Consider the following 137,929-nt stretch of genomic DNA (forward strand, 5'->3'; position numbering starts at 1 on the left):
GTCGGCACTTTTATGACTGAATTAAAACCAGTTGAGCCGCTACTAAAATTTCTTTTTCCTTTCTTCATCCACGAAATCCGAACGTTCCAAGGCCGTGCAGAATCCAGGTAAAAACTCGTCGAACATCCCTTCAAAATGGCAACTCACCTTGTTTGTTTCGTGTTTTGTGCTTCACCTTGCCCTTTGCACTCTAACTCGATGAATTATTCACAAGGGTTTTCATTTTTAGTCCGGTTACCGGCACTGATGCACTTTTGCGACTGGAAACTCTTGTAAAGCCCAAGTGCATATTTATATCTTGTGGTTTTTGTATGAATTTGACGCTACGTAGACTTTGTGGAGGCGAAGGACGTGTGCGTTTTTACGGGGACGCGGTGTTAGTGAACTTTGGGAAAAAAGGGACTGCCTGGACCTTAAGTTCCACGAATTTTCCGGCCTTTATTACCAATTTTCGTTATCAACACGCATATTTCTGACGACACAACTCTGTAGTTTGAAAACGTAATTACAAGGACAAATATTTAAATATTTACACTGGGAATTCTTGAAAAGTGCACGGTCTACTTTGAATAGCACGATTCTTTGAAATCTCTAGTTTGGTGCATTTAAACAGATACCTATAAATTAGTTGTGTGTACTCGAAAAGTTAAAATTTAATTGTACTAATATTGGAAATGGAATACAAATCATGCCACCAGCAATACAAGTAGTACAATGGAAAGTACGCGGTGGCTCTAAAAAATTTTCAAGGCAAAAAAAGAACATGGTCAGTTTGTAATTATTATTATTATTACATAACAGACTACGTGGAAAAACTTAAAACGTGTAATTTAACTTATGTTTATTTAGTATCATGGGACCGTGACGCTGTAATCAAACTATTATGGTTTTTATGGTAAAGAATGGTACAAATTGTACTAAAATTTTCTTAGACGAAGTTCGTGATCTTTTTTTTCTCGCAGAGATTTTTTAGACTTAAAACTATTCAAGTTACGGAATATTATAGAACCCTTGAGTAAATTTTTATTTTGAATGAAAATCATTCTAATTTTGAAATTTAGCCCACTTTATAAACAGGTCTAAAGCAATAACTTCTCCAAATTTCATAGTTTTGGAAACAACAACAGAATATTTAAAGTCATTTTAGGAAATTTTTAGTTTAAATAAAAATTAAAATTTCTAAAAATCTTCATTCGTAACTAAAATACATATCAAAATTTAGTCCACTTTAGATGCAGATATAAAATAATGACTTCTCCAAATTTCATTGATTTGGAATTAAAAATGTCCAAGTTACGGAATATTAAAAAACCATTAAAAATTTCTTTGTTTGAAAAAATCAGAATTTTTAAAAATTTTAAAATTTGACACACTCAAGGAACAGGTCTAAAGCAATAATTTCTCAAAATTTTATTGACCCGGAATTAAAATTGCCCAAGTTACGAAATGTTAAAGAACCCATGAGAAAATTTTTAATTCGAATGAAAATTAAAATTTCTAAAAAACCTCATTTGTACTTTAAAATTTTGAAATTTGGGCCATTTAAGAAATAGGTGAAAAGCAGTAATTTCTCCAAATTTCAATGTTTTGGAATTAAAACTATCCAAGTTATAAAATATTAAAGAACGCTTGAGGAAATTTTTTGTTTGAATACAAATCAAAATTTATAAAAATGCTCATTTGTACTCTAAAATTGTGAAATTTGGCACTTTTAGGAAACAGGTCTAAAGCAATAGTTTTTCCAAATTTTATTGATTTGGAATGAAAATTGTGCAAGTTACGAAATGTTAAAGAACTAATTTTTTTTTAGTTCGAATAAAAATGAAAATTTTAAAATCCTTATTTGTTCTCTAAAATTTTGAAATTTGACTCACTTAAAAACAGATCTAAAGCAGTAATTTCTCTAAATTTCAATATTTTGGAACTAAAACTGTTCAAGTTATGGAATATTAAAGGACCCTTGAAAACATTTTTAGTTTGAATAAAAATAAAAATTTCTAAAAATCCTCATTTCTACTCTAAAATTTTGAAATTTGAGACAGTTAAGAAACAGATCTAAAGCAGTAATTTCTCCAAATTTCAAACTTTTGGAATTAAAGCTGTCCAAGCTAGGGAAAAATAAAGGACCTTTGAAGACATTTTTAGTTTGAATAAAAGTCACAATTTCTAAACATGTTCGTTTGTATTCAAAAATGTTGAAATTTAACACATTTAAGAAACAGGGCTAAAGCAGTAATAGTATCCCAAATTTAAATGTTTTGGAATTAAAACTGTCCAAGTTGCAGAATATTAAAGGACCCTTGAAGACATTTTTAGTTTTTGAATGAAAATCCCAAGGTCTAAAAATTCTCTTTCGTGCTCTAAACTTTTGAAATTTAGCACATTCATGAAACGGGTTTAAAACAGCAACTTCTCTAGATTTCATTGCTTTGAAATTAAAATTTGAATGAAGAATGTGATTAAAATCGGATTTAACCCAAAAAAATTATTCATTGGCTCACATTATCTTCATTACAATAGTTTTAATAACAAAAAACGCACAAACACAACCCACACGAACGTAACTTTGTTTTCATTGGCTGGTTTTCGAAAACTGTTCTTTATTGGATCCATTTTGAAGCAATTAAGATGTGCAGAAAAAAGAATTAATTCATTGGATGTTGATTGCAAAAAACGTACAAAATGAAAGAAATGGAGGTTGGAATTTGCTGCGTAACTTTCTTATTGGTTTGTCTTTATTGGATAGAAACTTGTTAAATTGTACTTAACATACCGATAAGATTCCCTAAATTTTTCAGGAATTTTTAGAACTTTCTTAGAATTCGTCTGGATTCTTTCAATTTCTGTATGATATTCAGTGATTCTGCCTAGTCCCCGGTATCAGTTCCATTAGATTGCCTGGAGTCCTCTAATATCCTCTGGGCTTTTAATGAATATTCTCGAGTCTTCCAGATTCGGCGACATTCTTCCGGTTCTCCAAAATTCTGATTATTTAAAAGTGTATCATATTCCTTAAAATTATCTAGAACACAACAAACAATTATCTTTAATTTTCTAATATCTCAAATTCTCTCTGATGTACTGTTTTCTTTTGGATTCTCTGTGATTCTAGGATTTCTTTGGGCTTTTTTGAAAATCTACAGTCTTTCGGATTCTCCGTTCCCCGAAATTTTTTTGGGATTTTCCAAGATTATCTCAAGTACTGTAAAAAAATGAAGATCTAAAATGTTTTTTTAGAATGTTTTCTACGATTTTCTATTTTTTTTTTTAAAGTTTGTTCTCTGTATCTTCTGTGCTCTTTTTAAAAGACCAATATTCCGGATTTTATGTTTCAAGGCTTTTAAAATGTCATTTAATGTAGTAGCTCTAATGCCAAAATAATTAACATATTTAAATAGAAATACACCTTTCATTGTAATTTATTCTGATTGTAAGTACACCTGTTTATTGTTATTAGTTTATTACTTATTAGATATTAAATCTTAAATGAACAAAATATATTAAGCAATTCAGCAGTTATGCTAGTCATTGTTGAAAAGCAAGTCATTGCTAAAGTGGAAAAAATATTTTAAAAAGCAGTTTTAATGTAAACAAAATATGTATGGAAATGCACACCTATTTGTTTTTTTTAAACAATTTATTGAATTAATTTATTGAAACAAGTTTTCCGTTCCGCATTTTAAAATGATTGTTATTATAATTTATAATTTATACAGAATAATAAACATGACACTCGAATCTCACCAGTTATTTAAATTTCTGGCGCCTTTAAGGATATTGGCACCACTGTCCACCTGTCACCTATCAAAACCATGATCTTCAACGCACACTCGTCCTCAATTTAAACGCGCTAAAAATCTAAAACCATCAAAATCATGCCCGAAAATCTCCTCAACCAAGTGGTAAACGAAGAACTAAATTTAAACCACTTCTTAAAATGGCTATCACGCCCAGAATCCCAGGTTTGCCCAAACAAAATAACAACATAACCTCAATTGTAAACGTCAAAACATGATTTCAGGACCCGAAATTCGCTCAAACAACTACAGAATTCAAATGCTCTCGTGTGAATTTCATCACTTATTTCCTCAACTTCGTCCACGAAGAAATCGGAAGGTTGTTATCGTCTTTTTCCGGTAAATTCTCATAATGTTGTTACAGCGCGATCAGCGAGACGAAAGAACAAGAAGACACGACGAAAAGCAGCAGTGAGATCAACCGCTCCCATAGCTTTCCTTTAGATTTAAGCTCGGAGGTTGAAAGTAGCACCCCAAAAGTCACTAGGGTGAGTTCGGACAGCAGCGTGGGGTACATGAGCCCCATTTCCCCGATTTACAAGACTCAAAATAGTTTCTCAACACCCAAACCCCACAAATCCTCGCTCTGTCTCGGAGATTTCATCATAAACAAGCGCGTGTCGTCAAAGAAAAAGGGCTCTGAAACAAAACGACGCATCAAACCGACCAGTTTGAGCCACAGCAAAGTCAACAGCTTCCAGAAGTCTGAAAACAGCTTTAATTTCAACAGCGAAGTGGACGAGTTCTCGAGCGAACGGAACTCGCTAATTGAAGAAAAGCTGCGGATTTTATCCAGGGGGTTGAACGTCACCGGGAGCCCCAAAAAAGTCTCTTTGTTTTCCGGCGAGGTGAAGCCTGAGCCGGGGGCGGTGACTCACCGGAAGCACATTGAAAAAATTGCGGCAATTTATGGACAACTCCTGGAGCACAGCTTCGTGTTAAATTTAACGAGCGAAATCTGTTTCATGATTTCCTTATTACTTAAAAAACAGTTTTATAGCCCCGAGTGGGGGATCGACGTCCTCAGCGACAAGATCACAGCAGCGTCGCTCTTCAACTCCCTTCATAACGTGGTGCTCTTCGCCGCACTGAGCCTGGAAAGACAAGTCCGGGTGCTCCGGAACTACGACAATTCCACGATACGACTCCTTCTAGAGAATGGGAGGCTGAGGGAGTTTGCCCCTGGGCTTATCCAAGAACTCCAGAGGGTGTCTAAACCGGATAGGATCATCGAAGTCGCGCCTGTGCAAAGCAACATTTGTTTTAACTCCGATACGGATAACCGGCAGAATTTTCCTTCGGATTTGTCCTTTCATGCGTTCCGGAAACAAAGAGATTTGTTCTACGAGATTTTGAGAATCTGGGAGCTGCACCACTTGGCGCCGGGGTTCAACTACTCCACGAGTCTTGGGGGGAAAATTAAGACCTTGTTGAGTCTCTCGACGGAAGCGACGAACTTCATCCACTTTGCGCGGTTGTTCAAAGCGCAGCTCTTGAACAGTTGTCAGAGGACGGACTCGGGGGACCTTCTGGTGTCTCTGGAGGTCGACGCCCAAAAACTGAGCAAATTGAAGAGTCGCTGCGTCACCAAAGGACACTCCCAGGGGCTCAACTCCTTACCCATCTTCAGCGAGGGTGAGGACTTCTACAAAGATTTTATAGTCGTGGCATCGAACCACTCCTTCAACCGCCACTTCTGCGACATCCTCATCGAAGAAATTACCGAGTTGAACGAGACGAGCGTTGAAGAAGACGAAAACGACGTGGAGATTGTCACGAAGAAGTCCTACTACACGGCGCTGAAGAACCTGCGAACTCTGGCGAAGTTTTTGGGGTTTGTGGAGTCGCTGCCGTACAAAACCGAGTCGAACTACTCGGACCACTTATTGACCACGCATCTGAAGATCCGCGCGAAAATCCGTCCGAGTTTCGATGTTAAAACTCTTCTGGGGAACTCCATAGCGCGCCGGTGCGTCATTCTTTGTGTCCCCTGGCTCGTGAAGTACTTATCCATGTTGGATTATGTCACCCTCACCTTGCCTTACTACACCCAAGTCCACACGAGTCTCTTCTGGATTTATAGAAATTTTGACTGGGGCCCTGAACCCAACGTCTTCCTCGTGAAGTTCTGTTTGGGGTGGCTTTTCGAACTGCCCCATCTCCCGGACAAGAATTATCTCCACTCCTTCGATACTGGTGGCGTGGAGTCCCCGAAACTCTGCCTGGACTCTCTGGAGCTCGTCGACCAGGACATCCTCTACTTCTGCTGCCCGTACCTGGACGAAATCAAAAGACTTCTTTCGGCGCCGGCGACTAGTCATTCCATTACTCTCAAGCACATTACACCAGTCACAGCCCTGCAGTCACCCCACGACGTCACCCGCAAGAAACTAGAGGTTGGTACCCAAACTCACCCCCAAAAACTACCCAACTTTTTTCAGCAACAACTCGAGGAGGCCTTCTTCAACGGACAACCGGTCTCCCTCCGAAAAACCGTGGAGTTCATCAGCGAAAGAGTGGCCTCCACGTGTGTTAAGCACGTCTGCCATTCCATCGTCCCCAAGTACAAGAAACAAGCCACGGAAAAGTTCAAAGCGGCGGTTTCTTTCGACCCTTCGGAGAACGTGGAGGCACAGAAAGCGGGGTTGAAAACACAGGCGAGTCAACTCGCCGCCAGTTGCTTAGAGGAACTACAGGGGATTTGTGCGGAAGAAGTTGGTACCATTGTTGATCCAAAAGTAAGAAGCGCGATCGAGTCTCTCCTGTCTTTGGATATTTTACCCCAGACGAAGGAGGTCTGCGTGGGAATCACCAAGCAGATGTGCCAGGAGCGGGTCGGGCAGTGGGTTGAGAATCACGTGACTTTAAGTGAGTACTGCCAACTCTGTAGAACGTAAGGAACTGTTCGTACGCGGCCTCGACACGTGAAAAAATGCACTTTTTTCCATGTTTCTCTCGAGGTCTCAATTAAGTAAATTTGCGCCCAAAGTTGTCAGTTCATTCATAGTTCTAAATTACTACTTTGTTTACGCACGTCTCGTATGTAAACCGGTCCTGGAATGCTACTCAAGGTCGTCGGACGCCTACGTTGTTTTGGTGGAACCGGGCGACCTTGAGAGTTCGGCAAAAGTAGGTGAACTAGAAGGGCGTAAAACTTCCGCTAGGATGAGTCACGGCGCTTCGGGAGCATCTTTGCGAAATGTGGAATGGGTTGGTAGGACTGGTTTTTCAGACAGACAGTGCTACCACTACATAATTAAAAATTGTCCTACAGGTATCTTTACGAAGGATTTCAATGACGAAATCCAGCGGGTTACCAGCGCGGACCGCAAAAAACCCCGAAAACCAGTCTTTATGCTGCCCCCTGGTGGCACTAGTTCAACGCACAATCATAAAACGACGAGTCCGGCCCATCTCCTCGAACAATACAGGGTAGATAAAAAAAAACAATACAGGGCGATTAATAAAGTGCAATTTTAGATTCTAACAGTTCAAATAATTGAAGGTAGACACATCTCCAAAGTTGGAGTTTTTTCCCTCCTTAGCGACACCTCTAAGAGTATAAATGAACGATGTGATTTCAATGAATGCATTTTAGCGACGATTTGCACTCAAGTTCTAGACGTAGTTTTGTTATTACGTACGTATTTATACTTTATTTTGTTTTTTTTTTTAATTATAATTTTATTTCCAGTCGCACATGATTGGTCGATGATATCCAACGATTTGTTGTCAAAGTCATGTGACATCTGGAGGTTGTATTTTAATGGCTGTGATAATCTGTTCAAATTGTTGTTGTGTCCTCGTAATGTTAAGATTTTCAGCAAGTCCAGAGACAAGAAGGCGACTTGGGACGCCTTCGCAAAATTTTGCGCTTATTTAATGAAATTTAATCTGTTGAGTAGCGAAGTTTTCGAATCTCAGTGTACAGGGATTTTTAGCACTAACTGGGACGAGGTTGGTACCACTGTCATAACACCGAAGGATTCACCGTTTTGTTGCAGGAGACTTTAAAAACCATCACCGATTTTTTTAAGACTTTCGGAGAGCTCTTTCGGATACAAGGAGGCAATGCTTCCGATTTTACTTTTTTATTGGACTTTTTCTCCGACTATTGTGACGACTTGTTTTAATAAAAAGTGATAATGACACTCCGTTTTATTACGTAAAAAAATACCTACAATAACGTGCTGTTTAATACTAGTAACTTTGGTTTTCTAAAGTTGGCAACCCTGAGGCTCGTCCGAGCGATCAACGCAGTGATACTTCCCGTCGCAAAAATTGTCTTTTAGAATGCAGTCTCCATTGAGGCAAGGCACGGTGCCATTTTTGCAACCTAAAATCAAAAGTCACTAAATTTTAACAGTGCAGCCAACTCACCTTTCTTGCAGTTAATTTCGTCGGTTTTGTCCCAGCAGTCGACAAAACCGTCGCATTTTTTCGAATTGGGGAGACATGACGTCATGTTTCCACACCGGAAGTGACTTCCGAGGTTACATTCTGAAAAAAGAAAATAAAGTAGCTATTTTTGTTACAAGTAAGTAAAATACAGTTTTTGCGAACTAATTTTTGCTGTAGCCGATTCCGTAAAAATTTTTTAGGTTGGGCATCAGATTGTTAAAAATTAACACAAAATATTGACGATTTTAATTGTATAAAATGTAAAATTTTGAAACAAACACCGAAAACGCGAAGAAAATTGTGTTAGATTTACTTACAAACGTAATAATTTAGTCATGTTAAACCAAAATGGTTTATTAGTTGCCGTGGAAACTTTTTGGGACTCAGTCGGAAAAAGGCTCATTTTAAGGACTGAAACGAGTCCGTAAAATAGCAATTTTCGGGAACGTATACTAAAAACCACATTTTTACCACAGTTCATTTCGTCGAATTTATTTGAGCAGTGGATGACCCCATCGCATCGTTTATTCCCACTGATGCACATGTTTCCACAGTTGAAGGTGTCGGAAGGGCACTTTAGGGTACTCTTGAGGTTTGAGCACTGGTAGATTCGGTTGTTAGTGTCGAGGAGTTGGCAGAACTGCGTGTTGATGGAACAGAAGCCCCCACAGCCTGTAGGGTCCTTTTTGTCTAGAGGTTGGACGCACTGGGGGGTGTCCGTCTCCCAGCGCTTCAAACAAATACAGTCGGGGGGGCAATTTTGGCATAATTTCAAGCGGATCTAGAAAAAAATTTGTACATATTTTCGGATTTTAGTGGGAATTACATACTTTTTCGTGCGTCGTCGCATTAGAAACGGTCACTTCCCGCGCCCTGTCCACCACACTGTCATTTCCCTCTTTGACAAACGTGAAAATAGTCCCAAACTCCACTCGTTTCACGACTTTCCCCATCGTGAAGTACAACCCGAAAACCACCCCCACGACTAGACAGCTCAACCCGAGGACGTACACAACGAGCCGCCACTGGAACCTGTCTCGGCCGCCTCCGATCTCGTTAATTTTCAATACCCATCGGTGCCGGAACAGTTTTTTTTTTATTTTAACACTGTTGAATTGATTATCGAAAATTTCGCGCGAGATGGTCGGAATTTCGCGGTTTTGATCATTGTAAAAGTGGATTTTGGTCAACTCGACTGTTGTTGGTTGTAAAATCATCGTCTACCAACTGACGGAACCATGACGTGTTCGAACCCTTCGACCAAATGGCACCACCCCCACCTGTTCGAGGTTTCCCCTTTTTTAAAGGTTAATTGGGGTACAGCGCGATGGGTGTGAGTTGCCGGGGGCACCACAAGGAACTGTCTTGGGAACACTGCTTGTGGAATTCCACAGAAATTTTGATATTTTTTTAGTAGGAATCGTCACGATTATGTAAAGTGGTGTGATCAATGGTAGGGAATCGACCCATGATGGTAGTGCGTTAGTGTAGTCGCGCTGTTTCCATATGTTGCTTGATCAATTTTGAATGAAGTTCCGGTTACGTCACGCGTTGGATTATAAAAAGTCGTTTGTGCAAATTGATTTATTTATCACAATATTATTTACAAGCACTTACACATAAACTATATTCACTTTAATTTATTTATTATATAAAATAATTCACTATAACACTAACGTATGTGTGCAGGAATAAAAACAAACAGTGTCAACTGAAACAAACAACTTTTATAAATGTAGTCAAAAAAAATTTTTACACGAGCATTGAATCTATTTACAAAGGTACAAAGTGTCGGGGAATTACCCACGTCAGAACTGTCACAACATAACCTCTTTACGTATTTTATCATAATTAAGGAGAATGAATTTGAGCTGCTGAAAAATTGATATGTCAACACACAAGACTCTCAGAAGCGGAAATGATTTGAAAATATTAATAAAGTCCTATCGATATTTTTTTATTCCTAAATATGACAATATGGCCGGCAATTTTTCTAAATACAATTTTTATATTGAAATAAGTCGTATTTGAATAGTTTGATTTTTCTGGGAGGGGCCAGTAAGAGCATTGTTATATACAGAATGTCACATTTGTTCTCCTATCTACGCACTTTTGGGGTTAGTTTTTTGACAGTAATGGTTACGCCATTTAATTGTTCAACAATTTGTTTTCTTTACAACTACACTGAACAATATCCAAAATCACATAAGCTTTCAGCGTATGTACAAAAGCAATGTCATAACAATCTGCCGAGAGAACACAATTTTATACACGTGTCCAACTAAAGTGTACGTGATCTCAACTATAACATACAGAAACACTCGATTTTCATTTATCTAGGCGAAAATGGACATCGTTACATGTGATAATTTTAGTGCGCACGAGACTTTTCAAGATGGCCGACAAAATGGCGACGGAAAACCATATAGGTACAGTGTGGTCACAAACTCCAGCCACCGCTTTTATTGTCGCTTCGAGTAAGTACTATGGACAAGCGAAAGTTTTAGTCTAAAGCCGGTAAAATGATTTCGCGCCGTGCCCGAAACTCTGTGACCACCACTGTACCTGGGGAATTTCGCGGTTCGAAAATGTGAAGCCAAGATTGTAAATAGAGGTAGATTCATCTTTATTATTGCTGTCTACTTCGTCTCCGCGTGCGCACTCCTCTCCACCTTGGAGTCTGATACAGAGTGTTCAAAAAACCCATGTACTTCGGGTGGGAAAATGATAATAATGAAGGCTAATAGTAGATTCATTCATGGACAAGGATGGCCAAAAACTCTCCGCTCGGTTTTGCCCACCCCTTCCTCCCTCATATACAGGTGTCCCGTATACAAAAATAACCTAGATTGCGCCGTCATTACGCTATAGAACTGCCCGACATCGTCGTTATACACGTTTTTTCGCACGAATCCGTGTTCTCCGAGTTGGACCTGACGGCTTTGGGCGTCCCCGGAGTGCTCTGTTCGATAGATTCCGTGTTGTTGTTCGTGGAGGCTCGTCTAGACACTTCCCTCGCTGCCGTTCGTACGTCAAAAACGCTGCATTCGCTTTCAAGGTCGCTGCTTTCGAGCTGAAGAACGTTCAACTGAAACACCAAGAGAGATTCGTGCTTGGACGGTTCGCCCCTGACTTACTTGTCTCGCGTTCAAATACAGCTCGCTGGAATCCGAACCGCAGCTCGAGCTTTCACTTAATTCCGTTGTGAATTTTCGCTGTGCTCGGGGGCTGGGAGGGGGGCGGCGGGTGCAAACTTGCGCCTGGATGTGTTCGCAAACGCGCCGGAAACGTCGGATGTTTCCTGGAAGAAAAGTTCAGGAGGACGTGCGTGGGACGTGGAAACTCACCTGATAACAGCGTGAAAGTGATGGCATAAAGGTGTTCTTTGCCATTGTCGCCGACCTGTTTTGTTATCGTGGAGATGTCGACTTGAAACCGGACATGACGCTGGAACATGGCTGGACCGGTGGTTCCTCGCTTGTACTCCACCCTGAAGGACATCGGACTGGACACCGAATGGCTCAATTCCGCTATCTACAACCACCAGGATAAGACTGTGGCAGTTGGCAGGACTTCTTACCGATAAAAACGCGTGGATTAGGTCGGCTTTCACCGTCGCCAGGGGCTTCCCCTTGACCAAAATCGTAAACGTTTCGTCCTTCTCCGTCGTCATCAGACTCCCAAACCACGACTTTTTCGTCAGCTCCGGCGACGACTCCGGCGTCAAGTGAACTTCTTCAGACGAGGCTGCAATCATCGATCGGATTCGTCGTCACAAAAACCCTCCAATACTTACTCTGCATCTTCCTCCGATGGAACCTTGGTGAGCCTAAGAAGCTATTCTTGATGGTGGTCAACCGCGACCGCCAGTGGTGGCTCGTCGCCCCTGAATGCGGCGACCCGGGAGGCGTCATCGGCGCCAAAATCGTCGGACCTGAGACCAAACTCGTCGTGTCGCTTTCGGGAGAAGTCAACGTGGAGAGGACAGACGACGTCGACGTTCCGCCACTACTATTGGCACGATGGTGCGTGGGCGTGGCCGAGACGGGCGTTACGGTCACGTGAGTGTTGGACGATACGTGGGCCGAACTACGATGGGCGTGGTGAGAGGAGGCGCGTTGGACTGGTGAGGACATACAGGCTATAACAGTATTTTCTCCTGCGATTCCAAGAGTATTCCAAAGACTTACAATGCGTGTTGGTCGGCGTCGTCGTACTATTAAACAGAATGGGACTGGAAGCCCCGGATGATCTAGTAGGCGAGTGGATTCCCAGACTACTATGCGTACTCCCAGTTGAGGGGCTACGTCTGGCGTGGTGCCGCTTATAATGTGACCGTCGCGGCGTGAGGGGGGAGCCTTCGCTGATTTGACCAAACTGTAGACCACTCTGACCGTTGACTCTACACGTGTCGATTCGCTTCTTGGGGGGGTCCGACGTTTCGGACACTCGCATCCTCAGGATCGAATCGCTGTCGTCTTCGTAAGCGGGACGACGGCGCTTCCGCTCCAGGAGGAGGAAGTAGATCACTTTTTCAGTGTTGTGACTGGAAGAAGTAAAATGTAATTTTCCTAATAGCATAACGAGACGCACCTCGGACTGAGGAGATGTTGAATCAACTTTTCCTTCTCCTTAAAGCACCCAAGGCTACAAATGGCTTGAAGGACATCAGGATCCACGGCTTCTATGGAAGGGAGAACATGAGTCTGCACTACCTCCATCATCGGTAACTCCAGCTCAAGCTCCCCTTTGCCACCGGCGGTTACCCACGGATGTTTATTAATTTCAGATAACTGTAAACACGATTTTAAATAGTTGCCACCCACTGTTAGTAATCCCACTCACTGTTAGTCTCTTCTCAGGATTCACTTCAATCATCCCTCGCAATAAACTTTGACAGTCAGGGGGTACAAAATGAGGTATATGAAACACACCCCTTTTCACTTTTTCTAATAACTGTCGTAAATTATCGTCATCGAAGGGTAAAGCACCTACTAAAAGTGCATAGAGGATGACCCCACACGACCACACATCCGCTCTCCTCCCGTCGTACTTCTCCCCCTAGAAACCAACAGTTGGGGAATTTCGTCATAATAGTTAAGTTGGTTACCCTGATAACTTCCGGACACGCGTAATGAGGGGAACCACAGCTAGTCTCCAACATCGAGCCCATGGGCTGTAAAGAAGCCATCCCAAAATCGGCGATTTTGATATTATTTTTTTCGTCCAGAAGTAAGTTTTCGGGCTTCAGATCTCTGTGGCTGTAAAAATTCGTGATTAGCGTGGGCTAGTGAAAAAGACGATCGTACCAGATAGAATGGCTGTGGCAAAAATCAAGGGCGGAAATAATCTGTCTAAAAAACCGTCGAGCTTCTTTGGGAGTGAGTCTCCCTTTCTTTACTAAATAATCAAAAAGTTCACCACCGGAAACGTGCTCTAGAACTAAGTACAAATATTTTTTGTTTTCGTAAACATCAGTCAATCCCAAGACGTGTGGGTGGTCGATTAGTTTCATGATGGCTATTTCACGCTCGACCTGAAAATTAGGATTAGGGGTTGATGCGAAAATGGGGAAACTTACTTTCATGAGGACACTTTCACTCAGTTTTTCCCGGTTGATGATTTTTATGGCGACTTTTTTCCCGGTCACGCATTGGACACCCAGTTTTACCAAACCTGAGGACCGAAAATATCAATTTTTGAAAGTTTGGCAAATTATTTTTTAGAAGTTTTGGGACTATTGTTCAAAATTTTAAACGATTTTTGAATGCTTTACATTTACACACATTTTATGGAGAATTTGAAAAGTGAAAACAAAAATTTGAAGATCCATTACAACTAAAAGCAAATTAAAAAATAAAAATTAAGCGTTTTACAGGAAAACTAATAAATATTTCAAGAATCTAAGAGCCTAAGAGAAAAAAAGTCACCAAGAATACAAAGTACAGTTGGCTGCTAAAAAAAGTGAGCAATTAAAACAACAAATTTTATGGATGACAAAAACAACATTTTTTACTCGCGACTGTACCTAACCATAGCATAATCAAAACATAAATAAAATTTCAAAAATATAAAAACAATCAAAGGATTTTGGAAACCACATTTGAATTTAGAAAAAAATGCGAAAACCCAAAAAAAAACTCGAAAACTAAACTACAAAACTTCGAAAATTTGAACTAAAAAACAAAAATTTTGAAAAATATGTGAATTTGATAAAAAAATAAATAGAAAAAATTGGAAACCCGAAGAGATAAAAGAATGGAGAATAACATAAGAATAAAAAAAGTAAAAACTGTACAAAACTAGTTCTAGTAAAATAAAAAATATAGAGATTTTCAAAACTCTAAAAAAAGGACTGCAATGTTCTAAGATTTAGAATAAGGCAACACGTGGAAAGTCCGGAAAATTGGAAAGAAAATTTAAAAATTTAAAAACCAAAATCAAATTTTTAGTATTAAATTTTTCTATTTTTAATAATTTTCAAAAAGGTAAAATTATTTTGATTCAGTTTGGGACAATTCTAACATTAAAAGATGATAGTAACCTTGACAGGATTTATTTTTATCGTCATTATTTTTTAGGACGATTGATTTTTTTCAATTATTAACTATTCATAAGTTGGCAGCATTTCCACAGCCAGCTAATACTACAAAAAAGTACACAAAAACGTGCGACTTATTATTGCCCTCTATTGTGTGACTGAACTTCATCTCTCTTTAATTTCCTTAGGGTTGGTACTAATTGAAGTAGAAATACAACAATGATAACAATAAAATAACAAACATAAGAAGAGGGAAACTTCATTGTGTCTTTTGTATCTGAAAGATAATAAAAAAATGACTTATAGGCCCTTAGCCCGGACTATTCTTTAAGAGTGACAGTAATGACAGCTCAGAAAATCAGTTTTTGTCACTTTAAATATGCAAATTGGAATGATAATGAATTGACAGTTCAATGACGGGGTGACCGAACTGTCACTTTGTTGTCATCCTGCCTCCAGCGGCCACTTGATCTTCTTAGAAAACGAAAAAAAAAACAATTTAGGGTGTTCGCTCCTCACCTGTTTGGCCCTTTCCCAAGGTCTTCTCCAGCCTGTAGGGCCCCACATACTGGTGTATTTCCGGCGAAGGATTCGTGTTTTCCTTCTGCATTTTTCCGGGCGTCGTCACTCACAGCCTTTTCGGTTACATGTCAGCACAGAGCTTTCACTTTTCGGCCCTTGAGGCATTTCTCCCCCGTGCACATATTCACTTGCACCCCCTACGTGTGAATTTTCCGGCGGTTCATGGTATTTTCCGCGATTCTCCCGATAATTCCCCACGTTACTCGATCGACAGATTCGCACATTTAGCCGGAAAATTCCGATTTTCTTGACATTTTCGCACGGTTTTCTTTCGTGGCACGGCCGATTTCGGTGGTGGTTTACATCGAGGGGTGGGCAAAAATCAATATTTAAGTTAGAAAACACTCCGACGACGAAAATCCCTAACTTTAGGGGAAAGCGCTCATGTGACGTCATCAGATGCCGCATTTCGCTATTGTGTTCTCGTTTATTATTTAGAATACGCGAGGGTGGCGAATTGAGCGCTGACGTCACGACGATGGTGGCACGGCTTAGAGAGGGTGAAAATGGGGGCGAAATTGGTTTTTAAAACGCGCGGAATTTTAACCAACTAGACGCAAATACGGGGTGGCTTAAATGAAAATAAATATAAGTAAAATATTTTTATATTCTGTCAAATGATCTTACCAGCGCTCGTGTTGAATCTTTCACTCGGTCAAAAAATCTTGACTTACGCGCTTGTTACACAAAATATTCCGTTTAATGTTCCCGGCGCATCCACCATTTTTAAAAAATTTCAAAAATTTGTACCTTTTTTGATTTTAAGATTTTTGTTCCAAACTTTTCATCTTTGGTACCATTTGGAGTCGTCTAAATTTTTCGCAATATGGGAAATCAAAAGAAAAACTTTTCAAATAATTTTTATTTAACCCTCTCTTTTGGAGTTTTCACTGAAGACCCTCCGCCCTAAAAGGGAAGTCCGGATGCCCCTCCACCCTAAACCAAACAAATTAAAACCGCAAAACCACCCAAGCAAACATACCCAAGAAATATATTCTTAAAAGTACTAATTCTGGCCTCCTCCCCAACTTCCAACCCTTTGAAAGCCTCCACATCCTCCTCGTCCAACTGAAAATCAAAAACCTCCAAATTTTCCCTCATTCTCTTGAGGTTCGTACTTTTCGGAATCGGTACGACTCCACTCTGCACCAAAAACTTCAAAACGATTTGAGCTTCACTTCTTGCGTACTTTTGGGAGATTTTCACGACGGTTTTATCAGTGAGGACGTCGCGGAGAGGACGCTCCCTGCAAAAGAACCAGAACTGACGAATTGGTACTAAATTTTAATGACTAGGTACTCAAAATTCGCAAAGAACTTCTTCATTCTTGTATTGTTGTCCCGCGAGCCTAGGGGCGCAAACGCAACCACCGTAATATTGTTCTTGTTACAGAACTCCACCAGAGGGCGCTGTTGCAAGTAAGGGTGGATTTCAACTTGAAGACACGACGGTTTTATTGTTGATAATTTAAGAATCGTGTTAATCTGAGAGGGGTTGTAGTTGGACAACCCTATATATCTAGTGCGGCCGGAAACGACTTGCTCCTCCATTTTCTGGAAAATCATCATGACTCTATTTCCATGATTCTCCTCAGTTTTACCTTCCACAACCTCGCATGGTCAGTTTTTCCCTCGAAAACCATGTTCCCTTTGTCATCTCTTAAAAAATTCTCCCCATTGCATTTACTTCCCACGGGAAAATGGATGAGATACAAGTCAACGTAGTCAAGCTGCAGATTGTCTAGAGACTTCTTTAGGAAATTGTCAACCCTATCAGGATGGACACCGAAAGTTGGTAACTTTGTGGTAATAAAAACTTCCTCTCTTTTGAGTTTTCCGCTTTGGAACCATTTTTGGAGAACCTTTCCGATGATGGCTTCGTTGCGGTAAATGAAAGCGGTGTCAAAATGACGATAACCTACTTCAAGAGCTTGATCTATAACAGTTTCCAGTTCAGGGCCACCAACCTGTAAGTGCCTGGTAAAAAGGTGTGAGTACTTTTTGGGGTTACTTACAGGGCCAGTGTTGGTACCAAACCCTATGAATGGAATAGGTGAGCCGTTGGAGAAGGTCAACGGCATGTTTATTAACAGGCCGCGCAAGTTTCTTATCAATGTTATTATCGGTTTAATTTGGAGGACATGTTTACTGTTTGACTTTAAAATGCGGTATAAATTTAAAATTCCTTACTCAAATCTTTGCTATACAGGGTGTCCCATAACTTGTGACTCAGAGAAAACAGTACAGCTGTACGAAATCAAAATTTGAAAACGAAAAATGTTTAGGGCAAAAGATAATCGAATTAAGACAAAAATCCCGTAGCCAATCATGATCGCTGAACCGACGATGGCCAGAGGTATTGCGAGGGGTTTTTTATAATTGCTAGGATACCCAAAATAGAGAGTACTGTTGTCCATTTGTCAGGCTGAAATTACGGTCCTGTTGCCTAGGAAATTGAAATAACCTTTTATTTCCCCGCCATTCTACCTAAATATGCAAAAGCTTGTTCTTGTTCGAATACTAGTAAGCTTAGACTAATTTGGTTTTTGAATTCGCAGCCTGTATTGATGAGTTCTAGGACATCCTGTATTCCCACGTAAACAAAATATTAATGAACAGTCAAAGTAACTGTACGAAGTAACTATCATTAAATTAAATTTATTGCGTTGGCATTACTGGGTAGTTGGTTAGTTGGTCTTCATATTTTTACACCTTAACGTGACCTTTATTGTCGAAGTGCAAAATACGATCTAAAACGGTCTAGTAGACTTTGGACTTTTCCATATGATGGCTGCGCTGTTATCAGTCAATTTTCCTAAAACTGCTTTGAACGTCTCATCTAGTCGGCTGATATCCTTTCGTGTGTCTGAACTTAACGCTTTAACGTCAAATTATCAACAAATTTTAGAAAATGACAGATATCAAGACATACGTTCACAAAATGACAGCCAAAAAAAAGTTCAATACTGTACTTTTATTTATTTAAACCAAAAACTTTTAAAAACCACCCCCTAAATAACACAACTCTAGTCTATTGACACACCACAACCCCCCAAGTCAGTCAAAACCGCCTCGAACCCCCTCGCCACCAACTCCCCCGTGACTTTCTCCACCACACTTTTCTCGATGCCCGGTGGTACCAAACACATGGCATAGCCGCCGCCTCCAGCCCCCGTCAGCTTTCCATGGAGTCCGTTTTCGGTGAGAAGCGCACAAATTTCGTCGAGTTTCGGGTGGGACACCCCTAGGCACCCCAACAGATGGTGATTCATGTCTGCCAACTCCTAAAAACGTACAAATATAAACTATCCAGGAAAAAAGGAACAAACTCACCCCTAGACTCTCATACGCGTCCAAGAGCTCGAAATCATCCCCCATCCCCTCGTTGATCTTTTTCATATAATGCAGTGCTTTGCTGGTGACGACGTCCATAGCCTCCAAGACGCTGTCAACCACCAACCGGTACTTCTCCCGACGCTCGGCAACCGCCGCCACCAGTCGTTTAGTGTCACGTGACACCTTCGTGTTGATTAGGATCGTGGTGAAGCGAGTCGAGAGCTCAACGGCTTTAGGGGTGGTAGCTTTACGGAACTCCACCAATCCGCCGTAGGTACAGATCGTGTTGTCCACGCCTACGACATCACGTGACTTGTTTGTAATTTCTTTATTGGTGTTTACCTGAGGGCGTGCCGTGCACTATTTTCTCCGATTGGAACGCCCACTTCGATATAAGCTCCAGTTCGCTCTTATCAAAACTAAACAAGTTCGGGTTGGTGATTTTGAAGCTCTTGTATTCTTTCTTGGAGGTGGAGTCCTTGACACGGAGGTATTGCATCAAGAAAGCGACGAGAGTGACCGCGAAAGAGGCGGAGCTTCCTGTTCCCGCCCCCACCGATAATTCTGATTCTACTGTGAGCTTGAAATGGACGAGGTTGGTGGTGATGGGGCCCAAAAACGCCCATAAGAGGTACAAAAATGAGGTTAAAGCGATTTGTTGCTGGTGGGTGAGCGGGGAAGTCCCCGATTTTTCTTTAATGAATGAGTTTATGACAGTGAGCATCTTCTCATGGTCTAAGAAGTCGGGATGAGTAAAGTTATAGGCGGAGCACGCTTTAGTCAAGGGCAAAGACTTGGATAGAAAATTTCGGATATCCTGTCAAAATTATACAGTTAGTTATAAAAAAATGACATAATTACAGTTACCTGTAAATTGTAAGAGTGGAGCAAATTAACAGACGGGAATTTGACCACCACCACGTCTGGTTTTTCAACATCCTCTGTATACTCCAGTCGAGTTCGCAACCCAAGACTTGCGGCAACTGCTAATTTATGATAAACCACCGAATGCTCACCATGAAGAATGACTTTTCCAGGGGCGGAGACTCGGATAGTATCTATAATCCACATCTAATTCAAATTAACCAATAGAAAGCCCGCATTTACCTGATTGTGGTGACGTCATTATCGAGAATTAACTCTGTTCTTTCCACTGCTCTGGTGTTAAAGTTTTTTGGGAGAACGCGTGGATGCTCTTCAGCTCTTCCTGGAGGACGGAGTTGACCAATTTGTGGCGTTGCAGCAAAGGCTTTCCACGGAATTTCTCTGAGACGATCAAACAAGAGAACTTTCCACCGCAACCGTCGGACTCGTCGATGACTTCCTGAAAAAAGTGGAAATTGTCATGCTAATTGGGGTCAGGGGGCAAACGGTGGTAATTGGCCTCTAATAGCCAGTGAAAGACAAAAGCAAAGTTATTGATCTTTTTTCTTTTTCTAAATGTGTCATTAATTAATGACAGCGAGTTGTCTTTTGTTTCCGCAGAGGCTTACAGATGAAAGGAAAGATTGACGTTTCGCCACATTACGTGATCTGTCTTTGTTGCATCTTTGGGGTTCAGGAATGATCCATTTCACTCTAATGATTTGGTAAGTGTCAGTTCGTACAGGGCTGCCAATCGATGTCAAATTCCACAGCCTCTTCACCGTGTATTTTTATAGAAAGATAAATTTACACTTTGATGAGAAGTTAGGCCCGCATAAATTACTTAAATTACTTATGTTCATAAATAAATTTGAAATTTTAATTTATTGCGTCTTGACACTGAAGCAACATAGATATTTACTGATTACAAGCAATTTTGTCAACGTAGGAAGGTGCAAGCTAGTGTGGTCCATTTTCCAGTGCTAATTTAAGGTAAGTTTTCTGTTTTATTTATACAGTGCGATTAATTAAATTCGCCAGTTACTTTCTGAACGTATATTATAATTAAAAAAATGTCTAACCTTAAAAACTCAAGTTTTCGATGGACAGTGCTGCCAACACATTTCAAATTTCAAGGCCTCGTCCGATGCTATTTCTTCACTTTTTACGTAATTATTTTGGACGTTAAAGACATTTGATTGTCTTAAAGTGTAAAGCACCCTTTATTTCATTATTACTGTCACTTTTGACAAAATTCTCAGAGTTTCACATGTGAAATTAACAGTAATACATAAACTACACTCAAATTTTCAAAGGTAGAAAAACTAAATTTGTCAATAGATAAGATAAGATAAATGAAGTTTTGCATTCAAATACCATTTAAACGTCATTAACTACAAATGTCGCATTTCGGTTAATTACCATGGCCCCAAAATTTTCATGTTATTTTTACCATAAAGATAAAGGTTATTTATTGTAAATAAAGTCAAACAGGGCCGCCAACCTATTTCGAATTCCAAGGGCTAACTTTGATGGCGCCAATTTTAAATCCGTGTAAACTCAAGCAAAAAAAAACTCCATAAATTAACATTTATTTACAAAACGACTACACTAAGAAGCTTTCACTTTCACATTTTTAATATCATCAAACTCTTGCGGTATTTTGATCTGCTGCACATTGAAGTAAACAAAAAACCCGAAGAAGTGCACGGCGGAATACGAGGAAATCAGAAGCGGGAATAAATCCGGGTACCTTTCCGGCGGCTCGAAGACCAACAGAAGAAAAGACAGCGCAAAGCAACCAAGAAGAGAAGTTATCAAGACTACGTGAAACGCGAGGTTCTTCAAAGACTCTTTATTCTTAAGGATCTCCTTGTATGTGATTTTGATAATATCGAGCTGTGTCGCTTTTTTGTACTCTACGTCGAGCAAAACGTGCAGAAGACTTCTGTAATATTCGGCGAGACCGTCGGCGGCGTTAAGAGAGCTGCGGTAGAAGTGTTCTATAGAAACCCGAAAAGAAGTAATGTAGAAAATCATAAGGGCTATCGTTGCTATGATGAGTCCGTCTCTGTACAACAAAGGCAACATGCTGAAAACCGACAGACAAAGGAACCAGAAGCAGACGAAAGGTCTTTGGGGGAAATACAGAAGGACGGGGATGGCAACCAAGAGGATGGACTTCTCGTGGACTTGGAAACTGAAGAGAAAGAAAGCTAGAGACGAGTTGATGAGCGCCAACACGAACTTCTTTGAGCTGGGGCGTAGGAAAATGTCAATACTTGAAGGAAAAACCATGGAAATGGTGGCGAAGAGGCAAATCCTCATCATTTCGTAGTTGGTGTACCTCAATTTGACTTTGTAGAAGATGTTGAGGACGCACCAGAAATTGGAGACTTTATCTTCGAAAATCCCGCGACCGATAGGAAACTGTCTTTCTAAAACCGCCAAGAAGTCGTCGATACTGAACAAAAATGGCGCCCACATGATTAAAAACGACAAAACGACCGTGGCGGCAATTTTAAATAATTTCAATACACCGCTGAAGGTGCTTTGACCGGGTTTTGGAACACACGAGCTGAGGAGGTACATGAAGAAGGGCAACGAGTGGTACAGTTCCATTTGTTTGTAGTTCAAAGCGGCGCAGAAGCAGATCGAAGCAGCGATGTTGCACCTCTTGAGGACGAAGACTGTGGCGAAGACCGCGAGCCCTAACGACACGCAATTGTACTGGAAGTGCCCGTGGTCAATCAGAATGATGCCCGGGTACAACAGTCCCAGGATTGTCGACAGGGAGGGTGATAAAGGCTTCATTTTCTTGGAGCCCCCATAATCCTCCGTCGTGTAGAAATAAAAAACCAGTGAAGGGACGTAGATTAAGATATCCACCACCAGGACGGTGTATCTCATGAAGAGCTTGTGCTCTTCGCTTTCGAACCCTCGGGAGTCGTGGAGTTTCGTGTAGTTTTCATTGATCGCCCCCGCGAGCTTCCCTAGGAGGAACATGTGATAGGCAGTTAATGGGGGGTAGTCCAACCCCCAGTAGAGCAAGTCGTTGTGGGTGCCATTCTTGTACCATTGATCCACTGGGAGATTCGTGGTTATTTCCATCCAGTGCCGCTGAGCTTCGTAGTCTCCGTACATGGGGGGAGTCCCCTCCCCCGCGTACGGGTGCAAAGTCGTGCAACTTCGCAGGAGTACCGCCACTAACACCCCAAATATCACTAGCCACACTTCGCAACTAATTTTTACACAGAACATTGCGGGTTTTGGCACCTGATGTGGCACCCGGTTGCGATAAGAAAGTAAGGTTACGTTTTGACAGATGGAAATAAAGAAAAATGGACTTACCACGTGAGAGGCTTCCAGTTCTTTCACCAACTTGCTGCGGATGTACTCTTCAGTATATTGGGACATTCTTGTAACGGTGCTCTGCGAGAAGAACCGGAAAACGCCTCGGGAAACCGGAATTTTGACAGACGAGAGGTTAAAATAATACAACATTATTGATCTTTAATTAAAAGAAAATGCAACGATTGTGTCTTTCTTTGAATAATTTTAATAACAATGACAACGTCAAATGACCGTGTATTCATTATTTCCAAGCTTATTTTTAAATTTCGCCTTGGAAATGTGCCGATAGTGGCGCCCCCTGATTGTCATCTGTCAGCTGTCACCGCTCACATGTTAGGTTAAATTCGAATCCGTGCCTTTCCATTTAAAGTCAAACTTTTAATCAGCGCCGTACCTTAGAAATTCGCGGGCTCATGTCGTCGCAGCCCCCCGACTCTGGTCAACTGACCCCCCAGCAATGGTCCTTCCTCACGCAATACTTCGTCGGCAACAACTACCGCTACCGCGAAAACATCATCATCCCCAAGAACCTGGGCCCCGTTTCCATCAAATCAAATGAAGAGAAAATGGTGGAAGCCTTCTTCGAAAGTTGTCCTTTCAAAGCCTTCATGAGTTGCGTCATGGGCTATGGTTTGGGCGCCGCAATTGGGTTGTTCTCCAGTAGTGTGGGCCCCACCGCTACGAATGTCGAGCAACAAACAGCCCGACAAGTCTTCCAAGATATGAAGAGCACAACTTTAAGTTACGCGAAGAATTTCGCCGTAATTGGGATGATTTTCTCGGCGGTGGAGTGCTCAATTGAGACGGTGAGATTTGGGGTGGAGTGGTGTTAAAATGACGATTTTTTTACAGATGAGAGGGAAGTCGGATTGGAGAAATGGGACGTACGCCGGGGGTGTCACCGGGGGGCTCATCGGACTGAGGGCGGGAGTAAAAGCGGGGGTGTTGGGGGCGGCAGGGTTCGCCGCGTTTTCAACGGCGATAGATTATTACATGCACTCGCGGGGGTAGCTATAAATAGAGTTTTAAATAAATAGTTAGTTGTTTCGTTGGTTGCATAATTTGAACTGGTCCAATTTCACTTCTTGGGGCCCAACCTCGCCTGTTTTTTAATAAATTAATAAAAATAAATAAAACACACCACTTATATTTTAAGTCCGGCTTTGTAGTTATTAATTATGAATGTATATCTGACTGCATGTGTCGCAATTTTTCAACAACTTCACTGCACTGTAAACAAATCTTGAGACACTTTTTTTATTTCCTGATGGATGACCTTGACATGTTCAAAAACCGTTTTCTATTGAAACTGGAAAAGTTACAAAAACAAGTCATAATTGCATAATAAATATTTGAGGGAAAATATTTGCCAAAGTTGATCAATACTGGATGAACTCCGGACTCCGGTCGTGAGAAGTCTAATAAAACGAATTTTGTCTGTTTGCAAATGGGATTTACTTAGATGGTTTTATTGTTTTTACATAAAATTACAGGAAAATTGGACGTCACGTGACATAAGTAAAGATCCAGGGCTGTAAAAGGTTACAATAATATTTCTCGTAGGAACTTTTTTGCGTTCAAATATTTGATTTGTGACGCCAAAATTTACGTTTTTTCCAGTACCGCGCTAGGTTAGACTAATTGTGACTAGATCTAACTAAATTGATTTGAATTTAAACTTAGTCAGATCTAATTAGTCATTTTTACAAAACAGGCAACTGCCGATCGCATAATTTTAATTTTAATGGTAAAAATTAAATTAGTCTAAATTAATACAAGTAATTCCATCATCTTATTTTGACTAAATTAAACTAATCTTGAAATTAGACCAAGTTCAACTGATTGAATTAACTCGTTTGACTAATTGAACCAAACCGTAATAGTTTGACTACGGGCCGGTTTACACAATAATTTAATTGCAATTAAAATAATCGCACAACTAATTTGACGATTCAACGTAATGTTAAGTATTTAATCGAAATTAAAGATTTAACTTAGCTTCTGTAAACCTGCACTAAGTAATTTAATCAAGAATACGTGTAGGTAAAACTGTTATCCGTCATTTTTAAAAATCGGAGGTACCATCATAAAACTGCACCTTTAGTACCAACGTAACAAATAATTTTATTATTGAACTATGCAAAGTTTAAAACGCATAACAAACATAAAGATGAAGGGAAAAACTAAGAAGAAACGTCGTTGTACATATTTACAAAAATATTTTATAGTGTTTAAATTGGTTAAACAGCGTTGCCGCATCGTTAAGACTTTAAACTAGTCCCTAAAAAACTCAATAATGGTACAATTAACAGTTTTTCTAATAAGAAGCTCATTTTTGACCATTTTATTGGATTGTTTGCTTACCTAATCATAAAGTTTAGTCTAACATTCCCGCCACCGCCCCCACTCTTTACCATCACAACCAATATGGGATGTACCCATTTTAAATTATCGCCAGTAAAGAACAAGACTTTGAAATGTTATAACTTTAAAGTGTCTTTAAAAATCGAGATCGACTTAAGGTAAGAATCATTAAATTTTCCATAGTAAATCTTCAGCTTTTATTATTTTCTTGCAACAACAACAAATTGCACAATTTTGAGTCAGCGGTTTCGCGCTTTGACAATGAAATACTGAACTGACCTAAATACCTTGCTTCCGTGATTATTTTATTTATTTTAAATTGATGTACTCATTCTTGTTTGTGGTCTGTGATGGTAGTAATGAAACTGAAATTGACGATGAGAGATTTAGTTTAGTTGGTGTGGTGCTTCATGGATCTTACAGTTTTTGGAGCCTGAAGAGAGAATGGTAATTTTTATTATTTTTAATTTGGTAGTAGATAATTAATTCTTTCTGGGTTTGAAATTTAAAAGACATGTTAAAGTTTTGCGTTCACTGTAAGCATATTTTTTTTAGTTTCTGTCTTAAAATTTTCCGATTTGGCGAGTCATAATTGTGATAAAACTATTACTGTCTTTAAATTTTTTTTTTGCCCAAAAATTAAAATTTTTAGAAAACCTTAATTTTACCCTCAAAGTAGTCAAAAATACGAATTTTTGCAAATTTATTTGCTACAGCTTTAACAAGCAAAATTGCTGATTAGAAAAACACCTTTTTGGTAATTTTTGACGACTGATAGCATGTATGGACAATCTCAAAAAAACTTTTTTTTTACTCTGTAACTTTCCAATATTAATTTTAAAAGATTTTAATTATTTATTAGTCAGATGTAGAAATTATTTTTTCCAATTCTCTTCAGTTTCAAAATCGTCAACAAATTTTTTTTGGAAGTTTTGGAAGTTTATCTAAAAATTTTGAAAATTTGTTTTCTTCACTTTAAAGTATTTAAATTTTACATAATTTAACGTAAGAGTAATATAATTCACTCGAAAGTTTTTTTTTTCTTCGAAGTGTCATTTCGGATATTATTTGGAGTCTCTTTGAATTCCCTCTTTAGCTGCTTTAAATTCTCCAAATATTTGCTCCAGAAATTTTCTTCAATTCTGTAATTGGTCACTTTTGATCCAATAAGCAAAACACTTGAAAAGTACGCCGCAAATCTCGAGCTGCATTTCCTCTGTTTTCTTCGTTTTTTGTCACCAACATCCAATGAAACGTCTCATTTTTATGCATGATTTATAATTGCTCGAAATGTACCCAATAAACAACAGTTTTGGACATCTGCCCAATAAATGCAAAGTTACGATCGACTTGGGTGTTCGGGTGCGTTTTTTGCTGCAAAAACCAGTTCGATAAAGATAATTCGAGCCAATAAATGAATTCTTTTTCGGATTCGGGGAATCTTTGAATTAAAATTTCTAAAATGTGTCTTTAATAGTCTAGAAGTTTGTAACTTGGCATGAGTTATAAAGATACGAAAGGTCGTAACCTGGCCGAATTTCGTCACTGTAGCATTAAAACTGACAGAAGTACATTTTTTTTTAATCTTAAGTTTTCGACATTTAAGCGTCTATGTTAATTTTAATTATAATTGCAGAATTATGGTAAATAAAACGTTGTACGATACACGTGTAAAAGTCTGTTTCTAAACAAAATCATGACTTTCAGAATAATTTGGGTAATTTGTTTAAAAATAAAAAAGTAGAGATCTGACAATGCAATTAGTACACTTAAAACCAAACTCTTGTTACATTTTTAGTGTCGCTTCCATTCCTAATGCTGTTGTATCCACTTCCTACATTTTTTCAACAGAACCACCTTCCTGTCTCATTACAACAACAACAATTATATCAGACTTTACACGACAGATAGACATTCAGAATTTTTTAGTTCTTATGTCGAAAACCGCTTCCTCTTGTCGTTTCCGATCACGTTTTTTTCAATGTGTGTCGTTTGTTGCCATTTACGCATTGTGAGACCTCGTTCGTGACCAAAATTGATTTCGTGAATGCAGTAATGACACCAACAAAAATATTATATCACCAGGCGAATCATTGATGCTAATTAAGATCCTACGTGACGGTAGAAAAATGAAAGTTATTTTTTATAGAACGACACCATGTCGGAACAATCCCAAATCTGCAAATTCTACAAAGACCAAAATGTCTTTATCACCGGCGGCACCGGCTTCGTGGGCAAAATCCTCATTGAAAAACTCCTCCGGAGTACCGATGTCGCCACCATCTTCCTGCTAATCCGAGAGAAGAAAGGGAAAGATATTTACACCAGGCTGGACGAGCTCTTCAACAACACGGTAAAACTTCCAGAGGAATCTTCTTCTTCGAGTTCTAAATCTTCGTTTGTAGATTTTTGACAGGCTAAAGAGCGAACGCCCAAAATTTCGGCACCGAGTGGTACCGTTGTCCGGCGACTGCTCCATCACAGGCCTCGGATTGACAATCAACGACAGGCAAAAACTCCTCTCGGAAGTGAATATCGTCTTCCACGTTGCCGCAACAGTTCGCTTTGACGAAAACCTCAAACTTGCTTACGCCATCAACGTCAGTGGCACCAGTGATGTTGTCGAGATGTGCAGACAGATGAAAGACTTGAAGGTTGGTAACAATGAGACAGTAGGTCAGTTTTTTATGTCTTTGATTTCAGTCAGTGGTGCACGTTTCAACAGCTTATTCGAATTGCTTTTTGGATACTATAGAGGAGAAGTTTTATGACTATCCGGTGAAGTATGAGCAAGTGGGGACCTTGCTGGAGAAGGTGTCGAAAAGTGAAGCCGAGCAGTTAACTCCAAAGTATTGAATCTTGGAGGTCGAGACGTGGAGATGTTTTAATGAGTTGTTTTAGGGTTATTGGACAGTGGCCCAACACCTACACCTTCACCAAAGCTCTGGCGGAGGCTCTCATCCGGCAGAGGGCGAAAAACCTACCCATTGGGGTCTTCCGACCGTCTATAGGTGAGACAAATTTGATTCAAAAATTCCAGTTTTATTTATCTTCCTAGTTCTTTTAAAGTTTATGTTACTTTAATCAGCACTTTCTGGTTATCACCTTAAACAAGAAAAAAACACTTATTATCTAGTATTACCTAGGCCAATAATGTTTCTGACGTTGGGCCTATTTCTGACCTAGGCCGATAATGATTCTGACGCAAACTTGTAATCCACTACTCTCTTAATCATAACCTTTACGCTCGTACTGTAATCAGTCTTCTCGACCTTGATGTATAATATACGATGGGTACTAAACGTTGTCACTTTTCAGTTATTTCCACCTACAAAGAGCCCATCGAAAACTGGACGGACAACCTCTACGGCCCTTCCGGAGCCGTCGTGGGAGCGGCTTCTGGGCTCATCCGCATCTTCCCCTGTCGTAACGACGCCGTGGCCGATCTTGTCCCCGTTGACACTTGCACAGCCGGTCTGATTGCAACAGGTTGGGACGTTGCCAACAAACACGCCGAAAAGTGAGTACCAACTTGTACAAACTTCCTCTAAAAATCCCATTTTAGAAGTTCCGACATCCCCGTCTATAACTACGTCTCTTCTGTCGACAATTCCTTGACGTGGGGTGAATACCTCACTTTGAATAAACTCCATGGTACCAAATATCCGCTACAGAAAGCTGTTTGGATCATCATGATGTATCATATACCCAACAAAAACTTGTGTTTGTTCCTAAGATTTTTGCTGCATATGATTCCGGCGCTCTTCGTGGACGCCTTCTGCGTGGTGACGGGGCGAAAGCCGAGGATGATGTCCATGTATTTTAAAATACATAAGTTTTCCGATGTTTTGCGGTACTTCGCCGTGGGGAATTGGAAGTTTAGCAATGATAACATCACGAATCTTTGGGAGAAGATGAACGCGACGGATCAAGCGTTGTTTCCTTTCAGTATGAAGAGAGTGCTGTGGATACAGTACTTTAAGGGATACGTGAAAGGAATTAGGATACATCTTATGAAGGATCCTCTGAGTACTTTAGAAGCTGCCAGAGCAAAATATAAGAAACTTGTCATTTTAAACAACTTGGTGATCTTTTTGGGGACTTTTATCCTCTCCACGTTGGTGTGGGTGCTGATTTTTAAAGTTTCCGGGTATTTTGGGGTAGATGGTGGTACTACTGAAAGAAGAATGTGCAATAGTAGTGTTAGATTTTAGGTGTAAGAGGTTGTGTTTGTATTTTTAGAAATAAAATGATCGTGCAAATTTTGAGTTTTTTGCCCCACACCTGCAAATGGTACTACTTTAACTTTAAAACGGGAGTAACATACTTATCAAAAGATGAGGAGCACCAAGATAAAATAGCACGCAATTTTTTGTCTATAAGAGTCCATTATATGCAAAGGTACTACTCTCCTTTGATAATAATTCTATTTTTGATAACGAGATAAAAACAATCATAAAACGTTTCGTGCAACTTATGAGGTACCGTTGTGAACTATCGTACGAAAACATGCAGTACCACATTGGCGTTCTCCTCCTGTCGGTACTAATCATAGTATCAGCCCACCCAAAACGAGGTAAATCAACTATCATTGCTATCACCGTAAAAACCGATTTTTGTAGGGCGAATCGTCGGCGGTTCCGCCGCCAGAGCTGGCCAATTTCCGTACTCCGCCTCCCTTGCTGTAAAAACAGCCGATGGTACTTATTTCTGTAGCGGTGCTCTCATTGACAACAGTTGGATTTTAACTGCTGGTCAGTGTGTTGCAGGGTACGATCATCCTATTTCTGCTTCCTCTCTCATTGTTTTTTCCAGCGTTAGTTCATTTAATATTCGGCTTGGTACCACCAGCTTGACCACCAGTGACGGAAATCTGGTGATTTTAACCACAGAGACTTCTTTCTTACATCCTGATTTTAATCCGGCGACTCTGGAAAATGATGTTGGCTTAATTAAGTTGCGACTTCCTGTTGGTTATACAGGTGAGGTGGTACCGGTGGTTGCAATTTTACTTTGAGAGTTGTTTAGAGTACATCCAACCCATTAACTACCTCTCTGATGTGTCTCTTCATGATGGTTCTCCTGTTGTGGCAATTGGTTGGGGACTAACAAGCGATCGTACTATTGGTACTACTTCACATTTTGTAAAAATAAATCGTTGATTTTAGAGGATGTTAGCGTCAGCAGTAATTTGAACTATGTCGACATTTCTACGATCAGTAATGAAGAATGTCGTCTGTTCTACGGGTCTCAAGTTAAAGACAACATGCTCTGTGCTGTTGGCAATTACAATGAAGGAATTTGTGCGGTTGGTACTAATTTAATTGATTTTTTAAAATGAAATGTTTTAATAGGGCGATATTGGAACTCCTTTGATTATGTACGGTAGTGGTGCAATCGCTTATCATGTTGGTATTTCCACTTTCTACAGCGGTAATGGATGTGACAGTACCGATCCTTCCGGATTTACAAGAACAGCAGTATAGAGATTGGATAAGAAATGTTACGAGTAATAATTAAAACACTCTTCATGGTTTCAGTTTTGCCAACTTTTGTTATTCTATCATAATTTTCGCCGCAGAGATTTTTTATGGACGCCAAGTTCATTTGGAATGTCAAACAAGAAACAATTACGTAATAAAATAATTTAAAACAAACAAAACAATACCATTGTTCATGCTGTTCGCATATTCATTATTTTACACAGGTCAACCTTATTTATTTTTAATTTTTTATTTATTAATTCCAAATTTGAAAATTGTTAACTCACATCCTTCCTTTTAACACAATAAATAATGCGAAACGGAGTTAAAACCCAGACAAAGTAAGTGTGCCCCTGAAAGGAATGTCAACGAAACCCAAAAAAATGCCCGAAGATTCCGAAATCTGCAAGTTTTACCATGGCCAAAACGTTTTCATCACCGGAGCCACCGGATTTGTCGGACACGTCTTAATCGAAAAACTCCTAAGAAGTACAGACGTCGCCACCATTTATGTCTTAATAAGAGAGAAAAAAGGGAAAAGTGTCCAAGAGCGGCTGGATCAAGTCCTCAATTGTGTGGTCAGTGAAGTTAGCTCCAAACTAATTTGTTTATATCGTCCACATTTTAGTTGTTTGATAGACTAAGGAGCGAGCGCCCAAATTTTCGGGAGCAAGTAGTACCACTATCAGGAGACTGTGGTCTCGAAGGTCTCGGGTTGTCCCACAATGATCGTCTAAAGTTAGCTTCAGAAGTCAACATTGTCTTCCATGGAGCTGCAACTGTGCGTTTCGACGAAAATTTGAAACATGCGTTTGGTATCAATGTTGATGGGACTGTGGAGGTCCTCCAACTATGCAAAGAAATGAAGGATCTTAAGGTGCCGTCTGGGTGCTTTCTTGGTAGTTTTTATGGTATTTTTTAGAGCGTGGTGTACGTGTCTACTGCTTATGCCAACTGCTACGAGGATACAGTCGAAGAAAAGTTTTACGATTGTCCAGTGAATATTGAAGAAGTGAAAACACAGCTGGAAAATGTGACGAAAGAAGAGGCTGATCAAATTACACCAAAGTATGGTACGACTGTCGTAAACTAAAATATTGGTACTACTTCTTTTAGAATTCTGGAATATTGGCCCAACACTTACACTTTCACAAAAGCCTTAACTGAGTCTTTGATTCGGAAAACTGCGGGGGATTTGCCGATAGGAATTTACAGACCTTCTATAAGTTGGTACTTATAATTTTGCCAACTTTGGTAAATTTTGGAGTTTTGTAGTACTGCCGACTTCCAAAGAGCCAATTAAAGGTTGGACGAACAACTTTTATGGTCCAACGGGCGCCATTATTGGCGCTGCTTTTGGAGTGGTTCACATTTATCCTTGTAATGACACTCTGATTACTGATATCGTTCCTGTTGATACTTGTGTGGCTGGACTTGTGGCCGTGGCTTGGGATATCGGCAATAGGTGAGTCTGAATATGATCTAATCCTCTAAATACATAGTTTATTCTGACAAGTTTATATTCGATTAGATCAGATTATCTTTATCTTATTATTATTTATAAATAATTTTCAAGATAATCAAAAGTATATTGCGACAAACGCTCGGCGCGCCTCGCGGCTTCAAAAGTAAAATGCGATAAGGCTCGGCACGCCTCGCTGATTCTGATGTAAAATGCGATTAATGCTCGGTACGTCTCGATGCTTCAAAAGTAAAATGCGATAAACGCTCTGCAAGGTTCGATGCTTCAAAAGTAAAATGCGATAAATGCTCGGCACGCATGGATGCTTCAAAAATAAAATGTGATTAACGCTTGACACGCCTCGAGGCTTGAAAAGAAAAATGCGATAAACGCTCGGCACGCCTCCCTGCTTCAAATGTAAAATGCGACTAACGCTTAGCACGCTTCGCGGCTTTAAAAGTAAAATGCGATAAATGCTCAGCACGCATCGATGCTTCAAAAATAAAATGTGAATAACGCTCGGCACGCCTCGCGGCTTATAAAGAAAAGTGCGATAAACGCTCGCCTCGCCTCGCTGGTTCAAATGTATAAAATGTGACTAACGCCCGGCACGCCTCGCGTTTTTAAAAATATAATGGTATAAACGCTCGGCACACCTCGCTGGTTCAAATGTAAAATGCGACTAACGCTCGGCACGCCTCGCATCTTTAAAAATATAATGCGATATACGCTCGGCACGCCTCGCTGCTTCAAATGTAAAATGCGATTAACGCTTAGCACGCTTCGCGGCTTTAAAAGTAAAATGCGATAAACGCTGGGCACGTATCGATGCTTCAAAAATAAAATGTGATTAAAGCTCGGCACGCCTCGCGGCTTAAAAAGAAAAGTGCGATAAACGCACGGCACGCCTCGCTCGTTTAGATGTAAAATGTGACTAACGCTCGTCACACCTTGCGGCTTAAAAAATATAATGCGATAAACGCTCGGCACGCCTCGCTGGTTCAAATGTAAAATGCGACTAACGCTCGGCACGTCTCGCGGTTTTAAAAGTAAAATGCGATAAACGCTCGGCATGCCTGGCTGGTTTAGATGTAAAATGCAACAAACACTCAGCACGCCTCGCCGCCCAAAAAGTAGTTTTTGCTTTTCTCTATCAGTTTAACGTTTTTTTTTGCGTTCCAGAAATGCTTCCGAGATCTTCATCTACAACTGCGTTTCTTCCGTAGAAAACGCCTTGACCTGGGGCGACTATAACACTCTTAACGTAATGCACGGATCACCCTACCCCCCAACCAAAGGGGTGTACGCCCTAACAATCTACCACGTGCCAGTGGGGCCAAAATATTACATTTTGCGGCCATTTTTAAACACCTTTCCGGCCATCATAATTGATACAGTGTTGGTTCTATCCGGACGCAAACCAAGAATGAAGGCCTTAATGGACAAAATCCATAAATTTTCCGATGCGGTTTCATTCTTTGCGAATCGAGAATGGACGTTTAAGAATGACAACTTTCAGGAGTTGTGGGATAAAATGAATAGAACCGACAAAAAACTTTTTCCTCTTAGCATGCAGACGGTGTCTTGGACGATGTATTTTCGCGACCATTTTAAATGGGTACGATTGTATTTATTGGGGGACCCTCTGGAAACACTGGATGCGGCACGTGTTCGATATGGATAGTAAGACAAAATGCGAGTATAAACTTAACTAAATTATTTTTATTTTAGTTTGTACAAGATACATCAAGGTGTTAAGCTTCTGGGGATATTCATTTTGGTTACGTTGGTATGGGTGATACTTTTGAGTAAAATATAAAAATAAATCATTTTTCCGCGAGTTGATCTTCAATTTCCTCCAATGTCTTATCTTTGGTTTCCGGTAAAAGCACCCAAACGAACACAGTACCGGAAAACGCCACTAATCCATAAACCAGAAACGTCCCATCAACTCCCAACCCATCAAACATATCCGGACTTGTCTTAACAACCGAAAAGAACGCCAAAAACGACATGAGAGAAGAAACCCCTGAACCTACATTGCGCGTACTTAAGGGAAAAACCTCCCCCATCATTGCCCAGGGTAAGGGTACGAACCCAATGGTGATAAAACTGATGTACGCTATCAGGCCCGTCATTGGTACCATGGTGTACCATGAAGAACCCAATTCAGGGTACACTTTAACACTGTACGTGTAGGCGCTCAATACAAAAAGTGACACCGAGGTACCAACCCCGCTGACGATGGCAAGGGGGCGCCTCCTGAAGTTCTTCATGACGATGCAAGCTAAGATTGACATGATGACGCGGATGGTGTCTACCAGCAACATGGCGAGGTAGTTATTCAAACCGTCGCTGAGGGTTTTCTGCATTATCGACACGGTGTAGAAGGTGAGTGCGTTTACTCCAGCCCACTGGTTCGTCACGATGAAGACGACGATGATGACTAGAGGCTTCAAGAAAGACTTGGTAAAGAGTGACGGCTTTGGTTGTGTTGATGGAGTTTGACGATTGATCATGGTTGATACTTCACGTTTTGATTCTTCGCTGTCGCCGCGACACCAAAAGAATGATGCTTGGGCTTCCGATAGTCTGTTCTTCTTCGCAAGCCAAGATGGCGATTCTGGTACTAAAACCAGTAGAGCAACACTGATGATGGGAAAAACACAGGATACCAGTGCTGTTGTCTTCCAGTGGAGAAACGTCCCCAATAAGTGAACAAGAAGAAGCCCAACAGCCACCGCAAGCGAAATGGCACCTAGAAGAAACCCGCGGAACTTTGGATGGCTAGTTTCACTGATGTACACTCCAGTGGATGGTCCTAAGAGACCTCCACAAAGCCCTGTTAGGAATCGTCCAACGAGGACCATGGGAAGATTCACAGCTAGCGTGATGCAGATCCAACCGAGAAGACACGGGAGTGTTGTTACCAATTGGGTTGGCTTCCTTCCCAGTTTTTCCATGAGGAAACCACCGAGGAGACAACCGAACGCCATGGGCAGCGCGGCCATGGAGGCTGGAAGACAATTTTACTTTTAGGAGTGGAGGAGGAGGAACTCACCAATCCAGGACTCTTTGTCGAGGGTTAGTTCAATGGTGGAGTTGGCGGTTTTTAGTTGGGGTAACAAGATGGCGGAGTATCCGGAGGTCATTCCGAGGCTAACGGTGGAGACGAGCGGGCCCGAGGCAACCAAAATCTAAAAAAAAGGAAAAAACAATTTTTTCAATTGGAAAATTTGGAGGAAATAATATGATAAATACCTGCCGAAACAGCGGCGACAATTTGATCCCTCGGTGCATCCCAAGGCTCCTTCTGAACGACTCTGTTACTTCATCCACTGCAATCTTCATTGCGGATTACGTGCAGATTAAGATTGAACGAGCGGAAAAGTGAAATTATCGACGACTTTCACCGCTTATCGCCATTGTTTCGGCGGAATTTCGTTTCTTCATGCGATGACAAGACGGTGGGAAAGTGTTAAGCGTTACTGACATTGAAATTCTAAGCAAACAAGTATTGTCGCTTAAAGGCCCTCTTACAAAGCGCAGAGCGTCTTTTTTTTAAATGGTGTTAAGTTAATAATAATAATAGTAATAATAAGTTAAGCAAAGATATTTTTTTATATTTTTCTATTTTTAAACGTTTTTGGGTGCACAGCTAATGAAGCATTAAGTCTGCAGAGGTTTAAAGTAGTGAAAGTGTTGTTCTAAACGGGGCTTTAGGTAGTTGCATTCGTTCTCGTTGCAATGGTAATTAGTAATTAGTCAGCTTTTTATTAAGACAAAGATAAAATCAAGGAGAAGTGCTTTACTGAGTTAATCAGAGGCGGACTTAAGAAAGGGCACCTCGGGCCCTGTAAAACTCTAACTTTACTTTTTTTATTAATCACGAGTTTGAATAAAAAAAAATAATAAAAAAAAAGCAAGAAACAATTGAAGACATTTAAAAAAACCACAATAACAAAGAAACAAATCGAAAGGAAATCTATAAAACAAATATTCGGGTCACAAGAAAAAGATTTGAAAAAATTTGGAGTATTTGAAGAATATCTGGGCAATATAAAAAGAATAACTCTAAACAAAATCTAAAGAAAGGAGTTTAAAGACAAATACAATACAGAGAACCAAAACACACTGAGAAAGTCCCAATAAATCTTTCTGATTAATTAATTTCTAATCCAGATCGTTTCGAGAGAACCCAGAAAAATTCAAGAAGCTGCTACAAATTCTGGACTATTTAAAATAATTTTAGAATACCTAATAGAAGCTTACTAAATTATAGAAAATCCGACAGAATTCCTGAGAATTCTAGAAAATAATAAACAATCCGGAAAAATTCTATAGTAGGCAATTTTAGAAAATCCTAGAAAAATCAGCGAACCAAAAAAACCCTAGAAAATTATATAAACTTCGTATAATCCTGGAAAAGTGTAAACAATTTTTAAAAAAATCCAGAAAATCGCACAGGGTCTTAAACGATTGTGGCAAATGCTGCAAAGTGCTATTTTTTAAGAGGGAGAATTGTGAAGAATCCAAACGAAATTCTGGATCAGAAGATAGTAGATACAAAGCTTTGAAGTTCTAAATAAATTCCAAGGAATTGTAAAATCAAAAATTTTATAAAATTGAAAGAACTCAAACGTTTTAAAGATTTTTATAGAACCTGGAGAATGCCAGAGATTACGAAATTCAATTCAAAACTCTCAAAGAATCCCACAAATTTGTAGAAATTTCAAAAAAAAATTAAAAAATTTCAAATAATTCCAGGAAAGAATGAAAAGGATATGGGGATTCCGAAGAACTCTAGACAATCTTAAAGAATTACAGGAAACTACAAAGTTTAAAGAAAAATAAAAGAAATTCTAAAGAAAAATTTAGGACCACAAAAAGATCAAAAATCAAAAAGAATGTATGCACAATTTAAGGAAAATCAATATAATTTAAGAAGAATCAAAAGAGAATTAAAAGAAAAATAACTCAAAAATCTGAGAAGTTTAAAAAATAGAATCCCAAATGAAAATCCAAAGCGAGGTCCACAAAAAAAAGAGATCCACCCACTTTTGTGGGCCATCTTTACAAATCACTAATTTATAAAATCCAAGCCTCTGAATAAAAAATCCAGAGTCCGAACATGGCAGAACTGCAGTGAATTTTAGTACAACTGATAAAAAATCTGACAAAAATGTAAAAAGAATTGAAAGAAAATCTACACAATTTTGTCTTCGTTTTATTCAAACACAATCAATTTATTATTCAGCGCCTTTATTAGAGAAACCAATAGAATTGACGCCGAGTACTCGTTCTCAGGTCAAGTGGAAAGTGGATCTTCTTCTCATCCCTCCTTTTCTTCAATCTTCCACTCCACCCCCAGTTCCGTTTTCGTAGTTTTATTCGCATTTCTTCCCGTTCCAACTCAATTTCTTCAAATCGAGTGTTTCTTTTTCAGATGATGCTTTAAATACGACTTAGATTTCGCTTTATAATCGCACTGTTCACATTGAATCCATTGAATCTCATTCGCACTCACATGTTTATACACGACATGTTGCTTTAAATTCGTCTTCACTGTCGTTTTGTAATCGCATTGTTCACACGTCAACCAAAAAACCTCATCTCCTGCAGAATGTTTATTTTTTAGATGAATCCGCAAGTACCGCTTCATCTTCGCCTTGTACTCGCACTGTTCACATTTAAACCATTGAATCTCATTTTCATTCAAATGCCTCATTTTTATGTGGTGCGTTAATTTCGTTTTATCGTTTCCTCTGTAGTCGCATTGGTCACATTGAAACCATTCAATCTGATCTTCGCGCAGATGTTTGCAGATTTTGTGTCGTCTCAAGTTGGCTTTTTTGGGGGTTTTATAATCGCATTGGTCGCATTTCATCCACCAACTTTCATCCCCAGTGGAGTGTTTTTCTTTGTAGTGTTCTTTAAAGCGCCCCTCGTGTTTCGCCTTGTAGTCGCATTTATCACATTCAAACCACTGAATTTGGTCGGGGGCTAAATGTTTAGCGATTTTATGTTGCGTGAGATTAAATTTTGATTTGGATTTGTAGTCGCATTGGTCGCATTGATGCACGGAGAGAGTTTTTGAAGGTTTTTTAACAATCTTTATCTGGCAATCGCTGAAAGTTATCGTATTGTTGCTAGAGATGCTCACGACAGGTTCAGTTGAAATACAACCGTTTAGAACGTGTTTGAACCAGCTCAAAACGAAAAAACTCTCAAAATTGCAGTTTTTACAGACGTAAGTTTTTACGTTTTTGGGTTCCTGCAGGAAGTGAAACTCCTCCAAATGCTTCTTCAGCATCACTGATAAGTCTGTGGTGAAGTCGCAATGACAGCAATGAAGGAGTTCGACGGGAAGTTCGCAACGGAACAGTTGTGGAGTGAAATTGCTGATTTGGCCAGGGGGTGTTAAATTCGACATTGTTCGGGGGGCTGTTAAAGCCACATAATAAATTAGGGGGAGTTTGTGAAATTATACTCACTGGAAGTAGCGAAAAATACGAGGAAGGTTGAGTGGAAATCGACCTAACCTCACATTTAAATTTGCCATGTTGCCAGGATTGCCACAATTACAATTTCCACTAGAGTTAGTGCCGGCTATTTACCTCACTTTCTGTTGGCTGGTCTAGAGCGCGGTTTTTGAATCTTTTTATTTAGGGTATTGATCTTTGAAGTTAAAGAAAGGAAATCCTTCTGGAGATGTGTTTATTACCTTACCAAGGGCAAGTACTCTTATTTGCCTTTCAATAGTGGCAGAAGATTTCTTAGCGAGGTGCGCTGTTAATCGCATTTTTAGTCCGAAGCAAGAATCTGTCGTTAAGAGATAATTAAATTAAAATAAAATCCGAGAAAACTGTTTAAATGTAACGCGTTTTTAGCCAATAGCCAATAGAACTAAAAAAAAAACCCGCTTCTGTTGTCCTAATCTAGTTGTACTTGTGTTGTATTTGTATTGTACTTGTATTTTCTTGTTGTATTATTTTTAATCTGTTTTTGTGTTACTATTTGTATTATTTTATTTCATGTATAAGTTCTGCGTCAATAAACATTTATTTATTTATTTATTTATTTAACTATGATCTCCGCAAGTTAGGTGGAAATCGAAATCTAGAGCGCGTGCGTTTCGGTCACTTGGAAAACTTTACTCTCAGTTCTCTTATTTCGGTCGATAACTAGTTTATTGATGGAGCAAACTTGAGTTATTGGTGCTCATTTGAAGCAGAATTTCACGCAGAATTCCAAAGTCTTTACCATAATTTTTTTCACGCTTCCGTTGCTTAGAATTCGCTTTCTGATTTTTAAAATTCAATAATCAAGTGTTTAAAAAAAGAAATCCAGACTCAAACGTTGAATTTTTAGTTTTTTGCTCGCCACTCGTAAACTATTTGACTTACCTTTTTGAGATTTATGTGAACTTTTGATGTGAATTTTCGCACCAAAATTAAAAATAACTCCAAGAAAATTTAATTTAGTCGATAAATCGCTTATTTGCAGTGCAAACTTAAGCTGTTGGTGCTCATTTTACATAAAATTTCACACAGAATCCAAAACTGTACTAATTTTTTCGTACATTCATAAATAGGAGTTATGTCTGTTAAAAGTTTTCATTGCCGCCAGACGACCAAAATTTTCAAGGTTTAGAAATATCGGTGTCTTCTATCTCGAAGAACATGATAGATAAAGAGATGCAGTATTTGACATCGTTTTTCCCGTGTTTTTTGACAAGAATGAGTTTTTACATTTTTCTGAATTCAAAAATTTATTTTTTTTAATAAAAAAAAATTCTGACTGTAACTGTAAATCTGTCATTTTACGCAGAATTTCAGGCATATTCTAAATCTGTGCCTAAAATATACGTACGACCACAAATAACTGAAATGTGGCCGATTAATCTTTCAAATAGTAACTCTTTTTTTATTTTCTTAAAATGATAGTTAAAAAAAAATTAATTTTTGAAGATCAGTTGGGCCCATTTTCTAATTAATTAGAAGTATATAATGATTACAAATTAATTTATTTAGAATTTGTTTTAATTTACAAATTTTAAAAGTATCACAGCTAAAACGACCTATTAATTAAGTACAACAAATTAAAATTAAATTTTTTGTTTTTCACACCCAGCTCTCCATGGAAAGTCGCATACGTTGCGATCAGGATTAAAGTGGAGTCCTTCAGGACACTCAAACAGGGATGGAATCCCATTAGAACACTCGTAGTATTTTGAGCAATCTTCATGAGGGATATAAACGGGATTCCATCTATCGTCTTGAGGAGGACAAGTTGGAACTATCAAAGATAACTAATTATTTCAAAAGTCTTCAAATTATAAAAATTACTTACGAGCTGAAGAATATGCTGCAACAGCAAGGATGACAAAAACTGCAGAGTAGAACATTTTGAAAAGTTGCTGAGAAGACTTTAAACTGATACTGATGGAGTAAATTTCCCGGCTTTTATACGCAGTGTTATCATTTGGGTACTTGAATTTGATTTGCGCCATATCCGTTTAAATTAAATTTCGGAAATTGGTACTTCAACTAAAAGTCAAAATATTCTGGAAGTTACTCGACTATTTTTGTTATCAGTTTACAGGAAACGCACGAGTTAGATTCTTATCGCTACGACTTATGATTGTCACCATAATATGAAATAAAAATAAAAAAGTATTATTAAATTATATTATGAATCCAAATCAAATTCGGTCCGTATCTGGCTTATTTGCAGTGCAAACTTAAGTTATTGGTACTCATTTTGACGCAGAATTTCACGCAAAATCCAAAACCGTAGTACTTTTTTTGTGTCAACAAACAACTGAATTAGAAGCGAATGAAGTTAGCACTCTAAAAACCCCACATGGAAACCTATTCAATATCATGTTAATTGTAAGGCGGCTTCAAAGTATTGGTGCTTATTCAACGCAGAATTTCACGTAGAATCCAAAAGTGTGCGAATTTTTACCGTACGTCAACAAATAACCAAATTAAAAGAATTTTAAATTTTACATGCAGAATTCGGTTTTGTTTATTAAGTTATTATTGGTACTCATTTCACGCAGAATTTGACGCATGAATAATTCTTTAAAAAAACTTTTTAGAATCTAGGTACTTCTATTCTTTCTATAAATTAAAATTGCGCTCTATTGATTGTTTTGTTTTACCCCAATGTCTGATCAGCTGATCAGCCCAAATGTCAAAATGACGTTTAATGTTTGAGGTTATGACGATTGACGTTTGAGGTTAGAAAGTCGAAACAAAGCATTACTTCGACCCTGTTGGTTCGCATAATTCTGCCGAATACAAGCAATCATTTAAAATTTTTATTACAGATTCATTACAAACATCGACAATGCAAGACTTCTTTGGTTGCCAGAACTCTCTGGAAATGTATAACTGCCACGGCTGCAACTTCACCACAAACTTATCCGGATTGTTTAAAAAACATTTGGAAGGAAACCACGTCTCAGTGCGGTCTTATTCTTGTCAAAACTGCAATTATGACACTTTTTTTGCACTGAACTGGTTCAAACACGTCTTAAATACTTGTAAGCACCAAACTAAGACCAAATATGAAGAAAATGAATGTGATCAATGCAGTTACAGAACAAATTCCAAACCCAATTTAAAACGGCATAAAATTCGGCGGCATTTAAGCGACAGCGAGATTCAATGGTTTAAATGTGACAAATGCGACTACAAAGCGAAACTAAAAGGAGTTTTGAAGCAGCACACCTTCCAGAAGCATTCAGTGGGGAAAACTCGCACGTTTAAATGTGAAAAGTGTGATTTTCAAGCGAAACTCAAATTTCGTTTGACTGAACATGTCAAAATGTCTCACAATGATAAGATTCTGTGGCGGCAATGTGACCTGTGCGAATATAAAGGACGATCAAAATCGAATCTCACGCGACATAAAATCCAGCGACACTTAAGAGACGATGAGATTCAATGGTTTCAATGTGACCAGTGCGATCATAAAACGAAAACGAAGTCAAATTTGGTGTTGCACGTCCAAAAGAGACACTTTGGGGGAGATAAAACTCGTTGGAGTTGCGACCAATGCCACTTCCAAGCGATGACAAAATACAGTTTGAAACAACACAAAATCCGCAAGCATCTCAGTGACAGCGACATCCACTGGTTTCCATGTGATCAATGCGAATTCAAAGCGAAATTAAAGAAGGTCCTCAGGATTCACGTCAAAGAAAAACACTCAACTGGAGACGAAATTTGGTGGTTCAAATGCGAAAACTGCCACTATAAAGCGACGCGGAAAGCAAATTTGACACGGCACAGAATCGATAAGCATTTAAGTCACGATGAGATTCAGTGGTTTGAATGTGAGAAATGCGACTACAAAGCCAAAGCGAAGTCGAATTTGGCGCAGCATGTGAAGTTGAGACATTTGAGGGAAGATGAGATTCAGTGGTTTTATTGTGATCAGTGCGAGTATAAAGCGAAGTTGAATAAACTCGTGATGATGCACCACAGGGAGAAGCATTCGAATGGGGATGAAAGTTGGTGGTTGAAGTGCGAAAAATGTGAATATAAAACGACGAAGAAGACGAATTTGATGCAGCATAATTTGAATAAACATTTGAGGGAGGAGGAAATTCCGTGGTTGCTGTGCGGGAGTTGCGAGTATAAGGCCAAGTCGAGGCCGCAGCTGAAGATGCATCTGCAGAAGAAGCATTAGTGAAAATTTCTAGGGAAAATTAAAAGTTTTGTGGTATAATTTTGTTAATAAATTGTTGTTTTTTTGACATTAAAATCCGCCTTCTGATATCTACAATCCAAGGTTTTTTTTTGTGAAAACTTGAACGATGATCGCCACTCTTACACTATTTCGGTCGATATCCAGCTTATTTATGCAGCAAACTTGAGTTATTTTACGCAGAATTTCACGCTGAATCTAAAACCGCTTTCAAAATATACGTACCACAACAAATAACTGAGTTATTGATTAAATTTTCGGATAGATACAGTTCTTATTTTTTAAATTTTGTTGCTTATTATCTTCCAAATTACGGCAGATAGAAGAAAACTGTTCTCGTCATCATTTTCTCGGCGCTTTTGTTGCTTTTAGAATCTGCTATCATATTCAATATTGGAAGCTTAATTTTTTGTGAATAAAAATTTTGACTTAAACGATAAATTTTTTTGAATTTTTGTTTTTTTGACCACCACTCGTAAACTATTTGACCTACGGATTTGAGATTTAACCAGTTAATAGGTCTATAGCTGCTTTTTTGATTGATGTATAACTCAACGATATTAAACGTTGTTTTAGCTCCGATAAAGCTCGTTAAACATGAGCTCAAATAGAACCTTTGAACATCTAATTCGATCAAAATCTGGTTTATTTGTAAAGCACAATTGTTGGGACTCACTTTACGTTGAATTTTGCGAAGAATCCAAAACTGTCTTATTTGTTTCTGTATGTCAACAAATAATTGAGTTATAGCCCAAAAAATTCTGAATTGTGGCCAGAGAGCAAAAAGTTTGAGGGTCCAGAAATATCGTTGTTCCATATACAGGTCCGCCAACACTAGTGTCCCGGCCCAAAATCGCTATTAAATATGAAGCTATATTTTTTTTTTTTTTGTACATGAAGAGGAAACGGAGCGCTACAAACTGATGTGATCAGTTTTACTCTTGTGTTAATCATATGTAAAATAAACGCAACAAACTACGGTTTTCAAAAATCAAAATGAAGAAAATGGTGGGACACCCAACCTGTCTTGTTCGATTTTTCATCAAAAGGATGAAAATTATATTAAAATGTTAATTAAAAAATGTGGTTCCGAGATATTAAATGATTTCGTTTTAACTCGCTTATAAGATTTATGATCTGGCTTCCAAGCCGCAAACTGGCCCCTAAGTACCTAGAAGATTACCATGGACTTGATATATAACAAACAGTCGGTCTGTCCGATGGAAGATCCAGCCCATTGTGGGTAAAAATATTACCCATCATAAATCGCTTAGTAGGGACTAGTTTGTAGTGAAGAATCAATTGTCGTAAACCCGTCTAAATTTTAAGAATTATTTAATATCTCGGTACCAAATATTTTAATTCAAATTTTAATATCATTTTCATTCTTTTGACGAAAAATGGGACAAGAGAGGTTGAGTTTTACACTCTCTTCTCTATTTTGATTTTTGAAAAACGTAGTTTTTTGGGTTTATTTCAAATATGGTTAACACAAGATTAAAACTGATTACATCAGTTTGTAGCCCTCCGTTTCCTCTTCATGTACAAAAAAAAATATTTTTATAGCTTCATAATTAATAGCCATTTTGGGCCGGGACACTAGTGTTGGCGGACTCTGTACAGGCTGTCCCAGAACTCGCGTCCCATAGAGCAAGGGAGGGTGCCGACAGCAATACAAATGGTAAATTTCAAAACAAAAATTGACTAAGATTGATAGTATTCAAGAACTGATAAAAAGTTAATAACCAATCCCGAAAGCTTATTCGAGAAGTGGAGTAAACGGCCATCTCAATTTCCTAGGCAACGAGAGTCTAATATTCATCTGACCAATGGATGATAGTATGTGTCCATAGTTACCAATTTTCAAATTCTGTTCAGCTTCAAGATTGGCTACAGTTTTTTTGTCTTATCTCGGTTATTTTTTGAGTTAAAAAATTATAGTTTCGAAATTTTGGTTCAGAATTGTTGTCTTCATAAGCCCTTTTTCTCTGGGGCGCGAGTTCTGTATTTCAAAAATTATGATAGATAAAGAGATGCGGTTTTTACTATTGTTGTACTAGTAATTTGTTTGCCTGTAATGCGTTTTTACATTGTTTTGAATTCGAAAATTTATTTTTTTCGAAAAAAAAAATTTGACTATAACTGCAAATCTACTTTGGTCACTTATTTTTCGAGCAAACTTAAGTGTTATATGGTGCAGAATTTTACGCAAATTCCAAATCTGTACTCAAAATTTACGTACGACCCCAAATTACTGAGTGGGGGCCGATTAAAGTTTCGTTTAGTCGTTTTTTTATCCTTAATCAACCCAAAAACGACAGTTTTAGAAACTTTTCTTTTATTATAAATTTTTGAAGACCAGTTGGAACGATTTTCTAATTAATTGATGTATGTATTGATTACAAATAAATTTATTAAATTTTTTAATTTACAAGTTTTAACAAATTAAAATTAAATGTTTTGTTTTTCACATCCAGCTCTCCACGTTATTTTCACACCGAAAAAAAGAGATTAAAAATAACTAGAACAAAAGTTAATTTAGTCGATACATCGCTTATTTGCAGTGCAAACTTAAGCTGTTGGTGCTCATTTTACATAAAATTTCACACAGAATCCAAAACTGTGCTAATTTTTCTCGTACATTCACAAATAGGTGAGTTATGCCTTTCAAAAGTTTTGATGTCCAGACGACCAAAATTTTGAAGGTTCGGAAATATCGGCGTCTCATATCTTGAAGACTATAATAGATAAAGAGATGCGGTATTTGCTATCGTTTTTCTCGTGTTTTGTTTGATAAGAATGCGTTTTACATTTTTCTGAATTTGAAAATTTAATTTTTTCTATAAAAAAATTCCCGACTGTAACTGAAAATCTATTAACTCTTGAACTACAGTTTAAAAAAAATAAAATAAATTTTTGAAGACTAGTTGGGGCCATTTTTTAATTAATTAGAATTTTAATTTACAAGTTTTAAAAGTATCACAGCCAATACGACCTATTATTTAAGATAACAAATTAAAATTAAATTTTTTGTTTTTCACATCCAGCTCTCCACGGAAAGTCGCACACATTGCGATCAGGATTAAAGTGGAGTCCTTCAGGACCTTCAAACAGGGACGGAATCCCATTGGAACACTCGTAGTATTTCGAGCAATCTTCATGAGGGATATAAACGGGATTCCATCTATCGTCTTGTGGAGGACAAGAACAAGGTTGGAACTATCAAAGATAACTAATTATTTCAAAAGTCTTCATATTATAAAAATTACTTACTGGCTGAAGAATACGCTGTGACAGCAAGGAAGACAAAAACTGCAGAGTAGAACATTTTGGAAATTTTCTGAGAAGACTTTAGACTGTTACTGATGGAGTTTATACGCAGTGTTATCATTTGTGTACTTAAATTTGATTTGCGCCATATCCGTTTAAATTAAATTTCGAAAATTTTTACTTAAATTAAAAGTCAATATTCTGGACTTATTCGACTAATTTTTTTATCATTTCGCAGTAAACACACGACTTAGATTCTTATCATTGCGACTTATGATTGCCACAGAGTGTTGTACAACTGAAATGTTTGCGCGATTAATCACTTTTTTGTATTATGGAACAAAAATAACAACATATTGTTGAATTAAAGTGAGTTGTAAATTCCAGAACTTGTGTTTCTGATTGATTGATTGAGAAAAGCAAATTTAATAAATGGCCCAAATGTTCAGAAAGGTCCATAAAAATAAAATTAAGAACCCAAAGAATTATAAATTTTGTAAAAATGTTAATTAATAATTAATAATTAAAATATTTGTACGATTGTGAATAAATTAGTATACAAATTCGGGCGGAAGTTCCATTTCCGTTTTTCCACAAACTGTTCACAGAGACGTCACCTGATTAGTTGTTTTTTGCATCAGATAAATCTCAAAAAGGATTTAAGAAAAAAAGATCGGCAAATAAACCGACGGAAGCTGCTTGATCCCCGATAAGCTGATAAGTACAAATTTCAAGAGTGCTTATTGTTCTTCCATCAGGTATATAAAGACCAGTCAATCGTTAAAGTCATCAGTTACTGAAAGTCAACACTCTAAAATGTCTCTTTTCACCGTTGTCTTCATCTTTGCTTTAACAGCATACTCTGCTACAGCCTGTAAGTAAACTTCTTTATTTTTCATGCAAATCTTTATTCTCTGATTGTTAACAGATCCTGAGTGCCCACCTAAGGATGGACCGTATCCTGTGTACCTGCCAGGACCAATTTGCACACAGTTTTATGAATGCTCAAACGGTCTAGCGTATCTGTACAACTGTCCCAAGGAAACTCATTTCAGTCCTGAAAAAAATGTTTGTGTTCCTGGAGGAGATTGCGAATAGTTGAACGTTATTTTATATTCATGCAATAAAATTATAAAATTAATTTTACACTGTCTATTAATTTGTCTATAACACTCAATATTTCATATAAGTATATTTAATTTGTACGTACCACCAGAAAGATGCAGCTTTTCTTTAATTCCCAAGCTTGAAAACTGGTGACAACTAAAAAAATCCCTAAACGAATTTATGAACGGATGGAACTTCTTTATTAAGTATTCATGACACGTCTCTAATCTGGGTATATAAGATTGACGAATTTCAATGTGTCACCAGTTTCAAAACAACGCTCAAAATGTTTTCTCCTGCGGTTTTCTTCATCTTCGTCTTTACAGCTTCTTCTTCAGTTGCTGGTAAGTCTACTTGACCACTCTTTTACGTAAATCTTTATTTTTTCTTTGTTAACAGATCCTATATGTCTAGATCACGATGGTGAGTTTCCTGTCTATCTTCCAGGACCCCGTTGTTCTCAATTTTATGAGTGCTCAAACGGGAGGCCGCATCTTTATAATTGTCCTGAGGGAAATTATTTCAATATTGTTGGAAGTATTTGTGTGCCTGGAGCAAATTGTGATTAATCTTTGTTTTTATTTATAATTAAATTACTAATGGTAGTTTACGTTTTTTTATTAATAAACCTCTTCAACGGTCATCTTCAATTAAAGAGGACGGGAAGTAACTTAATTAATCAGATTTGTTTATCTACAAGTGAAGAAATTGACTCGTACGAGCGTGCAAATTGTTTATAGGAACAGGATAACAACACACTCAAAGTGCAATTATCGTACAATCAAAACAAATTTATAGATAAAAATAGATTCTACAAAGGAAGACAATTAGTGTATTAAAAAAGTTGTTGTTGTTGTACAAAACAATTGTTTATGCCATTTTTTGCTATATTATGATTTAATGAATCGATTTTTCCGACGTTGTTATTAACGCATCCGGTGTGGAAACTTAGGAAATAGTTATTTAAATAAGCTGGATTTTACGGATTGGACGTTCAGCCAATGAGCGAATAGTTCCGATCGGGTTGGTTGTTTGGGTGCGTTTTTTTGCTATAAAAACTGTCTGCAGCGAGCCAATAAACGACCGCTTTTTTGGGATTAAATCCGATTTCAATCACACTCTCCATTTTGCTTTGAGAAAAGGGTGGATCTTTAAATAAAAATTTCTGAAACTTGTCCTCTTTACTCTACAAGCTTGTAATTGGGCACGATTAATAAACGTGTTAAGGGTGGCAACCCTGCCAAATTTCGCTGCTGTCGCATTAAATTTACTGGAACTAGATTTTTTTATTTTGGATTTCCTGACTGTTTTTTTGCAATATGACGGTCGATCTAATTCTGGAAATGTAATCTCATATTTTTCTATTTTTTCTCAAATGGAACGAAATGATGGTTTTGTCGATTTCATATCAAATTACGCATTTGAGTGAGGGTGGTTTAAAAATCGAAAATTTGATATCTTATCTTTCATAACTTGGTTATATTTTAACTTCTTTAATTCATTTTTACGGCGTTTGATGGAGAAAAACCTTCTCAAAACACTTTTTACGCAAGTTTTGATAAAGATATTATACAGGGCGTTGCTGTAAAATCTAGACATAGTTAGAATCTCAATTTTTTATTAATTTAAACACAGAAAATTTAATAAATAGTACACTAATTAATATTCCATTTAAAATTAAATTAAATTGCAAATCTATGGCTGCGACTTCTCATTTTTATATCCTCTGCAGCCAGCTCTCGATGGCCAGTCGCACACGTTCAGAGTGGGATTGAAGTGGAGTCCTCCAGGACACTCGAAGAGATACGGAGTCCCGTTGGAACACTCATAAAATTTCGTACAATCTGTGTCTGGAATATAAACGGGATATCTTCCGTCTCGTGGAGGACACGTTCCTGTTGGACCTATACAGCGTTATTTATAATAGATTTAAATTTAAAATCTCAACAAATGATTTTACCTGCTGAAGAATAAGCAGAGACGGCGAGGATGACAAAAAGAACAGAGTAGAACATTTTGGAGAGTTTTCTTTTCGAACTGATGGTGGTAGTGTGATTTTGATGGTTTTTATATGAGTTTTTATCTGATTGAACTTAAAAACTGTTTGACTGATTTTTGCAATATCCGTTTAAATAAACAGTTTGAATTAATTTTGGAATTTCATACTTCAATGTCTGATAAATGTCAGATAAATTTGTTGTTGGAAAGTTAGGAAACTTATTGATTGTTATCAGTAAAAATAAAGTAGAGTTCAAGAAAATATCTTGGATTTTGAAACCATTTTTAATTATTTTTATACACATTGTACCGACATTTTGACATTTAAGACTGGTAAATCTAGACAAACTAAGGATATTCAAGAAAGAGATTTGAATTTTTTGTAAGCTTTGGAATCTCTTTTTTCTGTTTGTTCTGTAATCTTTGGTGTTTATTTTAATCTACTTTTTTTGCATACATATACATACTTTAATTTGGTTAAAGATTAGAGTAAACTGATACAACCAGAAAAATCTTGAAGCTCGGACCGGATAGAATACTCAAGGAAGATCACTATCATGATTGACGTGAATTGTTTTACTGACACAAAAATAGGAAAAGGAAACAGGAAATTCTCCTCTAATTTTATCTAATATGATAATAATAATCAGAAACTTTAGTTCTCAAAACAGGTATATAAGTTTGGTGAATCTTCAAAGTGTCATGAGTTTGAGAGCTACAACTGAACGTCTAGAATCAAATTCCAAAATGTTTTTCTCTGCTCTTTTCTTCGTTCTTATTGCCACAACTTACGCTGGCAGGCATGGTAAGTTTCCTTTTTCTTTGTTTTGTGAAAATTTAACTTTTGTTTGTCAATAGATCCTGATTGTCCAGTTCAAGATGGACAGTATCCAGTGTACCTTCCAGGACCTATTTGTACCCAATTTTATGAGTGCTCCCATGGAAGGGCATACCTTTACGACTGTCCAGATGGTAGTCATTTCAGTGTGGCTGACAGTGTCTGCGTCCCTGGAGGAAATTGTGAATAACCGACCGGATTTGATTTTTTACGGTTTATTATGTTAATTTATTTATATTTGTTGTCTTTCTTAATTGTTTTAAATAAAAAAATGTAAAATAAGCACACTCAAGAATTTTTATGAATATTGGAGAGTTCAAAATGGGATGGGAGGGGACTCGTGGAAATCACAGATTTGTTTTTTCTGTCTGCTTTATTATTTTAGGCACATGTGCTTTAGCAAAAATTTACAATTTAAATCTGTGGATAAGTTCAATTTATTGCTATTCTTCATTTTGGTGTTGTCTTCACCTAGCTTTAAACGGCCTATCGCACACGTTGATAGCAGGATTCTCTCTAAATTTTCTTCAATTTTCCAAATTGTGCAAAATTATTATTGAATTTGTTTTGCATTCTGAATTTTTTTTTTGGATTTTTATGAAAATCTGTTAAGGTTTTTATTACTTTCTTTTTTTTCAGATTGTTCTTAGATTGCCTTTAGTGCGCTTTAGATCAACTTTAGATCAACTCGAATTTTTGTAGGTTGTCTGATTTTTTCTTAGAATTTAATGATTTTCTTCAAGTTCTATTTAAAGTTTTTACATTTTTCAAGGATTTTACCGATCAGACGTCTAGCCAATAGGCGAATAGTTCCGATTGAGTTACTTGTTTGGTGCGTTTTTTGCTAGAAAAACTTTCTGCAGCGAGCCAATAAACCACCGCTTTTTTGGAATTAAATCCAATTCCAATCACACTCTCCATTTTACTTCGAAAAAAGGGTGGATCTTTAAACAAAAATTTCTAAAACTTGCTCTTTTAATCTACAAACTTGTAATTGGGCACGATTAATAAACGTGTTAAAGGTGGCAACCCTGCCAAATTTCGCCACTGTAGCATCAAAATTACTGAAACTAGATTTTTTTGGTCACGAAAATGTGGTCTCATATTTTTCTATTTTTTCTCAAATTTGCTCAAATGCATTGTAGGAACCACTGAACAGAATGATGGTTTTGTTGATTTCATATCTTCAAAATTACGCATTTGAGGGCGGTTAAAAAACAAAAATCTCCCGTATTTATAACTTTGTTATTTTTTAACCGATTTTATTGATTTTTACGGCGTTTGATAGAGAAAAACAATCTTAAAATCAATTTTTACAGAAATTGTGATAACAATATTATTACAGGGCGTTACTGTAAAAACCTAGACATAGTGAGAGTCTCAATTTTTTATTAATTTAAACACAGAAAATTTAATAAATAATACACTAATTAATATTCCATTTAAAATTAAATTAACTTCCAATCTACGGCTGCTGCTTCTCATTTTTATATCCTCTGCAGCCAGCTCTCGACGGCCAGTCGCACACGTTCAGAGTGGGATTGAAGTGGAGTCTTGCAGGACATTCGAAGAGATACGGAGTCCCGTTGGAACACTCATAGAATTTCGTACAATCTGTGTCTGGAATATAAACGGGATATCTTCCGTCTCGTGGAGGACACGTTCCCGTTGGACCTATACAACATTATTTATAATAGATTTAAATTTAAAATTTCAACCAATTTTCTTACCTGCTGAAGAATAAGCAGACACAGCGAGGATGACAAAAAGAGCAGAGTAAAACATTTTGGAGAGTTTTCTTTTCGAACTGATGCTGGTAGTGTGATTTTTATGGCTTTTATATGAGTTTTTATCTGGTTGAACTTGAAACTGATTGATTGATTTTTGCAACATCCGTTTAAATAAACAGTTTGAATTGATTTCTGAATTTCATACTTCAGTGTCAGAGAAGGTTGCGAGATAAAATTGTTGTCGATTTGTATCTGGAAAAGTAAAGTAAACTCAAGAAAATTTGTTGAATTCTGAAACTGTTTATTTTTTTTAATAATTTTTTATACACCCTGTCTAGACGTTTTGACATTTGAGGGTGTTAAATCTAGGCAAACTGAAGACAAGAAGATGACTTCAATTCTTCAAGTTCTTCTTTGTTTTTTTTTATAAACTTAGACACTTCTTTTTTTGTATGTCCCTGAAAAGCTCCAGAATAATTTAGTGCTTGATATTTCAGATAGAAATAGGCATGTCATTTTTACCGTCGTTTTTCTTGCTTTTAAACTAATAAGAATCAGGTGTTTCACATCTGGAATTTTAGATTGTTTTGTTTGTTTGGTGGTCATTTTACGCAGAATTTTAGGCAAAATTCAAAACTGTGCAAATTCTTCACGTACCTACGTCATTAAATCACCAAATTAGAAACTTTTGCAGAGAGTGGATTTTTAGTTCAGAAATGTCTAATGTTTGATATTTCCGAAACTAAGACAGATAGAGGGATACGGTCTACATTATCGTTTTTTTCACGTTTTTTACGCTCTGTTATTCGAAATTCGACAGCTGATTTTTTGGGCAAAAAAATTTCTGTCTCAAATGAATAATTTTAAATTTTTGTTTTTTTTTGACTGCCACTCGTAATCTATTTGACCTACTGATCTGAGATTTGGCCACTTGATAGATCGCAACTGCTCCATCGACTGATGTATCTAAGGTCTATTAAAAATATTTCTTTGCATTTCTACATTTGTGTTTCTGATCGTTACCTCTTTTTATTTTGTTCAAAGATTGGAAAGTACTGTGATACAACCAGAAAAATCTCAAAGCTAATTTCGGACCGGACAGAGTGCTCAACAAAGATCACTATCATGATTGACGTGAATCTTTTTACTAACACAAAAAGAGGAAAAGGAAACAGGAAGATCTCCTCTAATTTTATCTAAAAAGATAATAATTAGACACTTCAGCTTCCAAAACAGGTATATAAGTTAGGCGAAGCTTCAAAGCGCCATCAGTTCTAAAATCACAATTGAACGCTTTGAATTAATTTCCAAAATGTTTTTCTCCGTTTTTTTCTTCGTTCTTATTGCCACAGCTTACTCTGCCAGGCATGGTAGGTTTTCTTTTTCTTTCTTTTGTGCGAATTTTTATTTTTCTTGTCAATAGATCCTGATTGTCCAGTTCAAGATGGGCAGTATCCAGTGTACCTTCCAGGACCTATTTGTACCCAATTTTATGAGTGCTCCCATGGGAGGGCATACCTTTATGACTGTCCAGATGGTAGTCATTTCAGTGTGGCTGACAGTATCTGCGTCCCTGGAGGAAATTGTGAATAACCGAACGGATTTGATTTTTTACGGTTTATTATGTTAATTATTATTTATATTTGTCGTCTGTCTTAAATGTTTTAAATAAAAAATGTGAAACAAGCAGACTCAAGAATTTCTATGAAAGGGAAAGGGAAGTGGACGATGATCTTCGCCTATTGAAACTACAGATTTGTTTTTTATACTTGCTTTATCATTTTATGCACATCTGTTTTAACAACAATGTTCAATGAAAAACTGATGATAACTTCAATTATTGCTGTTGCTCCTCATTTTGGTGTTCTCTACACCCAGCTCTATACGGCCAATCGCACACGTTGATAGCAGGATTAAAGTGGAGTCCTGCAGGACACTCGAAAAGGTAGGGAGTCCCGTTAGAGCACTCGTAGAATTTTGAACAATCTGAAGCTGGAATATAAACGGGATATTGTCCATCTCGTGAAGGACATCTCGGACCTAAACAAATTAATAGTTTCAAAATTCAAGAATTTTGATTAAAAAAAATTCGTACCTGCCGAAGAATAAGCAGTGACGGAGAAGAGAACAAAGAGTGTTGAGTAAAACATTTTAGAAAATCGTTGAAATTGCAGTTTTCGAACTGATGCAGCTGCTTCAATTTGCACCGTTTTTATAGGAGTTGAGCTTGAAGTTGATGGATTGATTTTGGATTTTTATTTTACCTAAACAATGGTAATTGACTTCATGCATTTAAAGTGTCAAACCAATCTGAGAGAGATTAAACTGATTTAGGAAAAGTTGGAAAATTTCTTATTGTTATTTATCAATATAAATCCAAAATTTAGATTCTAATCAGTGTGACTTATGTTATCAGATTTTCTATTATTGAACCATTCGGTTCTGAGAAGAGACGGATTAAGGTCGAATTAAGACGATAAGCGCATTTGAAAGAATTGGATCTCCAAAAAAATATGTATATACAGATGTCCCCGGATTGAGTTCACAAGAGGGAAAAAAAACTTTATTTTCCATTTTACAAAAAAATGACAAAGGAATAACATTTTTTGCTTAATTCAAAACATATAAATCTGCAATTAAAATTTCAAAATTATTAGTTTGTACTCTGAAATTCAATTTTTTCATATTTTTATTTACTGAATTGTTTAATTGTATGTAAATATAAGCAGGCTGTGGATTCAAAATATCAAATAGTGCGTTAAAGATTAAGGGAAAATATCAATAAATAAGGTGTATAAAAGTATATAAGTATTAAAAATCGGATAACAAATGCAGTTGCATCCATAACAATAATTGAGAAAATTGAAAACATTCTTAAAGAATTACGAGTTAGAATTGAATTGTGTGCTGAAAGAGGTTGTGGGTTAATCGAATAGTTAAAATTTGTTTAGACTAACAAATAAATTTTATTCCTTTGACATTTTTTTTAAATTAAAAATAAAAAAGTTCTTTGTTATTTTTTGTTTATATCGATTTTAAGAACAGCCTGATAATATTAAAGTTTTAATTAAAGATTTATTTGTTTTGAATTAAGCAAAAAATATTATTCCTTTGTCATTTTTTTGTAAAATGAAAAATATCGTTTTTTTTCCTCTTGTGAACTCAATCTGGGGACATACTGTATGTATACTAGATTTTTAGTTTTTTTAGATTTACTTACGTATTCTTTCTCTTCTCTTTAGATTTTCTAACTTTAGTTTATACATTTTCGTCCTTCTATTTAAATGTTGCCTATTTTTTGTAGGTTCGCCAAATTTGAATTTTTAAAAATTAGTAAATCTTGTATTTTATCTTTATAGTTTCTTAGAATTTTTTTAATTTTTATGTTTGTTTATTCTTTTCTATTCTTCAAATTAATTGTCTTTAGAGTTTCTAGTTTGCTTTAAATTAACTTTAGATCCACCCTAGTTTTTGTAGCATTATTTTTAAATAATGCTATAATTTTTCTTCAAATTCTATTAAATTTTCCAAAACTTTGATTTTTAGTTTAATTAGACTGTGCGTCAATTCTCCTTGAATTTTCCGTAGACTTTATAATATAGAGTTTTTACTTTTGCCTTAATCTTTGTAATATTGAAGTTCTTTTAGGGCCCAAAAGTAGGTACGCAAAAATTAGATTTTTGAATCAACCAATTTGAAGCATAAATTTCTGGAAAATTTTCTTGCATAATTTCATCAGAACCAACGGATAAAATCTAAATTTTTATGGGTAATCTGATAAAAATCAACAAGTTTTTTATTTTTTAATGCAACAAAGGCATTTTTATTAATTCATCATCGGATATTGCAAAAATCAATCGATCAATTTCAAGTTCATTCATGATAACACCGCCTATAAAATCACGAAAATTCGGACCCTCTGCATCAGTTCGAAAAGACTTCCAACAGCTTCTCAAAATGTTCTACTCTGCACTTTTTGTCCTTCTCACCGTCACTGCTTTTTCATCAGCAGGTAAGAAATTTTTCAATAGAAATTTTCAATTTAATTAATTTGTCTAGGTCCGAGGTGTCCGGCACGAGATGGACAATATCCCGTTTACATTCCAGCTTCGGATTGTTCAAAATTCTACGAGTGCTCCAACGGGACTCCGTACCTCTTTGAGTGTCCTGCAGGACTCCACTTTAATCCTGCCATCAACGTGTGCGACTGGCCGTATAGAGCCGGGTGTAGACAAAACCAAAATGAGGAGCAACAGCAATAATTGGAATTATTAACAGGGCTTAGATGTAATATTTTGTTAAAGCACATGTGTAATAAAATAAAGGAAGAATAAAATTCAGTGGTTTTAATGTGAGAAGTGCGAGCATCAGATTAAACAAAAAAAATTGTTTTGTGTGGAATGTCGGTCTAGGCAACCAAATATACAGGGTGTTTGATGCAATTTTGTTATATTTATAATAACACCCTGTATAGACATACATATACAGTTGCAATTATGACCAAATTATCTAACTCGTTTTTCTGCTCTTTTATTACATTTATTGTATTATGTTTAACTTCATTTTTTTGCAAGGAGTGTCATAAAAAAATTCTTATCTAATCAATTTTGTCTAGGCTAAAGTGTTTTGGTGTTCGTACTGGTATCTCATTTATCAGTTTTCTCCCAATTTTCCATGCAGTTGGCGTGCTATTTCCCACAATTTCAACAATGTCACTCCTCGTAAGTTCATTTTCTATTTTTCCAACGTAACCTCTAATCATATTTAGGATTCCAAGTATGAAAACGCAGCGAGAATCTTAGCCGAGGCGGAGGATGAGGTTCTGCAAGCCGCCGGTACGACTAAACAACTTTTATTTGCGATTTTAATTTGTAATGTTGGCAGGACTGATGGCCCAAATGCGACTGGAGACTTTAAATCGGCGCCTAAAAGGAGAGAAAGGTTGGTATCACTGGTTTCGGGAAGTTGGCATCACTGATTTATGTTTCAGAAGTTAAAGTTCTGACGCCAGCGAGTGTGGTTCTAAGACCGAGTATCTTAGGAACGAAAGTAAAGTAATGCGTCTTCGTTTTTTTAATTTATTTTAAGTGTCAATTTTTAGATTGATTCCACCTCTAATAACGAAGAGGTCTTCGGCGGTTTAACTTCTTTAGGACCAGAAAGTCGAGTAAGTTCAGTGAGTGTTAGCGACATGATGAGGTTTGTTGTAGAGTTTACCACCACCGAAAAGCACTGCACGGAAAAGTAGTTTTTCTTTTAAAGACTCTGAGTCTTCTTTTTCATTTTCTCTTCCTACATTACCAGAAACAACAAAGAAGACCTCCAAAAGTAAAAGTGCAAAGACAAAGGTACAACCTCAGGTGAGTTGCGGTTATCAGCGCCATCAGTTGGCGACACTGAATGTTTATTTTAGAGGGTCTTTTCATTTTCTGGACAAGATGCACTGGTCGATAAAGAACCACAAAGCTTGTCGGCTTTAAAAGAAGCGGTACGTTTTTTTTTAAGGGTTTTGTTTAAAATTGTCATTTTCTACGGTTTAGAGGGTTGGGAAAGAAGTGAGCGAACCAGAAGGTAGGAACCTCAGTAAATCTTCTTCGCCGAAGAGGTATTGCTGTTAGAATGTTTTTTTCTTTCTTAATGTCTTACCTTTTCAGTTATCATGTACCAATCGAGGTAGGATTATTATTTTTTTTTAATTAGGTGTGTCTTTAGTCTTCTCATTTTCCAGGAACCAATGAAGAAGCTTGCAATAGTGAGAAATGAGCAGAAGTCATTAAACACAGTAGAAAGTGATGTAGGAAGGTAAAATAAAAATCAAATTTTGTTTGTTTTTTTTAATTTTCGTTCTTTCAGGACGAAAATTCAGGTGGGTTTCCTTTGCGATATAATTTTTTTCTATTCAATTTGCTGTCATGTTTAATTTTATAGCCAAATATTAAAGATTGTGGAAAAATTATAGTAAAAAAGGAAGAAAAAGAAAGGTAGAAGAAAATTATTTTTTTCCGTAATTTTATCTGACTAAATTTTTTCTCACTTAGTGTTTTCGGAAGAAACCTTGAGGAAGAGGACTCCATTTTCGGTCTGCATACGAAAACAGGTAAATTCTATACATGAACTAGTCTACAATCGAAAATTAGAAAAATGAGAAGAAAAAATTTGAGATTCGAAAGATCGAAGGAAATTTGAAAGTGAATGCCAAAAAAATTTCTTTCTCGTGATTTTTACAAGTTTTTAAATTATAATCAAGAGAAAAAAAGACATTACTCAAAAACATTTTTTTTAATATAATACGGGGTGATCTATAATAAGTTTGCTCGACATTTTTCTTAAAAACTACAAACAATGGAAATTATGGAACAAAAGTAAGCGGACAAGACAAATTAAATTAGAATATTCAAATTTTTGTGACACTTTCGGTTATACCAGAAGTACTCAACTTGTTTATTTTAAATGGAACATTCTACAACATGCTACTGGTTTTTGTGTTCTACATCTAAAATGAAGCTTACTATGTAAATAATATGTTATTTCTAAACTGTAACAAGATTTTGATTTTTTTTAAATAATTTTATTAATTAATTTATAATTTATAATTTTTTAAAAACAAAAACAAAAATGGTGGATGCGCCGGGTAAAAACACCAATTTTTGTAATTTTTAATTTAATTAAATTAATTTCTAAGCCGATACATGACCGAAACAACGGAGTAAATAGACTTCGCAATCTGAAAACTTAAATTATTGCCACATTTTCACCACAACTCCTTACCGAAGCGCCCATTGTATAATTGATGCACACAGTTTCAGAAAATCGTATTTTCATAGTCTTCTGTATATTCATCAAAAAAATTAGATACAGTTTTTTATTTTCACTGTTCCAGTTGTACCAATTTGTGTTGTTTAAAATCTCCACCAGCTCGTTCGACTGGAAAAACTTGTATAAAACCGAAATAAAAAAAAAAGTGAGTTCTTACGACATCTTCGACCATTTGTCCGCTTAAAATGAGGAGAGTTAAAACGAGACCTGAGGATATTGACAGAACTGACAGAAGCACAAGTCTTTCTTTGAACGAACCTTGAAACTTTGGAAAGAATTACAACATTTGATCGGAAACTGTCTTACATAGCAGTATAGAACTAAGATGCTGATGCCGAGGACCACCGCGGCGATGTTGAACAAAGCAATAAGAAAACTGAGTTTGCTTTCTCCTTTTTTCAACGTTCTATGAACAAGGTTTACTCACATAACTTTAATTTTTAATTATTTCACTAATTTTTCAGATTTTTTAGTTTAGTTCAGTTCAGTTATTAATAGTTTTTTTTTTGTTTTATTTTACTAGTTTTTGCTTTCGTAGTCTTTTTGTTCCTTATGTTCTTAATTATTCAGTTTTTAACTTTTTAATTTCAGAGTTTTCTAAGTTCTTCAGAGTTAAAATTTTCTAGTGTTTTAAGTTTAAATAATAATCATTTTTTATATTCTGTTTTCAATTTTTTTAGTATTTATTATTTTGAGGTTATTTATCTTAAATTTTTTTGAGGTATTTTATGGACTTTGCTTCTTTGATCATTCACAAGATTTAAAAGACCAATAAAGTAAAAAACTGAGAAATTGATGCAAAAGTAAGAAACAGAAAATGAAAAATTAATAAGCAGAAAAACTCCGAAACTACGGAACAATGAAACAATTAATCTACGAAACTATAAAACTCTGTAACTATGTCACTATGAAGCAATGAAACTATGAGACTATAGAACAAAAGTTTTGAAACTATGAAACTATGAGACTATAAAATGAAAATTGTAAAACGTTAAAACTGAGAACCTAAAACCGTGAAATTTTGAAACTAAAACGGCGAAACTACGAAATTGCAAAACTACAAAACTGTAAAGCATTGCAACTATAAAACTACGAAATCAAAAGCTTTCCAAGCTGTGAAACTACGAAACTATGAAACTGTAAAACTGTAAATGGTAAAAATAGAAACTATGAAACAGCGAAATTGTAAAACTGTGAAACTGTAAGGTTGTAACTGAAACTATGAAGTTTTAAAGCTAGGAAGCTATGAAGCTAAGAATCTATGAAACTACAAAACTTTAAAATTATGCAACTATGAAATTATGCAACTACGAAACTATGACGCACTAAAACTAACAAACTATGAGGCTATTACACTATAAAACTGAAACCATGAAATTACAAAACTTTAAAACGGTAAAACAGAGAAATTGAAGCTGTAAAATTCTGATAATGTAATCATGAAACTTGCAATGCAAAACTGTAAAATTTAGAAATTATGAAATTGCGACACTACAAAATAATAAAACTGAAACTGTAAAACGGTGAAATTATGAAACTATAAAACTACGAAACAGTAAAATGGTAAAACTGAAACTGTCAAACTATGAAACTATGAAACTATGAAACTATGAAACTATGAAACTATGAAACTATGAAACTATGAAACTATGAAACTATGAAACTATGAAACTATGAAACTATAAAACTATGAAACTATGAAACTATGAAACTATGAAACTATGAAACTATGAAATTATGAAGCTACGAGACATATGTATAATTGATACCATATATTATGAAACTCTCACTCTATGGAACTGTAAAATAGTATCTGTGGAAATATGAAAGTACGAAATCACAAAACAACAAAACTGCAAAACTGTGAAACTCTGTTGAAAGAATGTAAATGTAAATGTGTAAAAATTGAGGAAGAAAATGTGATAAAATTAACTTACGCATAAATCGAAACGTGTCGGTGGATGCAAATTTTCAATTTTTCCTTTATTCTCTGATCACATCCCTCATCGATTTTTTCCAGAAAATCCGCCAACAAGTACATGTCAAACCGCAAAAGACTCGTCCCGTAAATCGTCACGTAGAATACCGTAGGCATCATGAAATTATTCGGGATAAAACTCATTCTAAATATGTACGACAATACACCTTTAAAGCCAGGAAAAAACTCCTCGAAAATCGCCAGAGGGAAGTAAATGTCGCTGTCGCCTTCCAGCACCTCCGTCGCTTTAACGCCGTTAAAAAACGCGAGAATTGTGTTGAGGAAAACGAGGCACTGTAAGCAAAGAGCTTCTTTCTTGATTTTGCGTTGAGTTGCGCTGCTGGCTTTGTTGATATCCCAGTGATGCGCTTGGAGTTTGTGGTAAAACTGTGAGATAGTCGGAATGGCGTACAGTGAAACTAAAAGCTGCAGGATATGAGATAAGTCACTTTTTTCTGGTACTTACAAAGCAAGTACATCCGTAAAACGTGAAGTACTTGAGAGTGTACGTCTTTTCAAACTTGTGCAAAAAAAGAAACGTCTGGAAAATCGCCAAGAAAGCGATGTAAACTGAGTCGATTTTCAAGAGGATTTTCAAGGCGATGGTGCGGTACAAGTCTAGATAAATGAGACGGAGCAACCAGAGAGGATCTAAAAAAAAATTAAAAATTTGAAACGGCGGGAGTAGTAGTGGTAACCTTCTTGCATTGAAGAAAAATTTCTTCGCAGATTGCTGAGTTTCTTTAATAATATATGAAACATTTTTTTCTGAATCATTTAATCGATGAAACTGTTTGCTTGATTTTGCAGAAAACTACCCCAGGATGTCCACCGGCATCGACTTGACCAAAGTGCAGCAATCGAACGTCTTCAACAAGTTTGAGTACCACATCAACAACACTCGTGTGTTAAATTACAATCAAGTCTGTCAACCTCAACAGTTGAATTTGATGCTTAACTCGATTTCTCGCAGTTATTCTTCTTCGGTAAGTTGAAAAAGCTATTTCTACTATACAAAGTGTCGTTGTAGGGATCTGGAGGTTGGTGCAAAGTCAAATTAGTTTTATTTTAACTTTTGAGACTTCTAGGAGGATGCGGATGTCGTCAGATTCAATGCAAAGATAGACGCTGTGGATGCAGGAAGTCTGGGACGTCTTGTGGAAGCGGTTGTTTGTGTGCCAACCGTGGATCCTGGTGTCTTAATCGCTAAATGAGTTTTAATAAATAATTATTTAACAATTTTTTTGGTTTATAATTTTTGTAAAAATGGTGGATGCGCCGGGTGAGTGTATACATATACAGGGTGCGCTATTTAAATGACAAATGAAGTTAAGATTTGACCTAAAACTAGAAAATCGATTTGCTTTTATGCTTATTTAGTATGATTGGGCTGTCCATGGAGAAATTGAATCGTTATAATTGCGAACAATCAATTTCTTTGTGTATTTGTGTTGTTAATGATATTATGTTTATTATCTTCTTATCCGTTTATTTGAAATACAATTTTAACAATTCGAATAAAAAAATTTTCTTTTTGACCACATAAAATCAATATGTATGACATTGCAAAAAAAATTAACGTGAAAATTTCGAACGAGAAGATTGCTCTAATATAATTTTTTATTTTACCTGATATGTAGTTTTCAAACTCAGTACAACAACAGACACTGTGGATGTTGAAATTCTGAAGGTTGTTTTATTTTTTTTGTCCCTACTTTTTATATTACGATTTCTTCACTTTTTTCTGTTTCAAAACTGTAGCAACTTTCATTAAGTGTTTTTAAGCAGGAACTCGTAATCTGACTGAAGTTTCTGCGCTGGAAAAAATGACCAAAAATGTACCGCGGCGGCGCTCATGTTGTATATTAACGGAATCGATTGTTAAAATTAGAACAAAAAATATTTTGTTGTATCAATTGTTTAAATAATAGGTATTTACTGCAAAAAAATTACTTCACCTTTTATTTAAAATTTTAAGAGGGATGAAGTACACGTGTTATGAAGCTTGTACTTCACGCTTTAAACCAATTTTAAGAATTTGACTCATTTTACGTAGAACTTCAGGTAGAATCCAAAAATGAGCGGAGTTTCACATACGTCAAAAAATAACAGAGTTAGAAGCGTTTAAAATTGCTGATAGGTACAGGGTGATTTTTTTAAAACGGCAGGCGTTGTAGAATTTTTATTTATGAACCGATTTCAAAAATTTATAAAACAAATTAAATGGTTTTTAATTTACTATAAACTGATGATTTTAAAATTTTTCTAAATGTTTTAGTATCTTTTGGGCAATACTCAACTTTCTTATTTCTTAAATTGGAACCCATAGTTTTTTTTTCATAATTTGGAAGATATTAATTTTTTTGATTCAGAAATGTGCAATATGTTCTACTTCTACCAAAAATATTTAAAAAAAATTTATCAAAATTGAAAAAAAAAGCAATAAAAGTCAATAAAATCTATTGCATGGTCTCAAATAAAAGAATGCCGTTATTGTAATGTCAAAAAGCAGCAAATAACAGAAAGGATTGGCTTCTTTTTTTGAAATTATTAATAACAAAAGTCTAATAATTACAAATCAGAAAAAACAACTACCTAATTTAATTAAAATACTGTTGAAACGCCATCCCGTTTTTTTCATTTCACAATTGACACCTACGAGAAATGCATCGTGCATTGTAAGGTGTAGTCCCATCTTGTTGAAAGAAAACTTGTTCTTTCTGTTATTTGCTGCTTTTTGACATTACAATAACGATATTGTGTTATTTGACACCACGCACCTAGATTTTTATTAACTTTTATTGCCTAAATTTTTTCATTTTTGATTTTTTTTTTAAATATTTTTTGTAAAAGTAGAACATATTACACATTTCTGAATCAAGAAAATTAATATCTTCTAAATTATGAAAAAAAAAATATGAGTGTCAATTTAAAATAAGAAAGTTGAGTATCGCCCAAAAGATACTAAGACATTTAGAAAAATTTAAAAATCATCAGTTTATAGTAAATTAAAAACCATTTAATTTGTTTTTAAAATTTTTAAAATCGGTTCATAAATAAAAATTCTACAACACCTGCCGTTTTAAAAAAATCACCCTGTATAAACCAAAAAATATTTTTACCACATTTTCGACCATTTGCCCCGTCGAAATTACAGCACTGAAAACGAGAATAGACGCAGATATCAAAGTGGTAACTGCGGTATATCTTTCCGAAAAAGAACCTGAAAACTTTTAAAAAATTCTTAGAGATGTGAAAAAAATGACCTTACACAAAGGGCGAAAATTAGAACACTTATGCCCAAAATTACAATTGTGATGTGGTACAACGCAATGTAGAAAGTGAACTTATTTTCTATCTTTCTAAGAATGCTAGAATAAATTTAGGCTAAAAGAACAGAAGATGAAACAAAAATGAACTTGCCTACACAGAATAACGTGTTTTTGAATACAAATTTCTAGTCGTTTTCGGGCTATTTTTTGGTATTTCTTTGAATAAATAATTTCAAATTGGGGATGCTTATATTTGTGGTCTATCATCTTAAGAAAATCGCCCAGCAAATATAAGTTAAATCTTAAGTAAGTTGCCCCATAAATTGTTACTAAAAAAACAGTCGAGGACATAAAACCCACCGAAAAATAACTAAGTCTAAATAACAAGCATAGGAAATGTTCACATTGGGGAAAATACTCCTCAAAGATAACCAAAGGGAAAAAAGTATTAGGGTCAACACGAGAAAACCATGTAGCCAGCGAGCTTCTCGAAAAATTTGTTTTTGAGTACTAATGCTGCTTTCACTTATATCCTATTGTTACGAGAAGATTCTGGAAGCTTCGAGCGCCAGCGCTGGAATGTTCCGTGCGTTTCGAGAATCGCCGTTTCTAGAAGGTCGCTGAGTCATAGGCGGAACTCCCGAATATTCTCGCAGCGCTCCAGCATTAGGCTAGTAGTAGGGGAATATCTGTATATAGGGGAGTAGCGATAGGATTGTAGATAGTCTAGTATTTGGAAGTCCTGTAAAGTGAATAATTGTGAAGTACGAGAGTGTTCATAGTGCACAATAAAATTGTTATTGTTACAAGCGAGACTTTTGATTTTTCGGCCAACGTGACACTATGAATAGCGTTCTTCTGCAACTGAATGGTATAAATCGCCGTCAAATACTACAAGAAATTTATGTTGAGCTGGTCTTTTTAGTTTGTACATATTTACAAAGAGTATAACTCCGTAATTCGGGAAATATTTAAGAAAGTATGACTTTTCGAATTTTTCGATAAAAAGAAAAGTCTGGAAAACTATCAAAGAGGCTAACCATGCCAAAATAACTTTGATAAGGATTTGCATGGCAAAATTTTGATACAAATCTATGTATATGAACCTAAACCACAGCAAGTCACCTGAAATTTTTTCAAAATTATTATTTTTTTCTACGTGGTCAGTTTTAAGTTTTGACCTCTTTTTACTTGAGACAACTGTTTTTTTAAATTAGTTATCAGTTTTTCCAAAATGTGGACGCAGAAGCTAAACATGATTATTAGGAATCTTTCCATTAACTGAGATCAATAGTTTTGCGATTCTGTGCGGTAATGCTTGGACTAGGTGGGGTAACAGATTTTATTGATTTGTAATTAGTTGTTATTCTAATTTTTATTTGATGTAAGGAATAGAATTTTTAAAGCTTTGTTTTGTTTTTTTGTATAGAAATTGTTAATAGTCATTTAATTTGTACAATTAACTGCGAAATTGTATACTTAAGTTGCGCACTTCATTTTTTGTTGTTGTATATTCTCTTGACTTTCTTAAATTGTTTCTATATCTACATGTGAAAAATTTCCAACTAAGATTTAGTTAAATTAAAAATTTTTGAATTGGTTTTTAGCCGGATTCAGGTCCACAACTCCGTTAAGTTGCATAAAATGCAATAATTTATACATCTCAATTTCCTGTTTTGTATGTCGATCGATACAATCTAATTGGAGTTTTGTTAAACGTAATCCTATACAATTATGTTGTGGAAAAAGAGTGATAACAAACCTACTATTATCTCACACGTGGCCGTTTTATAATCATATTCTATCCAGCACAAGAAGCAATGAACTATGTATAAAAATACGTCCTCAAAGAAAAACAGGTGCATTTTCTTTGAAATTTATAAATAATAAAAAAAATAATTCTAACTTAATATTAAATGGAAATTATAGAGATACGATTTTATCGATGACGAAGGTAATATATAGACCAAGAGGACTTGATTGGGGCATTTGATTTGTTGATCTTGAAGTGAGGTGAAGTGGAGTGTCTAAGTGCGAAATTTTCAATGTAAGTACATAGATCATTCAATAAAGTTTTTAGAAGGTTTTAACCTTTTTTAATGCTCGAAATTCTTTACTTTTTACAATATATTTTAGTGTGGTAACAATTTTCTAGTTTCTTGTTTTTTTTTTCTATCGTGTTTTCCTAAATTCTTCGACTTTTGCTTGCAATACTAGCAATTTTGTATTTGTTACAATTTTTCGAGATTTAAGTTTCGGAATAAAAACACAATAAATCAAAATTTACAATAAAAGTAATCTATTTTTTTCTGTAAATAGAATTGTACACATTTCAGACACTCAACAATGATTTATTTGTGGTCAAATCTGCAAAAAAATTTAGCTTCAGTCCAAGGAGGTATTTGTCTCTCCTCCAAAGAGTTTTAACCAAACTAAGTCAATTTTAGGAGACCGCCTCTGGTTGCTTCGCTTCATTTACTTGGACTTGTACCAAAACATCGCCGTGAAAATTCTTTTAAAAGTCGTCTCTCTGTACATAAGTGTCCTCGTCATTTTTCAAAGTTTTCTTTTTGTACTAAAATTCGACAAAACGTACACATTGCAGTACTTCACATTCTACGGCTGTTTAATTTTCGTAAGTTCGAAATTTTAGTTGCATCTCTTCAATTCAATTTTTAGCAGCTTTTGGTGTCACTTTATGCAATTCCGAAAGTATCAGAGTTTTACCACGACATCGAAAACTCAATTTCTCATTGGAATCTCAATGAAGCCAGCAAATCAACCCAAAATCGCATTAAATACGAAGCTCTCGGTTTACAAGTCCTCGTCTTCATTAACACAATATTCGCGTTTTTCAACGGGGCGAAAGCAACCCAAGAAGTGGAAGGCGATGTTGATATTTATTTTCCTTTGAGGATCTTCCAGGATTTTTTTCCTGGACATCAACACTTTTTATCCCGAATGTTTAGATTAAGTTTTATTCCCTGTAATTTCATGATGCCCACTGTTTTTTACGTCACGATTTACGGAACAAGTCATTTACGATTCGACATGTATTTATTGGCGGATTTTTTGGAAAAAATTGACCAGGGATCCAAAATTATTAATTATGACGACCAGCAGAAGAAAGTAAAGGAGAAATTGAAAATTTGTATTCGTCGCCACGTTTCTCTTAGTTCGTAAGTTTGTTTTTTGGTATTTTTTGTCTGTTTAGTTTTTTATTTTTAGGACTTTGAATGTTGGAGTAAAGAGACTTAGTTTGTTTATTGCTTTGTTTAATCTCGCCACTGTCGTTCTCGGAATCAGCATCATAATCATGTACTTTTATGTAAGTCAGTCGTCTTCTACGATCAAATCTCTTAATTTTTCTAAAAGTTTGAAGGTTCTTTTAAGGAAAGAATTTTTTTACTTTCCGTTCTGTCAATATCTTCAGGCCTCGTCTTCACTCTTCTTATTTTATGTGGACAAAAAATCGAAGACGTGGTAGAAACACAATTTTTAGTTTTCTTTTTTCAGCTTCGGTTTCAGTCCTACGAATTTCTGGAAGTTTTGAACCGGACGAATTGGAATAACTGGAACCTTGAAAATAAAAAAATGTGTTTGATCTTTCTCACTAATATACAAAAAGTCATGCAAATAAAATTCTCTGATTCGATGTGCATTAATTACACGATGGGAGTTTCGGTAAATAATTGTTTGGAAGTGTGCCCATAACAGTGGAGTTTTTAGGTTGTCAAGTCGATCTACTCCGTTGTTTCTGTTATGTATCAACTAAGAATAAAAAATATGTAAGATGGATAAAAATTGACCTGTTTGAAAAAACTTTTCGCCCGGCGCATCCACCATTTTTCTCTAAAATAATTTTAGTTTAATGTCCTCTAATTTCTATTTGCAAAAATTAGTCATAATTAATTAAATTATGTTTAATTAGTCGTGAGTGTTGCTCCTTCTACTTTATTTAAGTCTTTCTAGTCTGATTTAATTAGATCCTGTTCAGTTTTTGTATGTTCGACCGTCCAAATTCAAAATAGTGTGGTTTTTAAATTACTTAATCAAAAGCTAAGGTGATTAATTTACATGTAATTAATTAGTACTACTAAATTACTTCAATATAAAAAACTTTTTTGCAAAAACGGGCACTTAAAAATTAATTATTTCAAATTTTAATCATGATTGTGCCTAAAATAGTATAAAAACCGAAGCGTAGCCGAGATTTGTTTATCAATTTTTTGAAATTTTTGAATATACTTAGACACTAAAATGTAAAAAGTTTTCCGAGATTGTGTTTTTTTAATGCAACACCTTTGTATATTTTCTTAACAATAAGAAAAAACGTTTTCGATCAAAATGATAGGTAACTTTTTAAATATAAGACAAACTTTTGCATTTTCGCCATGTAAAAACGAGCTTAAATTATTCAAAAGATTACGAAAGTGTTAGTCCACTTAGCACTACTTTCCTTTAATTAGTATTTTTAGTCAGACTTATTTTAAAAGGATTTGTCTGAACAGTCTAAATAATTAAGTGTTTGTAGATTTTTTCTTATTTCTCTTTTATTTCACAATCAATTAATCAATTACAGTACAATTAAGTAAATTTAGTCCACTTTAATAAAAGTGTTTAGCCCAAGTTCCATTTAATTAGTCCAATTAGTCAAGAAAACTAAAATTTTTTTACAAAGACACGCAGCGTCGGCCACGTCGCGACGTCTCCAGTTCGATCAGTTGTCACAATCTCACCATCGATTAATAGAAAACTACCAAAAAGTTTGTACATTCTAAAATATTAATTCATCTTTATAAATTTTTCGTTTCACCTCCTTTCTGCATTTCTGCATCTGGTCTCGTTATATTTCAGAGTTTTTGTACTGAAATTTGATAAATCGTACACATTGCAGTATTTCCAATTTAATGGATGTTTGGTTTTTGTAAGTTTCAAACAAGATTAGTCCAATTTATTTATTTTTCACAGCTTTTAATGTCACTCAACGCAATCCCGGCCGTCTCAACTTTCTACCAAGAGATTGGCAATAAAATGTCTCATTGGAATCCAAATGAAGCCTGCAATTCCACACGACGCCGCATCAAAAACGAAGCTTTATGCTTACAATTCCTTGTCTTTATTAACACAATATTCGCGTTTTTTAATGGTCTAAAAGCAACCCAAGAAATGGAGGGCGATATTAATATTTATTTCCCATTGAGGATCTTCCAGGATTTTTTTCCTGGATATCAACACTTTTTATCGCGAATGTTTAGATTGAGTTTTATTCCCTGTAATTTCATGATGCCTACTCTTTTTTACGTCACGATTGCATGTACTTGCTGGCGGATTTTTTAGAAAAAATTGACCAAGGATCTAAGTTTATTGGTTATAACAACCCCCAGAAGATAGTGAAAAAGAAATTGAAAGTTTGTATCCGCCGCCACGTTTCTCTCAGTTCGTAAGTTCGTTAACAGGTACTTTTGCCTGTTTGATTTTTCGTTTCTAGGACTTTAAATGATGGAGTGAAGAGACTCGGCTTGTTCATTGCTTTGTTCAATTTCGCCACTGTTATTCTCGGAATCAGCATTATAATCTTCTACTTTTACGTAAGTCGGACAAACATTCATATCTCCTAATTTTTCAAAAAGTTTAAAGATTTTTTTAAAGAAAGAATTGTTCTACTTTTCGTTTTGTCGATATCTTCAGGTCTTGTCTTTAGTCTTCTTATTTTATGTGGACAAAAAATCGAAGATGTGGTAAAAGCACAATTTCAACTCATTTTTCTTCAGCTTCGGTTTTAGTCCTACGAATTTTTGGAAGTTTTGAAAAGGACGAATTGGAACAACTGGAACCTGGAAAATAAAAAAATGTATTTGATCTTTTTCACTAATATACAAAAATCCATGCGAATAAAATTTTCCGATTCGATGTGTATCAATTACACGATGGGAGTTTCTGTAAATAATTGTTTGGAAGTGTCTTCATAACATTGGAGTTTTAAGGTTGTCAAATCGATTTACTCGGTTGTTTCCGTTATGTACCAAGTGAGAATGAAGAATATGTAAGACGGATAAAAATAGACCTGAGTTTAAAAAAAGTTTCTTCGCCCGGCGCATCCACCATTTTTCTAGAATAATTTTATTTTAATCTGTCGTATATTTTTCTATTTGCTAAAATTAGTCATAATTAATTAAATTATGTTTAATTAGTTGCGAGTATTGTTCCTTTTACTTTATTTTATTCTTTCTAGTCAAATTCAATTAGATTCTATTCAGTTTTTGTTCATGTTCGACCGTCCAAAAACAAATAGTGTAGTTTTTCAACAAATTAATTAAAACTAATCAAAACGATTAAATTTGTTTCATTGGTATCTCTAAATTACTCCAATAGAAAACGCTTTCCTGTAACAATGGGCACTGAAAAATTAACCATTATAAATTTTAATCATGATTGTATAAAATCCGAGGCGTAGCCAAGGTTTGCAATTCAAAGTTTTTTAAATATTTGAACATATGTACTTAGACACCGCTTCTGTTGTCCTAGTCTAGTATGTACTGTTTTCTTGTTGTATTATTTTTAATTTGTTTTTTGTGATATTATTTTTATCATTTTATCGAATTAATTGTGGTATGATATGTATAAGTTCTGCGTTAATAAACAAACATTGACATTGACTCTAAAAAGTAAGACGTTTTCCAAGATTGGAATATTTTTTAATGCAATACTTTGTATATTTTTTTAACAATAAGAAAAGTTACGTTTTTGATCAAAATGATAGGTACCTCTTTAAATAAATACGAGTATAAGACATACTTTTTTTAGTCAAACGAGTTATTGCAAGTTTTGGTCAACACAAATTGGTACGACTGGAACAGCAAAAATCGACAAATTTTTTTGATGTTTTTGGTGGACGTTTAAAAGACTTCTCAAATAAAATTTTCAGAATCCACGTCTATTAATTACGAGTTGGAAGTTTTCGTACGTGTGCTTTGAGAAAATTTTGAACTAATTTGGAAGGCTTTGGATTATGAAAACTATTAATTTTGTGGTTGTTGTTATATATTGTCTAAAAAATTCAGATCATTAATTTTTGAAAATTATCAGTTGTAGAAAAAGCACAGTGTAAAACTCGTATGGAATTCGTGCTCGGCAAAAATGTTTATAATCGTGGGATATGAGTACTATTTCATGCTTGTTGTATAATATATTAATAAATCTGTTCAATTATTCACTAAGCTTGGAAAACGGTCAATAAACAAAGAAATATAAAATTCTTACCACCTAATTTTCTAAAAAAAATTTAAAATGTTTTAAGAAAATTCTAGAGATTTTAGAAGATTACGGAGACAAGAAATGCTAAAAATTAAAAAGAAAACGACAAATGGATCTAAAAAAAAATATATATAAAATCGGAGAGCCCTAAAATTCTTACAAAGCTGACAATTTTTTGACGTCACTTAAAATTTTCAAATCTTCTAATATATGACGTCAACAATAAAATTGTTATTTTGAGTTTAAATACCAAAAAATCATCTTAAATAAGCAAACAACTTAAAAAAATAATATTGTAGTGTGGTAAAGGTCGCGTTCCTTTTAAATGTTCCTGAGCGGCCTGTGAAATCTCACTTTTTGCCGCACTGCTGCAGCTTTATCGCACTGTCAGCACAAAAGTAAGGTTACAATTTCCATGTTAGCAACGGGAAAGTGTAAAAATTCAATTAAATCAAAGAAAAAACAATAAAAACAAAAAAATTGGCAGAGTTTAGTAAATTTAAGCAAAACAAAGAAGAGAAAAAATAACTTTGATAAACATAGATAAATTAATTTGGAGTAATCAATTTCAATGTTTATCCATTTTTCCAAGCTCGTAAAATCAAAAATGCAGTAATGAACATCCACAATGAGAATAACTAAAATTGATTATCCACTTTTTCTACGTTTTCCTCAGCTAATGAAGCAATCAAAAGAACTCGATAATGAGAACAATAAAAATCTTTTTGGAGTTCAGTTGCGTTTAAGCAAGGCACGAAAAATGCAACAATTCCCAGAAAAAATCATTTCATCGTTAAAAAGTAAACTAGTTTTTTTTTCAAAAATTTCCACGTGATTTTTAAATGAATGTCTTTGGATATTTCGGTTCTACTTAAATTTGTGCCAAACAACTCCTATTAAAATGTTCCTAAAAATTATTCTAATATACTTAACAGTTTTGTTGATTCTTCAAATTTTCCTCTTCATACAAAAATTCAATTCGAATTACTTCTTCAAGTACTTTCCGTTTTACGGAGGTTTACTTTTTGTAAGTATAAAACAAGTTTTCTTTAAAGGTTTTAGCGGGACTATATCCGATTCCTAAAGTAACATTACTTAACTTAAAAGCCCTCGAAATTTTGAATCGCCAGGACTTGAACCCTGCTAGTTTTCCCGTACGAAAACGGATCCAAATAAAAGCTATTTACTTAAACGTTTTTGTGCTTCTGAATACAATTTTAAGTATTTTTTATGCCGCAGCTTATGTGGAACTTTTCGAAAACGAGTCTGAAATTTATTTTCCTTTGGCGATTTTCAAAGAACATTGTTCTGAGTGGAGCTACTGTTACCTGTCATGGACTTTTATTACAGTTTCAAGAAAATCTCAAAGTGCATTGCCATTCTTGGGTTATCGGCAGGTCTAATGTTTGTACATCTTATAACAACAGAACAAATGGTCAAAGACGTGGTAAAACTAACTAACCCTGAGCTTTATTTTTCTGTTGACTAAAAATTTTACAGTCACACGAATTCTTAGATGTTTTAAAGAGCACAAATTGGTACAACTGGAACAGCAAAAATAAGAAAATATATTTAATTTTTTCGATGAATGTTTTTGAAATGAAGTTTTCTCAATCAATTTCGGTCAGCTATAAGATGGGGCTTTGGGTAAGTGAATTGCTCGACGGTTTTTAATAAGTTGAAGTTTATGGATTTACTCAGTTGGTGTCTGTTATGTACCACCTCAAAAAATAAATGATGTGTTAATAAATTTTTTTCTTGAAGTGAATTCGAATTATTTACATTTTCCTGAATTTATAGAATTGAAAAGATCTAACTAAACGACTGTACAGGTGTCCCATTACGCTCGCACTTCCTTTTAATAGAGAATTCTTCATCGTAAAAATGTGAGCGTTCTGGGACACCTGTATAATTACAATTAATTAATTAATTCATTAATTTTTCTAAGTACCCTTGACTGTTGAGTCAATGAGAGGATTAAACGGACTTCACAATACCGATCAATAATAATAATACAGTCAGTTATTTATGTAGTTCAGCTGTTCGAAGTAAGTTATGTCAAAACCAAGTTGTTGTTCAATTCTGATTTTATTTTGTCTCATAAGTTACGCAATCAATCAAAAGTATGATTTGATTTGTTTCTCACATCTAATGAAATAATTCTGTTTTGTGCATGACTTAATTGGCTTAGAAATGCATCCAATAACCAACCAATAAGTTTTTGGACGTATAACTAGTGAGTGAAAAGTTCCGATCCAGTTACTTCTTTGAGTGCGTTTTTTGCTATAAAAACTTTCTGCGGCAAACCAATAAATACGATTTTTTTTGTTGTTTTTGGTTGTACTCTGATAGCAATCACATTCTTCATTTTGCTATAAAAAAGTGGATCTTTAAATAACCATTTCTAAAATGAATGTTTTTTGCTCCTGGATTGTAATCGGACACGATGAATAAACGTACTTAAAGTAATAATCTTGCCAAATTTCTGTTCTGGAGCATTAAAAGTACGGAAATAAAAAAATTTTTAGTTTGTTTTTTTCATCAATTTTTTGGTGCAATCTTAGTACGGTTGTTTAAATCACGATGATGTGGGCTCATATTTTGGATTTTGTTGAAAATTGGCACAAACGTGGTGTGGAAACCACTGAATACAATGATAGTTTTTCCGATTTTAAATCTGCAAAATTACGTATTTAAGGGTGGTTTAAAAATAAAAAAATTAAATTTTTTGCTTGTTCCAAAAATTTTGCTAATTTTTAAACAATTTTATTTATTCTGACTGCGTTTGATGGAGAACAAAAATTTTTAAGGTAATTTTAAGAAAATATTATTCAGGCGATTGCAGAAAAAAATTTATACGTGATGAAAAAACGATAAAATCAAGATAAATTAGTTGATTTTTCACCATGTAGATGTTTTCGTCTGTATAGATCAGCCAAGTTGGTCTGAGCCACCATGAAATCATAAAAATTAGACGGCAACCGCACCCGGACAGTTTGCGGTATTTTGTCATTTATGACGAGACATCTGGCCTGTTTAGGGATGCTGTTCTTATCGCAGGGTGCAAACTTGAGCAAATTAACCCTCATTATGTGCACTTGAGAATCTTTTGAAGCTGACCCGTTGCGGTACCCCGCAAATTTTTATGCTTCTATGGTGGCACAGACCAACTTGGCTGAACTATAACAACCTGTATAATAGGTTAATCAAAACTTTGTACAAAAGTAGTCTATGATTTATTTTTCCTATCGATCACCATAAAGACGAGTAAAATAAGTCAAAAATTTCTAATCTTTTAATAGATTTTTATTTTTAAGGTAAAAAGAATCTCATAAATTAATACGCTGTTGAAGTTCGGCGAGAGTGTTGTAAATAATTTTTATACCGCTTTAAAAAATCTGAAAAAAATAATACAATTAACATATCCTCAAACTAACTGCACTGCTTGTGTTCCACTGTTGGCATAGGTAATACCTAACGTCCAGTACAGGAATTTAATATTCCCATTCTGATGAAGTAATTAACTTAATGTAGAAATATTTAGGTTTCCGGTCCTGTTGATAACTTTGGACTTCATTAGTCGAAGAATAAATCAATACTCCTAGTGTAAAGCATCAAATGCGAACTTCGTATGTCTCGAAAATGATAAAGTTGCGACAAAAATTCCGCTCTTTAAAAAAAGGTAAACATTATTCTCAACACTGAATTCTTTTAATATCATTTTCAGGTGACAATTTCTGGTTGATTCGCCTGTTATACTTCAACTTTTTCCAAACTACCATAATGAAAGTTGTCTTGAAAATCACGTTGATTTGTATTCTCTTGCTTCTAATTCTTTTAACTTTCTTTTTTCTCCAGAAGTTTGAACGAGCGTACTTTTTCAAATACGTCCCGTTTTATGGAATTTTACTTGTGGTGAGTAGAAAGTAAAAACTTTTCTCCGGTTGTACTAATTTTTTACAGTATTTAATATCACTTTATGCCATTCCAGAAGTATTATCAATATTCCAAGACATTGTTGATAGTTTTGACTTTTGGGATATCAAAATGACTAGTATTTCAGTACAAAAACGAATTCAGAAAGAAGCTTTCTACTTGCAAAGCTTTGTTGTTTTCGACCTGTTGGTGGGCATTATTTTAGCTGATGTGATTTATATCAAACCGATAGAGGGCGATTCTGATATTTACTTCCCGTTGGCGCTTTTCGAAGAATATTGTCCCAGATGGAACTTCGTTTTGTCGTGGGTGTTAAGACTAACTTTCATTCCAACAAATTTCATGTCTCATGTCATTTTTTTCGCCGCTGTTTACGTAGCGAGTCATTTTTGCTGTAATGTATACATGTTGACAGATTTTTTTAAAAACATTGATAAGAAGTACCGACACCTCCAGTGTCAGGTCACCAGAGTTGGTTTACTACGAAGAGTACCAGAAGGATATCAAAAGAAAATTAGAAATTTGTGTACAGCAACACGCATTGTTTCGCGAGTAAGTCTTGTCTATTTTGTTGTATTGTTTCATTTCTTTCATTTTCCATTTTTAGGATGACGAACAATGTAAAAACCAAACTAAGTTCGTACATTATTTTGTTTAACATTTCCGTTGTTTTCATGGTAATCGGAATTATCACTTTCAGCCTTACTGTAAGTTAATTATTGAGAAAATTTCGATGTAACGGCATTAGAATGCATTTCATTATTAAACAATTTTTAGTTACTTTCATTCTGACTCTAAAAATAGTGCTGGAATTAAAACATTTTTAGTCGTTTGCTTCCAAACTGTGAAATTAAATTTTTCTCCTCCAAGTAGATAAAAAACGTATTTTGGGTTGTCTATATTAAACTGAACATTCAGGCGTTTGGCCAGAAAAGTATCTTAATTTTCTTGGTATATAATTAGTAATTACCATTAGTGACTTCCATCAAAAGTCACAAAATCGTTTAAGAATGACTCATTTCCACACGCTGTTTGATGTAACTAAAAATCGATCAATAAAAAGAGTTACGTGCGTTTTGAATAAAAATTAAAAACCAAAGCCGTAATATAGAAAATAGTACCAAAAACTTGTTGCAAAGACAACTCAAAATTTTGAATCCGTGCTGTAATATAGCCCATTAAGCAACTTGTTTCAAAATGCATAATACCATTTGCTTTTACAGTTTCAAGGTACCTTCGTACAGAAATATCTGCGCCCTTTTATGTTTTTAGTCGGCACAGGCATACTTTTCGTCCGTATCATAAACACAGGACAAACTCTCGAAGATGTGGTAAAATTTCAAATAAAAGTCTTTCAGTCTCTAAGAATGTTTTAGTCGAACGAGTTTCTGGACGTTTTAATGAACGCCAATTGGTACAACTGGAATCGTGAAAATAAGATGATTTATTTGATATTTTTGATCAATTCGCAAAAGGCGTTGCAAGTGAAGTTTACGGAGTCTATTTACGTCAATTTTGAGCTTGGAGTGTCGGTACGTCTCTGTTTTAGAAATTTTTTTATTACTATGGAGTTTTTAGATTATTAAATCGATTTATTCAGTTATTTCAGTGGTGTATCGTTTGAGGACGTAAAGCTTAAAATTTCAAAAATTTGAACCATCAATGTGCTATTTGTATTAAGGCTAGCACTGTTTTATGCAAAATTTTATGAAGAATCTATATGATCTCTTGATATTTTCTGTTTTAACCAATGGTTTGAAAGAAAAATGCAATAAACGCTTGACACTTTTTGCTAGAAATTTTTTTTGTCGGAAAGAGGTGTAGCCCCACCTATTCTTGAAAGGAAATTTTTACTTGCTTAGAAAGGAAAACAACCTACAAGAAAAGTTGAGAAATTTGCAGTGTAATTAAGCATCAGAAAAGTGAAAAAAATGGCAGAAGTTTTGACAAAGTTCTGAAACATGAAAAATATCTCAAAAATTTAAGTGTGTTCGAGCGTATTCAAATACATAAATCATTTAAAAGAAAACATAAAAAGAGGGAAATTAGACAATAGATAAACTAATAATAAACAATAAAGAGAAGATAAAAACGAATAACAAATCTTGAAAAAAATACACAACGTAAAAAATGTAATTTTGTGAAAATTTGGCCAAATTAATGAACATATTTCCAGCAAATAGGCACGCGGAGAAATAAGCCCCATTGTTCACAATTTGCCCAAAATTGATATTTTTCGAACATTTGCCGAAGATGCGAAATTTTATAAAAAGTGAAATTTTTAATTTGCTTGAAAATATTTTTTTTTAAAAACTTTAATTTTAAAATTTAGCACTGTTATTAAACAAGTCAATTGTAATAAGATCTCTAAATTTCACTGTTTTACCATAGAAACTGTTAAAGATCTGAAATTTTATAAAAAGTTATGAATATTTTTCGTTTGCTTTAAATTGAAAATTTAAAAAAAAATCGTTTCTTGCTCTAAAATTTTGAAATTTGATACAGCTAATTAATAAGTTAAAAGTAAGGTTTTCCTCAAATTTTACTGTTTTAGCATTAAAACTGCCTAATTTACGGAATTTAATAAAACGTGGTAGAAATTTTTAGTTCGCTACAAAATTAAAATTTCTAATAATTTTGTTTATAACTATAAAATTTTGAAATTTAACACAGTCGATAAACAAGTCAAAAATAGCCAGTTCCCTAAATTTAAATTTTTTAGCATGAAATCTCCGAAAGTTACAAAATTTAATAGACAGCGGAAAAATTTTTGATTTGCTTTAAAAAAAAACTTTTAAAATTTTGTTTTATACCCTAAAATTTTAAAATTTAATATTGTTAATAAAGAAGTCAATACTAATAAAACCCCCCAACTAACATGAAAACTACCAAAGGTCCGAAATTTAATAAAAATTGGTAAAAACTTTTGATGATGATTCGCTTTAAATTTGTTTGTTTCTTACTTAAAAATTTTGAAATTTGGTACGGCTAATAAACAATCATATAGTAGCAAAACACTCAAATTTTACTGTTTTAGTTCAAAAATTGCCAAAGTTACAGATTTTAATAAAAAGTAATGTAACTATTTGATTCGCTTTGCGTTTTCAAAATCGAACCAATTTGATTGATTTTTTTGTAGAGAGATTTTAAATTATGCAGCTTTATTTGCCACGGGTTCCTTACCTGTAACCTACTTTCACATCGCAGAAGAAAACTAAGAATTAATTATTAAGTTCCATTATTCATTGTTGCTTCATTACTACATTTTTAATTTTAATTTCTACAGCTCTCCAATACTATTTTTTACAGTTTAGAATTGAAGATGACCCAACTCCTATCTCTTCTAAAACAAAAATTTTTTTTAGAAGTAAAAGGTCAGAACGTCTTCTCTCACAAACCGTTTTTTTTAAATTAGACATTTTAGATGACAGTCTGTGGTTGCTTCGCCTTTTATACCTGGACTTTTTCCAAAAATCTATTATTAGAATATTTTTGAAAATTCTTTTATTCTTAATTACAATTTTTATCATCATTCAAACGTTCATATTTTTTTGCCAATTCAAAAAAGTGTATTTTATAAAGTACTTTCCATCATACGGAGTTTTTCTTTTCGTAAGTGCTAAATTACAATTTTCCCGAAAAATTTATTTTTCAGGTTTTGGCTTCACTGTATGCCATTCCCGAAGTAACAACTTTTAACCTCAACACCGTGAAAAATTCTAAATCGTGGAACCTAAAAGAAGCGAGTATGCCGACTCAAAAACGAATTCAAAAAGAAGCTTTGTACTTACATAGTTTTGTTGTTTTCACCACAATTTTTACTTTTTTTAGTGCCACTTTTTATGCCATTCCTTTTCCGAGCGATGACAATATGTACTTTTTTTTAGCTATTTTCCAACAGTTTGTTCCCTCCTGGAAAAACTTCCTGGAGTGTTTGTTTCGAATTGGGCTAGTTCCTGGAGCTGTAATGATGCCTGTGGTTTTTTACGCGAGTATTTACAGTGCGACTCGAATACGATTTAATCTCTACCTTTTGAGCGATTTTTTAAACAGTGTTGATCAAAAGTACAAGCATTTGAAATTGGAGTTGGTTTACTACGACGAGTACCAAGAAGAGATTCGAAAGAAGTTGGAAATTTGCATCCGCCGGCACGTCCAATTGATCACGTACGAATTTGGTGCAGTTTTGGAGTCTCTTATTTATTAATTTTGTTAGAGCTTCAAAAGAAGGAGAACGGAAATTCAGCTTCTACATTGTTTTATTTAGTGTTGTCAACGTCATTTTGGCCATCAGCGGTGTGATTTTTTTTCTCTATGTTAGTTAGTTTCGTTTCAAACATTCTAATCTTTTCCAAAAGTTTCAAGGTTCGTTTGAAGAAAAATATCTTCGTCCTTCTTCGTTTGCGTTCGCTGGAGGACTAATGTTTACCCATGTAATCATAACGGGACAAAGAATTGAAGATGTTGTACGTACGAAACTTTTTATTTTTTTTTGTTTGTATTTTTAACGTGTCTTGCAGTCAAACGAGCTTTTAGATGTTCTGACAGGTACGAATTGGTACACCTGAAATCGTGAAAATAAAAAATTGTATTTGATATTTTTGATTAATGTACAGAAGACTTTGAAATTTAAGTTTTCTGAGTCTGTAAGTGTCAATTATGTGTTGGGTGTTTCGGTAAGTTGATGGATCGGGAAATTTTAAAATTACTTTGAATTTTAGATTGTGAAGTCTATTTACTCCGTTCTTTCTGTTTTGTGGCAAATGAAGAGTTAATTCGAGCCTGTTTGGCTGAAGAAAATAAATAGTCAAAATAGAAAAGTTGCGAGTTTTTTTTATATTTTTTTGACATTTTAGTTTATTTTTTCTGAATCTTGAATAAGAGCTTTAAGTTTAACGCTTTTTAAAAGTAGTAGGTATAGCTAATTTACAAAATTTTTGAGCAAGAAATTTCAGAAATTTTTATTTACAGGACGAACCATAAATATTCTTAAAAACGTAATAAATTTTGCAACTTTGTGGCTTTAAATTTACGTGTTTTTTTTATTCAGATTTATTTATTAACCGTGGTAAAATACAAAAAATTTTAACAAGAAAGAAAAATTTTAGATTTTCTTTAAGAGTTTGTAGGAAAAGTTTTTTATAAAATTTCATAATTCTAATATGTAGTTTTAATTTTACTACATTCAAAATTGAAGATTTTTTTTTGTCTCAGCTTTTTTTAATAACCGTACAAAATTACAAAATTTGTAGACAAAAATTAAAAATTTCAGATTTTTTTCAAGAAAAGTGCAATTTTTTAAATTAAATTTTGAAATTCTGGTAATTTTAATCATACAGAATTCAGATTTACAGGTTGTATTATTTTAAACACTTTTATTACTCGTGTCAAATTACGTAATTTTAAAACAAAAAACACAAATTTAAAAAAAAATTATGCTTAGAATAAACCAAAAATTTTTTGTGAAACCTAATAAATCGCGCAACTCTAGCATTTTTAATCTAACATTTAAATTTGGAGTTTTTTTTTGCTTCAGCATGTTTTAATAGTCGTGTCAAATTAGACAATTTTAAATTAAACAATTTTTTATACAAGACAAGTTCAAAATTCTCTAAAAACAAAAAATTTGCAACTTGGGTTGATTTCATCTTGCAACATGTGTGCTGAATTTAAAAAAATTTGAACAAAAAAGAAAAATTTCACAATTCTTTGATCCAGGATTTGTCGGAAAAGTGATTTTTTTTTAAGTAAATTTGGTAATTCTTGTAATTCTAATCATACAGTGTTCAGATTTACAGGTTTTATTATATTAGTGATTCCATATTACTTGTGCCAAATTACATAATTTTAGAACAAAAAACACAAATTTTAGAATTTTTTTATACAGGACGAACCAAACATTTTCTGAAAAACGTAATAATTCTCGCAACTCGGGTTGATTTAATCTTGGAACATTGTTTTTTTTGTCTATGTTTTTTTAAATAACTGTGTATTAAATTACAACAGTTTTGAAGAAAAAAGAAGAATTTTTGAATCTTTTTTTAAGGATTTGTTGGAAAAGTGCAATATTTTTAATTAAATTTGGTAATTCTTGTTATTTTAATTATGCAAAGTTCAGATTTAAAGGTTTTACTATTTTACATATTTTTATTACTTATGCCAAATTACATAATTTTAGATCAAAAAACACAAATTTTAGAAATTTTTATTTACAGGTGGAACCAAAAAATTTCTAAGGAACGTAAAAAATCTCGCAACTCTAAATAGTTTTAATTTTACGTCATTTAAATTTTTCTTGCCACAGCTTTTTTTAATAGCGGTGCAAAATTACAAGGTGTTTGAGCAAAGTAGAAAATTTTAGATTTTTTTCCAGAGTCTGACAAAACTGCTAATTTTTATAAAAATTTGTAATTCTTAGAATTTTAATCATATAGAACTCAAATTTGGAGAATTTATTATTTCAGACATTCTTATTATTTGTGCCTAGTTACGAAATAAATTAGAAAAAAAAAGACAAAATTTAGAATTTTTTTATGCAGCACGAATCAAAAATTTTTTGAAAATCGTAATAAATCCCGCAAACTCGCTAATCTTGCAACATTCAAGTTTAGAGATTTTTTTGCTTAAGCTTTTTTTTATAGACGTAAAAAAGGACAAAAAATTTTAACAAAAAAGAGAAATTTGAAGAATTTTAACTCAAGGATTTGTCAAAAAAGTGCATTTTTTTATTAAATTTCGTAATTCTGGTACTTTTATTTATCATATAAAATTCAGATTTGCAGGTTTTACTACTTTAGATATTTTTATTATTTGTGCAAATTTACGGTCATTTTAGAACAAAAAAGACAAATTCTAGACATTTTTGTATACAGGCGAACTAAAATGTCTGAGAAAACATAATAAACACTTAAATTTGGACGTTTCGTTCTTTGCCATTTGGCCAACTCGCAGACTCTTAAAAATCTAGAAAACTTCGACTTCAACAAACCGTCTTACCCCAGTAACCAAAAACAAATAATCCCAACCTGTCAAAAGTTTACATCAACCCCAATGCAAGCAAGTTTCACTCATAATTGTGAACTCCCCCACGAACAAGTAAGTTACAGCTTGCACTCCCCATACGACAGCCACGGTCGAAGATGCATCAACCGCCTTAGACTTCTTCTAACTGCCAGCAGATTCACAGACAGTCGCGGTTACTACCGAAGCTACAAAGAGCTCGCCAAAGAACAGAAGCGCCACTTAGAGACCCGCGAGTACAAGAACATGATTCATCCCTTCAGTTTATTCGCCTTCCACAAGTCCACCGTCATCGGAATCCTCTTCTGCGTGTTAATATTATCCGAAAGTTTTGTGGGAACTTTCAAGTCAGAAGAGCTCTTGCACAAGAAATTGATCTTATTCGAAACTAGCATTTTTGTGGCGAACTGTATTTGTACCATCGATGTGGTAACGAACTTCTTCACTGGATATGTCGTGTCAAAGACCAGAGCAGTGATTTTAGAACAACGCGCTTCGGTGAAGAACTACTTGTTCTCGTACTTCTTCTTTGACTTGGTGCCTATCATCGGATTTATGGTCTTTTATTTAACACCGCCGACGTACCCAAAGACGCGCATGTGGTGGTACCAGTGCCACAAGTTCCGACTGGTGGGACTCAAAAGGATCTTCAACCAATTAGAGAAACTTCTAGTTCGGTTTCGATGCCGAGAAGGTACCATTCTTCTGATCATGCTAGGGTTAATCTACTTCATCGTTCTCTACATCCTCTCCTGCATCAGTGGACACTTTACCGTCATCCGCACTCTGTACAACATTCAGTACGAGCAGTCATTCATCCATCTTCTCAACAAGCAACATATGAAATTAAAAGAAGAAGAAATGTCGTCTTCATTGCACGTCTTCTTGGTGCACATCACCGTCGTGTGCCACCACTTCCTGGGGGTTGACAACGACACCACGCGGAGTTTCGACCACGTGGAGTTCTTATACTTTTCCTTCGTGAGCATAACAGGGTTGTCCTTCTATCTCTACGCCGTCGCCAAAATTTTACAGTTCTACAGCGTCATCAACATCTCGGAATCGCAGTACGAAGAGGTCACCATGCAGGCTCAGGAGTTTATGATCCAAGCCAACTTCCCTCAACCGCTGAGGAATCGCATCTTAAGTTACTACAACTATAAGTACAACAAGTCGTTTTTTTCGGAAGCTTCAATACTAAGAACTCTCTCCGAGCATTTGAAAATGGAAGTTCTTCTTTACAGCTGCCAGCACCTCATCGAAGAAGTGAAACTGTTTAGAAACCTCTCCAAATCCGCGGTGGGCTGCATGCTAGCGCTGTTAAAACAAGAAATTTACGTCCCCGGGGATGAAATCTTCACCTCAGATGAAGAAGACGGGTCTCTGTATTTTATTCTTTATGGGACTTGTGGGGTTGTGTTGGTGACCGGGAAGGAAATGCTGCATCTAGAAGACGGGGACTACTTTGGGACCTGTTTGAATAACAAAGACCATCCGAGGCTCTCCTTCTACTATTCCGTGAAGGCTTTGGAGATGGTGGAAGTCTATAAAATGACTCGAAGCGACGTGTTTTCCTGTTGCGAACTTTACCCCGAAATCTCGGCAAAACTGGATGCGCGGGAAAGGGACAAAGCTGACCAGTACCAAGAGTCTTTTGAAATAAAAGTTTTGGCTGATGATCTTGATCGGACAGACGACGTGTTGACAAAGTTAGCCAGAGGACTTATCCTAGAGGAATGTGTAAACCGGCAAATTTTTATTAAATAAGTTTTATGATCCACCCAGTATTGTTCTTTTGGTTTTTGTGGTTATAGTAAGAAAAAAACGGAATTTTATGTTATGTATAGGATGAACTGTCAGATGTTAGAACAAAAAAGAGGAATTTTGGATTTTGTTTTTTAAATAAGTATGTTTTATTATACTGGTAGTTTTAATTATAGAAAATTTGGATTATTACTTGTCTTAAGTTGTGGAATTTTAAAACAGAAGAATTTTGAAAATTTTTATATACAGAATGAACCAAAAATCTCGCAATTCTGTCATTATCTTACAGCATTTAATTTTGGAGGTTTTCTTGTTTTAAATTTCTATGAAAATCGTGCCAAATTCCAAAATTTTTGAACAAATTAAAAAAAAAATCGAGAATCTGGTGAAAAATTCAATATTTTTAATTGAAATTTTAGAATTCTGAGTTTTAATCATACAGCATTTAAATTTGCAAGTTTTATTTCTTCAGAAATTCTTATTACTTATGCCATGTTAGGTAATTTTAGAACAAACAAGACATATTTTAGAAATTTTTATATTTCATAGGACGAATCAAAACTTTCTTGAGATATTTAATAAATCTCACAATTCTCGTAGTTTTCGTCTTACGACACTCAATTTTGAAAGTTTTCTTGTTTCAGTTTCTTATAACAATCGTGCCAAATTGCAAAATTTTTAAACAAATTTTAATAGTTTCTTTTTCAAAGATCTACTGATAAAATGTAACTTTTTTAAATTAAATTAAACGAAATTAAATTTCGTAATTCTGAAAGTTTTAATCATACAAAATTCAAATTTGCAGAATTTACTATTTAGACAATTTTATTACATATTTTAAATTGCTTAATTTCAGAACACAAGACAAAACTAATTTAAAAAAAATATATGTACACGACGAACCAAAAATTTTGTAAAAAACGTAATAAATTTCGAAACTTTGACAATTTTAATCTTACAATTTTTAAATCTGAAAGTTTTCTTGCCTCAGTCTCTCTTAATAACCGTGCCAAATTTAAAAAAGTTTGAACTAAAAATAAGTATTTTAGATTTTTTTATAGATCTGCTTGAAAAATAAACTTTTTATATTAAATTTTAAATTTTGGTAGTTTTAATCACAAAGAATTTAGATGTGCAGATTCTATTTCTATTTCTATCGATTTTGGATATTGATATTTTTATTACTTGGGTAAGATTACATAATTTTAGAACACAAAAAACAAATTTTAGAAATTTTTATCTGCCGGCGAACCAAAAAGTATTTGAGAATTTAAAAAAATGGCAACTGTGGCAGTTTTAATCTTACAAAATTCAAATTTTTAGGTTTTCTTCACTCAGTTTCTTTTTAACGAACGTGCCAAATTACAAAACTGTTTAACAAAAAAGAAAAATTTTAGAATGTTTTGACAATAATGTGCCAAAAATGTCATTTTTTATTATAACATTCGAAATTCTAAAAGCTTTAATCAAACAGAATTAAGATTTATATGTTTTACTATTTCAGACATTTTTTCTACTTGTCCCGAGTTACGTAATTTTAGAACAGACGACACAAATTTTGGAAATTTTCATATACACGACGAACCAAAAATTTCGCAATTCTGTCAGTTTTTTCTTACAACATTCAGTTTTGGAGGTTTTCTTGCTTAAGCTATTTATAATAATCGTGCCAAATTAAAAAAAAAATTGAACAAATTTAAAAATATTTTTCAAAATTTTGCTGAAAAAGTGCAATTTTGTGAAACTCAATTTTGGAATTTTGGATGTTCTAATCATATAGAATTCATATTTGCAGGTTTTACTACGTCGGATGTTCTTATTACTTGTGCCAAGTTATTTAATTTTAGAACGAACAAGACAATTTTTAGAAAATTTTAAATACAGGCAAACCAAAAATTTCTTTAAAAAATTAATAAATTTTGTAACTGGCTGTTTTAATTTTACAACATTTAAATGTGAATATTTGTTTGGCTCAGCTTTTATTAATAACCATAAGAAATGAAAAAGCGTTTAAAAAAAAAAGAGAAATGATTTTGCCGAAAATAAATTAAATTTTGTAATTCAGAAAGTTTTATTTATACAGAATTCAAATTTGCAGGTTTTGCTATTTTAAACATTTTTATTACTTCTGACAAGTTACGTAGTGTTAGAACACAAAAGACAAATTTTAGAAATTTTTATGCAGGGTGATTTTTTAAAAACGGCAGGCGTTGTAGAATTTTTATTTATAAACCGATTTTAAAAATTCAAAAAACAAATTAAATGGTTTTTAATTTACTATAAACTGATGATTTTAAATTTTTTCTAAATGTCTTACTATCTTTTGGTCGATACTCAACTTTCTTATTTTAAATTGGCAACCATATTTTTTTTTTCATAGTTTGGAAAATATTAATTTTCTTGATTCAGAAATGTTCTACTTTTACAAAAAATATTTCAAAAAAAAATATCAAAAATGAAAAAAATTAAGCAATAAAGGTTAATAAAATCTAGGTGCGTGATGTCAAATAACACAATATCGTTATTGTAATGTCAAAAAGCAGCAAATAACAGAAAGAACAAGTTTTTTTTCAGCAAGATGGGGCTACACCTTTTACAATGCACAATGCATTTCTCGTAGGTGTCAATTGTGCAATGAAAAAAACGGGATGGCGTTTCAACAGTATTTTAATTAAATTAGGTAGATGTTTTTTCTGTTTTGTAATTATTATTGTCTTTTGTTATTAATAATTTCAAAAAAAAATTCCCAATCCTTTCTGATATTTGCTGCTTTTTGACATTACAATAACAGCATTCTTTTATTTGACACCATGCACTTAGATTTTATTAACTTTTATTGCTCATTTTTTTCAATTTTGATAATTTTTTTAAAAATATTTTTTGTAAAAGTAGACCATATTACACATTTCTGAATCAAGAAAATTAATATCTTCTAAATTATGAAAAAAAAAATAGGTTCTAATTTAAAATAAGAAAGTTGAGTATCGGCCGAAAGATACAAAGACGTTTAGAAAAATTTTAAAATCATTAGTTTATAGTAAATTAGAAACCATTTAATTTATTTTAAAATTTTTTAAAATCGGTTCATAAATAAAAATTCTACAACGCCTGCCGTTTTTAAAAAATCACCCTGTATACAGAACGAACCAAAAAGTTTTTGAAAATTTTAATAAATCGCAACTGTGACAGTTTTAATCTTACAACATTTAAATTTTGATGTTTTTGTGCTTCAGGTTCTTTTAATAAACGTACCAAATTACAAAAATTTTTAACAAAAAGGAAAAGTTTTAGGATTTGCCGAAAATGTATTTTTTTTACATTTTTTAATCAAACGGAATTGAGATAAAAAGGTTTTACTATTTCAGACATTTTTTCTAGTTGTGTTTAGAACAAAAATAACAAATTTTAGACACTTTTATAAACAGGACGTTTTTTTTAAAAAACGTATAAATCTCGCAACTTGGTTGGAAATTATGATCTTTTTTGAGATCAATTTTTTTTTTAAATAGAGGTTATATGGGCGGGTTTTTCTTGTCTAAATTAGAAGAAATAGTACTGGTGTCAAAATTTGGAAAAAATGTCCGAAATCGTGCCGCCATTTGAAACAAAATAGTTTCCCAGTTCTGCCAAATTGACACTTCCAGAAAAATTCGCCTTCCCATGGCCGGAATAGAGTCAACTTTTTTGAAAAACACCAAATTGGGACAACACAAGTGCGACCTTCTTCTTTCTCCAGAAAGAGAATATTCTCCGCACAGCAGCTACATAACCCGCCTCTGTCACCGTCTCGTCAAATACCGAACAGTGTACAAGAACTCCATTTCTAAAATCCGTTTTCGAAGTAACTTAGCCATAAAAAAGGAAAAGAAACGCCACATTAGCCACCCCCGGAATCACTGCTCTATCCACCCCTTTAGTTTGTTCGCCTTCACGGAGAGAGCAGTAATGTCAGTTGTTTGGTTCCTGACATTCTTCCTTGCGCCTTACATTGGAGCGTTCTGCACCGAGAGGATTCAGGGGGACTCAAGTACTCTAAGCATCCCAGGAACTGTCTTATTAACATGTCGTTTGATCGCCGCTTGTGATGTCATCATGCGCTTTTTCCTGGGGTACCAAATAAAGAAAACCCAAGAGATTGTCTTGGACCGGAAGCTCATCACAAAGCACTACCTGAAGACGTACTTCTTGATCGATTTTATCCCAATGCTTGTCCTTGTTTTGGGCGCTTTTTTGACAGGCAGGTGGGAAAATCTAATCAACTTTCAGTTTGTTTGGGTCGGTTTCCTCAGACTCGGAACGTTCTTAAACAACCTTGTGTTCTTCATGAAGAGTGTCGGGTTTCAACACTCGACCAGAGAGTGCTTCAGTTTGATGCTCACGGCGATTCTATTTGCGCACTGGTGGACGTGCATCTTGAAGCTCACCGGAGTGGTGTATTTCGAAATGATGTTAGACCAAGACGACATCTCTTTAACCAACAAGATTGAAGGGCATCTTGGTGCCGCCAAAATAAAGATGCAAGCAGGAAGCACTTTTGACTTCTTTGAGAATTTCCACGAGTACTTTTGCTATTACGCGGTTGTAATCTGTCACTTCTTTGGAGTTGAAATCAACAGATTCAAGACCGAGGATTCGTTCGAACAAAGTTTCTTGTCGTTAGTCACAATCAACGGGATGATGTTCTACATCTACGGCCTCGCCAGAGTTACGGAATTCTTCAGTACGTTCAACATCTCCGAGGTGGAGTTTGGAGAGTTACTCATACAAACCACTAACTTCATGATAACCAATCAGTACCCGAACAAACTGCGGCGAAGAATCCTCAAGTACTACAGGTATAAATACAATAACCGCTTCTTCAGCGAACGAAGAATCATGAATGGATTGACTGAACACCTCCGGATGGAAGTTGTTCTTTACGGAAGTCAACATCTCGTAAAAACTTTACACGCGTTTAAAGGCTTGTCGAAGAACCACGTGGGGATTCTCTTAACACTCTTCAAACCGGAAATTTACCTACCAAACGAGATCATAATGCAGTCTAATAGTGACAAGAAACAAAGTTATATCATCTTGCATGGAACCTGCTCGGTTCGGCTGTTGGACGGCGTGGAAATTCTGCACGTCCAAGATGGAGACTTCTTCGGAAACGTGTGGAGCTACGTGGCTGGTGTTCGACAGACTTCTTTCATTTACCAAGTGGTAACGTTGGAGCAGTGCGAGATCTACACTCTGGAGATCGACGATGTGAAGATGTGTTTCCTGAAAAACCCGGAGTTGGCGGAGAAGATGAAGGCGCTTGCTATTGGAAGAGACAGGCATTATCAGGAGACCTATAGCTACATCATGGAGAGGAATCAGAATATTGACAGTGCCGACGTTTTGGACGAGTTGGGGCAGAGGCGGATATTGTATCAAGGGAGGCACAGAATGCCACCCGCATACCCTAATTTTTACACTCCTACTAGTTAAATAAAATAGTGTTTAATTATCGTTATTTTTCCGTTACCACAGAGAAAAAAAACTTGGCTGTCAAAATGCCACGAGCAAAGTTCAAATTTCGAAATGTCCACGCCTGCCAGCTTCCTCAAGAATCTCTCTACTACCGCATCTCCACCCCGTACGACAATTTATGGATGAAGTTTACCAACTGCATCCAAGAGATGGTGACAGTGACAAGATTCCGCGAGAGTCGGCGGTACTACCGAAGCTACAAAGAGTTTTACACGGCAAGGAAGATCCATATCTTCACACCAAAGTACAGACACACCATTCATCCTCTCAGTTCTTTCAACCGGTGGAAAGAAAACTTCATAGTCGTGTTGTGGTCTCTCATGATCTTCACGGACTTCTTCGTTGGAAGTTTCTTATCAAATGAGTTGGTCTTTGGGGAATTAGCCACGTACCAGAAAATCCACCTTTTAGGCGATGCCGTCCTTCTTCTAGACGTGGTGTCGCGGTTCTTCACCGGTTACACCATCGAGAAGACAAGAGGGATAATCATGGAGCCTCGACGGATTGTCCGCAAGTACCTCCAAACGTACTTCCTTTTTGATTCCGCTCCAATTGTCGGTTTCTTGTTCTTCGTTCTTACAAGTCGACATAGAACTGTGAGGTTCTGTTTCTTTCACCTCCACGTCTTCCGACTGGTGCGCATCCCAACAATCTTAAAGAAATTCGATACGTGCACTCTGAAGTTCCAAGATTCCGTTTCCATCCTCACAAAGGTGGTCATTACTTGGAGTTTTGTCATCCATGTCTTGACGTGCCTCAGCAATTTCTACCAAGTCGTAAACAAGACGTTTGAAATTCCTTGTTCTGACTGCTTCGAGGTGGTTTTCGAAGACGAAGTCGGTCTTGTCCGCGCCTTCCTCTTGTTCCTCGTACACATGAATGTCGTTCTTGGTCACTTCTCAGGAATGGCATGTCTGCAGTTTAAAATCGTGAATTCTTTTCAACAGTTCTACTTCAGTTTGGTTCTGATGTTGGGCCTCTGTGTGTATGTTTATTGCACGGCGAAGATCCTCCAGTTGTTCACCGTGACAAGCATTTCTAAAGAGCGCTACGACGAACTGATTTTACAAGCTCAAACTTACATGGTCGAGAAAAGAATCGAAAAAGATATGAAGAAACGCGTTTTTGAGTACTACAACTGCAAGTACAACAAAATGTACTTCAATGAAGACACAATTGAGGGAACTTTCTCTCAGCACCTGCAGATGGAAGTCCTTCTTTACAGCTGCCAACACCTCATTTCTTCCCTGCAGTTGTTCAAAGGGCTTTCCAAAGCGGCTATTGGTTCTATTCTAGCTCTGCTACAACCGGCGAGTTACGTGACAGGAGACTGCATTCTCACACCTCGGGATGGTTCAAATTACATTTATTTCATCTTGTTTGGAACCTGCGGAATTGTGTTACAGACGGGAGAAGAAGTGTTGCACATAGAAGATAGCGAATATTTTGGTTACACGATAGAAAATGAGGACACTGTGTCATGGTTATCGAGATTTATGTTAGAGTACGACGTCGTGGCGTTGGAGATGACGCGCGTCTATAAGTTGGAGAGAGCGCAGCTCAACCACTGTTGCAAGAAGTTTCCGGAAATTGCGCAGAAATTGGTAAAGATGGAACAAGCACGGCTTCGGAAGTATAACAGAATGTTGGAACTTTTGAGTCGAAGCGAGGATCAAACGACGGATGTGGTGACGGAGCTGAGGAGGGGAAGGATTTTGCAGATGGGGCTGCATAGACTGCAATTTAATATTAAAATATCTTGATTTTTAAAATTAGTTTTTTTAAATTTTGTTGATTTTTCGACTTTTTTGTTTTCTCAAGTTGTTTAGTTTTACAAATTTATTATTACTCTTTGCTTCCTTTAAATATTTCGGTTAATTTTATTTAAGAAAAATGGTGAAGGCGCCAACTGAACACCATCTATTTTTGTCAATAACTTGTCTCTTTCTGAAGAAAACTAGTATTGGTGCTCAATGTGCGCAGAAATTTACGCAAAATTCATAACTATCCTAATTTTTTCCATGTCTACAAATAAATAAATTATATATTAAATCTATATTAAACGTCGATCGTAAATTGTAGACAAAACGTTTTTAGAGATTTAGTCATTAAGGGGTACAACCAGTGAGACTGCTTAAAAAAGGTGATTTTTGGGATTTTTTTTAAAGAAAACTACTTCATAAAATGTTTTCAAATTTGGAGGATTTGTTTTACATAAATAACGAAGAAAAATTAAAATTTTCAAATAAAAATATTTAATTCTGGTCAAGTTATTAAGTATCTCCTAAGCCACTAAAAACTGCTGCAGTGATTGCGGCCTTCACTGTGGTTAAAATCGAAAAAAAAAAGATAACTAACTATAAGATATTTGTCCTACTATGACTCTCGATAGCGGAGAAATTTTGAAATTTGACAAAATGGGGGAATTTTGAAAAAAAAAAATTGAATTTTGTTCGAAAATTTGATGTTTTTTATCCGGCCAAAATTACATTTTTTATACCATCGAAAAACTGGATTATTGTAAAATCATATACTAACTACTAACTACTAATAGCGGTAATTCAAAAACTATTTAAAATATTTATTTGAAATTTTTGTATGTTATTTTTAAAGGTGCAGACTATCGAAATATGCAAAAAAATTAATCGATTTTTCAAAACTTTACTGTAGTAATATTTGTGCCTCTTAAATAAAAATTCTTTGAAAACAATTATTTTCCTATTATTATTCAATAAGTACTAATTTTACCTAACGTAAGGCGAGTTTGTGGTAATTAATAAATATTTAATAAACTCAATTGTCGATAACTCGTCTTTTATGTGAGAATAACCGATTGACTCATCTTTCAATAAACATCACGAATCATCAAGAATATGTACTTAAAATTTACAAATCTTTTAAAAAAAATTCCTCCAAATATTATAAAAGGTAAAACAAGTGAAAATAATTCTAAATTATAAATGGAATATTTCGACAGGTGACAGTCTCTGGTTGCTCCGACTGTTATACCTGGATCCCTGTCAAACTCTCGCAGTCAAAATTCTCCAAAATTTCATACTAACATGCACTGCATTTCTGGTAATTCTGCAGACTTTCCTCTTTCTGCATAAATTTGACAAATGGTACTTTCTAAAATATTTTCCGTTTTATGGATGCTCACTTTTTGTACGTACTTATCAAAAGTTTTCTCATTTTTACTAAAAAATACTTTTTTCAGGTTATAGCAGCAATGGCATCAATGACAAACCTCACGTTATTTTTTAAAGAAACTTACTTAACTTTTAACAGATGGGATGTCAAAAAAGCTAGCATTGCAACACAAAAACAAATCCGAAAAGAAGCAATTTACTTGCAGGTTTTTGTGGTTTTAAACACAATTTTAGCAGTTTTTGCTGCGGCGAAATTTGCTGTAGCTACTGAAGGCGATGTTGGTATTTATTTTCCTTTGGCTATTTTCGAGGAGTATTTTTTTAAGTGGAGAATTTTGCTGTCGCTTATATTTAGATTGAGCTTAGTTCCTATCTTTATAATAGTTCAGGCTCCATTTATAGCGACAATTTATTCGCTAAGTCATTTACGATTTGAGATTTACTTGTTAAGTGATTTTCTACGAAAAATCGATAGAGAGTTCCGACATTTTAAAGAAGAGTTGGTTTATTTTGATAGGTACCAGAAAGTGATCGGGAAGAAATTGAAAATGTGTGTACAGCAACACACCCGTTGCATTAAGTAAGTCAATTTTTTGATTCTTCAAAACTCTTCTTCATGTCTTGTAGAGCGGTGTCAGATGGAAGGCGCAAAATTAGTCCTTTCATTGCTTTATTTTCGGCTGCTACCATCATCGCGGGCATCAGTATAATGATTTTTTGCTTCTATGTAAGCATAATTTTACTATTTTCTATCATTGCTTTAAAGTTTCAAGGTGATTTTGAGCATCGAAGACAACAGATATTTATTTTTGTGTTATCTTCATTTCTACTTTTTGTACATTTAATGGTAGCAGGACAGATGGTAGAAAATGTGGTAAAAACTACAAAAAGACTTTGTTCTGATTTTTCAGTATATTTTTTAGTCGAACCAATTTGTGGAAGTATTGCAAAGTACTAACTGGCACAACTGGGACCGCAAAAATAAAAAGATATTTTTGTTATTTTTGTTGAATGGGCAGCGAATTATTCGAGCAAAGTTTTCTGATACTATGTGCATTAATTATGAGTTGGGCATTTGGGTAAGATTATTATAACTAAAAGAAATGTAATAGCATTGCAGATTTAAGATTATGAAGTCAATTTACTCCATCGTTTCCGTCATGTACAGACTCAGAAGCTAGAACCAGTGCGGAGATGAAGTCTAATATTAGTAGCACAGAAAATTTGTAAATTAAGGAAGTTACTGTACCTTTAAATATGATAAAATAATAATATTTGAAGTACAATTAAGAACAACGACATAACTATTTTTATTCTCCAGCAGTTGTAGCAATTTGTCTATTCCAAAATTTCCAGAAGCTCAAATAACTGTAAAGAAAACTGAAAAAAAAAGAAAGATCTGTGTAAACTCACTACATTATCTACCATTTGCCAGGTTGCAATAAGATGGACAAAAATTTGAAGAGAAAAACTAAAAAACTTTTTCCTTCTAAAGAACCTTAAAACTTTATAGAAATTTTAAACAGATAGGACAAACAGTGTGTGTACGTAGATATAAAACACCAAAAAACTGATGCCTAAAATGTTGATTATTCGGGAATCAAAAATTTAATTTTTTTCTAATTTGAAGGGTGAACTAGGACAGGTGGGAACTTTTAACAAAAAAGTTAGCATTCCTACACAAAAACAAATCCAAAAGAAGCACTTTTACTTGCAAGTTTTTGTGTACATTGTTGAAAAAGTAATAAAATAAGCTTTCCAAAAAACTATAGCAGTCGCCAGGATAGTTAGTTTTTGTCAAAACTTTTTGTTGTTTTTTTTTATGAAAAATTTTTACTTTTATTTTTTAATTGAGATCTCGTCTTTCTAATGTGGTCTTCAACACGTTATTATCTCTTGTCACTTAAAAGTTATATTACAAAAATTGTCAAGTGATTTTGATTTTGAATCTTTAATAGTTTTTATTGGTCAGAATAAAAGATGATAGATAAATATTTTGCAGCAAAAATTGACAAAATTAACAAAAAGTTTTAATTTTTTAAATGACTTTTTAATGTTTTTGTCCTGTAACTTCCAAACGATAAGCGGTTGCACTGTAGTTGTAAGCGCGTAAAAAAGAACAGATTTTAGACATTTTAGTGATACATTACAACGAAAAATTCGTGAGTTATATAAAAATTGCATATAAAAATTACGAAAATAGCGGTTTTTTTTATGACATAAGAGTTCAGCACTGGGACTATGTAAGCATTTGGAAATAGAGGTAGAAAAGAAAAAGAAAAGAAAGGAAATTTCTCTTTATTCTATGATCGTACTCTTTATCAATATTTATTCTTTAACGATTCGGCGGTTTTCGGCGTTAGAAATGTCATTATATTAACATTACAGAATTACCTGAAAACATCGGCATTTTTAAGTGTATCTGTTTTACAACCAACGTCAAATTCAGTAAAATTTTTCAAAATGAATGCCATATTTTTGTATCAAGTTCTTAACGAAGAGAAGGCACGTCGAAAACACCAATTAAAGTTAGAAAGAGTTTTTTTAAGAAACAGAGTAGATGTTTTAAATTTGCCTGATCGTGAATTTCGACGATTGTTTAGACTGAATATAGACCTTTATCTAAATCTTGTAATTGAATTAAGACCTTTTTTACAACCGATACGAAGACGAATAAGGCTGTCTATAGAAAACCGAATCTTGGCTGCTTTACGGTTCTTCGCTACAGGATCATACCAGAAAGGCATTGGCAGTGAATGTCACATAGCTGTGGCACAACAAACAATTAAAGAAGTAATTGAAGCTCTTGAGACAGTAACACCTAGTTGGATTAAATTTCCTGTGGAACCAGAAAAAAACAAGACATAAAACGCAGATTTCATGAAAAATACAACTTTCCCGGCATTATTGGTGTTATTGATGGCACCCATGTGGCGATCTTACAGCCTACTGAAGATGAGCATATTTATTTTAATAGAAAAGGATACCACTCAAAAAATGTTCAAATTATTTGTGACAGTAAGATGGAAATTTTGAATGTAAATGCTAATTTTGGAGAAGCAGCTCATGTCTCTTTTATATAGAGGAATTCAGCGGAATTCAGAGGAATTCAGAATTAGACATTTGGAAAATAACTACCAAAGAGGTGATGAACGATCTTGGTTAATTGGAGACAGTGGCTATCCACAATAGCCATGGCTCATGACACTTGAAAATACCATCGAGGAAACACATGAAAGGCGATATGATGATGCTCTAAAGTCTGCACGAAATATCGTTGAAAGATGCATTTGTAAACATCTTATTAGAATTTATTAGCTGTATTTTCACTTTTTCTTCTATGTGTTCTTAAAGGTCGCTTTAGGCGTCTATTAAAAGAAAGAATATTAAGGTATGACCACAACACAGTAGGAATTATAATTAATGCATGCTGTGTATTACACAACATGTGCATCAGAGCTGGAATCCCAGAAGATGATTTTGAAGAAGCTCATGATGATGAGATTGAACGAAATGTTCCTCATCTTTTTCCTGCAGTTATACTTCAACAAGGTCAACAACAGCGACAAAACATAGTAAATCTTTCTTTTCAAAACCAAAACTAACAACCTAAACAACAGTAGCGTAACTAACTAATTTGTAACAACACTAAACTAATAATAAACAATATAAAAAGTGAAACAAAAACAATAACTCTTCAGAATCTACATTATCCTTTGTTCTGATATTGTTGCATAGTTGCAAGTATTTGCTGCATGACGTTTGCGATGGTCTCCAAATTTGAATTAATGTTTTTCAAAATTTTTATGTTATCATTGTGTGTTTTTGCCAAATCTACATTTTTTTTTGAACTTTCTGTGTTTTGCGGAACGTTTAGTGAATGTTTTTTTTTTTGGTTTTGAATACAATTCTAATGGCGGAGGTGATTTTGATGGTCCTGCTAGCGGTGGTTGGATTTCTTGGACGGTTGATGGTTGCATTTCTTGAACTACTGATGGTGGCATTTCTTGAACTGCTGATGGTATATTAGTTTCCAGTTCTATAGCTTCCTACAGCTATGTATTACAGGCAATTACGTAGTTGAATTTTTATATTCGTGTTTTAATAATACGTACCCAGCCCAATTCTTTGTTTAAGTCTCCAGTTACAAATTTCCACCCCATCAACGAGATAAGCCGTTCTTCAATATCTGTTAGGGGGGTGTTTTCGCAGGGCCTCCACCTGTCCGTTTCATTTCTAAAAGAATATTTGTTGCTTTGGCCTTAACTTTGGATGTTTAACAAAAATTAAAAGCTTATCAACCTCATTAAAAAAAAACACGGGGAAGGGATCAACAATCATCTTGAGCCTCCGCGCTAATGAAGAGGCACGGGTCCACATTTTTCTACCTACTTGGAGATGTCGTAAATTTTAATTTTCGGACACAATAGCCTGTTTACACCCTCCACATTATGAGTGCAATAAGATAATATTCGACTCTAAAAGTCATGTACACCATGGTAAAATCTGCCCACTATACTCGATTTTCTTTACATGGTGCGAATTTAGAAACAAGAGAAAGAAAGAAAGGAATTTCTTTTCTATTCTCTTACATAGTCCCAGTGCAGTTTTTTTTTTAAATATCATGTAAAATGGAAAAAAAAATAACCTTAGAGATAAGTTTTATAGGTATAGAAAACTTATTAAATTCGCTTTTCAAAACAATATCTAGCAATTCCATAACTCTGCGAGTTCTAAAGAAAAACTGAATAAAATGAATTTTTGTACATAAAAAATCTAAATTTTTTTTTATAAATATCTCTGAATTCGGACCTGATGAAGCAAAAGTGTCCAAAATGTGTTGACTAGTGTATGTAGAGAATTTCCTATTAAAAGGAAGTGCGAGCGTTCTGGGACACCGGTATCAAAAAAATTGATCTAGTGACTTTTACTCTTTAAGGTTGCTCGCCTAATAACTATTTTGGAAATAAAACATTTTAACCTCTTTTAAAATATTTCAGCACACTCCTGTCTCACTCAGTTGAGGACAGTGAGATTCCAACCGGTAAATAAAAAAATATCTAGTTTTTTTTTGGAGGTTTAGGCCACCTAGCCTTTTTTTGGCTTATTTACATGTTCCTAAAAACGTTAAAACAGGAAGTCGGCCTAAACAAATTTTTTCTTATACATATTTTATCTAACGCAAGGTGAGTTTATGGTAATTAATAAATATTTAATAAAATCGATTGTCGATACCTTGTCTTTTATGTGAGAACTGATTGACTCGTCTTTCCAAAAGCATTGACAAACATGCACTTAAAATTTACAAACTATTTGAAAAAGCAATCTTCAATAATTATGGAAAGTGAATTTCTTCAAAATTTTAAACTTTTTCATTTAATATTATCAGGTGACAATCTCTGGTTGCTGCGACTCTTATACTTGGATACCTGTCAAACTTTAGCCGTCAAAATTGTCCAAAAGTTAATACTAATATGTGTTGCATTTCTGGTAATTTTGCAAACTTTCCTGTTTTTGCATCAATTTGAAAAATGGTACTTTCTCAAATACTTTCCATCTTATGGGTGCTCACTTTTTGTACGTAACCTCCAAACGTTTCCTCATTTTTACCAAAACTACTCTCTTCCAGGTTTTAGCGGCAGTGGCAACAATGTCAAACGTCACATTATTTTATAAAGAAATTTACGCAAATTTTAATTCATGGGATATCAAAAAAGCAAGCATTTCAACGCAAAAACAGATCAAAAAAGAAGCACTTTACTTGCAAGTTTTTGTGGTTTTTAATACAATTTTAGCTGTTTTTTCTGCCGCAAACTTCACTGTGGCTATTGAAGACGATGTTCATATTTATTTTCCTTTGGCTGTCTTCGAAGACTACTTTTTTAAGTGGAGAATTTTTCTGTCGTTGTTATTTAGATTAAGCTTTTTTCCTATTTGCTTTATGCTGCAAGCTCCATTTATAGCAGCAATTTATTCGCTAAGCCATTTACGATTTGAGATATACCTGTTAAACGATTTTTTACGAAAAATTGATAGAGAGTTCAGACATTTTAAAGAAGAGTTGGTTTATTTTAATGAGTACCAAAAAGTGATCCGAAAGAGGTTGAAAATGTGTGTGCAGCAACACATTTGTTGTCTTAAGTAAGTCGATTTTTTTATTCTTCTCAACATTTTTTTAAACTTTCTCATAGAGAGATATCAGAAATTAGGCGCAAACTTGGTCTTTTTATCGTTTTATTCTCGATTGCTGCTATTATCGCCGGCATCAGTGTAATAATTTTTTGCATATATGTATGTAAGCATAATTTTAAAAAAATTTATTATTGTCTTAAAGTTTCAAGATGAATTTGAGCATCGGAAATTGCAGATATTCAGTTTTGCTTTAACAGCAGTTCTACTTTTTCTTCATCTAATGGTGGCGGGGCAGATGGTTGAAAATGTGGTAAAACCACAAAAACATTTTCTACTGTTTTTTTAGTACTTTTTTCAGTCAAACCAGCTTGTGGAAGTGTTGAAAAACACCAACTGGCAGAACTGGGACTGTGAAAATAAAAAGATCTTTTTGATATTTTTGTTGAATGGGCAGCAAACTTTCCAAATAAAATTTTCTGATTCAATATGCGTCAATTATGAGTTGGGCATTTCGGTAAGTTGAGTAGAACTGAGAACTGCAATAACAGTAAAGATTTTAGATTATTAAGGCTATTTACTCAATCGTTTCTGTCATGTACAGGCTCAGAAACTAGAACCAGTTTATAGATATAATCAAATATCAAAAGCACAGAAAATTTTGTTAATTATTATTGTTATTAATGTTTTAAGTATTTTGTTAATTAATAGCTATTTACATAGGCGTCACGAAAATGTTTTGTGCCGAGTCTTTTAAGGCTCCGAGACAAGTATTGACCTTTTAGTCACGAGACTTGTATTATAATTTTTCTGAAAACCTCAATTAAAAATATAAAAACATAAATAATTTTCAATTTAATGAAGTTAAAGACTAATTTAATTGGCGCGCTGTCAAACTGACAGATAAAAGATTAATTCCCAAACATAGTAGATTTTATTATACGGCAGAAAAGTGGTACTTTTTGTCGAGCAATTATATTTAGTAGCGAAGCGTATGCAAAATTGCGAGACAGAAAAGCCACTTTTCGGCCAAATAACAAACACTATTTTTTCTCCAAACGTTTAATTCAGTTCTATGACCGACAATGAGTAAACACAAATTGAACTATAAACATGGATGGCTATGCATGTAGTTGTCATCGATGACATTTACTGTGAAAAATATTGGTTTTAAAGAATTTTAAAGTTAAGATTTTGCAAGTGCCATACAAAATATAAGTATCAAATAGTAACCGTCACAAAAAGTACTTTTACTGTCTAGGCAGAAAAAGTGTTTCCATGTCAACGAGCACTTTTCATTACTTATAACAAAATTGCCTACTTTACTGTCTAAAAACGACAAAAAAAAAGTGACTTTTTGTGACGTTTGGAGAAAAAATTTTACATGTTTTACTTAACGCAACGCAAGTTTATGGTAATTAATAAATACTTAATGAACCCAATGGTCAATACTTTGTCTTTTCTGTGAAAACAGCCGATTGACTCATCTCGATATTAAAGAGTATGTATTTAAAATATGCAGACTTTTTGAAAACACTGTTTCCAGTTAATATTAAAGGTAAAATTAATCAAAATAAATCTACATTTATAAATAGAGTATTACGACAGGTGATAATCTCTGGTTACTCCGACTCTTATACCTGGATCCCTATCAAACTCTCGCTGTTAAAATCCCCCAAAAGATCATACTAACATGCACTGCATTTCTGGTAATTTTGCAGACTTTCCTCTTTCTTCTGAAATTCGAAAAATGGTATTTTCTCAAATACTTTCCATTTTATGGGTGCTCACTTTTTGTACGTAACCACCAAGTTTCCTCATTTTAACTTAAAATTATTTTTTCCAGGCTTTAGCGTCAGTGGCAGCAATCCCAAACGTCACATTATTCTTTAAAGAAAGTTACGCAAATTTTAACACATGGGATATCAAAAAAGCAAGCATTCCTACGCAAAAACAAATCAGAAAAGAAGCTCTTTACTTGCAAGTTTTTGTGTTTTTTAACACAATTTTAGCTGTTTTTTCCGCTGCAAACTTCGCTGTGCCTATTGAAGGCGATGTTTATATTTATTTTCCTTTGGCTATTTTCGAAAACTATATGTTTAAGTTTAAGACTATTCTATCGTTATTATTTAGATTGAGCTTTTTTCCTATTTGCTTTATGATACAGGCTCCATTTATTGCGACTATTTATTCGCTAAGCCATTTACGCTTCGAGATTTACTTGATAAGCGATTTTTTACGAAAAATTGATAGAGAGTTCAGACATTTTAAAGAAGAGTTGGTTTATTTTGAAGAGTACCAAAAAGTAATCCGAAAGAAATTGAAAATATGTGTACTGCAACACACCCGTTGCCTTAAGTAAGTCGATTTTTTAATTCTTCACGACTCTCTTCATGTCTTCTAGTGAGATATCAGAAGGAAGGCGCCAACTTAGCCCTTTTATTGTTTTATTCTCGACGAGTGGGATCATCATGGGAATAAGTATACTGGTGTTTTGCTTCTATGTAAGTATAAATTTACATTTTTCTATTATTGTCTGTAAGTTTCAAGATGATTTTGAGCACCGGAGATTACGCATATTCAGTTTGGCGTTATCAGCAGTTTTACTTTTTGTTCATCTAATGGTAGCAGGGCAGATGGTTGAAAATGTGGTAAAACCACACAACATTTTCTTGTGGTTTTTTAGTACTTTTTTCAGTCAAACCAGCTTGTGGAAGTGATTAAGAACACTAACTGGCTGAACTGGGACGCTAAAAATAAAAAGATCTTTTTGGTATTTTTGTTGAATGGGCAACAAACTATCCGAATAAAGTTTTCTGATTCTATGTGCATCAATTATGAGTTGGCCATTTCGGTAAGTGAAGTAGAACTAAGAACTGTAATAACAGTGGAAATTTCAGATTATCAAGTCCATTTACTCAATCGTTTCTGTTATGTACAAACTCAGAAACTAGAACCAGTTCGGAGAGGTAGTCGAATACTAAAAGCACAGATTTTTTTTTAAATTAATAGTTGTTAATGTACCAAGAAATATGATAGAATGATAATATTTGGAGGGCAAAATTTTATAGAAATTTTAAATATATGGAGCAAAAAGTTTACGTAAATATAAAACACCAAAAGGCTGATGCCCAAAATGTTCATTATTCTGGAACCAAAAATTCATTATTTTTTTTACAAGAAAAAATGTCTCTTTCGTTTTTTTGAACTAATTGTAAGACAGATGAAAAGATGCGGTTTGTTATTTGTTGTTAAATTGCAGATAAAATATTCTTCGAGGTTTTACAAATACATACAGGGTGTTTTTGAAATGCATCTACAAAAAGCGTGTAGTAATGCCCTGACACAATTTCAGCTTATTAGGAGAAAAAAATTAAAGTAAAAGTCTTGTTGTTTTAGAGTTAAAATTACACAAAAATTTCAATAAATTTGCTTGTGCGCCACTGATTTTAAAAGTTAAGAAACTCAAGTTGCTGGTTGCTTAGGAAACAAGCCATTCCAGGTGCGTTTTTTGCCAGTGGTGTAGAAAGTTCGTGGATTGGGGTTAATTATACCTTGTCAGTTTTTGACCTAAAATTGGTTTTTCATACTTCATACTCCTTCTGGAATAGCACAAAAATTTCTCCATGCATTTCAAAAACACCCTGTATGTACTAACTTCTCTGTCATTAAATAATAAAAACTTTTTCTTTTATCCACGATATTCAATGTATTTACGAAAATAAAAACAGTTTTGAAGACCAAAATCTAAAGATCTTTATTATTTATATTAATTGAAAAATGCTTTTCTCGCTGTTTCATCGCGTTCAAAACTTCCGTAATAAACTGGAAATTTGCAAACTGTTATGTGATAGCATTGCCACCTTCGTACATGTTTCAATAAAGCTTTGTTTTGACTACGGATATTAACTACTTCTAATTCTACCCACCAACCACTGTTGGACACAGATCCAATGAAAAAGTAAACCATGTTCAATGAATTCATAATAAAGTCGGACGTTGACAAGTAATGTCCTCGCTTATTTTAAATTAGTTAATATCCTTCTCAAATAAATAGCTATCACCTAACGTAAGGCGAGTTTAGGGTAATTAATAAATATTTAATAAACTTAATGGTCGATACCTCGCCTTTTATGTTAGAATAGCCGATTGACTCATCTTTCTATAAACAGACAAAAATGCACATAAAATTTACAAACTTTTTGACAAAGCTGTCTTCAATAATTATAGAAGGTAAAATTAATCAAAATTTTAAACTTTTACATATAATATTTCTACACCAGGTGACAATCTCTGGTTGCTCCGACTCTTATACCTGGATCCCTATCAAATTCTCGCCGTCAAAATCTTTCAAAAGATCACTTTAACATGTATCGCATTTCTGTTAGTTCTGCAGACTGTCCTTTTTCTTTTGAGATTCGAAATATGGTATTTTCTCAAAAACTTTTCATTTTATGGGTGCTTACTTTTTGTATGTAACCACCAAAAGTTGTCTTATTTTTACTAAAGTTTTATTTTCAGATTTTAGCGGCAGTGGCGGCAATTCCAAACGTTACATTATTTTTTAAAGAAAGTTATGTAAATTTCAACACATGGGATATTAAAAAAGCAAGCATTGCAACACAAAAACAGATTGGAAAAGAAGCACTTTATTTGCAAGCTTTTGTTGTTTTTAACACAATTTTATCTGTTTTTTCTGCGGCGAACTTCATTGTGGCTATTGAAGGCGATGTTGATACTTACTTTCCGTTGGCTATTTTTGAAAACTATTTTTTTAAATGGAAAGATATTCTGTCGTTGTTATTTAGATTGAGTTTTTTTCCACTTAGCTTCATGGTGCAAGCTCCATTTATAGCGACAATTTATTCGCTAAGTCATTTACGATTCGAGGTATACGTAATAAGCGATTTTTTACGAAACATCGATAAAGAATTCAGGCATTTTAAAGAAGAATTGGTTTATTTTGATGGGTACCAAAAAGTAATCCGGAAGAAATTAAAAATGTGTGTAGTGCAACACACCCGTTGTCTTAAGTAAGTCGTTTTTTCTTTTCTCCACGACTCTTCCTCATGTCTTGTAGTGGGATATCAGAAGGAAGGCGCCAACTTAGTCCTTTCATTGTTTTATTCTCGATGAGTGGGATCATCATGGCAATAAGTATAATGGTGTTTTGCTTCTATGTAAGTATAATTTTACAATTTGCTATTATTGTCTGTAAGTTTCAAGATGAGTTTGAGCATCGGAGATTACGGACATTCAGTTTTGCCTCATCAGCAGTTTTACTTTTTCTTCATCTAATGGTAGCAGGGCAGATGGTTGAAAATGTGGTAAAACCACCCAAAAATCTTATGCTGTTTTTTAGTACAATTTTTAGTCAAACCAGCTTGTGGAAGTGCTGAAGAACACCAACTGGCATAACTGGGACGGTGAAAATAAAAAGATATTTTTGGTATTTTTGTTGAATGCGCAGCAAACTTTCCAAGTAAAATTCTCTGATACTATGTGCGTCAATTATGAGTTGGGCATTTCGGTAAGTTGAGTCGAATCGAGAACTGTAATAACAGTAGAGATTGCAGATTATCAAGACTATTTACTCAATCGTCTCTGTCATGTACAGGCTCAGAAACTAGAACCAGTTCATAGATGTGTCGAATATCAAAATCACAAAAAATGTTGTAAATTTATTATTGTTATTATGTTATTAATGCACTAAGTTTGTGAATTAAAAGTTATTTTTTCAACAGTCTTAAAATTCCAATTTACTGTGTTTTGTCATAAGCTTTAATGACCCATAAACTTCATCATGATTAATTTGGAATGATTTGTTCCTGACTTAGTATTGAGATAAATCGTTTTTTCTTTGTACTTTTGTTAATAAAGCATGCAGCAGGGAAACTTCGTCTTCAATGTTTTCGCTTATTGTCTGAGAAAATTTTTTGGAGGCTCAACAGTGACAGTGATTTCAACTTTGTTCTAAGAACTACGCAAAATTATGTGTGGGAACTTCAAAAATGATAACAAAACCATTTGCACGTCGGCTTTCATAGACGAATCTTTAATCTCGCATAAATTTTACCTGCATTAATTTGGATTTTTTACCGGTCTGGTCGTTTGGTCTTTAGAGGATGTTTGAGTTGAATAATAAAAAATAGTTCAAATAAATTTAAAAAAAAAATTGAACAAATTATCGTTTTTTCTTATCCTCTGTCAAAATTTATGAAATGGATTTATTGAGTTTTGAAAAATAACTCCTCAAATCGAACCCTTAGATTCTAAAATACTGTCATCCACTTGTCAGAGTGACATTGCAGTGGAACAAATAATCTTTTTAAATTAATAATTATGAGTTTGAGATTGGCTATCGTCGTTTGAATTTTGCTGTTAAACGATTTTTTTTTAATTCATCATCTATAAGGGTTTTGAGACACCTGTATATTTTAGTCAATATCAAACTTATTTGTGGAGCAAACTTAAGTTTCTGGTGCTCATTTGACGCAAAAATTTACACAAAGTCAAAAACTGTCTTACTTTTTCGTGTACGTCAACAAATTGCTGAATTAGAAGCATTCAAGCAATCAAAGTTTTGAGTTGTCAGTGGGCAAAAATTTTGAAATTCTGGGATATTCTTTGCTCCATATTTCTGAAATTTCGGCAGGCACAATGATGCGGTTTGCGACATGGTTTTTCTTAAATTTTTAATTTTGAATTTGTTTTTTAAATTATACTTAATTGTAGGTAAAATATTCTTATAGAGTTGTACAGTGAACATTCGATATACTCACTGTCTAGAAACCATTTTTTTAAAAGTTGCTTTTATCAAAAATGTTGATTATATCGAAACGGGTAGACAATATTTTAAAAATAATATTATGGTATCTCTATGTATATGCAGGCACAGAAAGGACAAAAGAGCTTGCCTAGGCAATGACCTTAAGATAAAAAATACCCATTTTATACACTGCATATACACAAAATAACCATAACAATAACAATAACGAATGAGGTAAAAACTAAAAGAATCACAAATTAAAGAAAATTTCTGACGGTACGTCAAACAGAATTTATACAAACAAAGAGAGAAAAATAGTGAAAAATTATTATTAGTGTTAGTAGACAAACAACGAAAAATTAACAATAAAAGACAAGAAACAAAAATTAAAGAAATATCTTGCTAATACAAATATAGAAACTACGAATGATACCAATTCTCAACAGCAAGAACCAACAGTAAAATAAAACATGAAAAGAAAAGAACATGGAAAAAAATTAAGAAGAAAATATCAGAAACATTCTTCACAACGATAAACACTGTTTCTTCTGTTTTTGCATCTTTAACACGGTCATTTTAGCGACTGACAGTTGATGTGATTATATCGAATGACAGAAACTAAATTAGTTGACATTATCGAAAGTTGCTTATATCAAATGTTTCTTATATCAAAGGTTACTATATCAAATGATCACTGTATTACTTATTTTACCTGACACAAGACGAGTTTATGGTAATTATAATTAGGTATTGATAAGGTGGGGATTCGATCGCGCTACGATCGTGCCCAGGACCGAATTAGGTTAAATATTTTGTCCGAACTTTAGTAATTAATAAATACCTAATGAACCCGATTGTCGAACCTTTGTCATTTAAGTGAGAACAATCGACTGACTCACCTCGACATAAAAAATATGTACTACAAATTTACAAACTTTTTGAAAAAACAGTCCGCAGGTAAAAACTAAAATAATTCTCAACTTATAAATTGAATATTTCGACAGGTGATAAGCTCTGGTTGCTCCGACTTTTACACCTGGATCCCTATCAAACTCTCGCCGTTAAAATCTTCCAAAAGATCGCTCTAACATGTATCGCATTTCTGTTAGTTCTACAGACTGTTCTCTTTCTTTTGAAATCCGAAATATGGTATTTTCTCAAAAACTTTGCAGTTTATGGGTGCCTACTTTTTGTATGTAACCACCAAAAATTTCTTTATTTCTAATGAAAAGTTTTTTTTCAGGCTTTAGCGGCGGTGGCAGCAATTCCAAACGCTACATTATTCTTTAAAGAAAGTTATGTAAATTTTAACACATGGGATATTAAAAAAGCAAGCATTCCAACGCAAAAACAGATTGGTAAAGAAGCACTTTATTTGCAAGTTTTTGTTGTTGTTAACACAATTTTATCTGTTTTTTCTGCCGCGAACTACATTCCGGCTATTGAAGGCGATGTTGATATTTATTTTCCTTTAGCTATTTTTGAGAACTATTTTTTTAAATGGAAAAATATTCTGTCGGTGTTATTTAGATTGAGCTTTTTTCCACTTAGCTTCATGGTGCAAGCTCCATTTATAGCGACAATTTATTCGCTAAGTCATTTACGATTCGAGGTATACCTAATAAGCGATTTTTTGCGAAACATCGATATAGAGTTTAGACATTTTAAAGAAGACTTGGTTAATTTTGATGGGTACCAAAAAGTTATCCGGAAGAAATTGAAAATGTGTGTGGTGCAACACATCCGTTGCCTTAAGTAAGTCGTTTTTTTATTCTCCGCGACTCTTCCTCATGTCTTGTAGTGGGATATCAGAAGGAAGGCGCCAACTTAGTCCTTTCATTGTTTTATTCTCAACGAGTGGGATCATCATGGGAATAAGTATCCTGGCGTTTTGCTTCTATGTAAGTATAATTTTACAATTTTCTATGATTGTTTGTAAGTTTCAAGGTGATTTTGAGCATCGGAGAATACGAATATTCAGTTTTGCAGCATCAGCAGTTTTAATTTTTCTTCATCTAATTGTAACAGGGCAGATGGTTGAAAATGTGGTAAAACCACTCAAAAATTTTCTGCAGTTTTTTAGTACATATTTCAGTCAAACCAGCTTGTGGAAGTTTTGAAGAACTCCAACTGGCAGAACTGGGACGCTGAAAATAAAAAGATCTTTTTGGTATTTTTGTTGAATGGGCAGCAAACTTTCCAAGTAAAGTTTTCTGATTCTATGTGCATCAATTATGAGTTGGCCATTTCGGTAAGTTGAACAGAACTGCGAATTGTAATAACAGTGAAGATTTTAGATTATCAAGGTGATTTACTCAATCGTTTCTGTCATGTACAAGCTCAGAAAATAGAACCAGTTCATAGATGTAGTCAAATATCAAAAGCACAGAAAATTTTGTTAACTACGCTAGTTTACTTTAATATTTTTTGCACGATAGAAGAATTTTGCTTAGTTACCGCGCTTGCTATTGAAACAATAAGTTGAGTTTACTGGTTACCAAGATAAACTAGACGGTAAGTACAAAATTCACTTACCGTTCTAGAAAGGTAGGTAAAAATTTAAAAATTGTCATTTAAAAAAAAGAATTTATAGAGTCCGGCAACACTTGTGTCCACCCCTAAATTCATCTTTAATTTTAAAGATAAAATTTCAAAAATTTGTATACGCTCAAAGATGACAAAGCTCTTGAAGCTGACAAAAAAATTGTGTTTTATGACTGATAGTTTTGGCGTCGCGACGCCTTAAAAATGTAATTTTTAGCTAATTGTGAGGGTTTGTAAATTCAACCCCTAATTTAATTGTTTTTCAGTATAAATGTGTTAAAAGCAGAGATTTGGGAATTAATAGATGGGGGGAGATAGTCAAAAGTCTTAGAAACATATCTACGACTAGCTTTACAACTTTCGTCCTTGTCTGTTGCACGCATTCACTGGACACAATGTATACCTATCTCTCTTGCCAGGATGGAGACTTTTTGATTGGCTAATTTTAAAATTTGACAACAGATTGACAACAATTATTATAAAAAAATCAATGGAATATTACAACTGGCATGTTTCTGAACTAAATCGTCGTCTCTGCAGCAAAATATGAAAATTAACCACAGACTACAAAGTGCAAAGAAAGTGAATTATTATGCGATTAGCAGATGATTTATAATTGAAAGGGAAGTCACCAAACATACGGAGAGGAAGAAAAACATGGATTTTGACGAAGAGAGAAAAGATCAAGATTCAATTGAAAGAAATATCCTAGTTAATAAAAATCCATGGTGTACCTAACTAAATTGGATGAATGGAGAAATGTTCAAAGTATTGAAGAAAAATACATGAAAGCAGTAAAAAAATACATTAAAAAGGGACAAGTAGATTGTTGAGAACATCAAAAGAATATGAAGCTCAGAACTGGTTAACAAAATAATGGACAGCTCTGACGACAAGTAAGAGCAGAATGAAGAACACGATAGGAAACCAAATTTATCATCTGTAATAGTTTTGAGACACCTGTATATTTTAGTCGATATCAAACTTATTTGTGGAGCAAACTTAAGTTTCTGGTGCTCATTTAATGCATAAATTCACGTAAAATCCAAAACTGTGCTACTTTTATAAGTTCGTCACCAAATTGCTGACTTAGAAGGAATCGAAGTAGTTTTGAATTTTAGTGAGTCGGCAGAATGAGGCGATTTGCAACGTTTTTCTGGCATATTTTTATTTTCAATTTATTTATTATATTGTACTTAATCGTAGACAAAATATTCTTAGAGTTTTTAAAAATGCCAATTTTTCCATCAATGTAAGTTTTCTATTACTTATTTTACCTGACGCAAGACGAGTTTATGGTAATTAATAAATACCTAATGAACCCGATTGTCGATATTTTGTCTTTTATGGGAAAACAACCGAGTGACTCATCTAGACATCAAAGAATATGTACCTCAAATTTACAAACTTCTTAAAAAATCTGTCTTCAGTTATTATTAAAGGTAAAATAACCAAAACAATTTTGAACTTCTAAATGAAATATTACGACAGGTGACAATCTTTGGTTGCTCCGACTGTTATACCTGGATCCCTATCAAACTCTCGCTGTCAAAATCCTCCAAAAGATCCTACTAACATGTACCGCATTTCTGGTAGTTCTGCAGACTGTCCTATTTCTTTTGAAGTTTGAAATATGGTATTTTCTCAAATACTTGTCATTTTATGGGTGCTTACTTTTTGTATGTAACCATCAAAAGTTTTTTCATTTTTACAAAAAAAGTTTTTTTTTCTAGGTTTTAGCGGCCGTGGCGACAATTCCAAACGTCACATTATTCCTTAAAGAAAGTTACGCAAATTTTAACACATGGGATATTAAGAAAGCAAGCATTTTTACGCAAAAACAGATTGGAAAAGAAGCACTTTATTTGCAAGTTTTCGTGATTTTTATCACAATTTTAGCTGTTTTCTCTGCCGCGAACTTCGCTGCGCCTATTGAAGGCGATGTTTATATTTATTTTCCTTTGGCTATTTTCGAGAACTATTTTTTTAAGTGGAAAACTATTCTGTCGTTGTTATTTAGATTGAGTTCTTTTCCTATTTGCTTTATGCTGCAAACTCCATTTATTGCGACTATTTATTCGCTAAGTCATTTACGCTTTGAAATTTACTTGATAAGCGATTATTTACGAAAAATCGATAAAGAATTCAGACATTTTAAAGAAGAATTGGTTTATTTTGATGGGTACCAAAAAGTTATCCGGAAGAAATTAAAAATGTGTGTGGTGCAACACATCCGTTGCCTTAAGTAAGTCGTTTTTTCTTTTCTCCACGACTCTTCCTCATGTCTTGTAGTGGGATATCAGAAGGAAGGCGCCAACTTAGTCCTTTCATTGTTTTATTCGCGACGACTGGAATTATCATGGGAATCAGTGTACTGGGTTTTTGCTTCTATGTAATTATAATTTCACAATTTGCTATCATTCTTTGTAAGTTTCAAGGTGATTTTGAGCATCGGAGATTACGGATATTCAGTTTTGCGTTATCAGCAGTTTTAATCTTTCTTCATTTAATGTTAGCAGGACAGATGATTGAAAACGTGGTAAAACTACATTAAAAGTTTCTTGGGTTTTTTTAGTACTTTTTTCAGTCAAACGAGCTTGTGGAAGTGTTGAAGAACACCAATTGGCTCAACTGGGACGCTGAAAACAAAAAGATCTTCTTGGTATTTCTGTTGAATGGGCAGCAAACCATCCAAATAAAATTTTATGATTCTATGTGTATCAATTATGAGTTGGCCATTTCGGTAAGTTGAATGGAACTGAGAACTGTAATAACAGGGAAGATTGTAGATTATCAAGTCCATTTACTCAATAGTTTCTGTTATGTACAAGCTCAGAAACTAGACCCAGTTTGAATATGTCGTCGATTATTAAAAGCACAAAAATTTATATTTAATAAAATTATAGTCATTAACGTACTAAGGGAGATGCGAAAAAAATTAAAAAAAAATTGGAAATATTACATTTAAGCGCTTATTTTCTTATTGTGCCTAAATATTTCAGGATTCCAAACTTAATATTTAAAGTTTCACAAAATCATCGTAATTTTTATTTTTGATGTGAATAGCTACAGTAGGCATCAAATTTAGAAGGTTTTGCTTCATCAAGTGGTCAGCATTTAAAGAAAACATGATTTTTTAAATTCTTCTATACAAACATTTATTTCATCAAGTTTTCTTTAAAATCTACATAGGTATAGAAGTCAATAGGCTTTCTAACGACCTATAAAACTCATCGTTTGAGTTAAAATAAAAAACATATATTTTCCATGAGATTTGTGAAAAAGTGATTTCATGTTTCAAAAAAATCGATGTTTTAATGATTTTCAGATGTAATTTTGCATATAACTCAAGAATAATTACAAAGATTCCTTATTGTAATATATCATTGAAAAAACTAAAATCTTGTATTTTTGGGGCGCTGACAAATGCATTGCTATCTCTTATCGTTTCAAAGTTACAAAACAAGAAAAAGTTTTTCAAAAAATTTAAACTATTTGGAGTTAGAAAACTTATTTAATTCAAGGATAATACATTTTATAGGATTTATAGGATACATTTTCAAGGATTTAAAGTTGTAAAACTGAAAAAAATAAAAGTGAATTAAAAAAATGTATTTTACAAATATTTAAGTCTTAACCCGATGGCGCAAAACGAACTTGTATTTAAGATTCAGCAAGCAATTCTACTTTAGAAATGACTTTTCATTCCTTGAGTACCCTAGTCAGATTATGAAAATTTAGTGAACAAATTTGTAGCGGCCGCTATGAGCTCACATTACAGTCATAGAAGGGTTTTCTCCTAATAGACCATAATTGGTTGCGATAAAATGGATCAAAATTTAAAGACTTGCAAGAGAAAAAAAATAAAAATTTGACATCTTCTTGTCTCCAATGAATCTTGAAAGTTTATGGATATTTTAACGGTTTGGGCAAAAAATGTGCTAACCTAGAAATGTGTTTTAATTTTGTAAAAACAAGCAGGTTGGATTTTTTGTGTTGGTATTTCGGAATAAAAAAAAATCTATTTTTGGTCCTCAGGTTTTCAGATCTCTGATTTAACGATACATATGAAAAAAATAAAAAAATCTCGACTTGCGTTAAATCAGTTCAAAATGGACTTAAGCCGACGATATCTTGGCTTCAAGATTTTTTTCATTTTACAAGGTAAAAGACTCTTTCAGTTTGGTTAACCTATGTTGCTTTTCCCACCCTTTTATTGCTAAGAATTCATTATTATTTTTACTCTTAAAGTATAAATGAATAGATAACGTTCTTGGATATTTTAAAATTACTGAATTTTCTGTCATTAACTAAAAATTCTTTTTCTTTTACATATTTTACTTAATGCGAAGCGAGTTTATGGTAATTAATAAATACTTAATAAACCCAATTATTGTCGATACTTCGTCTTTTCTGTGAGAACAACCGACATTAAAGAATATGTATTTAAAAATTACAAACTTTTTGAAAACACTGTCACCAGTTATCATAAAAGGTAAAATTAATCAAAATAATTCTCAATTTATAAATGAAACATTACGACAGGTGACAATCTGTGGTTGCTCCGAATCGTACACCTTGAGCCCTATCAAACTCTCGCCGCCAAAATCCTCCAGAAGATCATACTAACATCTACCGCAATTCTGGTAATTCTGCAGACTTTTATCTTTCTTTGGAAATTCGAAAAATGGTATTTTCTCAAATACTTTCCATTTTATGGGAGCTCACTTTTTGTACGTAACCTCCAAAAGTTTCCACATTTTAACTTTTTTTCAGGCTTTAGCGTCAGTGGCGGCAATCCCAAGCGTCACATTATTCTTTAAAGAAAGTTACGTAAAATTTGACACATGGGATATCAAAAAAGCAAGCATTTCTACGCAAAAACAGATCACAAAAGAAGCACTTTATTTGCAAGTTTTTGTGTTTTTTAACACAATTTTAGCTGTTTTTTCTGCCGCAATTTTTACTGTGCCTGTTGAAGGCGATGTTTATCTTTATTTTCCTTTGACTATTTTCGAGAACTATTTTATTAAGTGGAAAATTATTATGACATTGTTATTTAGACTGAGTTTTATTCCTATTTGCTTCATGCTGCAAGCTCCGTTTATAGCGACAATTTATTCGCTAAGTCATTTACGATTTGAAATTTACTTAATAAGCGATTTTTTACGAAAAATTGATAGAGAGTTCAGACATTTTAAAGAAGAATTGGTTTATTTTGATGGGTACCAAAAAGTTATCCGAAAGAAATTGAAAATGTGTGTGGTGCAACACATCCGTTGCCTTAAGTAAGTCTATTTTTTAATTCTCCACGACTCTTCTTTATGTCTTGTAGGCGGGTATTAGATGGAAGGCGCAAACTTGGTCCTTTCATTGCTTTATTCGCAATGACTGGCATCATCATGGGAATCAGTGTAATGATTTTTTGCTTCTATGTAAGTATAATTTTTCAATTTTCTATCATTGTCTAAAGTTTCAAGATGAGTTTGAGCATCGAAGATTACAGATATTCAGTTTTGCGTTATCAGCAGTTTTACTTTTTCTTCATCTAATGGTAGCTGGACAGATGATTGAAAATGTGGTAAAAACATCCATGCATTTTTTTTCTGTTTTTTAGTACCTTTTTTTAGTCAAACCAGTTTGTGGAAGTGTTGAAGAGCACTAACTGGCCGAACTGGGACGCTGAAAATAAAATGATCTTTTTGATATTTCTGTTGAATGGGCAGCAAACTTTCCGAATAAGATTTTCTAATTCTGCGTGCATTAATTATGAGATGGCTATTTCGGTAAGTTGAATAGAACTGAGAACTGTAATAACAGTCAAGATTTCAGATTATCAAGTCAATTTACTCAATCGTTTCTGTCATGTACAAACTCAGAAACTAGAACCAGTTTATAGATGTAGTCGAATATCAAAAGCACAAAAAATTTTGTTAATTATAGTTATTAATATACTAAGTACTTTGTTTATTAAAAGTTATTACTTCAACACATTCTTAAAAAATCATTTTACTGTGTTTTGTCATAATTTTTAATTGCTCATAAACTTCATCATCATCAATTTAGAGCCATTTAGTACAGGTCTAGTTTTGAAAAAAATTGTTAATAAATTGAGCATATGAAGAACACTGCTGGAGTAGAGGAACTTTGCGTTTCGGATTGGCCATCGTCTTTTGATCTTTGTTCAAATACTATCAATGTTTGACAATTTAAATTTAAAATTCATCATCTGTAACGGTTTTGAGACACCTTTATATTTCGGTCGATATCAAACTCATTTATGGAGCAAACTTAAGTTTTTGGTGCTCATTTAACGCAGAAATTCACGCAGAATACTAGAATTTTTCATGTACGTCGACAAATAGCTGAATTAGAAGCGATCGAAGTTTTGCCAATGGGCTACAATTTTGAAGCTCTCTTTGATCCATATCTCCGAAACTACAAAGATGCGGTTTGCGACATCGTTTTTTTTGCATATTTCTATTTTTGATTTTTTTAATATTGTCACGTTGGCCGAAAAATCAAAAGTCTCGCTTGTAACAATAACAATTTTATTGTGCACTATAAACACTCTCGTACTTCACAATTATTCACTTTACAGGACTTCCAGATACTAGACTATCCCCAATCCTATCGCTACTCCCCTATATACAGATATTCCCCTACTACTAGCCTAATGCTGGAGCGCTGCGAGAATATTCGGGAGTTCCGCCTATGACTCAGCGACCTTCTAGAAACGGCGATTCTCGAAACGCACGGAACATTCCAGCGCTGGCGCTCGAAGCTTCCAGAATCTTCTCGTAACACTGCCCCCCTCTTAGTTCTGATCGTCCCGATCAGACCAAACACCTGATTCTCCGTGATATTTACAAAGTCTATTTAGATGAACCACTTTCATCTTTGAACGGGCGCTGCGTTGGATCCGATACACCACGTCGTTGATCCTCTTGATCACCTTATACGGTCCCTCCCATGTAGGTGTCAACTTCGGAGATAGGCCCTTCTTTCGCCGAGGGTTGAATAACCACACCAAGTCTCCTTCGTTGAATCCTTCATGATTAGCCGTCACATTATATCTGGACCGCATTCTGTCACTAGCCATTTTGATCCTCTGCCTCACAAGGTGGTGTGTATCCAGTAGGGTCTCTCTCAGGTTGTCGACGAATTCCGGTACTTCCTTTCGTTCCGCCCCAGGCGAACCAAGCAGAAGATCACAAGGGAGACGCAGCTCTCTTCCAAACACAATCTTCGCTGGTGTTTCTCCCGTGGTTTCATGAATGGCAGCTCTGTAGGCCATCATAAACAAGGGCAGTCGACGATCCCAATCCCTCTGGTGCTCTTCCACTACCTTGGACAGATGTTCCTCCATCGTCTGGTTGAATCTCTCGACCATGCCGTCGGATTGCGGGTGCAAGGGTGTGGTTCGAGTCTTCCTAATTCCCAGCAGCTTACACATCTCTTGAAAAACGCCAGACTCAAAATTCCTTCCTTGATCGGAATGCATTTCGAGTGGAACTCCAAACCTGCTGAAGAAATTATCCACTAGGACTCGAGCTACTGTTGTGGCTTCTTGGTTGGGAAGGGCATACGCTTCCGGCCATTTACTGAAATAATCCTGCACAACCAAGATGTACTTGTTGCCGTCATCAGTTTTTGGAAATGGCCCGGCCACATCTAGAGCGATTCTCTCGAACGGGGCTCCCACGTTGTATTGTTTCATGCCTCCTTTAGTTCGCGTTCGAGGTCCCTTGCTCGCCCCACAAACTGAACATCTCCTACACCATCGTTCGACATCTTCCCGGCAGCCAACCCAGTAATACCGCTGCCTAATCTTACTTAAGGTTTTGTTCACTCCGAAGTGAGCGCCTGATGTTCCGTCATGGACCTCCTTGAGTACTTGGGGAACTCTATTCTTGGGCACTAGTAACTGGGAGGTTACTTTCTTCCCGTCTGTGCTTTCCCAAGCCCTTTTCAGTACCCCATTTTCTACTCGCAGTGAGTCCCACTGCGCCCACATCGCCTTCAACCCTGGACTCTTTTCCGAGACATCTTCCCAACGCGGCCTTCCATTATCCGCTTCCTTCCACTCCAGCAGTGGCCCAATTTCCTGGTCCGCCTGTTGATCCTTCCGAAGATTCTCCGTAGTCCAGTCATCATCACAACCGATAACCATCCTGTTTATCGGCAATGGCCCTTCAATCTTCGCGCACTGCTTGCAATCCTTGCAAGGTCTTCTAGAGAGAGCGTCAGCGTTATTGTGTTGCTTTCCTGGTCGATGTTTGATTTTGAAGTGGTATTGCTGCAGCCGCTCAATCCACCTAGCCACTTGTCCTTCGGCGTCTTTCATCTGTAGTAACCACGTGAGGGCAGCATGATCAGTCCTTATCAAGAACTCGTGGCCAAACAAGTATTTGTGGAAATGCTCTACGGATTTTACAACGGCCAGCAATTCCTTTCTTGTAGCGCAGTAATTTCTCTCTTGCTTGCTCAACACTTTGCTGTAATACTCGATCACTCTCTCTTCTCCATCCTGCACCTGCGATAACACCGCTCCAATGCCGATGTTACTGGCATCTGTGTCCAAGACGAACTTTCCATGAGTCCTGGGGTAGCTCAAAATCGGGCTAGTGCACAAAGCTAACTTCAGCCGCTTGAAACTGCTTTCGCAGTCTGATGTCCAGTTGAATGATGCCTTTGCTTCCGTTAGTTTGTGCAGAGGTGCAGCAATGTTGGCGAAACCTTCTACAAACCGCCGATAATACGTGCAAAGTCCAATAAAACTTCTCACATCGTGCTTGTCCTTGGGTCTGGGCCATTCCTTAATCGCCTGAATCTTATCTTCGCAGGTCTTGATTCCTTCAGATGACACCGTATGCCCCAGAAACTCCACTTTCTTCCGAAATAGATGGCACTTTTTCGGATTAAGTTTTAAATTGGCACCCCTAAACCGGTCTACCACTTCTTGAAGGTTCTTCAGGTGTTCATCGAAGTTTTTACCCATGACCATAACGTCGTCTAAATAAACCAGACAAGTTGTCCACGTCAATCCTCGCAACACACATTCCATTAGTCTTTCGAATGTAGCGGGTGCGTTGCAAAGCCCAAAAGGCATAACCGTAAAGTGGTACAGGCCACTTCCCGTGGAGAACGCTGTCTTTTCCTTGTCTTCGGGATGAAGTCCCACTTGCCAATATCCACTCTTCAGGTCTAAGGTTGAGAACCACGTCGACCCTGACAGAGTTGTGAGAGTGTCGTCAATCCGGGGTAATGGAAAACTGTCTTTCTTGGTAACATCGTTGAGTTTTCGGTAATCCACACAGAATCTTGTACTACCGTCTTTCTTGGTTACGAGCACAACCGGCGAAGACCAAGGACTGTTGGATTCTTCAATAATCCCTTCTTCTTGCATGGATTTTACCAACTGTTCGGCCTGCTTTTGCTTCGCCCACGGTAACCTTCTCGGTGCCTGTCTGATGGGTTGATGGTCGCCCGTATTGATTCTGTGTTGAACGATGTTCGTTCTTCCTAATGGTTCATTCTCAACGGCGAACACGTCCTTATTCTTCTTGATGAAAGCCTGCGCTTTAAGAGCCTCTTCTTCAGAAAGGTCACTCGTGTCTACCTCCAGCTTTAACTTTTTCACGGTCTTCACGTTTTTCTTTGATGGCTGTGCGTCACTTATTCTGGAGATCGGAACACACACAGCAACTAGTTCGCCCTTCTTGATCGTGACTGGAGTAGGGTTGATATTCGCCACCCGCACAGGTATTTCTTTCGTCACTTTTACTAGTGTCTTTCCAACAAGAATTGGTTTTGTCATGTCTCTAGTTGGTTCAATCATTCCAACGCAGCTCCCAAAGTTACTTCCTAAACGCACACTTATCACTTTCTCGCTGTTCCCATCCACACAAGTTTTTGCACAGGCGAACGCTTTCACTCCATCTTCTTTTACTTCTGGGGTCGATAACACGAAGCTTTCGGTTCCAATCTTGAGGATCTTCTCGTTGTGATTAAAGGAAATCCCATGTCGTCCAATAACATCCATTCCCAGGATCATCTCATCCTCGATTCCGGCCACCAGCACCCGATGCCGAAACTTCATACCTCCCAACTGGACCGTGACCTCTGCTTCGGCACTTACTGTGGCGACATCTCCCGTGACTGTTTTTAAAATAGCACTCGTTGTTTCCAGAGGTGTCCTGTTGTCCAACATGTCCTTCCTCACGAGGGAAACCATGGCTCCGGTGTCGACCGTCATCTTCACTTTTCTCCCATTCACACTTCCTTCAATTATCAAACTCTCAAAATTCCTCTTCAAACGCATAACGGAAATAACTTTGGGGCTTGTGCTCTCCCCAGCCAGTGTGTGCCCCTTGACACTGCTGGGCTTTAGTTTTCCGACTGCTGGGGACGTGACTGGGGACCGTTCTGGTCGTTCCTAAGAACAACCCTACAGTCACGTTTAAAATGGCCTGGTTTTCCGCAACGATAGCAGGTCTGGCTAGTTCGCTGCTTCAGTGCCATCCGTAGCTCCCTGTTTTCCTTGAGGATGTCGTTTAGCTCGGCTTTCGTGACGGAAGCGGTAGGTGTTACCTCTTCTTCGTCAATACCCACACCTCGAATTCGTCGGTAATCGGGGACATTCACAGAGCTCTTGAAAACTGCTTCCACCTCTAGAGCGCGCACCAAAGCTTCTTTTGCGGAGTGATAGCTGCCCAGTCGGACGGTTCTTTGTATTTCTGGATCTCGGATCCCTTGAAGGAACGTATCCACAGCTAGTTGTTCCACAAAATTCGCCGGAGCCGAAGGGTAGGCGAGCAAAACAAGGCGCTTGACACTTGCCTCAAACTCCTGCAGAGACTCTCCAGTTCTCTGCCGCCGCGTCTTGAGCTCTGAGACGTATACTTGCTGCAGGTGTTGGTTTCCAAATCTGGCCTCTAACGCTGCCATCAGCTGGTCGTACCGCTCTTTGTCTCGACCTGGAATTGTCTCTAGCAGGTCCAGAGCCGCCCCTCTCAAGGAAACTATCAGAAATGAGGACTTTTCTTCTTCCGACCATCCATTTTGTTTGGCCGCCACTTCAAATTGCAGCTTGTAATTGTCCAGTGAGGTCGACCCATCGTACGTCGGAGGTTTCATTTCTTTCGTTGTGGTCAGGCCTGTCCTATTTGGAACTTGACGTCTTAAGCGCAGTAACTCGTCTTCCACTTGCTGTTTAAATCGCTCCAGATCTTTGACTTCTTCTTTGACGCCTCGTAGTTCCTCCTTGACGCCTCCTATGCACTCTTCTACTTCTTTTCTGACGCCTAGTAGTTCCTCCTTAACGCCTCCTATGCACTCTTCTACCTCTTTTTGAATTTCATCGACCTTAGCCATAACCGTTACGTTCATGTTTTGTTCCATGTTTTTAAGCTGGTTCAAGATTGCTGCATTCTCTGTTTGTCTTCTTTCTTCTAAATTCGTAATCAACTTTTGTTGTGTGTCCATTTTCGCCATCATCGAAGCCATCAATTCTTGCAGCGCCTCCATTTCTGCGGCTTGCTGTCTGGTTTGAACAGGCATAAAAATTGTCCACAATCAAGTAACAATGTCACAGTCCAGTAATGTCACGAATTTTCCGATCGAAAATTCCAGAATTTTCTCAATGACAATATTGGACGGGATCCCACTTTCTGACACCAGTTGTCACGTTGGCCGAAAAATCAAAAGTCTCGCTTGTAACAATAACAATTTTATTGTGCACTATAAACACTCTCGTACTTCACAATTATTCACTTTACAGGACTTCCAGATACTAGACTATCCCCAATCCTATCGCTACTCCCCTATATACAGATATTCCCCTACTACTAGCCTAATGCTGGAGCGCTGCGAGAATATTCGGGAGTTCCGCCTATGACTCAGCGACCTTCTAGAAACGGCGATTCTCGAAACGCACGGAACATTCCAGCGCTGGCGCTCGAAGCTTCCAGAATCTTCTCGTAACAATATTATAGACGATCGTAGACAAATATTCTTAGAGTTTTAAAAATGCCAACTTTCCCATTATTGTAAGTTTTCTATTTCTTATTTTACCTGACGCAAGACGAGTTTATGGTAATTAATAAATACTTAATGAACTCAATACTTTGACTTTTATATGAAACAACCGATTGACTCATCTCGACATTGAAGAATATGTATTTAAAATTTACAAACTTTCTGAAAAAACTGTTTGCAGTTATTATTAAAGGTAAAATTAATCAAATTATTTTTAAACTTATAAATGGAATTTTACAACAGGTGACAATCTTTGGTTAGTCCGACTCTTATGCCTGGATCCCTATCAAACTCTTGCAGTCAAAATCCTCCAAAAGATCATACTAACATGTACCGCATTTCTGGTGGTTTTGCAAACTTTCCTATTTCTGCATAAATTTGAGAAATTGTATTTTTTCAAATACTTTTCGTTTTATGGATGCCTGCTTCTTGTTCGTAACTAGCAAAAATGATCTCGTTTTTACTAAAAAGTACTGTTTTTTCAGGTTTTAGCAGCACTGGCGACAATTCCAAACGGCACATTATTCTTTAAAGAAAGTTACGCAAATTTTAATAAATGGGACATCAAAAAAGCAAGCATTTCAACACAAAGACAAATCGGAAAAGAAGCACTTTACTTACAAGTTTTTGTGGTTTTTAACACAGCTTTGTGTGCTTTTACTGCTGCCAATTACACTTTACCGATTGATGGTGATGTTGATATTTTTTTTCCTTTGGCTATTTTTGAGGACTATTTTTTTAAGTGGAAAGCTATTCTATCGTTGTTATTTAGATTGAGTTTTACTCCTATTTCTTTTATGCTACCAGTTCCATTTTTAGCAACAATTTATTCGCTAAGCCATATACGATTTGAGATATACTTGTTAAGCGACTTTTTACGAAAAATCGATAGAGAGTTCAAACATTTCAAAGAAGAGTTAGTTTATTTTGATGGATACCAAAAAGTGATCCGAAAAAAATTGAAACTGTGTGTACAGCAGCACACTCGTTGTCTTAAGTAAGTCAGTTTTTATTAATTCTTCTTAATTTTTTTCATACCTCCTCGTAGAGAAATATCAGAAATAAGGCGCAAACTTGGTCCTTTCATCGCTTTATTCTCGATTGCTACTACCATCGTCGGCATCAGTGTAATAATTTTTTGCATATATGTAAGTGACATAAGCATAATTTTACAATTTTCTATCATTGTCTCAAAGTTTCAAGATGAATTTGGGCATCGGAAATTACGGATATTTACTTTTACTATAGCAGCAGGTATTCTTTTTGTTTATCTAATGCTAGCAGGGCAGATGGTTGAAAATGTGGTAAAATTACTAAGATTTTTTTCTAATTTTTAAATATTTTTTTCAGTCAAATCAGTTTGTGGAAGTGTTGAAAAATACCAATTGGCACAACTGGGACGCCGAAAATAAAAAGATTTTTTTGGTATTTTTATTAAATAGCCAGCAAACTTTCCGAATAAATTTTTCATCAATGTGCATCAATTATGAGTTGGGCATTTCGGTAAGTTGACTAGAACTGAGAACTGTAATAGCAGTAAAATTTTAGATAATCAAGTCCATTTACTCAATCGGTTCTGTTATGTATAGGATTAGAAACTAGAACCAGATGCACAAATTTTGTAGATTATAGTTACTAATGTAGGAGATCCTGGAAAATAGACAAAGATTTGTGTTGTTGAAAGTTAAAAAAAAAATTTGAAGTGGAAGGGGTCGATTTCAAGTGTGACTTGCGTTACTGCAAATCCCATTTGAAACATAGCAACGTCAATCACATTGCTCCTACCTTGGCAACGGTTGCAAATTTGCGTTAACGCAGTGACTTGAAATCGACCCGGAAGTGACATTAAATGTAGACGATTATTCTCTAATACTTTTTTAATTTTAAGATTTTAAATGATATAACACTGTATTTGCTCATCATTAAAGTTTCACTAAATCATCGTATATTTTATCGTTGATCTGCATACACTAGTCAACACATTTTGGACACTTTGCTCTATCAGGTCCAAATTCTGAGATATGTAACACAAAAAGTTATAGATTCTTATGTACAAAAATTCAAAAAATTTATTCAAAATCAAATTTTCACAAAAGTTTTGAAAGTTATTTCGAAAAACCACTTTACAATTTTTGTAATATAACTTTTAAATGACAAGAGATAATAACTTGTTTAAGACCTCATTAGAAAGATGAGAACTCAATCAAAAAATCAAAGTAAAAATTTTAGAGTTCCATGCAAAAAAGTATCAAAAAGTTTTGTCGAAAACTGGGGACTGTCGGGTTGATTTCAAGTCACTGCGTTAACGCAAATTTGCAACCGTTGCTAAGGTATGAGCAATGTGATTGGCGTTGCTATGTTGCAAATGGGATTTGCAGTAACGCAAGTCACACTTGAAATCGACTCCTTCTATAGTTCTTTGGGAGGCTTATTTTGTTACTTTTTCAACGATTTATAAATATAACTCAGAAAAAAACCAAAGTCAAAATTTTACAAATGTCTCTGATAACACAAAATGGGCTTTGGATTCAAAATCACAAAGTAACTCTACATTAGAACTGCTTCGGTAAACTACTAGTAAAATTAACGGGTATTATAGTCATAACGCCCTGTTTTTAAGTATTTTTATTTTACTTGCTTTTACACATCTTAAACAACATGATAAAGTTCAAACAGCTGTTACTTCTTGAGTCGGTACATGACAGAAACGACCGAGTAAATTAACTTGACAATCTAAAACCACAATATCATTCCAATTCTTTTTATTCCACAACTTACCGAAATGCCCAACCCATAATTAATGCACAAAGAATCAGAAAATTTCACATTTAAAGTCTTTTGTACATTCATCAGAAACACCAAATACATTTTTTTATTTTCGCTGTCCCAGTTGTACCAATTTGGTTTTTCCAACACTTCTACGAAGTCGTTCGACTGTAAAAATTACTGAAGAAAAAGCAAGAAAAGATTTGTGTAAACTCACCACATTTTCCAAGGTTTGCCCGGTTGCGATAATATGGATAAAAATTAGAAAACCCGCTGTAGAAAAACTCAAAATCAAAGATTTTTTTTTCCAAAGAACGTTGAAACTGTATGGAAGTTTTAAACAATTTGGATAAAAACTGTGCTTACGTAGAAATAAAACACCAAAATGCTGACCCCCAGAATGTTGGTAGCAATAGTTAACAGAGCGATGTAACCACTCAGCTTGCGTTCTTCTTGTTTTAAGGCTCTACAAGTCATAAAGAAGTCTGGAAAGAGCAAGAAATCGACTTACTCTAGGCACCGAGTGTGCTGCCAAACGCAAATTTTCAATTTCTTTCGAATCAATTTTTGGTACTGCTTGAAATAAACCAGTTCTTTAAAATGCTTGAATCTTTTATCAATTTTTCGCAAATGATCACTCAGTAGACATAACTGAAATCTTAAATGACTTATCGTGTAAATTGTCCCAAAAAACGAAGATTGTATCATAAAGGAGATAAAAATAAAACTCGATCTAAATATCGGAGTCAGAGAGTTTCTCCAGTCAAAGAAATATTTCTCGAAAATCGCCAAAGGAAAATATATATCAACATCACCTTCGATGGGTTTAACAAAATTTGAACCAGCAAACAGTGCTAAAGTTGTGTTAAAAACCACGAAAATTTGTAAATAAAGTGCTTCTTTTCTGATTTGATCTTTTGTTGAATTGCTTGCTTTTTGTATATCCCATCTACTTGCATTTTCGAAACATTCTATATACGTCGATGTGATTTCAGGAATTGAATAAAAAGCTGCCAAAACCTAGAAAAGAGTTAAATAAAGACAACTTTTGTTTGCCTACGTACAAAAAGTAAGCTTCCATGAACTGGAAAGTACTTGAGCAGGCGCTTTTTCAAACCTGTGTAAAAAGAGAAACGTTTGAAAAATTAAAAGGAATGCCAGGTATGTTGAAATGACGGAGCAGCCAAAGATTGTCGCCTGGTGAAAATTTTACTTGGAAAGTGGTTAAAAATTGCAAGATTGTACTTTTTTTAATTGAAGACAGTTTGGCTCGAAAGTTTCTTATTATTTCAAACATGGCCCAGTCGGTTGTCTCCACGTAAGCTAGAAACGTTAATGTAAAAATTTATGTTCATTAAGCTTGTATTATTAATTTATTAATTATTATAATATGAGTCGGCTATAAGCTTTGCATAATTATTAATGTAAGAGAAATGACAGAAATAAGCTACTGTTTAATATTAGTTTCTCACATTTACTGAAAAGCGGAGAGCTGGTTTAATTATCGTTGAGAAATCTCAAAATGTAACTTTTTAGACTTTTAGACAACTCTTTTTACTGGTCTTTAGATTACTCTTTAAACTTCTCTTCAAAATGTTTTTGACGACGTTTTATGCTCCTCTTTAAATGCTTTTTAGCCAAATATTTGGACTGTTTAGATTTTTACCGGAGACTTTTAAGGTCTGTCTTTAGATTTTTGACATTTTACACGACATTTTAATCTCTTTATTTTTCTTTTTAGATTACTTTTTAGACATATTAGATAACTTTTTAAACTGTTCTTTAGCCAATTTTATAGTAACTTTAAAGCCGCGATTCCACTTGCTTGTTCTAGCCCAGACCAGACCAGACATCTAAGATTTGAGAGACGTTTTTATAATTCTTCAGCCCCTTTCTGTGCTTAAAACATAAGATCAAACATTAAGATGCAATTGCTCCCCTGACTACGCAGACAGGGAGTGAAGAATTATAAAAACGTCTCTCAAAATCTTGGATGTCTGGTCTGGTCTGGGCTAGACCAAGCAAGTGGAATTGCTCCTTTTAGACTCCATCTGTAGACAGTCTTTAGATTTTTATGTCTTTTTAGACCTTTTAAATCTTTTTTGAAATCTTTCCTTAAACTTTTTTTTTGTGGAATTGTTAGATTATTTATTCTTCTTTTTATATGATTTGGGCGCTTTATTACCCGAATTTTTTAAATTTTTAAAACTTTTAAGGCTAGTTTTTAAATGATATTTTAGATCCTTAGGTGACTTGTTAGATGACACTTTAGACGACTCCTTAAATTTTTTATATTCGTCTTTAGATTACTTGTTTAACTGTTTAGAAGACTCTTTTGACTCTTTATACTTCTTTATAGATAACTTATATGTAAACTGCTTTTTAGAGAACTGTTTAGACTCTTTAAATTTAAAAACCTATAATCGGCTATGTAGAGTCTTTTAGCTAAATTTTAGATTTTTTTATGCATTTATTTATGTATTACTATTCAGATGATTCTATAAACTCATGTTCAGATTGCGTTATTGAAAATATATTTTTTTATTTTCTTTAGTTAATTTGAGCTTCTTTTTACACAAATATTTAGACTTTTTAAAAGATTCTTTGAGCGATTCTTTAGACAACTGCTTAAACTCTTTTTCTACTCGTCTTAAAATGACGTCTTTAGATGACTTTTTATTTGGCTCTTTATACCTCTGTTTAAAAAACTTTTTTGACATTTTTAGACAACCTTTAATTTTTTTTTAAAGACTGTATAGACCCTTCTTTAAGCTTGTCTTAAAGACAATTTCTTAGACTTTTTAAATCTCTTTTTAGACTTTTTAGAAGATTCTGTTGGCTTTATATACGTGTTTTTAAACGCTCTTTAGATTCTTTTACATAACTTTGTCTTCTTTTTAGATCCGTTTTTAGACGAGATTTTAGATGGATCATTAGGCTCTTTAGAAGGTCCTTTAAACTTATCTTTAAACGATTTTTTAGACATTGGTTTAGACCACTCTTTAGATTCTTTAAATGCAAATTTCCACTTCTTTATAAGCGATTTTTTAGATGAATGTTTACACTTTTGATACTACCTTTCTGGACTCTTCTGTAGAAATTTAAACTCTTTAGATGACTATGTAGATGACACTAAACGTTTTTTTAAGCTATATACATTCTATTTTAAACGACTCTATTAAATTCTTCTTTAGAATGCTTTTTGACAACTTTCTTTTTCTCCTATTTTACTGTTTTTGGACTTTTTTAAAAATTCTTTAGACTATTTAAATGGCTCTTATGAACTTTCTATCTAATTTTTTCTTTATACAATTTCTGATACATTTTTGATTCATTTTTATACTTCGATTCAAACCATTTTTACACTTTTGTTTGACTCTTAAGGACATTTCAAACAACGTATATTTAGATTTTTTTAGAAGACCCTGTGAACTAAACTTTATATGACTCTTCAAACTTATTAAATAAATCATGTTTTTTTCAGACGATTATTTAGATAAATATTTAGACTTTTTAAACAACTCTTTAGATTACTTTTAGATGACTTTTTATACTTTCCCTTATTTTCTTTCTTGTACGCCATAATTTGTTTGTTTTTTTGGTTTCTTTGGAATAATTTCCCAAATTTTTTTTATAATTTTTTGGTTCAACACATACTTTATTCAAGAATGCAACTTTTAGAGAATTTATTGAACTAATATTATGAATACCACCAAACAATTTGTTTTGTGAATCTTAAAAACAATTTTACATAATATGAATTTTAATTTTTCTAAAAGAGAAAGTAGTTAAGCAAAGAGTGACCTAATTTTCTTCAATTTTTTAACCGCGACACCACAGAAACGACCGAATAAATAGATTTTAAAACCTAAAAACTTCACAGTGGTAACAAATTTTTAACACCTTGACTTACCGAAATTCCCAATTGATAATTAACACTCATGGATTCAGTAAATTTCATCTGCAAAGTTTTCTGTACATTCATCAAAAAAATCAAATATATTTTCTTGTTTTCACGATTCCAGTTGTACCAATTTGCGTTCGTCAACACCTCCAGAAGCTCGTTTGACTACAAAACATATTTGAGAAAAAGAAGACATTCTTAGGATTGTTACCACATCTTCGAAGGCTTGTCCTGTTATAATTATATGAGTAAAAAGAACTCCTGCCGAGAGCGCAAGGAGAGAAGTGCGTAGATATTTTTGCTCGAACGAACCTTGAAACTTTTGGAAAAAGTTAAAAATATGGACCAAAAGTCAGACTTACATATAACACAAAGACTAAAATGGTAATGCCCACAATGACTCCGGTAATATTAAACCAAGCAATATAAGTACTGAGTTTCACCCGTCCTTCTCTCGTCACTCTAAAATTCAAAATTGAAAGACAGTACCGATGTTAAAACGCCAAACTTACTTCTGAAGACGAACATAGCGTTGAACACAAATTTCCAGTCGTTCTCGAATATCTTTCTGGTACTTATCAAAGTACACCAGCTCGAGTTGAAGGTGTCTGTACTTATTGTCCATTTTTCTTAGAAAATCGATCAGTAAATACACTTCAAATCGCATTCGATTTGTTCCATAAATCGCGGCGTAGAAATCGACTTGGATCATAAACCCCAAAGGTATAAATCCAAGTCTGAATATCCACGATAAGTAAAATTTCCATGCAGGAAAATACTCTTCGATTATAGCCAAAACAAAATAAATATTACTGTCTCCTTCGACTGGCTGGATCATAAATACCGCACCAATGATTGTCAAAAGAGTACTAACGATCAGAAAACTCTGTAAGTAGAAAACTTCTTTTTTAATACGATTTTGAGTTTGTACACTGGCTTTGTTAATGTTCCAAATGTCGAACTTATCACCAATTTTTGCGTAAAACGCGAGTACTTCTGGAGTACTATAAAGAGCTGTTAAACACTGCAAAAATTGCGTTAGTCCAAGACACGTACTTACGTTGGTACTTACGAAAGGTAAACCACCAAAGGATCCAAAGTATTGTAGAAAATAAACTTTATTAGATTTTATGAGAAAGTAGAGCGTTTGAAAAACCGCGACAATTGCCACATTTATTAATATTACTCTCATAAGTAATTTTACGACGGTGGTTTCAAACAACTTGAAGTACAAGAGGCGGTATAACCAGAGCGGGTCGTCTGAAACAAGTAGAATAGTCTTAAAAGTGTGAAGCAAAAGTTTACTTTTTTTCAGAAAAAAAAGTTTTTGGTGGAGATTTAATGGCATGGTTTTGAAGGTCATGAAAAAGCGAGGTCCACGGAGAAAGTGAGATCCGCCGACTTCCTAGAGCTACCTAGTTTCAATGGTATTGCTTAAAGAGTTTCGGACTAATGTGAAGAGAAACTCGTCCAATGCTTGTACATTATGCCGTTAATAAATGTATTATTAATTAAGAGTATAATATTAATTAATTAAGAGTATAATATTAATTAATAAATTACGGAAAACTCTCTATAAATTAATTACTTTTTTACTACTAGCTTGAGAACAACATATTATTCCGTTCGCTGCTTCCAAACGGTGAAATTAAATTACTCTTCTACAAGTAGATAAAGAAAAGCGTATTTTAGGTTGCATATGTTAAACTAAATATTGTATCAAACATATAGCCTTAAATTTAATTACTAATTGTAACAAAATCCAAAAATATTAAGTCAAGAAGACAAATTTTGGAATTTTTTATTTTCAGTGTAAACTAAAAACTTATGATAAAAGATATTAAGCGCTATAACTCCAGTAATTTGAACGTCACAGTAACCACAATTAGAGCGGGTATTTACTTTGATTTGCTTACTAATTGAGAGATGAGGGAATTTTCAAACTCATAAAGCAAAAAAAAATTTAGAATTTATTATTTTGAGGTTAAACTAAAAACGTATGAAAAGGATCTTAAAGAGTTGTAATTCCTGTAATTTTTAAGTAACTAAATTTACGTGTGGTAAACTTCAAAAATTTAGATAAAAAAAAGAAAAAATTCCAATTTTTTATTTTTAGTGTGAACCAAAATTTTATGAAAAAGATATTAACCGTTGTAACTTCGGTAATTGGAAAGGCACGGTAACCAAAATTAGGGAGGTTACTGAGAGCAATTTCAAAATTATAGAGCAGAAGAGAAAAATTTTAGAATTCTCTATTTTGAGGATAAACCAAAAACTTATAAAAAAATGTTAACGGCCGGAACTTCAGTAATTTTAACGCCACAGTAACCAAATTTAGGCAAATTGCTCATTTTAATTTAGTCACTGACTCTGGCAAATTTCAAAAATTTAGAGCAAAAGAGAGAAATTTTAGATTTTTTATTTTCTGGATAGTAAACCAAAAGCTTATAAACGGGATATTAAAGGCTGTAACTCTACTAATTTTAACACCACTGTAACCAAATTTGGGTAAATTACCCACTTTAACTTAGTGACTAACTGTAACAAATTTCAAAAATTTAGGGCAATGGAGAGATTTTTTTTATATGCTTTTGATTTGTGAAATTAAGTTTCTGTTCAACAAGTAGATAAATAAAGTGTATTTTAGGCTGCCTACATTAAAATAAACATTAAAACTTACATAAAGACCTATTTTTGTAGATGCAAATCTCCTAGTAGCGAAAAAAGTAAATAAAATATAAACAACGGGAGAAAAGACATTTCTGTTCTTCGCTGTCTCATTTTTGCTTGGCCTGCTCTTCTTTGGTACATAGATAATTACTATTTTTGGCTTTGTTCTTTCATACATTACTTCTAAAATTTTAATAATAAGAATAATTTAGTTAGGTACTTGAATTGAAAGTAAAAGAAAATATGTTTTTTTCTATTTTGTTTTTTTCTATTATGAATTATTCATATAATTTACATTTATATTGTTGTCAAAACAGACATTTATCATAACAATTATCAGATCAAACGCAATTCAAATTAGCCAAATTAGCATTTTCAAACATTTTCGCTTCTGGAATTCCAAAAATTTTTACTACAAACACATACGTAAATAAACCATATTTCCACAATCACTTAAAACAAACAATAAATATGATAATGTAAAACAAAACCAATAAATAAAAACCCTTTTAATGTGGGGAACCACTTTCTTACCAGCACGTACCGTTTTTATTTAAACACCGGAGACTCAAACTCCCCATTTTCAAAATGTTGACTTGGTACGACTTTGCAATTATCTTAGCCACGCTACTCTTGAGTACCGGAATAGGAATATATTTCGGTTGCTTCGGAAGCAAACAATCTACAACTCATGAGTACCTAACTGGAGAAAAGAAAATGAAGGTCGTACCAATCGGCATTTCCGTTGCTGTCAGGTAAGTACCACCTCATTTTGTTGTAATTTGAAGAAGTGACTTTCAGTCATTTCTCTGGAGTTACCATCCTCGCCATACCCGCGGATGTCTTCCGCTACGGTGCGTTTAATCTCTGGATCAATCTGTGTGCTATTTTAGTGGCTCTCATTTCTATTTACATCTACTTGCCCGTCTTCTTCAAGTTGCAACTCAGTAGCGCTTATGAGTACCTCGCCAGGAGGTTTGATAACCGGACGAAGGTGCTCGCTCTCTGCTTGTACCTCTTCGGGGAAATTCTTTATTTTCCCATGTTGGTGTACATCCCAGCTCTGTCTTTCTCCTCCGGTAAGTTTGACGTGGTCAATAGAAGATAAACAGGCGAACTTCCAGTTAGCGGTGTTGATGTGAATCTCATCGCGTTCTTAATCTGCGCGTTGTGTGTCCTCTACACGACCATCGGAGGGTTGAAGACGGTCGTCTGGACCGACATTCTTCAGTTCGCCATCGTCATGATCTCAGTACTCACTTTCTGTTGCGTCGGCATTCAGAACTCCGGAGGATTCGAATCAATCTGGACCACAGCGGTCAATGGAAGCCGTTTGGAGATTTTTGAGTACTCCTTCAAAGAATGTGGACTTTTCTGAGCTCGTGTTTTAGTTTCGATGTCAATCCGATGAAAAGAGACACGTTTTGGACTCAATTTTTCGGGTACGCGGCGACTATGGTGGCGAGTACTGTAATCCACCAAACAGGAATCCAGAAGTACCTGTCGGTACCAACCTACAGCAGCTGCGTGTGGTCTGTTATCTACAGCACGATTTGTAAATGTGTGGTCACATCCTTATGCGTTTTCACTGGTTTGATCATCTATGCGACGTACTCAGACTGTGACCCTCTCACCAGTCATCAAATCAAGAAGCACGACCAGTTGGTACTGTACTACTTAACAGATATTGCTGGGAAGGTTCCTGGGATCACTGGACTTTTTGTTGCTTCGGTACTCAGTGCGGCCCTCAGGTACTACTTTACGCGTTTTTCTCAGTACTAGTTTAACAGTTCTATGTCTTCACTCCTCAACTCCATGGCGGGTATTATCTATAACGACTTCATCGCAAAACTCTTGAAAAGGAAAGTAATCCAAAGCAACCTCGTAAAGCTTATAGTGATAGCCTCTGGATTTTTATGCACTTGCTTGGTCTTCGTCATCGAGCACTTGGGGCAACTTCTATCACTGAGTCTTGCTGTTAGAGGCGCCACCAATGGGCCACTTCTTGGAATGTTCACACTCGGGATGCTATTTCCAAGAGTCTCGTCTAAAGGAGCCTTCTATGGCGCTTTGCTTGGTCTGGTTTCTTTAACCTCCCTCATGGTTACAACCAAGTACTATGAAATGAAAAAGCTTTTGGTGTACCCAACAAAGCCGTTATCCACCACGGGGTGTACACACATCTTCAACTCCACCCGTTTCGAAAGGTAAGGACGCATCTTCAAGGAACGAGGATCTTGGAGTTTGATTTTAGCTCAACTGAAGTTCCTGGAATTCTTCGAATCTCTTTTTTCTACTACACTTTGATAGAAGCTGTGGTTACGATAATTGCAGGAGTGCTCATAAGTATGATGGATGAAGAGAAGAAAGTTGATAAAGATTTGATTAGTCCGGTTTGCCATTTCTTGTTGCCTGAGGATGAGAAGAGCGAAGAAGGAAAAGATAATAAAGCGCAGTTGCTCGGTGGCGAAAAACAGGACAAGACAGAAGTGTAGTGTGAATGTTCCTTTAAACTTTTGTACAAAAATAAAAAAACGTAGTAAGAAAGTAGAAAGATTAGGGCAGTGTCACCAACTATGCTTTTTCTATCACTGTCTTGAAAGTTTTTATTATTTAGTATATTGCACACGCGTTGCTATGACAACTAGTGGAGAATGAGCGTATGAGAAAATGCGAGTTGGCTGTGAAGCAAAGTGCCAAATACACACAAACAGCTGAATTAATCACCATCCAGTGTTTCTTTTTGACCAATGAACGAAGATGTGCGGTCGTAGAAAAAGTATAGTGCGAAACCCACACGGAATGTCGACTTCGGCTTGTACACACTCGTAACAACTCAGAGCCTCGCAGAGAAAGCGAAACTTGTTTGGAACTGGTCGAATTCCTCCAACGAAAGCGAAACTGGTTTTGCACCCTCGGAAGCCAGTTGACCCAGAAACAAGTTTCCGGCCTTCATAGTAACGCGCGTACTATCAAGGTCGCCCGGTTCCGTAAACAAAAGAGTCACGCGTGTTTGAGAGTGGGCGGGGTTTCGACCCGTGCGCATGAATTCCGATTGGTTGGAGTACCCCGAGCCTACTGCGATACGAATGAAAATGTCATTTTATTACAAAATTTGTACAACTTTTTTTTCACGTCGCTTTCTCGAGTTTCATGTGATACTCGAAGTTCTTATTCTCTTTCGCGAACGCCTGGACGGCTTCTTCGGCAAGTCCGACATCCGCTCCAGCGTCGATCAAGAATTTGACCATTTGGAAGGATCCTCCAGAGGCCGCCAGTCCTAGAGGGAACTTCCCGTTGCCGTCGCGTAAGTTAACAGTGCAGCCTTCCTCAACTAAGAACTTCACGAATTTGAATTTCCCCGCTTCAACGGACCTTGTCAAGGGTGTGTAGCCTTTGGAGTCGCACTTGTTGACATCCACTCCGATCTTCATCAAGAACTGGAACATGGTGAAGTTGTTGGTGTCGATACAACGTGTTAACCTCCAGGTCTGGTCTTCGGCGGTGACACATTGAGGATCGGCTCCTCGCTCGATTAAGAATCGTGAAATCTCCAGGAGGTTCAAGTCGATGCTAGTGGACAGAGGAGTAGAGCCGTCTTCGTACTGGAGGTTGATGGCGGGTTTGTTGCCGAGGATCTTCACAACTTCGAAGTTTCCTTTTTTTATCGCTCTTAAGAGAGCGGTGTAAATCGTGGGCTTGGCGCCATTTTCTAACAAAAACTTTATTATTTCGATGTTATTGAGCTCCACTGCCGTGTCCAGAGGTGTTAGTCCGTCTTGGTCCGACTTGCAGACGTCACAATCGTTTTCCACCAGAAACCGGACGACGTCCATCTGCGAAGACTCCACAGCATAAGACAAGGCGGTCCTCCCATTGCTGTCCGTTTGATTAATATTCGCTCCGTTTTGCAACAACAACTGGGCGCATTTTAACTTCTTCCCTTGCACGGCGAAAATTAAGGGCGGTTGTCCTTTATCCTCGAACTTATCAACATCCGCGTCGTACGACAATAAGAGTTTCACAGTCTCCAGTTGGCCGAAACTCGTGGCAACTCCTAGAGGACTGTCTCCCAGAAGAGTCGTTTGGTTAATTTTTGCCCCATTGGAGAGGAGGAGTTGGACGACTTCCAGATGCCCTCGACAAGAAGCTAGGGATAGAGGAGGTCCGAGTTTTCCGCCGTGGAAGTTGACGTCCGCGCCTCGTTCAATGAGGTGTTTTACTATGTCGACGTTGCCGTAGTAAGAGGCGTACATTAAATATGTTAGGCCATGGGCGCTCTCTTTGTTTAAGTCGGTTTCTTCGGCGAGGAGGCGCTTCACTTCGGGGAGCTCGTCGGTTTTTATGGCTTGGAACACGTCGGCGTGGGCCTGGAAAAGTCAATTTTTGACCGATTAAAATAAATTACAAAATTTTTAAAATTGTTAGAAATTTTTGTTTTTAGAAAAATGCAGAATGTTTAACCGGTCTAGATATTTTTGTAACATTAACAATTTCGGCTCTAAAACAGTAAAATTTGGAAGACTTACTAGATTTATTTTGTTTATTACATATGCTAAATTACAAAATTTTTGTGTAAAAGAAACAATTTTTAAAAGTTTATGTTTATTAAAAAGTCTAAAATTTTCAACCTTTTTTGAAAAAATTAAAACTTTGGCAATATCGATCCTAAAAGAGAAAAATTTGGAGGACTTATCACCTTTGTTTTGTTTATTAACTATGCCAAATTACAAAATTTTTGAACAGATAAAATTTTTGGAAATCTATGTTTTTTATTAAATATAAAATTTTTAACCTTTGTTCATAAAATTACGTAGCTTAGGTAATTTTAATCTTAATACAGTAAAATTTGGAGGACTTATTACTTTTGGTTTGTTATCAACTTATGCTAAATTTCAAAAATTTCAAACTAAAGATACAATTTTTAGAAATTTATGTTTTTTAAAAAATCTAAAATGTTCAACCTTTGTTCATAAAATTACGTAACTTTAACAATCTTGATCCAAAAACATTAAAAATTGAAGAACTTACTATTATTGTTTTGTTTATTGACTATGCTAAATTACAAAAATTTTAAACACTAAAAACAATTTTAAAAAATTTACGTTTAAAAAAAAACTCAAAATTTACAACCTTCGCTCATAAAACTAGGTAACTTTGGTAATTTAAATCCTAAAACAGTAAAATTTAAAGAGCTTACTTACTTTTGTTGTGTGTATTAACTACGCTGAATTACAAAGTTATTAAACAAAGAATACAATTTTTAGAAATTTGTGGTTTTTCAAAAATCGAAAGTTTTTAACCTTTGTGCAGAAAATATCGTAACTTTGTCAATTTCGATCCTAAAACAGTAAAATTTGAAACACTGACTATTTTTATTTTGTTTATTAACTGTGCTAAATTGCACAATTTGTGAACAAAAGATACGATTTTGAAAAATTTATGTTTTTGAAGAATCCAAAATTTTGAACTTCAACAATTTCGAACTTAAAACAGTAAAAGTTAGACGTTTGTTTACTTTTGTTTTGTTCATTAACTACGCTAAATTTTAAAATTGTTGAAGAAAGTTTTGGACAAACTAGTTTAGTTTAGGATGCTTGAAGATCGTATAACTTACCATCTTCACTGTAATATTTTTAGCACACTGTAACTTTTATTAATCCTGCAATTGAAAAGTTCATTTTTCCTATACACTCAATTTGACGTAAAACTAGATAAGATTGAATATACAGAGAGATGTCGTGATTAAAACACAATGAAACATGTACAATCTTGATAGATTAAGCAAAAAATAGAAACTTTTTAGATACAAAATTAACACATCTTAATTTGATTTTTAAGTACATGTTTGATAGTAAATAAAAGTCTGAAACTTCAAAAGATCGATGAAATCGAAAGATAGTTGTAGATGACGTTAATTCAATTGCGTCAATTCCTGAAATGACGTAATAAAATAATAATATACTTTGATATTTACATAACCAATGTGGAAAATGTCAAATTTCGCACGAGTGAAAATGTAGAAAGACATTTTTTAACAAGTTATGTACACTGTTTTTTCTACCATCCACTATCTAATTTGCCAATGTAACTTTTACTTTCGTAAATAGACGTACGAAAATATCAACTTTCGAGATCATTCAACTGTGTAGAATATGCTACTTTTATATAGAAAAATTTATATAATGTGGAACGGCTAATAAAAACAATAATAATGCAGCATATACTTTGAGAATTTTATTTTATAATGTAGATAGAGATTTCAAATCTTAAATAGTGCAAAAATAAAAAAACGTTAAATTCAGTGTTATTGGAACAGTACGAAATGCGGAGAATAAAATTTTAACAACCTGAAACCGATTTATGCTAGTTTCCGCTAGAACCAGTTGCTATTTAAACACTAGTCCGATAAAGTATCAGAGAGAAACTCAATCATTATAAGAGAAGATACAACAATAACGACAATTTTGTTTGCACTGTATTTTTCACAAGACGATAGCAAATTAACATCATTTTCCTCTGCCCACATCATCATCTTAGCTCTCGTACGAAAATGAAGATAACTCGTGTTCAAAATCAACTTTTCAATATTAACTTCTCCTTCAAAAAATTTGTCCGAAATTACCTCAATCGGATTAAACCGTAAATCAATTCTACTGAAATTACAGTATTGAAAAATTCGAGGAGGTAATGATTTTATCGTGTTATTAAAAAGATAGAGTTCTACTTTTCCTTGAAATCCCTCAAATGCATCTTCATCTAAAACCTCAATTTCGTTGGATTCAAAGTCAAGATTGATGGTCCTTGTCGCAAATTTCAATAAGTGTCTTTCGAGACGCATAATTTTATTTCCTCGAAATGACAGATCGGATAATCTTCGTCACCTTGTTTTGGTTGAGGTTGAGACGTGATAAGTTTAGCAAGTGTGTAAATGCACCGTCTTCAATAACTTCAATGTTGTTGTTTGGTAGTTCTATGAAACTAACAGCCACATTTATAAATGTGTTTGTTCTGATGGTTTTTATTTTTCCGTTTTTGAGGGAGAAACTCAGAAATTGTGAATTTTCCAAAAATCGTTTTTCTATTTCAAGTATATTTTCACCAGTTAACCAAAGACGACTAAACTTTCTCGAAATGTTGAACATGCGATTACACAACTTTGTGTTATTTCTCAAGCTGATATTTAGACTCGCTAAATATGGAACTTGAATGACCACATCTTCCATGACTGCAATAGGTTTTGTCATAGTGTTTTCGTATTTTACTGGATATACATTGTAGTGGCGGCATTGTAAACCTAATTTCGAGATTAGGACAAGTAGGGCGATTTTTTTCCACAGCACCAACATTTTTGACTGGTAGGACACGTGCACTGCATGATACTAATTTGGGGCTTTTAGTTAGTTCTTGAACTTTTTTAAGTGTAATAAAAAAGCTGTAAAAGTTAAATTACTGCAGTACTTAGGTGTTTCTCAAGCTTTTCAAGTTCTATCAAATGTACGGTAAGACACTTTTAATAAGTTATGTACCCTATTTTTTCTACGACTCTATCCAAATTGCTAATGTGACTTTTACGTTTGTTAAAAACGTACAAAAATATCAACTTTTAGGATCATTTAACTATGTAGTAATAAAAACTAATAAAAACAATAAAAATGCAGCTTATATTTTGCGAATTTTATTTTATATTGTAGGTAGGTACATAGAGGGGCTAAGTTCTAAAATAAGATTTCAAATATTAAATAGTGCAAAAATAAAAAAACGTTAAATTCAGTGTTATTGGAACAGTATGAAGTGCGGAGAATAAAATTCTAGCAAACTGGAACCGGTTTATACTAGAGTCCGCTAGAACTAGTCGCTATTTAGACACTAGTCCGATAAAGTGTCAGTTTGCTGCCTACAACAGAAACTCAATTATTTTAAGAGAAAAACCAACCGCAACTAAAATTCTGTTTGCACTGTATTTTCCACAAGACGACATCAAATTAATACCATTTTCCAGCGACCACATCATCAGCTTTGCTCTCGTACGAAAATCAAGATTACTCGTGTTCAAAATCAACATTTTCATATTAACTTTTCCTTCAAACAATTTGTCCGGAATGTCCTGAATCGGATTAGACCGCAAATCAAATCTACTGAAGTTACAACCTTGAAAAATTCGAGGAGGTAGCGATCTTATCTTGTTATTAGAAAGACAAACATCCACTTTTTCTTTGAATCCTTCGAAAGCACCCTCTTCTAAAACCTCAATTTCGTTGGATTCAAAGTCCAGATTGATGTTCCTTGTCGCAAATTTCAATAAGTGCTTTTCGAGACAAATAATTTTATTTCCTCGAAGTGACAGATCGAATAATTTTGGCACGTTTTCAAATCCGGCAGGGTTGAATTTCGTCAACTTGTTTTGGTTGAGGTAGAGAAATGATAAGCTTAGCAAGTGTGTAAATGCACCATCTTCAATAACTTCAATGTTATTGTTTGTAAGTTCTACAAAACTAACAGCCACATTTATAAATGTGTTTGTTCTGATGGTTTTTATTTTTCCGTTTTTGAG

General features: G+C 35.1%; 21 protein-coding genes, 3 long non-coding RNA genes and 2 pseudogenes across 31 annotated transcripts in view; 16 read left to right on the forward strand and 10 right to left on the reverse strand.

Annotated features, from left to right (window-relative positions):
* Positions 1-3,776: 3,776 nt before the first annotated feature.
* On the forward strand, positions 3,777-7,946 carry dlt (codanin-1 like protein dlt). Its single transcript, XM_088031889.1, has 8 exons — positions 3,777-3,962; positions 4,022-4,116; positions 4,162-6,193; positions 6,239-6,665; positions 7,072-7,229; positions 7,278-7,437; positions 7,492-7,754; positions 7,802-7,946. The coding sequence occupies exons 1-8, from the start codon at positions 3,876-3,878 to the stop codon at positions 7,928-7,930; spliced, it is 3,351 nt and encodes a 1,116-aa protein (XP_087888015.1). The 5' UTR covers positions 3,777-3,875; the 3' UTR covers positions 7,931-7,946.
* LOC148177583 (uncharacterized) lies at positions 7,947-9,504 on the reverse strand. Its single transcript, XM_088032003.1, has 4 exons — positions 9,029-9,504; positions 8,670-8,979; positions 8,178-8,297; positions 7,947-8,133 (listed from the first exon to the last, which is right to left on the reverse strand). The coding sequence occupies exons 1-4, from the start codon at positions 9,413-9,415 to the stop codon at positions 8,015-8,017; spliced, it is 936 nt and encodes a 311-aa protein (XP_087888129.1). The 5' UTR covers positions 9,416-9,504; the 3' UTR covers positions 7,947-8,014.
* Positions 9,505-9,896: 392 nt separating this feature from the next.
* On the reverse strand, positions 9,897-15,349 carry sff (BRSK family serine/threonine-protein kinase sugar-free frosting). 3 transcript variants are annotated; one of them, XM_088031903.1, is made up of 12 exons: positions 15,259-15,349; positions 13,780-13,874; positions 13,508-13,734; positions 13,309-13,459; positions 13,044-13,259; positions 12,792-12,991; positions 12,389-12,744; positions 11,995-12,321; positions 11,779-11,945; positions 11,546-11,732; positions 11,336-11,499; positions 9,897-11,286 (listed from the first exon to the last, which is right to left on the reverse strand). In XM_088031903.1, the coding sequence occupies exons 1-12, from the start codon at positions 15,347-15,349 to the stop codon at positions 11,059-11,061; spliced, it is 2,409 nt and encodes an 802-aa protein (XP_087888029.1). In that variant the 3' UTR covers positions 9,897-11,058. The 3 variants fall into 3 exon arrangements, with proteins under 3 accessions (XP_087888029.1, XP_087888028.1, XP_087888027.1); XM_088031902.1 differs by having other exon boundaries at positions 11,779-11,933; positions 11,995-12,339; XM_088031901.1 differs by having other exon boundaries at positions 11,995-12,339.
* An 841-nt stretch (positions 15,350-16,190) lies between these two features.
* LOC148177585 (1,5-anhydro-D-fructose reductase-like) lies at positions 16,191-17,435 on the reverse strand. The gene is made up of 5 exons (XM_088032060.1): positions 17,336-17,435; positions 16,922-17,287; positions 16,621-16,874; positions 16,304-16,567; positions 16,191-16,257 (listed from the first exon to the last, which is right to left on the reverse strand). Exons 1-5 carry the CDS (start codon positions 17,399-17,401, stop codon positions 16,209-16,211), a joined length of 999 nt encoding a protein of 332 aa, XP_087888186.1. The 5' UTR covers positions 17,402-17,435; the 3' UTR covers positions 16,191-16,208.
* An 840-nt stretch (positions 17,436-18,275) lies between these two features.
* Mvk (Mevalonate kinase) lies at positions 18,276-19,855 on the reverse strand. Its single transcript, XM_088031983.1, has 5 exons — positions 19,764-19,855; positions 19,524-19,714; positions 18,999-19,473; positions 18,654-18,952; positions 18,276-18,604 (listed from the first exon to the last, which is right to left on the reverse strand). Exons 1-5 carry the CDS (start codon positions 19,780-19,782, stop codon positions 18,347-18,349), a joined length of 1,242 nt encoding a protein of 413 aa, XP_087888109.1. The 5' UTR covers positions 19,783-19,855; the 3' UTR covers positions 18,276-18,346.
* LOC148177587 (bolA-like protein 2) lies at positions 19,792-23,133 on the reverse strand. The gene is made up of 2 exons (XM_088032041.1): positions 22,872-23,133; positions 19,792-19,980 (listed from the first exon to the last, which is right to left on the reverse strand). Exons 1-2 carry the CDS (start codon positions 23,022-23,024, stop codon positions 19,792-19,794), a joined length of 342 nt encoding a protein of 113 aa, XP_087888167.1. The 5' UTR covers positions 23,025-23,133.
* On the forward strand, positions 20,470-29,500 carry LOC148177588 (fatty acyl-CoA reductase wat-like). 3 transcript variants are annotated; one of them, XM_088031944.1, is made up of 7 exons: positions 20,470-20,513; positions 27,388-27,591; positions 27,644-27,892; positions 27,942-28,087; positions 28,140-28,249; positions 28,557-28,758; positions 28,804-29,500. In XM_088031944.1, the coding sequence occupies exons 2-7, from the start codon at positions 27,397-27,399 to the stop codon at positions 29,450-29,452; spliced, it is 1,551 nt and encodes a 516-aa protein (XP_087888070.1). In that variant the 5' UTR covers positions 20,470-20,513; positions 27,388-27,396; the 3' UTR covers positions 29,453-29,500. The 3 variants fall into 3 exon arrangements, with proteins under 3 accessions (XP_087888070.1, XP_087888069.1, XP_087888068.1); XM_088031943.1 differs by lacking the exon at positions 20,470-20,513 and adding an exon at positions 25,308-25,396; XM_088031942.1 differs by lacking the exon at positions 20,470-20,513 and adding an exon at positions 25,472-25,685.
* On the reverse strand, positions 21,097-22,839 carry gny (ALG6 alpha-1,3-glucosyltransferase garnysstan). The gene has a single exon (XM_088031940.1). It carries the CDS (start codon positions 22,779-22,781, stop codon positions 21,132-21,134), a length of 1,650 nt encoding a protein of 549 aa, XP_087888066.1. The 5' UTR covers positions 22,782-22,839; the 3' UTR covers positions 21,097-21,131.
* On the forward strand, positions 23,165-23,921 carry LOC148177590 (mitochondrial import inner membrane translocase subunit Tim22). The gene is made up of 2 exons (XM_088032023.1): positions 23,165-23,680; positions 23,727-23,921. The coding sequence occupies exons 1-2, from the start codon at positions 23,288-23,290 to the stop codon at positions 23,883-23,885; spliced, it is 552 nt and encodes a 183-aa protein (XP_087888149.1). The 5' UTR covers positions 23,165-23,287; the 3' UTR covers positions 23,886-23,921.
* Positions 29,501-29,747: 247 nt separating the features above from the next.
* Positions 29,748-30,903, forward strand: LOC148177591 (epithelial serine protease-like; annotated as a pseudogene). Its single transcript, XR_015769859.1, has 6 exons — positions 29,748-29,814; positions 29,861-30,008; positions 30,054-30,220; positions 30,267-30,356; positions 30,407-30,546; positions 30,593-30,903. The product of XR_015769859.1 is annotated as an epithelial serine protease-like (transcript).
* Positions 30,904-30,963: 60 nt separating this feature from the next.
* On the forward strand, positions 30,964-34,023 carry LOC148177592 (fatty acyl-CoA reductase wat-like). The gene is made up of 7 exons (XM_088031950.1): positions 30,964-31,299; positions 31,350-31,598; positions 31,644-31,789; positions 31,838-31,947; positions 31,997-32,186; positions 33,366-33,866; positions 33,915-34,023. Exons 1-7 carry the CDS (start codon positions 31,084-31,086, stop codon positions 34,000-34,002), a joined length of 1,500 nt encoding a protein of 499 aa, XP_087888076.1. The 5' UTR covers positions 30,964-31,083; the 3' UTR covers positions 34,003-34,023.
* LOC148177593 (facilitated trehalose transporter Tret1-like) lies at positions 33,886-35,671 on the reverse strand. The gene is made up of 3 exons (XM_088031951.1): positions 35,445-35,671; positions 35,245-35,380; positions 33,886-35,199 (listed from the first exon to the last, which is right to left on the reverse strand). Exons 1-3 carry the CDS (start codon positions 35,532-35,534, stop codon positions 34,010-34,012), a joined length of 1,416 nt encoding a protein of 471 aa, XP_087888077.1. The 5' UTR covers positions 35,535-35,671; the 3' UTR covers positions 33,886-34,009.
* Positions 35,672-37,390: 1,719 nt separating this feature from the next.
* On the reverse strand, positions 37,391-38,769 carry LOC148177594 (uncharacterized). The gene is made up of 2 exons (XM_088031993.1): positions 38,678-38,769; positions 37,391-38,627 (listed from the first exon to the last, which is right to left on the reverse strand). Exon 2 carries the CDS (start codon positions 38,614-38,616, stop codon positions 37,606-37,608), a length of 1,011 nt encoding a protein of 336 aa, XP_087888119.1. The 5' UTR covers positions 38,617-38,627; positions 38,678-38,769; the 3' UTR covers positions 37,391-37,605.
* Positions 38,770-40,190: 1,421 nt separating this feature from the next.
* LOC148177595 (uncharacterized) lies at positions 40,191-53,998 on the reverse strand. Its single transcript, XM_088033373.1, has 9 exons — positions 53,944-53,998; positions 53,721-53,888; positions 51,588-51,792; positions 49,243-49,319; positions 48,988-49,186; positions 47,006-47,144; positions 45,935-46,124; positions 40,536-40,703; positions 40,191-40,481 (listed from the first exon to the last, which is right to left on the reverse strand). Exons 1-9 carry the CDS (start codon positions 53,996-53,998, stop codon positions 40,291-40,293), a joined length of 1,392 nt encoding a protein of 463 aa, XP_087889499.1. The 3' UTR covers positions 40,191-40,290.
* Positions 41,386-42,983, forward strand: LOC148177596 (uncharacterized). Of its 2 annotated transcripts, none has more exons than XM_088031968.1 (2): positions 41,386-41,469; positions 41,521-42,983. In XM_088031968.1, exon 2 carries the CDS (start codon positions 41,541-41,543, stop codon positions 42,885-42,887), a length of 1,347 nt encoding a protein of 448 aa, XP_087888094.1. In that variant the 5' UTR covers positions 41,386-41,469; positions 41,521-41,540; the 3' UTR covers positions 42,888-42,983. The 2 variants fall into 2 exon arrangements, with proteins under 2 accessions (XP_087888094.1, XP_087888096.1); XM_088031970.1 differs by having other exon boundaries at positions 41,386-41,465.
* Positions 46,978-47,321, forward strand: LOC148177597 (uncharacterized). Its single transcript, XR_015769749.1, has 2 exons — positions 46,978-47,049; positions 47,104-47,321. It is a non-coding gene; the product is annotated as an uncharacterized LOC148177597 (long non-coding RNA).
* Positions 47,529-47,887, forward strand: LOC148177598 (protein obstructor-E-like). The gene is made up of 2 exons (XM_088032050.1): positions 47,529-47,626; positions 47,682-47,887. The coding sequence occupies exons 1-2, from the start codon at positions 47,569-47,571 to the stop codon at positions 47,849-47,851; spliced, it is 228 nt and encodes a 75-aa protein (XP_087888176.1). The 5' UTR covers positions 47,529-47,568; the 3' UTR covers positions 47,852-47,887.
* Positions 53,999-55,805: 1,807 nt separating the features above from the next.
* On the forward strand, positions 55,806-56,110 carry LOC148177599 (peritrophin-1-like). The gene is made up of 2 exons (XM_088033374.1): positions 55,806-55,860; positions 55,908-56,110. Exons 1-2 carry the CDS (start codon positions 55,806-55,808, stop codon positions 56,108-56,110), a joined length of 258 nt encoding a protein of 85 aa, XP_087889500.1.
* Positions 56,111-56,492: 382 nt separating this feature from the next.
* Positions 56,493-57,505, forward strand: LOC148177600 (uncharacterized). Its single transcript, XM_088032022.1, has 8 exons — positions 56,493-56,569; positions 56,617-56,683; positions 56,733-56,789; positions 56,839-56,897; positions 56,950-57,015; positions 57,059-57,208; positions 57,262-57,336; positions 57,389-57,505. Exons 1-8 carry the CDS (start codon positions 56,558-56,560, stop codon positions 57,464-57,466), a joined length of 564 nt encoding a protein of 187 aa, XP_087888148.1. The 5' UTR covers positions 56,493-56,557; the 3' UTR covers positions 57,467-57,505.
* Positions 57,506-57,738: 233 nt separating this feature from the next.
* On the forward strand, positions 57,739-61,883 carry LOC148177601 (uncharacterized). Its single transcript, XR_015769754.1, has 4 exons — positions 57,739-57,829; positions 57,887-57,945; positions 61,453-61,628; positions 61,673-61,883. It is a non-coding gene; the product is annotated as an uncharacterized LOC148177601 (long non-coding RNA).
* Positions 61,884-78,644: 16,761 nt separating this feature from the next.
* LOC148177602 (uncharacterized) lies at positions 78,645-79,314 on the forward strand. The gene is made up of 2 exons (XM_088033375.1): positions 78,645-78,719; positions 78,763-79,314. Exon 2 carries the CDS (start codon positions 78,856-78,858, stop codon positions 79,312-79,314), a length of 459 nt encoding a protein of 152 aa, XP_087889501.1. The 5' UTR covers positions 78,645-78,719; positions 78,763-78,855.
* Positions 79,315-89,428: 10,114 nt separating this feature from the next.
* Positions 89,429-91,168, forward strand: LOC148177603 (potassium/sodium hyperpolarization-activated cyclic nucleotide-gated channel 3-like). Its single transcript, XM_088033376.1, has one exon. It carries the CDS (start codon positions 89,429-89,431, stop codon positions 91,166-91,168), a length of 1,740 nt encoding a protein of 579 aa, XP_087889502.1.
* A 2,188-nt stretch (positions 91,169-93,356) lies between these two features.
* On the forward strand, positions 93,357-93,766 carry LOC148177604 (uncharacterized). Its single transcript, XR_015769750.1, has 3 exons — positions 93,357-93,416; positions 93,478-93,633; positions 93,682-93,766. It is a non-coding gene; the product is annotated as an uncharacterized LOC148177604 (long non-coding RNA).
* Positions 93,767-103,684: 9,918 nt separating this feature from the next.
* LOC148177605 (uncharacterized) lies at positions 103,685-104,313 on the forward strand. The gene is made up of 5 exons (XM_088033377.1): positions 103,685-103,716; positions 103,764-103,863; positions 103,903-104,010; positions 104,058-104,213; positions 104,260-104,313. Exons 1-5 carry the CDS (start codon positions 103,685-103,687, stop codon positions 104,311-104,313), a joined length of 450 nt encoding a protein of 149 aa, XP_087889503.1.
* Positions 104,314-129,963: 25,650 nt separating this feature from the next.
* LOC148177606 (sodium-coupled monocarboxylate transporter 2-like) lies at positions 129,964-131,870 on the forward strand (annotated as a pseudogene). The gene is made up of 5 exons (XR_015769860.1): positions 129,964-130,130; positions 130,177-130,454; positions 130,500-130,722; positions 130,767-131,126; positions 131,166-131,870. The product of XR_015769860.1 is annotated as a sodium-coupled monocarboxylate transporter 2-like (transcript).
* Positions 131,871-132,482: 612 nt separating this feature from the next.
* Positions 132,483-137,929, reverse strand: part of LOC148177607 (uncharacterized) — a 7,190-nt gene continuing 1,743 nt past the window's right edge. The window contains exon 3 of the mRNA XM_088033378.1: positions 132,483-133,745. Within this exon, the coding sequence (XP_087889504.1) occupies positions 132,507-133,745 (1,239 nt within the window). The 3' untranslated portion in view covers positions 132,483-132,506. The remainder of the gene's footprint in view (positions 133,746-137,929) is intronic.

Source organism: Gnatocerus cornutus, chromosome 3 (genome assembly GCF_029298725.1).
Source record: "Gnatocerus cornutus isolate USDA-ARS CGAHR chromosome 3, icGnaCorn1.1, whole genome shotgun sequence".
NCBI lineage: Eukaryota > Metazoa > Arthropoda > Insecta > Coleoptera > Tenebrionidae > Gnatocerus > Gnatocerus cornutus.

Coding starts and splice junctions, on each gene's coding strand:
- dlt (XM_088031889.1), top strand. CDS start 3,876: ATGCCCGAAAATCTCCTCAACCAAGTGGTAAACGAAGAACTAAATTTA. Junction 7,230..7,277: donor ATCTCCTCGAACAATACAGG/GTAGATAAAAAA, acceptor GTGCAATTTTAG/ATTCTAACAGTTCAAATAAT. Junction 7,755..7,801: donor TTAGCACTAACTGGGACGAG/GTTGGTACCACT, acceptor GTTTTGTTGCAG/GAGACTTTAAAAACCATCAC.
- LOC148177583 (XM_088032003.1), bottom strand. CDS start 9,415: ATGATTTTACAACCAACAACAGTCGAGTTGACCAAAATCCACTTTTAC. Junction 8,298..8,669: donor ATTCGACGAAATGAACTGTG/GTAAAAATGTGG, acceptor TTCTTTTTTCAG/AATGTAACCTCGGAAGTCAC. Junction 8,134..8,177: donor CGAAATTAACTGCAAGAAAG/GTGAGTTGGCTG, acceptor TTTTGATTTTAG/GTTGCAAAAATGGCACCGTG.
- sff (XM_088031901.1), bottom strand. CDS start 15,349: ATGCAGAAGGAAAACACGAATCCTTCGCCGGAAATACACCAGTATGTG. Junction 13,460..13,507: donor TGCCACAGCCATTCTATCTG/GTACGATCGTCT, acceptor GAATTTTTACAG/CCACAGAGATCTGAAGCCCG. Junction 12,340..12,388: donor GACGCCGACCAACACGCATT/GTAAGTCTTTGG, acceptor ATACTGTTATAG/CCTGTATGTCCTCACCAGTC.
- LOC148177585 (XM_088032060.1), bottom strand. CDS start 17,401: ATGCCGTTGACCTTCTCCAACGGCTCACCTATTCCATTCATAGGGTTT. Junction 16,875..16,921: donor ACCATGCGAGGTTGTGGAAG/GTAAAACTGAGG, acceptor ATGATTTTCCAG/AAAATGGAGGAGCAAGTCGT. Junction 16,568..16,620: donor AAGTTCTTTGCGAATTTTGA/GTACCTAGTCAT, acceptor GTTCTTTTGCAG/GGAGCGTCCTCTCCGCGACG.
- Mvk (XM_088031983.1), bottom strand. Junction 19,474..19,523: donor TCCACTCTTACAATTTACAG/GTAACTGTAATT, acceptor TAATTTTGACAG/GATATCCGAAATTTTCTATC. Junction 18,953..18,998: donor AGTGCACGGCACGCCCTCAG/GTAAACACCAAT, acceptor GTGATGTCGTAG/GCGTGGACAACACGATCTGT.
- gny (XM_088031940.1), bottom strand. CDS start 22,781: ATGTTCTGTGTAAAAATTAGTTGCGAAGTGTGGCTAGTGATATTTGGG.
- LOC148177587 (XM_088032041.1), bottom strand. CDS start 23,024: ATGTTGTATTATTTTAACCTCTCGTCTGTCAAAATTCCGGTTTCCCGA. Junction 19,981..22,871: donor AACTGGAAGCCTCTCACGTG/GTAAGTCCATTT, acceptor CACTTTTTTCAG/GAAGTCATCGACGAGTCCGA.
- LOC148177590 (XM_088032023.1), top strand. CDS start 23,288: ATGTCGTCGCAGCCCCCCGACTCTGGTCAACTGACCCCCCAGCAATGG. Junction 23,681..23,726: donor TGGAGTGCTCAATTGAGACG/GTGAGATTTGGG, acceptor ATTTTTTTACAG/ATGAGAGGGAAGTCGGATTG.
- LOC148177588 (XM_088031942.1), top strand. Junction 28,088..28,139: donor GCCGAGCAGTTAACTCCAAA/GTATTGAATCTT, acceptor GAGTTGTTTTAG/GGTTATTGGACAGTGGCCCA. Junction 28,250..28,556: donor GGTCTTCCGACCGTCTATAG/GTGAGACAAATT, acceptor GTCACTTTTCAG/TTATTTCCACCTACAAAGAG.
- LOC148177592 (XM_088031950.1), top strand. CDS start 31,084: ATGTCAACGAAACCCAAAAAAATGCCCGAAGATTCCGAAATCTGCAAG. Junction 31,300..31,349: donor ATCAAGTCCTCAATTGTGTG/GTCAGTGAAGTT, acceptor TCCACATTTTAG/TTGTTTGATAGACTAAGGAG. Junction 33,867..33,914: donor GCACGTGTTCGATATGGATA/GTAAGACAAAAT, acceptor TTTTTATTTTAG/TTTGTACAAGATACATCAAG.
- LOC148177593 (XM_088031951.1), bottom strand. CDS start 35,534: ATGAAGATTGCAGTGGATGAAGTAACAGAGTCGTTCAGAAGGAGCCTT. Junction 35,381..35,444: donor TGTCGCCGCTGTTTCGGCAG/GTATTTATCATA, acceptor CCTTTTTTTTAG/ATTTTGGTTGCCTCGGGCCC. Junction 35,200..35,244: donor CGACAAAGAGTCCTGGATTG/GTGAGTTCCTCC, acceptor ATTGTCTTCCAG/CCTCCATGGCCGCGCTGCCC.
- LOC148177594 (XM_088031993.1), bottom strand. CDS start 38,616: ATGTCGAATTTAACACCCCCTGGCCAAATCAGCAATTTCACTCCACAA.
- LOC148177596 (XM_088031968.1), top strand. CDS start 41,541: ATGCAAGACTTCTTTGGTTGCCAGAACTCTCTGGAAATGTATAACTGC.
- LOC148177598 (XM_088032050.1), top strand. CDS start 47,569: ATGTTTTCTCCTGCGGTTTTCTTCATCTTCGTCTTTACAGCTTCTTCT. Junction 47,627..47,681: donor AGCTTCTTCTTCAGTTGCTG/GTAAGTCTACTT, acceptor CTTTGTTAACAG/ATCCTATATGTCTAGATCAC.
- LOC148177595 (XM_088033373.1), bottom strand. CDS start 53,998: ATGTTTTACTCAACACTCTTTGTTCTCTTCTCCGTCACTGCTTATTCT. Junction 46,125..47,005: donor AAGCAAAGATGAAGACAACG/GTGAAAAGAGAC, acceptor TATCTTTGATAG/TTCCAACCTTGTTCTTGTCC. Junction 40,704..45,934: donor AGCTGGATGTGAAAAACAAA/AAATTTAATTTT, acceptor GAAATTTAATTT/AAACGGATATGGCGCAAATC.
- LOC148177599 (XM_088033374.1), top strand. CDS start 55,806: ATGTTCTACTCTGCACTTTTTGTCCTTCTCACCGTCACTGCTTTTTCA. Junction 55,861..55,907: donor CACTGCTTTTTCATCAGCAG/GTAAGAAATTTT, acceptor TAATTTGTCTAG/GTCCGAGGTGTCCGGCACGA.
- LOC148177600 (XM_088032022.1), top strand. Junction 56,898..56,949: donor CGAGTATCTTAGGAACGAAA/GTAAAGTAATGC, acceptor GTCAATTTTTAG/ATTGATTCCACCTCTAATAA. Junction 57,209..57,261: donor AGACAAAGGTACAACCTCAG/GTGAGTTGCGGT, acceptor TGTTTATTTTAG/AGGGTCTTTTCATTTTCTGG.
- LOC148177602 (XM_088033375.1), top strand. CDS start 78,856: ATGCCGACTCAAAAACGAATTCAAAAAGAAGCTTTGTACTTACATAGT.
- LOC148177603 (XM_088033376.1), top strand. CDS start 89,429: ATGCCACGAGCAAAGTTCAAATTTCGAAATGTCCACGCCTGCCAGCTT.
- LOC148177605 (XM_088033377.1), top strand. CDS start 103,685: ATGTGTGTAGTGCAACACACCCGTTGTCTTAA. Junction 103,717..103,763: donor CAACACACCCGTTGTCTTAA/GTAAGTCGTTTT, acceptor CATGTCTTGTAG/TGGGATATCAGAAGGAAGGC. Junction 104,011..104,057: donor GGCAGATGGTTGAAAATGTG/GTAAAACCACCC, acceptor TACAATTTTTAG/TCAAACCAGCTTGTGGAAGT.